This window comes from Sapajus apella, unplaced genomic scaffold, assembly GCF_009761245.1.
Source record: "Sapajus apella isolate SASKATOON/1434 unplaced genomic scaffold, GSC_monkey_1.0 scaffold19, whole genome shotgun sequence".
In the NCBI taxonomy this organism is placed as follows: Eukaryota; Metazoa; Chordata; class Mammalia; order Primates; family Cebidae; genus Sapajus; species Sapajus apella.
In genome coordinates this window covers 19,931,063-20,068,727 of record NW_022436959.1, presented here as the reverse complement: position 1 = coordinate 20,068,727, position 137,665 = coordinate 19,931,063, and the positions used below count along the sequence as shown (strand labels likewise).

The 137,665-nt window shown below is 36.1% G+C and overlaps 1 protein-coding gene across 1 annotated transcript; it reads left to right on the top strand.

The window, feature by feature from the left end:
- The first annotated feature begins 34,652 nt into the window (after positions 1 to 34,652).
- Positions 34,653 to 80,204, top strand: AHR (aryl hydrocarbon receptor). The gene is made up of 11 exons (XM_032287051.1): positions 34,653 to 35,312; positions 45,998 to 46,185; positions 58,815 to 58,921; positions 63,811 to 63,900; positions 66,034 to 66,157; positions 66,842 to 66,972; positions 70,013 to 70,215; positions 70,802 to 70,911; positions 71,572 to 71,713; positions 74,368 to 75,610; positions 78,557 to 80,204. Exons 1-11 carry the CDS (start codon positions 35,251 to 35,253, stop codon positions 78,698 to 78,700), a joined length of 2,544 nt encoding a protein of 847 aa, XP_032142942.1. The 5' UTR covers positions 34,653 to 35,250; the 3' UTR covers positions 78,701 to 80,204.
- Positions 80,205 to 137,665: the final 57,461 nt, after the last annotated feature.

Sequence of the window (137,665 nt, the reverse complement as noted above, 5' to 3'; positions counted from 1 at the left end):
TCCCATTCAAAAAACTAAATCCATTAGAGGATTAGTGTCTAGTAAAATGAGCAATATCTTAGAGGCCCTCCTCTTCAGCCATTATCTAAATGGTATTTGCAGTTTTGGGGCATACAACTTACTTGACACCACAGAGGCTGTGGGAAGGGGTTGCTTACCTCTAGGGCCTCACTGGCTTGTGCTGTCCCACAGCGAGGCCCTGGTCTGCTGTCTGGGCCAAGTGGCAACAGAGCATCTGTGCAGTGTTCTGGCATCTGCTGAGAAAGAGTAAGCTGGGTTAACTCAAGGTGTGAACATTCTGGACTTGGTCCAGGCACAGTTGTCTTCCTGTTGACTCAGGCTCTTCTTAAGCCTCACAACCATTTGGCTACACAGCCACTGAGCCCTGATTTGAGAGTTCCCTGGACCAGCCTGACTCTCAATTTACTTGCACCTGTCTACCTCAGGGCACACAGGCACTTGTGAGTCCTAGCCCTGACACACAGGAGGCAGATTATAGAAGGACACCACACTCAGGCCACCCTCCACCACCAAGTTGATCTGCTCTGTTGGACCGGCCAAAGATGAGAGCCTTTGGGGGCATCTCATTCCATGTCCCACATCTTCTTCCATGAAACTTCAGCCTGGAAAGAGGAGATCTAGACACAAGTGTCTCTCTGGTTTCCGCTATCTGCCACTCCCTTTCTCTTCCATTCAACTCTTGGGACCAAGCAGAGAGGACAAGATTTTCCTTCTTCCCCTTTGACTAGAACCTCTTTTTCAAAAAACTCTGCAATTAATCTTACTAGGCTAGCTTCTAGAAGTTTTAAAGGGGAAAAATGGGAATTTAGAAAATCCTCTTAGATATGTCATTTTCAAGGTTATTGTCTGTCTGCATAATGCCTGTCAGAGTATCTTTCCTTCTCTTTGCATTTCTGTTGCTATTTGCCTAATTTTCACTAAATTCCCAAGTCTGACTATGGGAAAGAAGCATTCACAAAGAAATATAAAAAACATAAGCATATTATATTTCTTAAAATATTATATCCATGTATTATACCTAGCCCCCTAGAACTCTATTCTTTCTCTAACTGAAAAAATGTATAGATTATACTCCTATGCTCTATAAAATTTTCCTTAAGAAAAAACTGAAGTTTGTTTGATTTCTGAACTTCTAATGGCCTTTCTTTTCATTAATTTTTCCATGTTTATATATTCTTTCTGGGTAATTAATGCTACATTCCTTAGTTTTCTAATGTTATAAAATATGTTTACTTTTAATTATTAAGCAGTTCGTATTAATTTCTGCATCTTAAAGATAAAAGCTAATTGAGTTTGTAAAAGTTTTGACTTAGATATGCTAGCATTTAAATACCCTCTTTGAGCTCAATTTTGTTTATCTATTTTCTTTATGACCAGTTCAGTTCACAATGCTGATTTTAATCCAAATATTTGCCTTTCAAGATGCTGGTTCTACCACACTGTAACTCTTTGTAGAACACTGTTTGACATTAACTGCAAAGTTAAAGAGAATTTTCTTTTCCTGATGCTGTTTGATTATGTTTACCTATTGAATTTTCCATTGTGAAAGAAGCCCTATGAGTATTTACCGAATGCATGTTTCATTTTTTTCTAAACCTTTTCTAGTAGAGTTGATTCCATACCAGTTGTTTTTAAACAGTGGAAATATAAATTTATTTTTGTCAAAAGGAAAAATTTGAAAGTATACATGGATAGCTTCTAAGAAGGTGGATCCAAAATTCAATTATGTGATTTCGTTATATAAAAAAGTGGACACAGTTTTGACTCTAAGTACCAGTCATATCAGTGGGAAAGGATATTTGAACTAAAATTATAGACATGAATTCATTTTAATTATTGTGCATTTTCTTTCACTTTTCTATCAGATTACCACGTATAGCAACTTGCCATTCAGCAGTTACTCATTTCTAAGGTTGTAAATGTCGAGAAATACCAGACTATTACCCTGGACTCCGTCGTCTGATTGTTTTATGTGTATGTGGTTTCATACCCAAGTGAGTCATTCTGCCAAGAACCTTGAGAATATCGGTCTAGTCTAGACATTTCAATCTTAATGATTGAAACCCAGCTTTGGCATAAGATTATGCATCATTAGAAAGAGGATGTAGGTGTAAAATGGTTCTGTGCAAATATAAACATTATATACTTAAACCCACAAAATCTTGACTAGTCATTTCCTCTGCTAAACCTTTCCATTCCCACTATGTTTTTTAAATCATCACTGGTATCACCAACTGCTCATCAGCAAACCTCCTATCTCCAGAATAATCTCTGCCTGTCCTATTTGTATTTCTAGCATATACTATGATGTCTGACTTAATAGCTTCGTAAAAATCTATTGAATGAATACTGACTTCAAGGGACTCAGGAGAAAGCCATCTTGTATGTACCTCTGATACTTTCATTCAACATTTCTTTTCATTGATCTTTTTCCTCAGTATTCCTATAGCTTCTAAGATTTTGTCACTGATCTTCACAATGTTCTCCTATTTTGTCAACCAATAGATACAATATCTCTGAATGATCATATATATGTTACTATTATCAGGGTTTTTTTGTTTTACATAAAAACTGAATTTAATTGGAAGATATTAAATTTGGGAGAGTGTCTTTGGTAATATCATCAATTGAGGATGAATAATATATCTTCTAGAGATTATCATAGCAATTTATGAAAGTTTTAAAAAACTGTATGTCAGTTTTATCCCATGCTACTCCTTGGGGGCTCCAATCTTTAGAAGAGTTTGGACTCAAATCGGTAAATACATTTTGAACCCAGTACACCTCTCATGAAATATCTTGATGAGCATGATATAGAGGACATGCTTTGCCAAAGTTATAAAGATATGTATTTCCTCTTTAATGGGAAAAATGCTGATTTTTCATGGGATAAGAACAGGAATACCTTTTAGAGTCATCAAGGGTAGCAACAGAATGGGAGATGTAGAATGGAAGGCTTGATTTGCCTAGGAAGAAGACAGAGTGCTTGATGGGCTTTGGGCTTTGTAAAGAAAAAATGCTCACTGCTTTGCTTGAGCCAAAATCAAGGCTGTAATACAGTTGATACGTTCAGTTGTTAAAGTATAACCAATTCTATACTGGTTGGTATCATATCTGCTTTATTGCCCTATTCTTTTTCCTGAAAAAAAAAAAAAAAGGAAGAGGAGAGTGTGTTCTTGGGGTTTGGGGGTTTTGAAAAAAAAATGCCCACTGCTTTTCTAGAGCCAAATCAAGGCTGTAATACAGTTTATATGTCCAGTTGTTAAACCCTAAACAATTCAATACTAGTTGGTATAATAGCTGCTTTATTTGCCCTATTCCTTTTCCTGGAAATGAAGTTGAGTAACTAATTGGTGAATGCCCAGGGACCTCCAGGACCCTTTCCCAGTACTACAACTTGTTTTAGTCCTGTTTCATCTATACCCAGATTGTTTTAGCTCAGCTGGAACATTCTGAGTTTAGGCCTGAAAAACATGAAGTGGTAGGGTCCCCTTCACAGTAAACCAGCACCCAAGATAACAAGCAGAGCAGAGGACCCAGCCGTAGCCACTCTGCCAATGTCCAAGTCTGTGGTCATCTTTACCCCTCACAATTCTAGTGCTCCACCAGAGGGATTCTACAGCCACCCAGTTTCTCAGACATAACTGCCATCATATTTTGAAACCAGCTGCCTTCAGAAAACAGCAATCTCTGTCCATAGCATTGGTCCACCACAGCCAAGTCCTCATAACCTGTACTCTACATTCCATACCCATGAAGCAACAAGAAGTAGAAAGATCTTCAACCTAAACAGTGAGGTGACTTTGGGGAATAGTCTACCATGCATAAGCCTGGGAGAGGCCTGTATCCACTCAAGCATAAGCGTTGCTGGTAACTTGGCCCACAACTTTCCAAGGCCAACTTTTATTCTCCTTTATCCTCTTAGGCAGGAAGGGCGTTGAGACAGGAACGACACAGTATGGACTGCCCATCAAACATGCAAAAGCACCGGTGAACTGTGGAGAATTAAGATAAATTATTTCTTCCTGAAGTGAACTTAGACCAAATGCCGAAAAATAAATAAATCATGCTCTCATTTGGAAGAAAACTCTTTGCTGTCTTTTTTTTTTTTTTTTCAACATTGATCAACTTTCCTCTTGATCTCAATAATTTCTTGCCTTTTTTGTCTAGCTTTTCAATTTTTCACCTATTTCTTCATGGTTGTTGCCGTCCCAAAGATGTCCGTGACCTAATCCCATGAACTTGTCAGTATATGACTATATTATATTACATGGCAAAAGGTTATTAAGGTTGCAAGTATAATTAAGGCTGTTTATCACCTGATTTGAAAATAGGGAGATTATCTTGGATTATTTGCATGAGCCCAATCTATAAAAGCAGAGAAACTTCCCTGACTTTCTGGTCAGAAAGAGAGACTTGACAACAGAAGAATGGCCAGAAAGGTACAACTTGAGAAGGACTCAACCCACCTGTTATGGGCTGTATGTCTGTGTCCTTTCAAAATTCATTTTGAAACTTAATCCCCATTGTGGTGGTCTTAAGATGTAGGGCCTTTGGGGAAGTGATTACAACATCCGGGCTCTGCCTCCCTAAATGGATTAATGCCCTTATAAAAGAAGTTTCAGAGAGCTGCATAGTCCTTCAGTCTCTTCTGTCATGTGACAATACAGGAAGAAGGTGCCATCCTGAAAGCAGAAGATGCAAGTCCTCACCAGATGCTAAATTTGCTGGCACCTTAATTTAGGACTTCCCAACCTCCAGAACTGTGTGAAAAAGATTCAATTATTTATAAATTACCCAGTGTGTGGTATTTTGCTATAGTAGCAACAATGGACTAATACACGGCTATTGTTGACTTTAATAATGGAGGAAGGGGACCATGAAACAAAGAATGTGAGCAGCTAAAATGAAAAAGGCAAAAAAATGTACCTTTCCCTAGAGCCTCGAAAAGGAATGCAGCTCTGCTGACGCTTTAATTTTAGCCCAGTGAAACTTGTGCTGGACTTCTAACCTGTAGAATTATAAGATAATAAATATGTCTTGTTTAAGCCATTACATTTTTGAAATTTGATACAGCAGCAATAGAAATCTAGTATACCAACTGTCTCCATCCCAACCCTGCCAATACCAAACAAAAAAAGTTTATAATTCTTAATGACACTACTATCTTAGGCTGCATTCTCTGAAGCAAAGAAAGATGAAAGCTCTCCCTCTGAATTATCTTTCATTTGGGAGACATTTGGTTTGTTTTTGGTCTCTACACAATAGCCAAAATTCAGAAGAAGCCTAACTGAATAATGCTGTGGGGCATGGGCTTGCAGATATTTCTTGAAGATAGCGATTTTATTTCCCTTGGATATATACACACAGTGGGATTGCTGAATTATACAGCAGTTCTTTCTTGATTTTTTGAGGAACCTCCATACTGTTTCCCATAATGGCTATACCAATTTACATTTCTACCAACAGTGTACCAGTGTTCCCTTTTCCCATATCCTTATCAAGATTTATCAAGGATGAGGTGATATCTCATTGTGGTTTTGATTTGTATTTTCCTGATGATTAGTGATGTTGAGCACATTTGCATATATGGTATCTACTGGACATTTGTATGTCTTTTTTGGAAAAAACTTCTGTTGAGCTCCTTTTCTCATTTTTAATTGGGTCATTTGGGTTTTTGCTACTGAGTTTTATTTGTTGCTTATATATTTTGGATATTAACCCCTAATTGCATATATGGATTGCAAATATTTCCAGTGATTCTGTTGTATTTTCATTTTGTTGATTTTTGATTTGGCTATGCAGAAACTTTTTATTTTGATGTTGTCTCAGTTGGTTATTTTTGCTTTTGTTGCCTTTGTTTTTGTTGTCAAATCTAAGAAATAACTGCCAAGACCAATGTTAAGGAGTTGTTCCTTCCTATTTTCTTCTAGGAGTTTTATAGATTTAGGTCTTATATTTAAGTCTTTAGTCCATTTTGAGGTTATTTTCTGTATGAGGTTAGGGTCCAATGTATTTATTTATTTATTTTTGCATGTGGATATCCAGTTTCCCCAAAATTTATTGAGAATTGACCATATATGTAAGGGTTTATTTCTGAGATTCCACTGGTTTGTGTCTGTTTTTATGTCAGTATCATACTATTTTGGTTACTATAGATTTGTCATGTAATTTGGAATCAGGGAATGTGATGCCTACAACTTTCTTCTTCTTGCTCAAGATTCCTGTAGCTCCTCAGAGATATTTGTAGTTCCATGTGACTTTCAGAATTGTTTTTTCTATTTCTGTGAAAAATGCCATTGGGTTTTAATAGGGATTACACTGACTCTGTAGATAGCTTTGGGTATTATGGATATTTTAACAGTATTAATTCTTCCAATCCAGGAATGCAGAATATATTTCCATTTTGTGTCTTCTTCAATTTCTTCCATCAATATTTTATAATTTTCAGGATGCAGATCTTTTACATCCTAGGTTAAATATATTCCTAAGTATTTTATTTTTTTGGTGCTACTATAAATGTTCTGTTATTTTCACATTGTTCATTGTTAGCATAAAGAAATACAACTAATTTTGTATGTTGATTTTGTATCCTGCAACTCTACTGAATTAATTTATTAGTTTTACATTTGGCGGATGGAGTTTAAAGGTTTTCTCTACATGAGGTCATATAATTTTCAAATAAAGATAATTTTGCTTTTTCATTTCCTCTTTAAATGCCTTCTATTTCTTTTTCTTGCTGGATTGCTCTAGTAGGATTTCCAATGATATATTGAACAGAAAGTAGTGAGAGTAGGCACCCTTGTCTTAGTTTCCTGATCTTAGGGCAAATGCTTTCAGCTTTTCGCTTTTCACCGTTAAGTATGATGTTAGCTGCGGACTTGTCATGTATGGCCTTAGTATATTCTTTTTATACCTAATTTGTTGATCATTTTTACCATTAAAATATATTGAATTCTGTACAATGCTTTTCCTGTATCTATACAGATGATTATATGATTGTTATTCTTAATTTTGTTAATGAGGTATATTATACTTATTAATCTGTATATATTGAACCATCAATATATCCCAGGGATAAATCCCACTGGTCATGCTGTATATTTCTTGTAATGTGCTGTTAAATTCAGTTCTCTAGTATTTTTATAAGGATTTCTACTTCAACGTTCATCAGGAATTTTGAACTAATCATTTCTGATAGTGACCTTGTCTGGTCTTGCTATCAGGGTAAAGCTGGCCTCATAAATTGAGTGTGAAAGTGTTCATTCCTCTGCAATTTTTTGTAGTAGTTTGAGAAGACTGGCATTAATTCTTCTTTAAATATTTGGTAGATGTAACAAACTTGCATATGTACCCCCAAATTGAATATAGAAGTTGAAATTATTTTTTTAAATTTTTTCTTAGATGTTTGGTAGAATTCTACAGTGAAGCCATCTGTTCCTAGACCTTCCTTTTTGGGTCATATTGCTTACTGATTCAATTTCCTTCAGCCTCCATACTTGTGATTGGTATGTTCAGAGTTTCTGTTTTGTCATGATTCAATCTTCACAGGTTGTATGTTCCTAAGAATTTATCTATTTCTTCTAGGTTATCCAATTTGTTGATGTAATTGTTCATAGTGGTCACTTATGATCCTTTGTATTTCTGTGGTAACAGTTGTGTATCTTCTTTTTCATTATCGATTTTATTTTTCTGATTCTTTTCTCTTTTTCAATCCAGCTAGCTAAAGATTTTTGAATTTTGTGTTTTTTTTCCCCAAAACATCAACTCTTTTGTTGATCTCTGATCTTCGTTATATCCTTCCTTCTGCTAACACTGGGTTTGGTTTGTTCTTTTCCTAGTTCCATGGCGTGTGAAGTTAGAATATTTATTTGAGATATTTATTTATCTTCATGTAGATATTGCTATAAATATCATTTTAGAAATGCTTTCAGTGCATACCATTTTGTTTCCATTTTTGTTCATCCTGAATTTTTTTAATATTTTCCCTTTTGATCTTCTTTGGCCAATTGATTGTTTGGTTATGTGTTGTTTAAATTCCAAACAATTGTACATTTTTCAGTTTTTCTCTTATTATTGATTTCTACTTTCAAACCACTGTGATCAGAAAGATACTTAATATAATTCAATTTCCTTAAATTTGTTAAGACTTGTTTTGTAGCCTAATGTATGATTTATCCTGGAGAATGTTCTGTGGGCACTTGAGAAGAATGTGTATATGCTTCTGTTAGATAGAATGTTCTATTTATATCTGCTAGGTCCATTTTGTCTAAAGTATAATTCAAAGCCCAGTGTTTCCTTACTAATTTTCTATCTAGATAATGTGTCCATTGTTGAAAACAAGGTACTGAAGTCTTCACTATTATTGTATTGCTGTTTATTTCTCCCTTCAGATCTGCTAATATATGTGATATGGTTTGGCTGTGTCCCTACCCAAATCTCATCTTGAATTCCCATGTGTTGTGGCAGGGACCTGATGGGAAGTAATTGAATCATGGGGGCAATTCTTTCCCATACTGTACTTGTGATAGTAAGTCTCACAAGATCTCATGGTCTTATAAGGAGGAGTTCCCCTCTACAAGCTCTCTCTCTTTGCTGCCATTCATGTAAGATGTGAAACTTGTTCCTCCTTGCCTTCTGCCATGTAAGTCGATTAAAGCTTTCTTTTGTAAATTGCTGAGTCTCAGGTATGTCTTTATCAGCAGCATGAGAACACATACAATATGCTTTATATAATTAGATGCTCCAATGTTAGATGCTTATATATTTAAAATTGTTATATTCTCTTAAATAATTAACTTCTATATCATTACATAAAGATATTCATTGTCTCTTGTAACAGTTTTTGACTTAAATTCTATTTTGTCTGATATAAATATAGCTTCCCCTCTTCTCCTTTGGTTTCCATTTGCAAGGAATCTTTTTCCATCTCTTCACTTTTAGCCTATATGTGTCTTTAAAGGGAGGTAAATCTCCTTAATCAGGATATAAATGAGTTTGTCTTATTTATTAAAATTCATTAAACCACTCTTTTATTAATTTATTTATATTTAAAGTAATTTTTGACAGGTAAGAACTATTTAAATCTATTGCCATTTTGTTAGTTGTTTTTGGAAGGTTTTGTAGATTCTCTTTTCTATTCCTCTTCTATGTGTTCTTTGTGATTTTATAATGTTCCATAGTGGTATGCTTTGATTCTTTTCTCTTTATCCTTTGTGTATCTATTATAGATATTTTCTTTGTGATTATCATGAGACTTATATAACGCTTTATATAGTAGTATCAGTCTTTTGTAAGCTGAAAATAGCTTAACTTTGATTACATGAAACAACTCTACCCTTTATTCCCCACCCTATGACATTTTATGTTTTTTGATGTCACAGTTTACATTTTTTATATTGTGTATCTATTAAAAAATTATTGTGTCATTATTACTTTTAATGCTTTTGTCTTTTAACCTTCATACTTAAAAGTGATTTACTCACCATCTTTACAGGATTAGAATGTTCTGAATGTGACTATACATGTATCTTTACCAGTAATTTTTGTCTTTTCATATGATTTCATGTTATTAATTAGCAGCATTTTATTTCTGTGTGAAGAACTCCCTATAGCATTTTTTGTAAGGCAGTTCTAGTGGTTATAAACTCTTTCACTTTTGATTGTCTGGGAGAGTCGTTATCTTTTCTTCATAACCATAGGACAGCTTTGCTGGATAAAGTATTCTAGGTTGCCAGGGATTCTTTTTGTTTTGTTTTGTGTTTTTCTTTTTAGCACACTGAATATATAAGTCCACACTCTATGGCCTGCTAGGTTTCTGCTAAGAAATTTTCTGATACCCTTAGATTCTTTTGTATGTCACAAGGTTGTTTTTTCTTTTGCTGATTTCAAAATTCTCTTTGATTTTTTTTCCCATTTATTTATTTTATTGCATTTTAGGTTTTGGGGTACATGTGAATAACATGCAAGATTGTTGCATAAGTACACACGTGGCAGTGTGATTTGCTGCCTTCCTCCCCATCACCTACATCTGGCATCTCTCCCCTTGCCCTCTCTCCCTAGCTCCACCCCCCCCACCATCCCTCCCCTATTTCCCCCCAACTGACCCCAGTGTGTAGTGCTCCCCTCCCTGTGTCCATGTGTTCTCATTGTTCAACACCTGCCTATGAGTGAGAACATGTGGTGTTTGATCTTCTGCTCTTCTGTCAGTTTGCTGAGAATGATGGTTTCCAGGTTCATCCATGTCCCTACAAAGGACACAAACTCATCGTTTTTGATGGCTGCATAATATTCCATGGTGTATATGTGCCACATTTTCCCTGTCCAGTCTATCATCAATGGGCATTCGGGTTGGTTCCAGGTCTTTGCTATTGTAAACAGTGCTGCAATGAACATTTGTGTGCACGTGTCCTTATAGTAGAACGATTTATAATCCTTTGGATATATACTCAGTAATGGGATTGCTGGGTCAAATGGAATTTCTATTTCTAGGTCCTTGAGGAATCGCCACACTGTCTTCCACAATGGTTGAACTAATTTACACTCCCACCAACAGTGTAAAAGTGTTCCTATTTCTCCACATCCTTTTGACAGTTTGATTATGTGTCATTTAAGACCTCTTTGGGTTGAAACTGCTTATAAACTTTTGAGCTTTATATTCCTGGATATCCATATTTTTTTTACCAGATATTGGATTTTTTGAGCCATTATTTATTTAAAGATGCTTTCTGCCCCTTTCTCATTCTCTCTTCTCCTTCTGCTACTCTCATAATGTGCATATCATGGCACTTGCTTGTGTCCTATAAATCCCTGAGGCTTTCTTCACATTTTACCTTTTATTCCTTTGACCGGTTAATTTCAAATGACCTGTCTTTGAGTTCACAGATTCTTTCTTCTGCTTGATCAAGTTTGCTGTTGACAGTTTCTTTTGCACTTTTCATTTCATTCATTGTATCCTTCAGTTTCAGAATTTCTGTTTGGTTCTTTCTCATGACTTCTCTGTCTTTATTAACCTTTTAGTTTTGTTCATATGTTGTTTTTCTGATTAGTTCAGTTTTCTACTTGTTCTCTTGTAGCCCACCAAACTTTCTTAAATAATTCTTAAAATAATTATTTTGAATTCTGTGGCAATTCATAGATGTCCATTTCTTTGAGATCAGTTATTAGAAAATTATTGCATACTTTTGTTGATGTCATGCTTCCTTGATTTTTTCATATTTCTTGTTTCTTGCATTTATGTCTGCCCATTTGATGGAGCAGTCACCTCTTCTAGACTTTTCAGACTGGTTTTAGTAACAAAGACCTTCACATTGAGGTGGGTGCAAGAGTGCCACATAGGTGAGGTGTGACGATTCCAGGTTTGCTGAAGGCACAGTAGAATAGTCTCTGTGCAGGTCTATCAGCTGCAGTCAGCATCAGCAATGGTTACAGTGGTCCTCAACAGCCAAAGCTCTGGGTATCTGCAGTGGTAGTAAGGACCGTTGGGATCCTTGATGATAAAGGCTGTTGGGGTCTACTTAATATCTTTTTTTCCCACAGAGGAAGTTGTGGCCAAGGGGATCACTCTGGGTGCCAAGGCTGGCTCATGGACACTCATGGGGCAGTGGTATCAGTGTGTGATGCATGACATCTGTGGAGTGTCACAGAGTTGGGGTCTAGAATGTAGGCAAGCATGGAGGAACTGCAGCTCCAGAGTCTGTGATAGTTGGTGGCATGGGTTTCCAGGGCCCCTGCAGCAGCATTGGTAATACTGTGTGAGGCTTGGGTGCTTGTGGAGCAGCTAGGGAGCTAGAAAACAAGCATATGCAGAACCACAGCAGCTCTGGAGTTCAGAATGTGGATGCTACTGCTGTGGCAGTGACTTGCTGTCCTGGGCACATGTGCTCAAGAAAGCTGCCACAGAACTGGGGTCCAGAGAGTGGGCATGCACAGAGCAACCACAGCTCCAGGGTTTTAGGTACAGATAAACCTACTGTGGCAGCAGCTCTGGTGTCCTAGGAATAGGTGCTCAGTTTAGTCATGGAGCTGAGATCTGGAGCATGGGCATATGCAAGCAGAATGCAGACTGTTGTTCCAAGGTATGGAACAATATACCTTGGAACAACCTATGCATGTGCCTGCTCTAGCAGTGGCTCTGGTGTCCATGATGCAGGAACTCAGAGAAAAGCCATGGAGCCAGGTTATAGAGCAACAGTAGCTCTAGGGTCTGGGGTGCCAACTGGCCTACAGCAGCAGTGGCTTTGGTGTATAAAGCACGTACATGTGTAATGCAGCCATAGAGTCAGGGTCTGGAATGAGGGTATACACACAATGGCCACAGCTCTGGGGTTCAGGGTATGCATGGGGTTGTAGGGCAGTGATAGCCCCAGTCCTCGAGCAGCAGAAAAGTGTTCCTTATTGGCTAGAGGGTTGCAGAAGCAACTCCCTTTCCTGGGAGGTCCACAGTATCAATGGTTGTTGGTTACCTTAGTGGCAAAAGCTGAGGTGTCCTCTGTGGAGCAGGCCACTGTGATCCATGCAGATGAGCACTAAGGGAACCTCCACTGTCAAAGCTATGGGGAATCCATGACTGAGGCAGGGGCTACTGAGATCTTCAATGGCAAAAGCTGCCAGGTCCTCTGAAGAGCAGATCACTAGGGACTGCAGTGGCACCTGATGGATGGTTGACACTGGTAGTCCCTGATCTTCTTTGTTACTAGCCATCTCCAGATGTCTCAGGTATATTGCTCTCCCCAACAATCCTTTCTGTGCTGTTATTCTGTTTTTCACTTCACTGTGTTGCTGCAGGTTTTCAATTGTACTATTAAGCCCTTCCAGGGTTATTTTCATTTTTGAATAGCTGTCTATTGTTTCTGTGAGGGGAACAAAGGCTGGTATCACCTACTTCACCATCTTCCTGACATCACTCTCCCTACTTTTGTTTTGAAGGAACCGGCAAACTATGAGACAGAAATTAAAGAAATCAAACTAACAGGCTCATTTCACGACTTTACCTGGTACAGAGAGAGCTTAAAAATATTGTCAAAAAGAAAAATCAGGAATGTGGTCTTATTAAAGTTTGCTGGGCAAGTTAATTACTTGGAATTGCCAAGTAGATTTAGTAACCAGAAGTGATCTTTAGTAATCAGAAGTGATTTTTTGAAAGATTAAATATTTTCTTTACAGACTGAGAAGTAGGTACTATAACATGTGGCCTGAATCTAGATCTTATAACAATCCAATTAATCAAAAACTGGGCATACATCTGGTTAAGGAAACCACATCTAACATTATCCCCTTCCTTTCCAAGCCTTTTGCCTTTGTGCTGGTCATGCTTGTCATCCTCTTAGATCAGACAGTAAGAACTACACCCTGGCTCCCAGTCTCTTTGTCTTCTCACCAGCCCACCTGTAGCCATCAGTACTCTTTTCAGAAAACACAAATCTGATCTGATCTTTCCCCTGCTCAGCATACTTCGATTAGGTTAGCAACTAGTCCATAAATAATAGCATGTAAACTCTTGTGGTTGGGATTTAAACTTCTCTAGTATGTGGTTCCTACTTTGCTTTCCAGCCTTACCTCCTGTTACAGTGTGCCCCCCAATACCACTAACAACTTCACTTTCAATATACTCTAACTGCAAATCATCCAAACATTTCTTGCGTCCTACTGCCTCCATACAGAGTTGAACAAACTTGATATTTTTAATGGGAAATTCAGGTTTTATCCCATTATTCAACAACTTTGACTTGGTACCAGTCACTTTCCCTCTCTCTTCCATGATTTCATCATCTATAGATAGGAAACTAGGAAGCATATATACTTTACAATGCAGCAGTTAGGGTCAAATAAGAATGATAGTGAAAGCACATTTTAAGTTGTAAATTAGCTTCTGGATGATAGTTATTATAAATATGGCCATTCCCCTTCCCAATTAGATACTTAGCTCCAGTAGGTAACTGCCCTGTCTTCACTTTGATATTTCCCAAATCTCACAATAATTTCCCCTCAGAAAAAGTATGTGCTGAATTGAGTGAAAATATTCTGTATTTTAGGTCCTAACAATTACAACATGCATCACTAAAGGTTTACACAGTACAGGGCTATGGAGGACAGAATCCTCACACCCTCGCAAATAAATTTTAAAGAAGCCTACAGATGAAGAATCTATCTTAATAATATGCATTGTTTTCAAAAATCAGCACTATTATGATAGGCCTTATTGCTACTTTTCTTATACTATTTCTGATAATAATGGTATCTACAAGGATCCTGGGAGCTACATAATAGGTAAAGTAAAAAAAGTCAATGACTATTTTGCATAAATTTTCACATCTTTAGCATTCATAAGATCCATATGAAGTATTAGCATTCATAATTCCTAAGATTTAGGAAGAAGTTTCAAGATGCATTATTTTTAAACAGACTGGTAAAAAACAAAGGAAACGGAGAGAAAAAAGAAAGTAAGATGAAGGAAGAACCTGCCTTTGTTCATTCTTAATTGTATAATTGCATTTTATATTACAGTTACCCTATCTTTACAGGTGCTAGTGTCTGAGAAAAAAAGAATCAGAGAACACAGGTGTTGAAAGCTAAAAGTTTCCTTATGGGTTATCATAAGGATAACTGTAGTTTGGACATGGTTTGTTTGTCTCCCCAAAATCTATGTTGAAATTTGATCTCCAGTGTGGTGGTGTTGTGAGGTGGGTCCTGGTGGGAGACGTTTGGGTCTTAGAGGTGAATCCTTCATGAAGTGATTAATGTCCTCCCTCAGGGGTGAATAAATTCTCACTCTCTTAGTTCCAGCGAGAGTTGGTTGTTAAAAAGAGCCTGGTACCTCCCTTCTTCTCTTGCTTTCTCTCTCACCATGTGATTTCTGCATGCCCAGTTTCCCCATCACCTTAGGCAATCTGAGGCCCACACCAGAGGCAGATGCCGGTGCCACGCTTCTAATACAGTCTGCAGAACCACATGGAAAATAAATATCTTTATTAATTAGCCTCAGGTATTCTTTATATCAACACAGAATAGACTGAGATAAACTTGAAACTCCTTATTTTTCAAATGAAGAAACTGAGGCATAAAGATGATACTGGAATGGCCCAGTTGGCTTACTATCTGATAAGAGTAGATTAACAGTTATCTTTAAATATATATTCTGTCTAGCAAAGCAGACACTGCTACTTCTGTCTCATATAATGGTATCTTTATTTCCTAGCAGGTCTCTCCAATGTCACAGGAAGTGGTTTTCCTAAAGCTATGAGTCATACCCTCTATGCTTTGTGAGGCACTGCAACTACAATACAGGGAACAAGACTCTAGTGCCCTCACAGAGTTTCTGAGCTTCCCAAGCCTACTAATTTACTATGAGGGAGGAGTTTAGAACTCAAGAAGATTAGATTCTTCTTTATTATATCAGTATCCTTTTATTTTGTTAACCTAATGCCCCTAACATTTCCCACCATTATACTTCTTTCCTTCCTTTGGTACCCAAAGTCCTTAAAATAAGTAGTGTATGCTTACCACCTCCTTTAGCTTTCTCACTGTTTAATCTGCTTTTTGGCTGCTTTCCATACGCCAATATTCTGCATGTCAGGGACATTCCTTTTAGACAAATTCGAATGTCTTTTCTTAATCTTCTCCCTCTTGATTCCTTGGTTATATGACACAAGTTTAACTATTGCCCTTCTTGAAACTCTTCCATAATTTGGCTTCTATCATCTGGAACAACCAAATTTCTGACCGACACTGACCATTCCTCTAATTATCACTTAACCTCTTGTCTCTTTTCTGTGGATAGTTCTAAAGCTTACTGGTCTTGTTGCTCTCTTCTCTGGGCAAATTTATCTATGCTGATGGCTTCAATGACCATGTCAGTGTTAACAATCCCCAAATCTTGGTCTTCATTCCTGATCACTCATGAATATTCTAATCTTATAACTCCACTTGTTCTCTGAGATCTTTTGCTGCATACTAACTTATGTCTATAACCAAACTCATTGTCATACTGACTAAATTGTGCCCCTCTCCAATATACCATTTTGAAAAACGAACACTACAGATTTCTCATTTTTTATGTGTCCAGTCATCTTTACTCCTACTTTAAAATGTATTTCAAGAAAGGATTTATTGTTTTATTATTTCTTATTTTTCTTGGTAAATGCCTTTATTTCTATGTCTGTTGTCCTTACCTGCATCCATTTACCCACCCATCCATCCATCCACCCACCATCATGCCCTGGTTAATCTTCTTCCAGATAAATCTACTTATGATCTGCACAAAAAAACCTGCAGTGTCAATTTTTGATTAAGTCAAAATTTGGTTAAGTCAATTACTACACAAAAAAATCTGCAGTAATCAATTTTTGATTAAGTATATTAAATGTTCCTGAATATATTAAGCAGTTCCATCTGACATAACTATTAGTTCTCATCTGCTTCTAACTTGAACTCTCTAAGTTAAGCATCACGTGCTCAAGGCTGTGCTCTTTTACAAAAGGGTGGGATCAGTACAGTCTATAGCAGCTGCATTGTGTCCTTTGTTTGTTCTTATTTGGGTTGGGAGCAGTTCCAGGGGGAATAAAGAAGGTGGAGAGAAACATCCCACTACAATGACAGTTTATTTAATAATGGCCTCGTGCCAATGTCATGCTCACTCTTAAGAAGTATTAATTCAAAATCTCTAGTTATCATTTCTAGATTTTGCTAAAGAGTTACTTCCCTTCATGCAGCACAGCTTCCAACAATATAGAGCACTTGGCTGCTTTACTTGGAGAGGCTGTCTTCTCTGCCAAATATATGTATCATTCTGTGTACTTCCTAGCAGCAGTCTCTTTAAAAGACAACTGTGGGTAATCATCTCAGAGAATAGGCATCTATGTTACAACCCTTGAAGAATGTTAGCAATCTTTTATTTTTCTCCATAATTTTTAAGTCTTGTTGTTTCATAAGTTTATTTATTCTTTGACTTCATTTGGCAAATAGACTTCATTCGACAAATATTCTTGAGCTACTACCACTGGATGCCAGGTATTTTGTTTGGTTCTGAGAATAAAATGTTAAATCTAATAGACGCAGACTAGCAGTCTTTTCCTTCTTAGACGGGGAAAGACAGATACTGGATAAGCAATTACAAAGTAGTCTGAGGAGTATAATGAGGGAAGTACAGAGTTCTGTGGAAGCATATGGTATTAGCATGACTATCTCGGTTCCACTACTTGTTGGCAGTGAGATCATAACGCAGTTGTTCAACATCTCAAAGGCTCATTTCCTCATATGTAAAATTGTGGCCAATAATAGCGCCAGCGACACAGATTTTTTTTTATTAGGATTAAAAGTTTTAAAAAGCATTTAGCATGGTATTTGGGACACAGTAAGTACCCAAGAAATGTTAACAGCAATAATAAAATAACATTAATTTTACATTCCAAATCCCTTTATTGCATTAATTTACACTTTGAAAACTTTACATTCAGTTTTTTAAAATCTGAGCAGCTATATTTTTTCACTTCTGACTCAATGCTTATAAACTTCTATATGTTTGCCCATTTATTCAGTTTCTCAGGCATTCTTCTATTCAATAAATATTTTTTGGGTGCTCACTATATACCAGACCCTGTCTCAGGCACTGATAATTCAATGCTGAATACAACAAATAGGATCCTTTCCCTGAGGAGCTTACAGTCTACTCAGACAGACAGGCATTAAACAAACCATCACAGGAAGAAGTACAGGATCACAAATGGTCTCAATATAGGCGTAGGTACATTTAAAGAAAAAAGATAATGATCTTTAACAGAGTTAAGGCAAACAAGATTCAAGTTATAAAGTTAGAACAAACTAGTCCTAATATCATGAAAATATTATACTTTCTTCTCAAGCCCCAATCCTAAAATAATAAAGATTAACCTTAAAGCCTAGAATATGTGTTTCCAATAAGCTTCTACTTCTTTGCTCTATAAGGTAGCTGAAAAAAAAAATACTATTTATTACAATTTTGCAACGGGCTCTATTATACAAATAATGACAGTTTACACATGGCCATATTATTTAAAATGCTAGTTACACTAAAACTCTGTTAGCATTAGAAATATACTATTCTATTTCAATCTAACCGTGCTAGTCACAACATACATGTTTGTTTTGCCAGTGAAAACAAGCAGACACATTAATGAATACATTGATGTTTTATTTAATTTGTTTCCAGGCTCCAGCTTAAAGTGCTTTAAAATGTGGACTCTGGAATCTACCCCAACTGTGAGGCCTGTGGCCAGTTACTTAAACTCTCAGTGCTTAGTTCTTTATTTTGTAAAGCGAGTTAGCCATAGTATCTACCTCAAGTGCTAGAAGAGAATGTGACATGTACCAGGTGTGGTGGCTCACGCCTGTAATCCTAGCTCTTAGGGAGGGAGCGGTGGAAAGACAGCTGAAGCCCAGGAGTTTGAGATCTGTCTGGGCAGTGTAGCAAGACCCCTCCAGAAAAAGGAAATAAAAAAGACCAAAAAAGGAAAAAAAAAAAAAAGAGAATGTGACATGTATTGAGAACTCAGTAATGTTAGGGCTGAAATGGTAGCCACAGACTCTAAGGTTAAATTTAAAAAATGAAAGATTTGAAGTTATTTGGGGTATGACTTAAGGTGACTAGCCTCCCTAATTTGCTGGGGACTGTAGGGTTTCACCTGAGGAAGGACTTCCAGTGAGTCTCATGAACCAATGATGAAAGGTATGATGAATCAAAAATCATGATCAATCTAATTTGGGATACTTGAGGGTCATGAATTTTAGTCCTTGAATTTTGATTAGGTAACAGTATTTTAGTGTTTGCCATATCCATATCCCAGATGCAGAAAGCCACGGGATAATAAATGGCTCCTCAAGCACACCTGGACTAGTAAACGACTTCCTAAAATAGGCAGAATCTAGCAACTGTGCTTTAACAAAGGTTTGAATAACACAGCCTTTAGAGAGGAGAGTTAAAGGTAAGCGAGAGACCACTGGTCTTTGGATAGGTGCTAAGAGCATCTCAATAGGTATAGAATGAAGAATACTACTAAATTAAATTCTGTCATTCTTGCTTTTTTCTTATTCTTCTCATGGAATGTATATATATATATAATCTGGATATACTGCTTCCTTTATAAACCTCGAACCTTAATATGGTATTTAGCAGATGTTTGTTTTTAACAAAAAAAAAATTATAGACTTGAGTATTTGTTAAGGCTGAAGAAATTAATCTTTTTATTGAATTTTTCTCTTTATAGATCAGTACCTGTTGCAAATTTGTAGTTCAATTTAAAGAGAACTGGAAATTTTTAGTTTGTTGTCACACAGATGACTTTGCAGCTTGGTATTTATTTTATCACACATCACTTATGTGCCCTTTACAAATATAGCTTTGAGAAATGACATGGTTAGTTTTCTTAGCTTATGCTTCACGATGTACACAGTTTGCCAATTGTTGTAATGTCAATATGGGAAATACAATATGCCAAATACAGCTACTGTATTTAGCAACTGTTCTAGTAAAGCATTCTCCAGCTGTCAGGGAGTCACAATCCATAGTCTTAAATAGATGTTTCTGTCATCAGTTTCATTAGCTTCAGATTATATGTGTCATCTGTTGGTTTTGGGTGTAAACTGGTGTGGGCAAATGTTTTTCTCAAAATGTATTTTTTTTCAGACGCACAATTCCCTAGATATTAATTTTATTCAGAAATTCGGAATGCACAAATAATTTTGTATTTTAACTACATTTCACTTATTTCATCTATTATGTATTATTATCATATCTTATTTCATTTATTTCATCTATCTTATTTTAATTTCTAATGCCAGATTCCATCTGTGACTATTAAAGATGTAGAGAAGTTTGTTTGCCCTACATCATTTCCTAGTTCCCGCTAAGCATGTGCTTAATGGAGAGCTACAGCATAGGACTGGGAAAGCCTTAAACTGTTGGGGAAATTGCAACAGAGAGTCTATTTTCATCAAATTGAGAGCCCGAGTGACTGATTAATGTACATGCAATCAACTTAATAGATTTGAAGAAGTCTGCACTGTAAACACAGATGAGCTAATGCCATACAACAGTAAAAAGGAGAAAATCTTTATTAAAAGATCCTGCAACACAGGAATACATAAGAAATAGACTTTAACCCTGAGCTTTCTCATTCACAGGGGCAAAAGAGAAAAACAGGACAGTTAATTCACTTTAATTGTTTAGAACAATGACTCCTAAATTAGTACTCCCTAAGGAAAGTTAAAGTAACCAGGACCTGGGCACCTCTCATCCCTGAGTCAAACAAAGCAACTCAATGTTCACTTGTTTTCCATATTAGGCTAGTTGATAAATTCTTAATAGCACTGGTGAGGGGGAGAGTAGGTTTAGATTGTAGTGCTTGAGACTTCTGTGGTGTAAATGTACATACTATGTCCAATTTCAAGATATCAACATGACATAACTGATCACAATGTTGGGAAGAGATGCGCGCACTTGACTCTCATGAGGTAAATACCTGTCTAGATAACTGGTTGTCCTCTTCAGTGCATCTACTGTGCAAATTACAATTAATTACCAATGATATGTTGATCACTCCAAGTGAATCTTTGGCTTCTCTTTCTCTGCTTAGCCTTTAGAATCCTTTTCTAATTACCTATTAGATACCTTTATTTTCAAGGTCAGCAGACAATTTATACTCAGTATGTTCAAAACCAAATTCACTCCCCCATATACACACATACGCTCCTGAATTCCTCTCTCTTAACGGCATCATTTTCTGCCCAATCGTTGACAAGGAAACATGGGAGTTATCCTATGTTTTACCTTCCACATCAGTTGACCATTGAAGATTATTTATTTTACTCACAAAATACTTGTCAAATCAATCCTATTCTCTCCTTATCTGTACACCTTTAGTTCAGACCTTCGTTTTTGTATTATAATAATATCCCTACTGGTTTTACCTTTTCCCATTCATTTCCAAATTTTTATGAGTTATTTTACCAAATATGGTTTGTATAACAAAACACTCATTGAAAACTATTCAGTGAAAACCCATGGACCTCACACACACTAAAATGTTTTGCCAGTTTGCTTCCAGCCCATTTTTTCATTTTTATCTGCCAACGAATCCCCCACAATAAATAAAGATGTTAAAAAATGATTTCTGTTCCTTTTCAACCACAAACTTAAGACGGATATCACAAATTAATCACAGCCAAGCTTTCACATGGAACAAAGATTCAGCCTCAGAAATCTCAACAATCAACCATGGCTTTCAAGCAGCTGTCTGGTCTTTCCAGTGCCAAATGCAATGAATTGGCCTTCATTCATTATTTTGGAAAGACATATGAGATTAAGGGGTCAGTCCAGTAGCATTTACTATCCTTTACTGAGCATATAATATGTTATAGGAATTGTGCTACAGATTTTACCTTAAAAATTATATCTCATTTAATTCTCACAACAAATCTGTGAGAACCTGATTAACAATGTAAAGAATTATTCTTCTTTTTTTTTTTTTTTTTTAAAGTTTGAATGAATAAGATGGCTTTTATTCATTTGGGGGAATTAAAAAAAATTACAGTTTACATGAGATATGTGGAAAGAGGATACCAATCTATGAAAATTTTTTTTCAGTATACTTCATATAGGGCTAATCAATCAAAAGGAACCCTTTACTCATTTTCCTGACTAGTGAAATTTGCGCTAAGTGGGTACACCAAGTTGTGCTTCTTATAAGTTATCACTACAATAACTAACACCTAGGGATGGACACAGCACCCCATCCAAAAACCATGTGAACTCATTACCAAATTATTATTATTGCTAGTATGTTGGTTGCTACCTAACAGATATGAAAAATACAATGTAATCACAATAAGAACAATTGTCAGAATTTCATGTCATCATTAGTAGAGCTACTGGCTGTAGCAAAAATATTTTAAATTATCAAAGCTAACCTAAAATCTTTTCACAGGTACAATATGTAGTAGTGAGCATTTAACTTTAAATAGCACAGCAGATTGTAAAAGTCACCCTATGTCATAAGAAGTGTATACAAATAACTGCTTATGGTTCTACATCTCTGAAAGATGTCCATGATCCTCTAAATGTTTAATGTGTCCTTGTACAAAGGGAAACACAATATTAATTTTGTTTTGAGGACAAGTCGACTCCATAAAAAAGTAGGTAACTTAGCCAGGTATAAAAGTTTCAGAAAATTCTGTTTCGAAGATGGTGGGATTTTTAGGAAACTTATCTTTCTCAGGAACGTAATGTCAAAAAATGCTCTATAAATTCATCAAAGTTTAATGATAAAGAGACACAATAAATATTATGCAGTTTAGTGGGGGATACTTTGGAAGTGAATGCTGAAGATTAAAATTCAGAGAAGACCACAACCATGACACAGTTTATAAAGTTTCATTTGAATGAAAAATTTTTAAAAAGCACATCTAATTTCTTCAAACAATTTGTCTCTTCTAAGATTTCAGGTTTAATTTTGTTTATCCCATGACAGGTAGTTCACAACACCAGGAAAAGAAAGGAAAAAAATATTTTATTTGCATTGTTCATATTTTTAATATTAATGTACTTATCTAAGAATATTTGCTTCACAGAGCTTTCATTCTACTTTTGTTTTATGTGTAATTAAAATTCAAAAGGATTTGACATCCCAAATCTTTTCTTAATGTTTTTCTATAAATGATCAGCAGAAAACGCAAAATAAAGTGATTCTCCCACCTCTGTCTCCCAAGTAGCTGGTACTACAGGAACGTGCCACCACACCCAACTATTTATTTTTCATAGAGATAGACTTTCACTATGCTGCACATACTTCATCTATCATTTTTTAATTGACTAACTCTAACCTTAATAGTTTCTTATTTTTAGATTTACCTCCAATTTTCCCATCGCATCTTAAATACTACCATAAACTATTCTGAAAACTCATTTCTAAATCCACATCACAGCTTCCATCTCAAGAACCTATAATTTCTCCTGGTTCATCAGATCAATTTTAAATATCAGTCCTAAGATAACCCCATCAACTAATCTAACTGCTTTCTTACCTAATTATATTTTCCCTGTTCCCTAACACATACCTTCCACTTCAATCAGACTAATTTTCTTCATTTCCTAAATATGTCAGATTCATACTTCTCACTCTATCATGTTTAATTGGAAAATCTACTCGCCACTTACTTAAATTGTACCCATTCTACAAGATCCATTTCATAAAGTACTTGCTTGTGCCATATATTCTTCACCTTAACTTATATTTTATCTTGTATTGTTTATGACATTTAATCAATAAGCCATGTTTCTCACATAATTAAAGAGTAGGCTGGTAAAATCTGAAGTGCTTAATCATTGTGTGTTGAATTGAGTTAAATTTATATACTTAACTTGAATTTATATGCTTGAATATTGTACTGTTGACATTACAAATTTTAAAAATCACAGTTGTATTATTTTATATTATTTATTTGGTCACTTCCAAGTTTTCTCAGCTACAGAGCCCACGAGGTTGAGACCACAGTGAGCTGTGGTTGTGCCACTGCGCTCTAGTCCAGGCAACAGGGCAAGACCCTGTGTCAAAAATAAACAAAAATAAATGACAGATGAATCGTGAAAACTTTATTCCACCATATGATGAAGTTTTATACATGTGGAAGTAAATGAATAAACTTTCAGGCACAAAGTCCTAAAAAATTTGATGTAGTTTATTCTGTCCAGTATATAAAATAACCTAAGAAAGTAATGAGTACTTAGTGTAATTCTCCTATTTTCTGAGTTCACCTATTGAGGAAAGCTGAAGGGTGTTTTCATAGTCAAGGTTCAAGTGAATGTAAGTCCTGAGGGATGAAAACTAAAATATATATACACATATATGTTTTTAGGAGACTTTCTTAGGAGATACACACACACACCCCCTCTCCTAAGAAAGTCTCAAGGAAAAAAAAAGTCAGTGGGATGAGCCCTTTAGGAGAGGCAGAATAAAAGACTGATTACAAATCGAAAGGCCAAAGAAGAAGCCACAGACAGAAATAGAGGCAAGAGCCAGGAGCCAGGCTGAAACAGGAGGGCAATGAATCAAGTCAGGAAATAACTGCTATGAAGTACATTGGTGCCTTAATAGTGGCTGAATATGTGGGCTAGTTTAAAGGGGAAAAAGTCTCTTGATTCCATAGATACAACAACACATATTTCTAAAAGGACATTCTCTAAAAAGGGGAAGGAGAATTATTTTATTCCTTTAGAAAGTATAAGATCAAAAGAGAGCAAAGAGCAACATTTCTCCAAATCTGTTCAAAATCTTGCCAGACATGGCGTCATGTCAGTCCACTTCCACTTACAAAATTAGCCATAGTGCTTCATAGTGCTTCTAATTATGACCACTGCAAAAAAAAATAGTAACAATACTAGTAAAATGTAAAATTGAAGTAAAAACTATTCATTTATAGAAGAGGTATCATATAAACTCACATTCTTAGAACTGGAAATTTTAAAAATCTAGATACCAATTGAATATGCAACTGTTTCTTCTGCACTATTTGCCCAGGAGAACCAATACTTCACAAAATGTGTTTAGACAATATTAGCTGAGCAAAGTTAATGGCAAGAGAATGCCAGGAGGCAATTTTGACAGTTGCTTTTCATATCATGAATACCCATCTTTCAAAAGAGGAGGCAATATTAAATATGCTTCATATGGTTTAATCCTCCCAATGACTTTGTAAGGTATGAATGAAATTTGCACGTGTGTCAATTAGGTTTTAGTACAGAAAACAGAGTAAGTTTCAGGTATTTTCAGAAAACAGGGATTTAAAACCGGGAATAAAATGCTTACCAAATCTTTGGAAAGGCTGGCGAGACAGGCTCTAGGCTAGGAATTCAGGAATGTTTCCTGAACACTGTAGAACTGATTTATTAGAGAACTATGACCTCTGGTACAATAAGAAAAGTGGAGACTCCAGAAGTCACTGCAAAATTTATTGACTTCAGAAACACACCACTGTAGCTACAATTGAGAGATCAGGGAGCCACTACTGCTGACACCACAACAGCCTCTCAAACCCTAGAACTTGGATGCTGGAACCCATCACAGAAAAATCATGTTTCCACAATCTCACTTATTAGCAGAAAACAATGGAAGCAGCAGGAGGATGACCTCCACTTGACTTCTGCCTCCTAATCTCAACAAGTGCATCTAATTGGATGAAACTTATTTACATTTGGAAGTTTGATGGCACAGGAATTTGGGATATGCAGTTTTTAGCTTTCTAGCTGCTGTAGTATAGAAATACACAGTATGAAAAAGTGCAAATGGTTGTCAGTTGGCCATATCCACCATACTGAGATTCAAAGGTTTTAGACATTTCTTATCCGAGGTCACAGAACTTGTGAGTGCTAGAGCAACAAACGTGAATTCAAAGATTTTGGCCACTTGCCCAGTGCTCTTTCCACTACATCAGTCTACAGCACTGATTACTCTCTGAAGACATTTGCCAAAGGAGACATATTTTCAAATCTTGTGCTAATTATATTTTTCACTCAAGCATTAATTCAGGCATCTGTGAACACTGTTACCTTTTAGTCTTATGTCAAACCTAGTTCTTCTTCCAAATTCAGACTTAATCTTATTTTACAGTAATTACAGTTAAACCAACACTGCTAGGGTTTAATACCTTTGAGTATTTTTCTCAGCAGGCTTGCTGCTTAATCCATTTAATGTCAGAACAACACAAACCTTCTTATTAAAATGGGGGAAAGGACATTATTAGAGACTGCATTAGTGGTTTTTTTTTTCTTTTGGGTAAAACCCACCAATATGGCAAGATTGGCATCTTATTTTTATTTTGTTTTCTGCTGACCATATGCAGAAAAACATTAAAAAATGAAAGATTTCAGATGTTAAATCCTCTTGAATTCTAGTTACACATAAAAGTAGAATGAAAGCTCTCTGAAGCAAATCTTCCTAGATTTGTACTTTAATATTAAAAATACGAACTATGCAAATAAAATATTTGGAAAAAATGAAAAAATATAATGCATCAGTGATATCTCAATTCATATCAATCAAATCATCACTTTCAAATGCACTTGAAAATAATTTGGGGAATGTATTTTAAAATGCACATAGAATGACCTAAGCACAAAAATTCCTAACATATACCTTAAAAGAAAAATATAAATTAGTACTTAATACTTCTGCTTAGACTTAAGCAACAGCACTATATTAAAGAGGTGATTAAATTCATATAAATTAATTGAAAGTAGATATCATTATTATAGTTACAAGAGATTCGTGTTCTTTAAACAAGGAAATGATTATTGTCCAAAAGTTGTTAGATCAAGTGGATCCAGTTTTGTGCTAAGAACATATAGAAAATAATATAATAAACAACATGTGTGGTTGTTAAGGATCAAATAAAGTTATCTGAGTCTTGTGTAGGTTAGATTACATCAGTTTCACAGATTATTTATCTCCACATATTAATTAGATACAGAATGTTAACTCTATTAGAGTGGATACATTTTTAAATCAAAAGGAACTCTTGTATTCAGCATACAAAGCAGTGAAAACTGTGATTAATCTCAAGAGAAGTTTGGAGTGCTTACTAGAGAAAACAATTGATCCTGAGATTTTTCTGAACATTTCTGTTATTGGAATCCATCTTTTTTTAAAAGACCATTTTCACTCCTGAAAGTCAATATATATATATATATATATATGTGTGTATATTATATATAGAGGTGTATGTGTGTGTGTGTATATATATACACACACACACACAGATATACCCCCCAACATTTATATGTGTGTGTATACACACACACACACACACACACACACACACACCTCTATATATAATATACACGCATATAAATGTTGGGGGGTATATTAGGGAGCGAGAGATCACACAAGAAGGCTTTTTCCTTTGCTTTTTACATAGGAAACTAAAATAATAGTTCAGTTTAACTTCTAAATTCATTCAGATTAGAAAGAAAGAAAACAAAGTTAAAAACTGTAATAGCATATTCTTTTTTGTTGAAGAATTTTTCACATTAAAGTCACTAGTATTATTTGGTAAGTGGACTAGAGAGTGTAACTTAAAAAATATATCACTATCTCATTTATCCCACATATTTAGTATCCTGTAAATGACCAAAGACCAAAAGTTGTAAACTACAGAAGTTGAAGGAAGCTTTATGATTTTATATATACATATATATTATTTAATACACATATGTTTGTGTGTGTTCATTCTTTCTTAAAACTTGCTTTTTAAACAGACTTATGTTGGACATATAGTTCAATGTCAAAGACAGTGCTTTTCATTATGCTTCAGGTAAAATAATGAGGTCTAGATGACTCTAGTAAGAGCTAATTGGAAAATTTTAACAATTGACATGTCATCTCTTGTTTTTTCTTATTTTTTGACTATAATTAAAAGCATGTGTAGAAAATATGAAAATCAAGTATTAAATCATGGGAACAGATATTTACCATCTATTTTTTTCTGAGTATAATATATAGTAACATAGAGCTCAGAAATTACTGGCTTAAATCAATGCTATTATTACCAAATTAACCATTATTATTCCAGTCATTTACTGAGCTGTATACTTTCCAAATAAACCTTAAATTGCCACTTGAGAGACTTGACCCTTAAGAGGTAATGACATAAAGTGCTCAGTTTTGAGAAGTATATTTCACTTTGTGCACTGATGTATTTTCCTCATCTTCTTGAGAGGACACTAAAAGGTAAGAAAAGGGCTATTAAGTTATAGCTATTAAGTACTATTTCTTATTGTTATTGAAAAAAAATCATCTTTAGGTTGACTAATAATGACATTTCTTTTAGAAGGATTGAGCGTTTATGTGCCTAAAAACCACAGCCTACTTTATAATTGGCCAATACCTTCAGTATGAACAAACTTTTTAAGAATAACTGCTGTATGTGAGGCTATTTCTTTTATTAATATTTCATGTAGGGCATGTTTATAAATGAGAAAATTCTATCAGAATGTCAACATTTTTATACTCTAAAATAGGTAAATACTAATTAAAACCAAATGGTCTGGGGGATTGAATTACCCTATACTGACCTCCATTTTTCTCATCATCTTGTTAATGCAGTTCTTACTGAAATTAACATTTGTATGAAATGTTAAAGAGTCACAAAAAAAACCAAAGTTTGCATTTTATATCTTTCATTTACTTTCCATATATAGTCAAAGCACTCTAGCAGGATTCAGACTGGTATTTTTACTAACATAGATGTATGCTGACTTTTTAAAAATATATTTTATAGGAGGAATTTGCTTCAAAGAATCATACGTACAAAAAGCTGGTATACATATGACCACTCACAAAACGTGTTTAAATAATATAGAAAAATACAACACAAATGTGTAATGAGTATTTGGAAACTGGTTTCTGAAGAGTTTAGGTAGGGATTGTTTACATTATAATCTACTTGGTATTTCTTTAAATACCAGTGTATTCTGAAATAATTATTTATTTCACATGGTTTTCTCTGAAACATACTTGTTTTATGTAATTCTTTAAAGACTCAGATAACCAGAATGAATTCAACCTAAAGCCAGGATTTAAAGAATGTAAGAGATTTTTCCAAGATCTGGGAATAAACTGAATCCTTCCTATTCATTTCCATCAGAAGCCCTTGCCTCTGTAAAGGCAGATGGGAGCTCCACCTATATTCAGGCAGGAAAACCACTCAATTAAAGTTTAAAGTTTTACAAGGAAAATTCTTACTGCTTGCTTTAGGAGGGAAGGGTGGAGAACATTCTGTTTTACAGGACACTCCACCCTCCACTATATCCCCTTGATTAATTATGTAATCAGATCTCCTTCATCAACTTACCAATCAGGTAATGGCAGAATATTTCTGATGCTTAGTTTGGGGTCTGAGTGAGGAGAATCCTAAGAATATTACTTATAGCACCTGTTTTGCATAGCATTAATGTGAAAAGATTTAACTTGCAGTACAAGTTAACATTTGTTCCAAGTTTTTTTTTAAAAAAACCATTATTTTAGCATGTAAGCCTTATAGATATAACTCCTGTCTACTGATACACTATAAAGTCTTAGAAAAGTCAATGATTATATACAAGGAAGTGGATAAAGGAGAAATTTCAAATGCATAAGAACCAGAAAAAAAGATATTCATAAAGTATTAGAAACTATTAGCATTTTAGTATAAATAACTTGTGGTTAGTATAAATTAGCTAAATTCTTGAAATGCACAAGTAACTACACCTGTTGTCCAGCCCACAGAGGCCATACAATGAAGATTTGGGATTCTAACTTTGTTTTTAAACTGGAGAAGTGCAGAAACTTTGAGTCTTTTTACATTTATCTTACATCCTTTAGTATCAAGACTTAGAGTAAGGTCTAAAGCTTTATCTTATATAAAACCTGGGTGCCTAATATGTCTGTCCTGACCTCCCATGGAAACAGTTATCAGGCTTCAGATAATTATTTTGTCTCTCAATTTTTTAACTTGAAAGTACATGGCTATTTATTTTTGCTCTTTTTTTTATTATTATGCAATTTTTCATCATATGGTAAGGTTGAAAGAATACCACAAATGTTTGTACACCTTTCACATTTGTGTATATGTGCGTGCGTGTGTGTGTGTGTGTGTGTATGTGTGTGTATAAATGTTGCAGCATGCATTTCCTGAGAATATTAGGATCTTCTCTTACCTAACCACAATACCTCTATCACCTGTAAAAATCCCAATTCCAGGACACAGCCTAGATAAATTAAATAAAAATCTTTGTAGTGGAGCCAAGGAATCAGTAATTTTTACAGCTTCCAAGTGATTACAATATGCAACAAATGTTGAGAACCACTGTCTACCCATCGACTAAATTTGTTAAATATTTTCAGTAAAGAATACATTTTGTTTCTTAATATGAATGACAGCCTTTTAAAATTTAGCAAATATAAATTATAGATTTTTGGCCAGAGTTTTCTAATAATTTACATTTCCTTAAGCTGTTCTTATCAAATTAATATTTTATTTGTTAAATGTATTTTATCTTAATTTCAGTTTCTTCTATATCATGATTTGAAATGCAGAAAATATGTATTGTTATGTAGATTCCAAATATATTTACCTCCAAAGTTAAATGGATTTTAGTAAAAAGATATTTAAACATATATTTTAATAATATATATTTTATTATTAAATATATTTTAATAAAAATGTTTAATAAATTAGATAGAAATCTTAGCATGTGAAACATAAAGCTTTTTCATAACCTTCCACATAATCAAATTTTAAATTAGGAGAAATAAAGGTCCAGAAAGAAAAAAATCAAAATCCAAACTTACTGCATGTTAACATTTAATAGCTAATGTACTTTCATGTCTTAAAAATCTAAATGTTTCTTACAACAAAGCATTATCCATAAGTGAATAATTTTGACTAATAACAAATTATTCCTATATTGTAGTTTTGTCAGAATTAAGATTAGCATTATCCTAAAACACATTTCTGAAATTTTTCAACACCTATTCATTACTTCTCTGTGGCTTGACACTGTTGTATCCAAGCAAGTAAAGAAGACATTAAGTATTTAGAAACAGCCCTGAGATATCTATGTCTGTTCTTCAGTGTCAGGAGTAAAAGCAAGCAATGTGTAAACTGATGATTTTTAATAAATGAATTAAAACAGTTCAAAGTGAGGTAAGTTACACATTTTAGACTGAAGTAGAAGTCACAAGATCCAGATTCTAGGCTATGATTAGCAGAGCACTTGATCTCCCTGGGCCTGAAGTTTCTCACCTGTTAAATGAAGGAGTTAGTTCTGCCAAAGGTCCGAAACTTTCTCAGTTCACAGCATTCCTAGTGTCTCAGTAATGTTTTCATGGTATTGCAAGTTACAAGAAACACCTAGCAGTTTCATTTATTAAACAGTTAACTCCAAACTTATGTGTGTCTGTCCTAACAACTTAGTAGCTATTTAAAAAATAATATACATTAACATTTTTCATTCTTAATGGGATGTGCACATCTATCTGTTGGGCACTTTACAACTTCTCAAACCTTGGAATAAACTTGGAAACCACTACCCTCATTTCCTGTTCTACAGTAATTTTCCCATAATCCTTGTTTTATTACAGAAATTTACAAAAACACAGCCTCACAAAGATATGATGTTGTCAAAAGGAATAAATTACAACTTAATGTAGAAGTTATGAACTACCACAAGATAGTGATTTGTATGGTGTCCGACTGATGTCACTGTGTTGGCCTTGAACATTTAAAATATCCCATGGTAGTGCCCCTGTGAGTTTGTTGTGGCATTCCTAGGATGTCTCAGTATATAGTTTAGGAAGCATGGAGTACCCTCTGTAAAATATTTCATACAGCTACAATATGTACTGTAAACTGTAAAAGCAGGGTATGAGTGAAATAGATAATTCTGAGGGCCTGAAGTAAGAAGCTGCAGAATTGAAGAGGAGATAAAAAGTGACACATGTTCAGTGTGCATGAAATACCCCTTCCTCCCCTGGTCACCTATAAAATGCCTACCCAAGCCTCAAAACTCAGCGCAAGCTCCCTCAGGATAACCTTCCCTTACCAAGTCAAATCCACCTATTATACATTCTCAGAGTATTCATTTCACAGTACTTGTCCCAGTTGTAAATAATACACAACACTGGTTTTATTAATATACTTGCAAAACTGTTAAGGGAAGTTCATGTAACTATTAAAATGAATTCATTTGTGTAACTATCATTGATTCTTGTCTCCCTCATTAGAATGTAAGCTCCAAGAAGAAAGAACATGTCAGATATAACTACTGTAACCCACAGTGTCTGGTATATTATAGGGGGTAAAATCTTGCTTACTGAAATGAACTGTGACAGAATAGGTTTAGCATTCATTTTGATTATTTTCCTTTATTCAAGAACAGCTGATATTTACAATGGCATTCCTAAAACATTTTTCTCATACTATTTCACAGGAGAAAGAAACCCATACACATACAGCTGCATCTGAAACCTCAGAAAGTAAGCTCAACCCAGTTGATTACGAGGATGTTCTCTGGATAAGGTAATCAAATGTTCACCGACTTATAGTCAAGTTAATTGCTATGACAAAAAAATCATGTAACTACAAAAAAGAAAACCGCTCACAAAAAAAAAATTTAACTCTTAGCAGATGGCCACAAACCATACTTTGAGAACCATGTTCCACAGTGGCAATATAGGAAGTTTCTAGATAACGGCAGCTCATTTTTGTTAAATGGCATTACACTACACTGGTTTTATTCATATACTTGCAAAACTGTTAAGGGAAGTTCATGTAACTATTAAAATGAATTCTGGGAATTGTATTGATATTCCATTTTAATCTTAATTATGCAAAGACCTATTAACTAAGACTATGGAACATAATACAGTATGATATAACTTCTGGATAATGAAAATAATCCTAAAGTTAAACATAAAAAATAAGGGTTTGAAAGACAAAATAAGATACAAAATGACTGTACCAAATAGGTAACAACCTTAAAAAGGGTAGGACTTTTAAAAATCACTAAATTAAGATTGGGTCACTGGATTACATCTCTTTTCTGAAGAGGAATTATAAGGTACAGAATCAATAAATTATGTTTTGATATGAATTTTTCACCCTTAAAGTTCCTAGCTAGGTGTAAATTATTCTTTTCCATTTATATGTTTTAGAATGGCTACGAGTAAGCACAGAAAATGAAGAAATGAAAGAGAAGGGAAAATACAGATGGTTGATTCTGTCTCTGCAATTGCTAATTCATAAACACCAAACTTTCCCTGTGTACACTGTCTTCTTTGGGAATTTGCTTCATCTTTTTCTTAAACTGAAAGCTGGCTTGCTGAAGCTATTACTTCCCTATAAGCTCTCCCAAATACTGCCTAATTATTTTCTCTTATCACACATCCAGGATATAAGGTGGATGTCCACGTACTTCCTTGTTGTCACTTCCCAAATCACTTTTACTTTATGCTCTTCTAAAATTAAAATAAAGAGCATCGACCACAAATCACACCTGTTCTTTTGTAGCTCATGCTAGAATATCCTTTGTCACATCTTCATCTTTCTGATCCAAAATTCAGTAGCCTACTTCATCTCACCCCATCCTTCTTTTCTCCAGCTAGTAGACAGCTGCTCCTCAAACTTTACGGACATTTGAATCACCTGGAAGTTCTTGTGAACTTCAGGTTCTGAATTAGTAAGGACACCCAAAGAGTCTGCATTTCTTGTAACTTCCATGAGAAGCTGTGGAATACTCTGAACAGCAAAGCACTAGAAGTGCTGTTTCTGTTGGTATCTAATCTATTAGTCCTAATCTCCCATTTATGCTTTGGAACTCATTCTCTCCTGCCTTCACTATGTTAATATCTATCATTCCTTTACTGTTCCCTTGGGTTCCCTACACAGTTTATCTCCACCTGCTCTCAGCTGCTCAGTATTGCCCATTTGAAAAACTAAACTGGCCGGGCAAGGTGTCTGATGCCTGTAATCCCAGCACTTTGGGAGGCGGAGGCAGGTGGATCACAAGATACACGAGGTCAAGAGATCGAGACCATCATGATCAACATGGTGAAACCCTGTCTCTACTAATAATACAAAAATTAGCTGGGCTTGGTTGTGTGCACCTGTAGTCCCAGCTACTTGGGAGGCTGAGGCAGGAGAACTGCTCAAGCCTGCGAGACTGAAGTTGCATTGAGCCTAGATCACGCTACTGCACTCCAGCCTGGTGAAAGAGTGAGACTCTGTCTAAAAGAAAAAAAAAAAACAAAAAAAAACTAAACCAAAATAAAATTATAAAACCCTCATTTAATTCCTCATTCCCATAACCTACCATCTGATGTCTCTCTCATCCACAGCTAAACATGGCAAAAGAAATGTCTGCTTGAGGATGCCACTTCTTCATCTCTGCCTCAATCCTGTACCCACTTCAGTGTTATTTGCAGGCCCATTACCCCACCAACACAGCATTCACGGAAGTCATCAGTGAGTACCTATTGAGAAGACAAAAATGACATTTTCAGTTCTCATCTAATTTGAATTTCTCAACAGTATTCAATACTATTAACTATTCCCAATATTTTTCCATATTGTCCTCCATGACACAACACATAATAGTCTCCTTATTTTCTATTTTCCTGTCTATTGTAAAGACTTCACCACATACACCCCCCATAAAAAGGTCAATGAAACACCTAGCCTTCAAGTCTCAACCCAAATCCGGCGTTTCCCAACTAAGAAAATATATAGTCCCATTGGTTGTCTACCAGTTTCTTGTAATTCCTAGCCACAAGTTAGCTGACCCACCGTCCCTCAGACAGGTGAAGTTAAGCTCAGTATTTGCCATATCTTGATATACAGTCTAGCTACAAAGAGTTTGCCTATGTATGAAGATGGCTACCGGGGGACGCTTTTACGTCCTACGTCATCACGTGCTGGGATGAGGGTGGGGCCCTCAAGGAAGATGGAATGGAATCCAGTGGGCGGGGGCAAGAGGACGGGGCGGGGCTACGCAGGATCTGGGCGGGGCGGGGCCGGTGAGGGGTCGGGGGCGCTTCTGCTCTTCAGCCGGTGCGCGCGGCGGCAGGAGGCAGCGGCGGGCTAGTCCTCTTGACGCTCTGTTCCGAGCGTGCCCTGGACCGCCAGCTCAGACCAGGGGCAGCCGTGTAGCTGAACGGAAGCTGCAGGCAGCGGGGACTGGTGCCCGACGCCGGAGGTCTGCGGGCGGGAAGCACCCAGGATTTGGGAAGTCCCGGGAGCAGTGCGGCGGCGCCTCCTTGACCCAAGGGGCCGCGGTGACGGTCACGGGGTGCGGCGCCACCGTGCGCGACCCAGGCCAGGATTCTAAATAGCCCAGGCTCCTCCTCCTCCCGGGCCGCCTCACCTGCGGGCATTGCCGCGCCGCCTCCGCCGGTGTAGACGGCACCTGCGCCGCCTCGCTCGCGGGTCTCCGCCCCTCGCCACCCCTCACGGCGCCAGGCCCGGGCAGCTCACCTGGACTGGCGCGGAGTGCGGGAGCCGGGTCGCTGAAGCGAGGCGCCCACGCCGCTGTCCGGAGAGGACGCAGGTGGAGCGGGCACGACTTCGCGGAACCCGGCGCCGGCCTCCGCCGTCCTCCCAGCCGACACCGAGTCCCGGGGACCCGGCCGCCCGTGCCCGAGGAGGAGCCGCCGCCGCCGGCTGGACACCATGAACAGCAGCGCCAACATCACCTACGCCAGTCGCAAGCGGCGGAAGCCGGTGCAGAAAACGTGAGTGTCCGGAGCGCGTCCTCATCGCGGGGGGCTGGGCGCTCTGGCACGCGGGTGTGGGAGGCAGCCCCACCCCGCCCCCAAATCCCTGCGATCCTGGGGATTAGGTCCATTCCCGGCACTGCCAGTGGAATCGCGGTTTGGAGGCCGGTCGGGAGACTGAGGACTTGGATTCTGCAGTTTTCAATGATTGCATTTAAAAAATTGTCCTCCCACTCATCCTCGGCCCCCGCGCCAGTGCACATGCACCTTCTCACATTTGCAACTTTTTCTCTGTTCTTTGGTCCTAATTTGTTGACAGCTCTCATCTGCCTTGTGCTGGTGGATTACTTAGTATAAACCTGTCGAAATCTCCTTCCACTTTTAATATCCGCATGGGTTAAGTTAGAGGACGGTCTTAGTTCTCCTTCTTAGTAGAGTTTGGTAGGACGAGATGTTTTAAAGAGCAAAACACGTGCCGAATTTTTGCTAAGGGGCAGAGTGCCTCTAAAGGTACTTTTTGGTCCCCACCAACTGGCTTTCTGTTGCGCTCTTATTTATTTACTTGGCAGCGATTTTGTAGCGCTCATCGTGACCGTATCGGTAAAGTGGATAGAAGTGGTAGCAGGTGGGAGTGGATGTAATGGACAGGATACGGTGGAGGATTTGTATTCTTCAGACACCTTTTTGGGAAGCTTGCTTATCACTTTTGGGGTGCCTTTAGAATCTGTAAAATGAAAGATTAAGAACTATGTTTGAGAGAGGTTTTCATTCTTAGCATCTAGCTCTAATTCTTTTTCCCTTCGAAGTTTTGTTACTTCTAATAGAGTGAGTACAAACTTGTTTATGTCGTCGGTTGATTTTGGTGGGATATTTGTGTGAGATGGCAAATACTTTAATTTTTTTTTCAGAGAAAAACTAGCCGTGCTTGAAAGATTTCCTTTTGTGAGGTGATTGTATTCGTGTGTTCATTCCAGTTTTTTTTATTTCTAATTTTATCTGAGTTACTTTACATATTTTTCAAGTTTCCATAAACAATTTTAGGAACTCTTAAACGTCTTCTCCGACCAAATTAGAAGTGTGCATTTTCCTTAGATTTTAACTATCACTAATGGGAACCAGAGAAATAACAGTTTAAGATTTACGTGTAAACCAATTATTGGTTTAAAGTTTCATTCTAGAATTTAACTTCCTTTCAGAATTTCAGTTATCATAGTTCTTCAGAGCTACACATATAAATTGGCATGGAGAGGATAATTATAAATAGACTGATTAAAATTTGGAAGTTTGATGGTATAGTGTATCTTAAGGGAATATTGTCAAACTAGCAGTTTTCTACCTTGGCAGTTTGAGACATTGGTTTATAATACTTTTAATTTTGTAGAATGGTTTCTTAGATTAAAGTATGTTTGTTTGAAGGACAATTTGACATTGTCCTTGATGGTTCAAGTTGGGAGGCATCCCAAATGTCTGTTCTATGTATTTATTAATACACTTAGCATCATGTATAATAGGTATGTTAATGGGTTTTCTGTGTATTGTCAGAAAACGGGAAGATCTCCCTGATGTGTTTTTAAGATACCAGGTTCCAGTTAGGGTATTATAAAAGGACTTGTACGGCTTTTAAAACAAAAACAAATGCCATAATTTTGTACAGTTTAACATTTATGGATTCTAATTTATATGTTAATGTTTTAATGTATTACATTTTTCTTTTGCATAAAATGTACCTTTTATTAGATTATCCTAATATTTTAATACACTTTCTTAGTCTTTAATGTACTTGTATTTAGTAATTTCCTATAACAAAAGTATTTTCCTCATTCACCCACATTTTATTTTGTTAGTGAAGATGTTTAATCTCTGCTGAGCACTGTACATTGCTTCTAATCATACAGATGCCTTAAATATCACCAGCTTGTTATGTAAGAAAAGCCTAGTGCTGGCGTTTTCATTGTCAAGTGAAAGTGTTTATACAAATTATTTTTACCTGAATGAAAAATGGTTAATTTTATAATGCAGTTAATCAAAGCTTATTTTAGGAATGAAGTCATTAAACCTGATATTAAATTTAGTATTAGTTTTAAAATTAAACTACTAGTTTGTGGCCTAATTAGGCCCAAAATACGCCAACATTGGGGAAAATAGATGTTTTTAGCTGAAAATGCTATCCAGACCTGTTAAACCTCCACCTCTTAATGAGAGCCACTTTATTTTATTTACAGATAAAATATGCTGTAGCATAATATAGGATTGTTTAAAAAGACACCCATTTAAATATTAATTTTATGAAATATATATGTTCTGCAAAATTTTGGAGTAAAGTAGATGACACTTGTAACCTGAAGCTCTTTCAATCTTGAATTAAGAAAAATTAACCCCCCCTAGTGGCGACTCTCACATTGAAAATTATTAGTAGTAAATACATTTAAATATGTTCAATTTAATTCCACTGAAGTATCTTGAACATAGTAGACTTTCAATAATGTTTCCTTTCTTTTTGGAGCAATAAAAGTTGGGAAATTAAAGGCACTGAAGCAACTTTACATCCAATTCATGTCCTACCTCAAGAAGAAAATATCAAAGATAACCTTCATTATAGGATCTACTATAACTTTCCTTAGACTGTTGCCCCATACTTAGTAACCCTACTCAGAAAAAGAGAACAAATTCTGTGTTTATTTTAGTCTCTTTGGAAATGAAAGTGTTTGTTTAGTTACTTTGTCTCATGAAGATAGTCAAAAAGATCATTATAGAACTAAATAGAATGTTTTTCCTTAGTGATAACTTTGGACATAGTTTTGTATTTTTAAGGTTTTACTGATAAAGACAAAGTTGTAATGGATTTCAGCTTATCTATGTGTAGCAAGTTAGCACTGAATGTTGGCAAATAATAGGTGTTGAATAAAGGGCATCTGCACTTTAAAATGATACCAGCAGTAGTGGTGATTAAGCCGCCCATCATGAAGTGTCAGAACTGGAAGTAACTTCTATGCTTAGCTGATCCTTCTTTAAAATGCATACTGATAAAAGCTTTTACATTTATTAACATATAATAATATAAAAGCATTGTCTATTTTGCTATTCATTATTTTTAAATGTCATGAATTTCATATATATAATACTGAATTGTGTTACTTACATAATACTCATTAAATGTTTCATATAAATGTATGATGCCATTTTAAAAATAGCGTCTAAAATAAAAGATCTTTTCATATACACAGTTATTTCTCCGTCATCATTTTTCTTTCAAATAGCTTGATTTAGATAGCATGTACATAGTAGTTATGGACACTTGCTCATTGGAACCATGAAATGAAGTAAGTGAAAGTGTTTAGTTATAGGTAACATTAAATGGCAAAAAGAGAAAACAGGTTTAAATTGAAGGCACTGAATCTAAACTAAAAAATGAGGTCTAGTTCTTCACTATCTGGGCAAGTTTCTTGACCAATAAAGCAGGACCGTCAGCACCTATACTGCTACTCTCACAGCTAAAACTAACAGAAAAAAAAATTATAAACTGTGAAGACTGCTAAAGATGTAAATGAAACAGAAACATAAATTCTATTCTTTGAATAATTTTAGCTTACATTATCACAGAACAATCAATTCTCCCATAAAACAGTAAGAGGCAGTATACGATTATGTTCTCAATTACGGCTACAGCTGAAATGTACTACCTCACTGGTGAATAAATTTACATAGTACATGCTTACTCATGTAGTTAATTAAAACAGTTACTTGGAAGTAAATGCCATACAAATCTTTTACAACAGTACCTTTCTACTTCCACACTTCTTTTAAAATTGATATTTTGCTACTGGTTTAATATAACAAAAAACAACTGTTTATTAGCACTTATTCGGACAGCAGTGTGCATCATTTTCTTCATTTTTATAATAGTACTAAAGAAAGATAGTATTATTTAAGTTTATAGATAGGGAGCTGAGGTTCAAATTCAAAGTTGTTCAGGTAATGAAAAAGTGGTGGGTATTGGACCTTAGGTCTTGTGACTTCAAAGCTTATGTTCTTACTGACTTCACAGTACTGTCCAGGTGAGCAGATTCAGTGATACATACAGTGCAGCGATATCCTAGGGCTTTTCTATTGTCCACTGTTTCTTCTCAAATAATGTTATGGCCGAAATAAATTATTTCTCATTTCCCATACATGATTTGTACTTGCTCATCTTCATACTTTTGTTTTATGTTCTTTCCTCTTAGAGTCTTTTCTCCTGTCTTGTTGATTTGCTACTTACCTCCCTTCCTCTTGAAAACGTTGTTTTTAATGGCTGCATAATACTCTGTTGTGCTAATACTCTAATTTATTTAACTGTTTTCCTTTTGGGAGGAAATTTTATTCCCAACCATTTAATATTTTAACTAGTATTTCAGATAATACCCTTGAGACATGTAAATTTTTATGCAAATTAATTTTCTTAGAAAAAATTCCTGTAAGGGAATTTGGAGATAGAAAAGTATGTATTATTTTAAGGTTGAGCCAAAGGTTACGCTCCAAGAGATAGTGTCGAATTAAGAAAATTTTGCTAATTACATTCCCATCATCAATCTGGGGATCTGACTATATCATTGCATTTTTGCTTAAAAATATTATTGTCAATTTCATAGGCAGAAAAAGAAGTGTGGCTGGTAATTAAAGTTATATGTTGGGATCATGGTTGTGTATAAGAGAAGTACTTCCAGATTTTCTACTTAGGGTGTCATTTACATGTTCATTTGTTTTGTCATGTATTTTTCAGTTGTCTTTAATTCTTTTTACTTCTTTCTATTGAAATATTGTTTTAAAATGTATTTCTATTAAATAATGCTGCTAGATTTAAAAAGTCAGTTATATATGTGATGCATCTTAAATATAGCATATTAGGCCCTATCTTTTGATGTCTTACTGCGGTAGTTACGGATTTTAGTGCTGTGTGTCTCACCTTAACCTTTTTCACCTTCCTCCATCCTCTCTCTATATTTTATCACAATTTCGGATTCTATATACTTTAGTGTTGTATTATTTTTGACCATATATTGTTTACCATTTAGCTAAGTGGTGTACTGTGATTATATTTTCCTTCCTGTTCTGTGCTATTATTGATTTCTTTTCTACCTGTTTTCCATCTTCGTGTTTATTTGCATCTGAGTTTAGCTATCTGTCAGGTTTTTGGAGACAAGAGTGTGTGTGTCTGGCTCTTGCCTTTCTTGTTTGGTGTGATTTTTCTAGAGGAGAAGGGTAGTTGCAGAAAGCTAGGTATTCTACCATCATGGAAATAGAGGTGTCTTGCATGTATTTAATACTGTACCTGATTTAGATGCCACACCTTCATCACCTCTTTCATAGCACCTGTGTTACTGAGCAATACATTATGCATGATTTTGCCATGTTATGAAATATATTTCCTCCTAGTAGGAAAAAGAATGTTTTTAAAGATAGCACTATCATTTGTCTTTGAAGCTACCAGAGCGTCCCAGTACAATACCATGCACATAATACATATTTGAGATGTACTGATTTAACAGTTAACTACCACTTAAAATTTTTTGGTAATGTTTTAGTGATTCTGATAAGGCAGATACATTTTATGTGGGTTCAAGGGGAATTAAAAAAACGTGTATTTGCACAGAAGAAGAGGGAAGGAGAAACAATGAGTTTTTCAGTATTATGGAAATGATGGCGGTTTCTAGGTCATATTTCATTTTCCTGATTTTCCTTGCTGATGTCTTGTGTTGTTTACATTTCGTCATCTCTCCTTAGGTGTAGCAAACAAAAGGGAAAGGAAAGAATTCATCACAGTTATATGGAAGCAGCAGGAGGGTGGCAGAAGTCTTCTGACTCATTACATGTGGCTTCCAGCCAGAATTCTCAGAAGTTTTTGTAGATGTTTTTGACTTATATAGGGAAATAAAATATCTAGCCATATTCAGCCTGACAATGAAGTTGGGATCTATTTGTGCTATGTGTCACCTCTGTAATGTTACATTAAGCACATAGTTTATGGTTGTAAATATTTGAAATTTATATTCAGAGATAAATATGTATGCATTGAAGCTGTGGGGCAGGAAATGAAGAATGAATGGGGTTAAGAGTTGGGCTTTTTGGGGTGTAGGTAGTATGTTAGGGAGATTTTATTGAGGAATACTTCAAATTTCCTAGCTGTTGGATGGAGAGTAGCACCGTAGTCAGTGCCGAGAAGGGAGTGCCCAACTTCTGGGTAATGTGAATGAGAGGGCACTCAGGTACAGGACTGGAAATAAAGATAAACAAGTAATGAGTAAGTAGACTGAAGCAGTAAGAATAGATTAAAGCACTCCAAGAAAAAATCCGATAGAGCAAACTCAGTACTGTGAGAGGTAATCTCTTGTTAGAAAATGTCACTTTAATCTCATGGGATTACTGAAACCATATCTTTGCATGTCATTTTGAGGTTTAATGATAAATGTTATATAAAACACAGTTATATTTATGATTAAACTAGGTTGTTAATTTTTTCAGCTTTGCTTCAAACACTTGCTACAAATGATGAATCTTATAGACATTTTTGATAGAGGTGTTAAAAGAGCTTTGAAGATAAAATTCAAGCTGGCATTGAGCATACTGTTGGGCCTGTACCACCAGCAGCTAAAGCTTGCAGGGCTTCTAAACAGAAGCATGGCATGCAGTCAGCTAGAGTCTTGATTTTGTAATAATTTTGATTACAGATTGGGACCAATTTTTGAAATGAAGGTTTCAAAAAATAAGGTGTTGCCCCTTTGCCTGACCAACATCATACAGTCTATTTCAGGAGATATTTGAACTCTAGAGCTCCCAAATCCAGTCTTAGAGGGATGTTTATTTATATTTCAAATAACCTTTTTCTTAAATAACGGTTAGCAGTGTTCTTTGGTATAGACTCGAAGACAATATAAAAGTAAAAACAGCATAATCCAAGTCAAGTGTAGTTAATGTAAGATTACCCTCTATTTGTAATCGTTCTGTATATATTCAAGATGTATGGATAGATATTAAATACTTTCACAAAATAATTTTGTACATTTCTCACAAAATCAGTGAAAAAGTGGGTCAAATGCATTACCTTTGTTAGCTTTAACCATCTGACATTTTAAAAACTGCCCAATTGTTGAGTCCAGTGGGTACTTCTCAGCCCTGACCTTAATTTCTCTGTGTATTTGACTGTCTTCTATGACCTCCAAAATATTCTACCCTGGTTCTTTTTCTGTCTGTTTTATCGTTTGTCCTCTGTGTCTATGCCTCTTCCACAGCCCTATACCTAAATGTTGGTATTACTGACGTCTGTCCTCAAGCCACTTTTCTTGTTTGGTATAGCTCTCATTGGGAACTGTAGCTGTTTTTTCCAAGCTACAAATTGCAGAACCATTTGCAACCTCTCCTCACTCAATGTTTTCCTCTTCCTTGCTTTCTATACCACGTTAGTTTAGTTAAGTGAACATTTGGGTCTGGCTTAAATTTCTCTTCAAGCCATTCCTTTCTTAATCTCACTATTACTGCCTTTGTTCAGGTTGTGATCGTTTCTTTTCTTGGCACTTTTGGTCAGCAAACATTAATTGAGAGTCCACTCTGTCAAGTAGTATGCTGGGCATTAAAGATACGATAATGATTACATTTACATAGAATAAAGGTGGCAGGCAAACAAGTGTAAGCAATTAGGTTACTTGAAAATGGGAATTTGCTCTCGTGATTTTATGCGATACACAGTAATGCAGTAGAAATGTAGACAGTTTTACATTATTAAAAACAAGTGTCAAAGTCTGGTGTGAGGTTGAATATTGCAAAGAGTTAGCACAAGATAGGGAGCAGTAGCACATGAAGGGACACATTACTATTATTTCTCCCCTTGTGATAGCAGCTTTCCTTGCTTCAGTGTTTGTGTTACTCTCTTCTCTCCACTGTTTCATAATCATTACTGGAAAGCTACCAAGAGTGCAGGACTGGGCTGTATACACATTTTCTATTTATGTGAAGTTGTTTGTATGGAATATTCCTTAATGGAATGGTTGTATAAGACATTTGTCTAAGAAGCCGAATGGGGCAGAGTAGCTAATCCATTGCGAGGCAGGTCAGGAAGGACTTCACGAAAGTGATCTACTTGAGTGGGACTTGAAGCAGATGGGACATAACAAGGACGTTGTATGAAAGTACCAAAGCACATTTTGTAACTGTAGGTGATTTCTTAGCTCTGGGATAGAATAGACAAAAACGGCTTTGGCTAGAAGAAATGAAGCCAGAGGGGTAGATAGAAGCTAAAAATCATGAAGGATTTTGTGTGCTAAACTAAGGAACGTGGACAGTGCAGAGCTACTGAAGGATTTTAATCAGAGGAATGACTTAGTCAGATTTGTGTTTTAGAAAGAAGTTCCTGGTGGCCCAGAATCCTAACTTCAGCAAACCCTGCCCTGCTTTCTGTATTCTCTGTCACAAAAGTCAGCTTGGTAAAACATAAGGCCAATCTTGTAAATCCCAGCTCAACACTTAAAATGACTCCCAGATGCCCAAGTCTGATTTTCTACCATTACTTTGCTATCTCCTCTATCTTGAACATTTTTTCATCAGACACCCACATGGCTCACTTCATTTTGTTTATGTCTGTGCTGAAACATCACATCAGAGAGACCTTCCCAGGCTGTCCAAACCAGCATCATCTCCGTTACCCCTTAGTTTCTTACCTTGCTTTTTCTTCTTAGCACTCATGAGCCGTGAAAGCTATATGATTATTTGTTTATTTCTGCATCTTCCACCTAGGATGCAAGCTCCATGACAACAGGAGCTTTTGTATGTTTTGTTCGCCTGTAAGTGTTCTGTGCTGGGCACTTGATAGGTATTCAATATTTGTTGAAGGAATGTGGCCTTCACCATCTATCTTCTGCCTCTTTTACTCTGTGCTTCTCCCTTCAGATGGTGGAATTCTCACAGTTCACCAGTCCTTAGTTAAACCTCCTCATGAAATACTGCATACTGTCCCTCCCTCAAGATCCATCTCAGATACCACCTTTTCTGTAAAACCTTTCTTCGAGTAGTTGCTGCTTCTGCTTAGCTGCCATGACACTTTTTGAAGATTTAGGAGAAAAGTGTTTTCCTGGGATGTCCAGTATGTGTTGGGTAGAAATAAATACTTAAGAAGTTATTAATTAACCAGTAGAGAATTACACAGTGAGGTAGACAAGCATTAAAGGTAAAGTTTGAAATTCAGTTGGTTAAGTGGAGAAATGTAATAATTAGGTGTGACTTGAAATTTGTTTATAAATACAATACAATTAGTGGAAAATAGCTAGGGGAACCATCACCAATTTCTATTTATATACACAGTTGTACAAATGCACACACCCACACACACCATTTTGCCAATGTATTACCTGTTTTTTGTAGAAATATTTACTTTTTATCATCTTTCTGCATAAAGTATTACTTGTCCACATACGTCATTGAAAAGAAATTATCTAGAAATGTTTTGATTGGGTCATATTAATAGCTCTATGCCCAGGCCAATGTCTACTTTACAAAAGCTGATATAATTCCATTTGAAGTGTCAAAAATGTCTTTGTTGTAAGAAAATGCTGGATAATTACTTTTCTGGCTAATAGGAAGGTATAGAGGTATAGGGTATAAATTACTTTGGTTTTCCAATTCAGCATGGGTATCTATGATCCTTAAATTCAGTTTAAGTGATGAATGTCTGCTATGAAATCCTGGCTAGGGGCTTCGTGTGAAGTTGTTCAGTTTTTCATTTCTGAACTCATATTCCTCTTTAACCTGTAAGTGTCTTTTTTCTCAGGTGAAAATCATGCTGAATTGTTTAGGGTTTCATTGAACTTTCTGAGACACAAACTATGAAAGCTTTTACATGTATTTATATTTCTTGTTGGCAAATATTAGAAGTTGTCATTACTGACAACTTTTGCTTTTACACGTAGGCAATAATTCTACTTATGAATATTTGAATATTCTACTTATTCTACGAATATTTGGATATTCTACTTATTCTACAAATATTTGAATACTCTATGAATAAGTAGAATTATTGCCTACATGTAAAAGCAAAAGTTGTCAGTAATCAGAACTTCTAATATTTGTCAACAAGAAATATAACAAAAGTCAAATTTATTCTTTTTTTAATATTTGAGGACCACATTAGATGGCTGGAGGACCATCTGCAGGTGGCAGAGGGGCTTTGGGACATTATATCTAATGTGTTGAAAGTAAATAAATACAGGAAGCTGGTGATATGAAGATAAATACTTTATTTCGGATTGTCTTTCTTGACAGCATCAATAATGCTGAGAGGCTTCCTGTGGAAGATAGAAAAGGAAGTATGATTTTCATATAATTTATCACAGATTTCTCTCTTTTTTCCACCTAACAATGGCTAATGCATTTGAGAGGGGAAAAAAGTCCCAATAGATCTGTTAATTGGGAATCACTATACTATAAATGCATGAAGTATAAGTAAACATTTTCCTATAATGAGTTCATAAGCTTTTTAATGAACTATTAGGAAGAATTTAACCCCTTTCCTTGTTTTTCGTAACTGAGATGTGAAAGGAAGATTTAAGAAACACTTTTATGTAAACTTGAAATAGACTTTAAAAGTTTGTTGTATTAGAGAAATATTTGAAGATATTTTATAATGCAATAAAAATTTTTGCTTTTTAAAGGATTTTTATGGTATTTTGTTTGTTTTTCAGAGTAAAGCCAATCCCAGCTGAAGGAATCAAGTCAAATCCTTCCAAGCGGCATAGAGACCGACTTAATACAGAGTTGGACCGTTTGGCTAGCCTGCTGCCTTTCCCACAAGATGTTATTAATAAGTTGGACAAACTTTCAGTTCTTAGGCTCAGTGTCAGTTACCTGAGAGCCAAGAGCTTCTTTGATGGTAAGACAGAAGAGTTTAATTTGTCTGCAATCACGTATTAAAAAAAAAAAAAGGTATTAAATATGGCTGTTTCTGTGTTAATAACTACAAAAATTAGCCATATTTGAAAACATTTTATTTATTGTTTTATAGTAAAACTTCAGTGGCAAAGCCAGCTTTATGTCTTAAAATCAATTTTCCGGTTTTATTCATCAAACTGATGCAGCCACTGAAATGATGCATGGTATCATTCTTTGAAAATCATCTACTCAGAAGCTATGCTCAAATTGATTATGTCCAATTCCAGTGTCCGTTCTACTTCAATTTTTAAAAGTCTCTGCTTAAGAAAAAAAAAAGGAAGGGGTAAAACACCATCTTGCTGGATTTTCTGTGTTTTCATAGACATGTCATTTTATCCCAAACTTATGTGTTTCTAATCTTTTACATTAATTGTATACTGAGAGCAAGAAATATAATTAAAACTTTTTTTTTCACTAGAAAGAACATTTACTTATAAGAGTCAGTAGAATTGGATTTTATTCTCTATTGTGTCACTGAAAACTATTTGGCTTTAACCAAACCAGGTAGCATCCTCATACCTCAGTTTCCTCAGCAGTAAAAGTTAAGGTTTTGAGCTAGGTGGCTGGAATAATATTTGTTACCTTTAAATCACAATGGAAGTTTTTGTTTGCAAATGATGTTTCAGTTTGTTGTCTCATGTAAAATCATTTTTTAATTTTTATCTGTGATAAGGCAGAAATCGAATTTTTAAGGAAATGGTCTTTTTAAAATGTCATATAATTTTACTAACTATAGCAAGTTAATGATAAAATCTCAGGGGCCAATGTCGGTCAATGCTTCTCATACTTTAATGTGTTTACAGATCACATAGGGATCTTGTTAAGATGTAGATTCTTGTTCAGTAGCTTTAGATGTGGCCCTAGATTTTGCATGTTTAACAAGCTCCAAGATGGTGCTGATCCTGCTAGTCTAGGTCATTAGGAAGTGCCTAGACAACACGTTTATAGATACTCAAATTGGTAATTTGTGTTTAGAATATTGCAACAGTTAATTTCCCTTTAGATTTATGTTTACATAATGCGACGTGTTTAGTCTCAGCATCTTTTTATTTATTTGATTGCTTGCTTGCCTGTCTCTGTGTTCTTTCTTTTGGACAAAAGCTATTTATTTTAACAGTTGTGTTCTGGGCAGTGTACAGATTTGAGGATAGTGATTTCAGGAAAGATTATATATTTCAAAGTTTCGTAGTAAACAAATTTTCTCTGACCTGTACAGAAAGTATTTGAATTTTCAGTCGCATCTATACCAAGCCCTTTTTCTTGGGAGAGGAGTTAAGCAGCATTCAATGATGTGTCTGTGAGTACGTGTTTATTAGCTGTAGTCATTTTGCCGACTTAGTTGAAACTAGAATTCAGGTTTCTAGATTCCTTATATTGTTTTTTCTGACCAAATAATTACTTATTTTATTCTGGGCACTGTTACATAGCAAAGCACTGAGGATTTTTTCCTAGACCTGTGGTTCTTAAAACTGTAGTACCCAGGCAGGCAGCATCAGCATCACCTGGGAACTTACTAGAAATGCTAACTATTAGGCCCGAACCTAGACCTATGCTATCTAAGGTGGTGGGACCCTTGGTGGTGGGATCCTTGGTAGTGGGGCTAGATGCATGTTAAAGTTTAGGAGCCACTGCATAGATTGTAACCTCAGGCCTTCTCCCAGCTTCACAGAATATTGTCCTGATCCCTAGCATTTACTCACATGCTGTGCTTAGTGCTTGACCATGTGGTGGCAGATTCTGTGATGTGTAAGATGTGGTTGCCATCCTTAGAGAGTCTGGAGTCTAGAAGCACGGGAGGCATTATTCCTTGACTCTGATAAAGGTTTATTGACTTGAGTCATTTTACCTTTCTGTTTTCTGCTCTTTATAATGGGGAATCAAATTATATATGTTAAAAAAGAAAGTATTGGTTTTTCCTCTGTTTAGTAGTATATGTGTATATATATATGTACCTAGGCAGATACATATCAATGTATGTATGAAGCATACACAGATATACATAAACAAATATATATTTAATGTGTACATTATGTGTGTGTGTTCATGTATATGTACACACAGACACATATACTTGATTAGATATGTGTCCTGTTACTCAGTGCCTCACGTAAAGTTAAAGAAGGTCATAGTTTAACACAGGATTCATCATGGAATTGTTAAAAACCATTTTCTCAGCTCTTCATTAATGGGTTTGTCTGTTTTTATTCTGGTTCAGTGTATTTGACAGTAGGATCTTATTACCTATTTGCATGATTCCTTCATCAACTACATTATCTTTAATGTTAGATCTTTTTCAAGCAGCAGTGTGCATAAGAAATACTAGAAAGCTTTTTAAAATGCATATTCTAACGTATGCACCTGCTGGTATAAGTAAGTTCTCTGTAAAACCCAAGAATCCATATTTTAACAAGGATGTTACAGAGTCAGAGGCAGTGATTTAGCCTAGCCTTGCTTATGCCCTGAACGAGTTAATTTTTTTTTCTTTGCCTCCAGGATGACAAATACAAATATACAAAATTTAAAGAAACCTATAAATATTTTTGCTTGGGTTTTAGTGGTGTACATTCAGCCTAAGCAGTTCTTAGTTTGTTTGATACAGAAACATAGAGTTAGATGGAAAATGAAAATAATCTTTTTTTTAATCTCCAAATTTCCTCCAGACTACCAGTGATCTAGAAAGGCAATGCAACATTTCAGAACACAAAGAGAATGAAATTATAAGAGTAACCCTTATGACCTGAATAAATGATAAATGCAAATGGAGAGACTTGGAATGTGCTAACAATGATTAGTAGTTTTGTGTGCCGTTAGACCCAATCTCCCACTATTAGGGAAACAGTATAGTGAAGCGAAGGGAAGCTCAAAGTGAATAACAGGATGCAAACAGGGGGTGTGTAAATTCCTGCGGAAAGAACAATATAAACGAGTAATCATACAATCTTGTTAGAAAGGAAACTCAAGTTTTACTGTAACAATAGATATTTTTCCAAGAAAATACATCTATTTATTGCAAGTTTAAATAATCCAACCTGGATGGATCTTCTTAAAGTTTGGAACCATGACTATACTGCTGCTGCTGTCTGAAAAGCAACACTAAAATTTTAAGTAGTACATTAATGTTTATCCATTTCTAATTAATTAAAACATTTTGAAATATAACTTTAAATACTTGAAAAAGGCTTAGTAATTTTTCAGTTTTTATGAAGTTCAAAACAGTGACATGATTTAAATATTACATTTAAATATATTATCTCTGAGATGGAGGGCATTTAAAAAATTTAAATAACTTAATGATTACAATCAATAGTAGTTTATTAATAGAGACTAGGATTTGGGTGATTACAACCTAACCTTTGAAATTAGTTGATGTGAAGAGAAAGGATTGTTTCCTCCTATATTATGTCTCTTAAAATTATTAAACACTGTACACTGGGCTTGTTGACTAATCTTATCAGCATGTTTTATTCTAAACTTCAGCATATATTTAATACAGTTTTTAATGAGATTTTCTTACTTTTTTTGAAATGCTCATTATTATATAAATATTTTGTTCAAATTATTCTGGTTTTAGACAGCTACCCCAAAAATTAAGAATTTGGGAATGACTGCTCTTCATTTTTGGTTTACATACAAATACCTAATAAGCCTGACAAAATGGAGCTAAGACTTCTGAATTTCTAATTTCAAAGTCTTGCATTTGCAACTGTCATAGAGAATAGTATTCTTCTAGTTATTCTTAAAATAAGGTAATGTTAGGGAAAATCTAAGACTTGAATCATACTTGTTTAAAATAATCACCATTTTATAAAATATAGAATTATTTACATCTTAAAATATTTGACATTCATTAAGCCTAAAAATGCTGTGGGAAGAGAGAATAATAGTTCTATTATGTGATGATCTAACATTTATTTGACCCCATTGTTTATCATGGATCTTTCTTTACTTATTTTAAATTAAAAATTACAAGTGCTCTGTTCTTGGTCTTCTTTTGCAGATGCTTTAACAGTTCATTCCCAGTTCATTAGGTTTTCGAAAGAGAGCTTTTGTGTTTATTCATCTTCAGCTTGTGCATTTCTCTGAATTTTGGTTGTTTTGGTATCTTTCTAGACCAGAACATTATTCTTGAAAAACAAGTATATATATATATATATATATATATACATGTGTATATGCAAAGAACAAGCTTGAACAAACTGTAAAAATGAATTAAATAGGAAGGCACTTTTAAGTGTTGATGTTTTATAAAATTGAATAGATTTGCATGTCTGCATTTTTATTCATGAGAATTTTATAATTTCATCTGCTTTGCTATAATTTAAAAATTTCTGTGTATCAAGTAATTTACCAAAGTTTCAGTATCATACTGTCATAGCAAATGTTATTTCTTAATTCTAGGACTATCCAAAGTAGATTTGTTTGCATAACAGTTTAGTGCATTTGAAATCACCAAATAAACTATTTGTTTTACCCATGGCATTATCCATCTTATATGGTGATTTAATTATTTTTTTCCTAATTCACATTTTCAAATGTAAAACTCTAATTATGATATTCATGATAACTTTCATAGCTAAAACTATATAAATCTAGGTTCTTTTAAAATTTTAATTTATGGACTTCCTACAATAAAACCCCTGTTGATTTAAACATGAGTAAATACAAAGAATAGTAGAGCATTCTTATTGAATGAATACACAAATTCTGGCTCTCAGATTTAATATCGTGACCTCTTTGGTTCAGGAATTTCATCTTTCTTTTCCTCAGATATCCCGATTTACAGTATAAGATTTATTAGATTATATGAATAAATGTACTATAGAACTTTATATAGGATATTTTTTATTGCTGCTTTTGTTTGCTTTGACAAATATTTTGAAGAACACAGTGACAAATACCAGAGATTCAAACAATCTAAACTCATTCCATCACTTATTCTATATTTTCCTGCTTTCCTGTCTCTCTTAAATTTACTGACTTAATGGCTTTCTGTTTGATCATTACCTAGTCTTGCATGGCTCTAGAATCCTTGTTTATTTGGCCATGAACAGGTCTAGTTAGTCATGAATTTATAGCTTTAGTTTTTTGTTTTGTTTTTGTTTTTTTGCTTTTTAGGGAGACTACCATTGGGCTAACATTAAACTCATCAATTTTCATCAATTTTCCTTTTTCAGAAAATTTTCAAATACATTTAAATTTCTGTAGTTCAATCTTAAGATATTTTGTGAGACTTTGTGATCTAGTTAATGGAAATGTACACCTTCATGTTATAGTGTTTTAGAAAATATATTCATATATATTACATTAAAGTCTGAAGAAATTTTTATTTAGTAATATTTATGTATTATTTTTAAATCTTTCTCTTGCAGCCTTTTGACTTTTTGATTAATGAATTTTAATGAGTAACTCAAATTCATTTATTTGCTCATGGCTGGAGATTTAGATTTTAGAGTCATTATATCACTGGAATAACATTTTGAGCCGTTAAAGTGAATAAAATATTCCAGGGGGAGAGCTTGTAGAATAAGAAGAAAAGTACCAAAAGATAAGATGTTTTAAGGATGAGCAGGGGTGGAAAAAAGGGAAATCTGTGGAATATGAAAGTATGCTAAGGTGATAATGAGTTGACTTAAGATGCCTTCATTTGATGCGTTAAATTCTTAAATTAGAGGGCCAGAGAGAAACCTGTATATGAAAGTGTGAACTGAAATGAAATCAAAGTGTATACAGAAAAATAATTGTACTAGAGAAGGTCATTTCCATTCCTTGTTTGTCCATCAAGGCCAAGAAGCCGTTCAGGTGTTAGCAGTGGGAATTAAGAGGGAGACAATGTCTGGGCATTTTGTAATCTCAAAACCTGTAATCTCAGCATTTTGAGAAGTGGAAGTGGGAGGACAGCTTGAACCCAGGAGTTTGAAACCAGCATGGACAACGTACTGAGACCTCGTCTCTACAAAAAAATAAAAAATTAGCCGGGCTTGGTGGCACAGTTCTGTATCCCAGTTACTCATGAGGCTGAGGGGGGGAAGATCTCTTGAGCCCAGGATGTCAAGAATGCAGTGAGCTGCGATCAAGCCACTAAATTTCAGGAGTGAGACTCTGTCTTAGACACACACAAAAGAGGGAGACAAGCAGTCTAAAGGAATTGATTGACATAAAGAACCTTAACGAATTGTCCATACTGAATTCTTCGTGTATCTTCTAGCCTGAAATTTTCCCACACAATTGTCATTTTTTCCAAACATTCTTTTGTCAGTTGGATTTTTGATCGTGTCTAGTTTCTGTGTTAGGGATACATTTCATCTCTTTATCTGAGCATGGTAGAAGGAGATTGTGTTTTGTGATGAAGCACTGACAGGCAGGAGACGTGGATGCTAGTTCAGTTAACAAATCTTACGTTTTTTGATAGACTTTAACCTCACCATTCCACAGGGTCTTCATCTTCTCAGCATGTTTGATAATGATGCTTGCTATCCCTGATGAATTAGGTTTGTAGTAAATCCTAAAAATGAGAGATCTGTGAAATAAATTTTATAATTAACATTGTTACTGTTATGGAAATGAAAGTTATTTCCTGCAGAATACTGATATTTCAGTTGTTTTAATGGAGAATTATCTGTTGTTTTGTTGAATATCCATAAGGGCCTTTACGGAGCTGGTATTAATATCAACTGAGAATCTCTTTGTTGAATTAATTTCCTATTTTGATTTAGGCATGGAAATTTGTTAATAAACTGTTTTACCCATTTTGATATAATATGTAATAATTTACTTACATATGCTGTTTTCTTTTTCATCAAAAGTGGCACATACTCAAATCTAGACGCTTAGAAAAGTGTGATAGCTTGCTTTGGTGAGGATACAAAATTTGGGCATTGTATGCTACTTACTGTATTGGGATACATGTTGAGTTTTGTGTTATTATGCTATGTCTTAGTCTTAAATTAGGTGCTTCAGTTTTTGTGTTATTACAACAATTTTGTGTAAAATTATATTATTTCCTGAAGACATTCACAATAATAACTGATTAACAGCATGGAAATGATAATTTTAAGAAGTATGATGGAATTTAATCCAGAACACTCATGAGTTATTTTCTAAATCCTAAGATTCTAAGTCTTTGTTTCTGAAAAAGTGGCGCCTTGTTCTCAGCATCACCAGGGAAATTGTTAGCTATGCAAACTGCTGACCCCTATCCTAGACCTACTGAATCAGAAATTCTAGAGGTGTGGCTAAGCATTGTATTTTTAGCCTTCCAGGTGATTCTAATGTCTGTGAAAGTTTAAGAATCACTGCTCTCATTATGTTACTTAAAATGCAGTTTAAATACTCTTGTATATATGAAAAGCTGAATACAACTCATTCTCCACTGAAAAGGTCAATTAACTGCTCTTGTTGGTTCTATTAATGCAGGGATTTGACATATAGAGGAATTGTATAAAACTGAATGCATACCAATGAGTAACTAGAAGAATGTTAAACATTTTTGGAAATCAGATTTCACATGAGAGTTGGGATAGAGCAAACTTTTAAGGACTTTTTGACCTGGAAAATGATGTTTCCTAGATTTGCTAAAAAGATAGTTACACTAGTTTCTCAGCCTACAATCATAAATATATAATATTTAGATTAAAAAAAAACTGAATATTCTTTCATTCTACCATGGTTATTAGAAATTTGTAGGTAGAAAAACAGTAGTCTGTCAATATCATTAGAAGGTACTGGACTATGTAGACCTAATCTCTGTTTCCTAGGAATTTAGAATATAACATAGGTTTCTTTAGTTGTTTCCCTCCTTCCCTTAAAAGAACATTTCTTTTACAAAAGCAAATACTGTTTTGGAGTGAAACATGTATGTTTTACCAGTAGGTATGTAGAAGAAGCTCCTTTTATGTACACTAATATATTATTTGGAAATACCCATCATAACAGACTAAACTGGGAATGTTTTTCTTAAATTTAAGAAATACCTCATTACTTAACCCTTTCTAATTTATAAAAGTTTATGTGGTTGGTTGAATTTTATAAGTCATAGCTTTACTGTCCTTTATGTCAATATGGGAATGGAATTGAATTTTCCCTGCCAAAGCAGTAAAGGGGATGGTAAATATTATGAAACAAATTGAATTTATAGCAACAATTAGGAACTAAAGAGGGATATGCTTTTCCCTGGCAAGATTTTTATTATGTCATTTTTCTGTTTAAATGCAAACTATAGTAACAAATATAAAATATAGTTTACCACTATTCAGTATCCCTCATGAATTTTTTTTCCCTTGGCCAATTCAAAGCATGTGATGTGAAGAGATTTGCTTTTAGGGAGAACTGGAAATCTGAAGTTACATGTATAAGGAAGGAAAATACCATATTATGAAACATGGATATGGTTAAATGCATGTGGGAATAAAACTTGAGTCATCTGCAGTATGACTATTTGATATTGCTGTGATATATTTGCATTCTAAATTCATAATTTGTTAAATTCTTACTTGTATTATATGACTGCTTCATAGATCTTTCAATGAGGAAATAGCTGAAATATTTTGGTAGTTTACTATCTTAACATTTTACTGAATGTTCAGAGTCTGATTGTCACACTTTGGAAAGTGTGAGAATATCCCCACCGACAGGGAAGATTTTAACAAATGTCCATTATGGTATAGCAGATGCTTCCCATCTTATTTATTTACAGATATTACATTTTGTTTCTGTGGACTGTGATAAATTTAATTCCAGTGGTGTAATGTTTAAAGTGTCATTATGCCTATAATTTATGTAACGGTTTATAGTTTTGAAGTATAGTTGACCCTTGAATAGCACAATAATAACATAAACAGCCAATTAATGTGTATTTTGTGTATGTATCATATACTGTATTCTAACTATAAAGTAGACTAGAGAAAAGAAAATGTTATTAAGAAAATCATAAGGAAGACAAAAAATATTTACTATTCATTAAGTGACACAGATCATCATACAGGTCTTCATCCTCACTGTCTTCATCTTAGAGTAGGCTGAGGAGGTGTTGGTCTTGCTGTCTTGGGAGTTGCAGAGGCATGTAAGTTGACGTGCGTAGTTCAAACCTATGTTGTTCAAGGATCAGATATAATTTCAAATATGTCATATAGGCATTATAGTAGTTCTATTAAATACTCATTACTGCCCTCAAATTAAAGATGATAAAATACTCACTTACCCACTCAGGGCACTTTAATTGTAAGTTTCTCCTCATGGTTTGAGGGTATATAAACTCAGCATAGACTTTGTTACTTCTGTGCTTGATTGTCAGTGATTGATTCCAGGCATTAACCAGGTATTCTGCATGTTATTTTAATTCTCACGAAAATTTGTCTCAAGAGGTAGCATTGTCCTCATTTAAAGGTGAGGAAACTAAAGGTCAAAGGTGTACAGATATAGCGTAGTGGATGGTGGTTAATAACAGCTCACACCCTGAGGTCCGGCTACCTGAGTTTTTGCCTAAGCTCTACCACTTTAATTTCTATGACCCTGGGAACATTTTCTCAACCACCCTAAGTCTCAGTTTCCTAATATATTGAAAGAACAATGTCAGTCTTGTAAAACTATTGTGAAGATTAAATAGGATATAATACGTGGAAAGTGCTAGTTATACAGTGTGTGCCCAATATCACATGATTACTAAGGTCACTTGGATGGTAGGAAGCAGCTCTTGTGACAGTGTCTCATGTCACTTTCTTACCCATTGCTTTCTTTCTAATCAGGGCAAGCAGCATATACACGAAAGTGAGTAGTAGTAATTGATAGAGTTTCCAGTAATATTAACAGAGGTAGTAGACACGATAGCAAGAAATAGAAGAAAAACTTCATGCAGCATTAGAAATTACATAGTTTAGGCTGAGAGGTCATGACATAAAACGAGTTTCTTAAAAAGGCACAGCAGTGTTTTTTAAATGATGTTAAATTCCACCTTTCTCAGACTCATCTTTGCACAGTATTTACTTAAATTATTTATCAATGATTAACCTTAAACACAAAAGCAATAGAAATATTTGCGTATTTGTTTTTGGCAGAAACCTCCAGTGATCATTCCCCAAATTAACTTGTTACTTTTCCTACTTAAGCAGTAGTTATACATGTTAAATATCATCCTTCCAACATTTATAGTTATAAGCATTGTTTAGAAAGTATTTGTTCTTTTTATTTTTTTCTCTACTTCCAGTTCTTCTAATACTTTAATTAAACCCTGTTCTGGTACTTAGTATTTTTTGACATTGTTTTCTAGTTCTTTATTTCCATAGCTTATATGCCCTACTTAAAGACAGGGTCTGACTCTATTGTCTAATTACATTGGCTAATACCCCCAGTATAAGCCCAAGAACAAATTATAGATTACTCTGAGATGAATGGTTTCTTGCATTGCATAGTCGTCTTCTCAGTGATCAAGTAGTTATCTCTTAATATTTTTCCATGTTTTTCTACTGCCAGTGAATCTAGGTGGAACTAATACCAATTGTATTGATTAAATATTAATTATAAGAGATTCCCCATGATAATTTAGATATTTAAGATCTGACAATCTGACACTGTTATTGTTCATTTTTAGGCTGATTTCATATTTAAGGGTTTGGTTTTGTTGTTTTCTTTTTAGAAGCAAGTTTTACTGATGTTTGGTGTAACTCTTAAATTGTGCTTCATATCAGAGCTTTTAGAACAGTAACAGAATATAGTTGACTCTGACATTGTATGGTTTCAGTGCATTCAAGCAAATGTGGCCATTAGTAAGCAAGTAACAACATAACTTACAGAATAGAAAGGGAGAAAGCACCATTCTCTCCTCTATCATTCTGTCTATACAGATTAAACGTTTCCTTTGGTCTTGATGAACTGTTAGGTCAGTTTACCTCAAAAACTGTTTTTTGGCCTAAGGAAATCTGTTCTCTGGCCTTTTGAAGTTGTTATATTCAGAGACCGTGCTTTTGGCTGTTTCTTGCAAAGAGGTATGTTTTAAGTTCTGCAAAGGCAAGAACTTGGCATGAGATTCTGGTGTGACACATTCACTAATGATTTATCAGAAAATACACTTGCAAACATGAAAGACTGCAGATGGTTTTATATGTGGTACTCTGCTCAAACTGAGAGAAAGTCTAGTTATTAGTAAATCTCCAGTTTTTTCACTGAGCTGGATTATTTTGGCACATAAAAATATAGCCAAGTAAGTTTTAAGAGGACTGCCAGAGTCAGTTTTATTTAATGGTTTCTCTTATTCAAATATCACAGGTTAAAAAAAGGCCAGAAAATGGAAAGTATCTTAAAGATTATACTTTATACCCAGGTAATCCATAAGCTCTGGGAAATATTTCTAGTAATTAAAGCTACTGTTTGTTGAACTGCTATTGATCTGCTTTGTGTCAGAAACTTTACATATATTCTCATCACTCTTCACAACAGCCCTGCAAGATAGGCTTAAAAAAAATTGTTTTTCAATTACCACCTCCATACTAGGAGACAGGCTGAAAGAACTCACACTTTTATTAAATGTCAGAGGTAAGATTTGAACCCAATTCTATCAGTTGCCAATATCCACATACTTTTAAGTAATATAATATTTTAAAGTGCTTGGCAAAATGCTTAAGTAAGTGGTAGCTATTATTATTTCTATTCAGCTGTGCTTCCTCTCAGCCTATAAATACACACACACTCACACACACACACACAGACACACACACACAGTGAGAAAAAAACGAGAAGAGGTAGCATTATAACATGCTACCTCCAATAGTAAGCATTCCATTATGCCATCAGATTTTCCTTAACTTATGTAATCCACATAAGCAGTTAGAAGCTATAATGGAGAAGCCGCATGGCAAGATGTAATACCTAGGAGTAAATATAAAAATGTTTGTGCACATCTTTTTGTAGACAACTTTAAAACATTCTAGCTGGACACAATATAGACTTGAACAAATGGAAAAACATGTATATTCTTGGATAGAATGATTCAGCAATATGAAGATGTTAATTCTCCGTCAGTTAATTTATAAATTTAATGTTAACCTACTGAATAATAACATTAATTAACAGTTTTTAACCCAAAAGCTGGGTGAGAAGATTCCAAACATCAGAAATACATCTCTCAATAAAGCGCGTAGTTGCTTTTTTTCTCCTCACCACCACCAGTTTCCTGATATTTAGATAAATATACATAAATACTGAAATCATTTTTATAGTTACATGGTAGAGAAATGGAGGGGAGTGTTTATAGCAGTGTTGTGCAGTTCTTTGAAACTCTTAAGTTTGTGACAAAAGTCATATACTGAACTCATCAAAAATTATTTTTAACAATCTGTCAGCTGACTAGACTAAATCCTTTAGTTTTGTTATAGCATAGAAGAAGGAGCTACCCCCTGGCAACAGGACTACTTAGCTAGTATTTATTATTTGCCTAGTATTACTCGATTACTAAAAGTACCACTAGATGCCAGTATTTCAAATTGTCTTTGTTTAGTGTTCAGAAGTTTTCTGTTATAGCTCTTTACTCTTGCTTACTTTTAAAATCCATCTTCATCATTGTTTTTCCCTTTTTTTCCATAGTTGCATTAAAATCCTCCCCAGCTGAAAGAAATGAAGGCCAGGATAACTGTAGAACAGCAAATTTCAGAGAAGGCCTGAACTTACGAGAAGGAGAATTCTTATTACAGGTAAATTTTAGTAAATATAATTTCTTACACTAAAGACAAGTATAAATGGAAAACGGATTAATAAGTCTTTTAATAATTCCCAGTTTATTTAGGATTCACTCAATGTTTCCTGTCACTTTCACCTGAACTGCCCTAATGAACAATGCTTAGTACATTTAAAAAAATGGAATTATAGTCACGCACCACATAATGATGTTTCAGTTAACAGCAGACCACATATATGACCGTGATCCCATAAGATTATAATACCATATTTTTTACTGTCACTTTTCTATGTTTAGATGTGTTTAGATACAAAAATACTTACCATGTGTTAAAATTGCCTACAGTATTCAGTGTAATAACTTGCTGTATAGGTTTGTAGCCTTGAAGCAATAATTTATAACATATAGCATAAGTGTATAGAAGACTGTACGATCTAGGTTTGTGTAAGTACACTCAATGATGTTGATGATGAAAGTCACTTAACCATGTATGTCTTTGAATGTGTTCCTGTTAAGTAACACATGACTGTTTATGAAGTAGGTTAGTTAGAAGACTAGTCAACCCTTCTTATTGTATTAATATTTCTTCAGACAGCAAGAACTCCCTAGAGTATTTCAAAGGTACTAATTTAAGGTGTTGAATTTATATATACCTTTTATGCAATGTATCTCTATTAAAATTGTTAAATGCATTTTTTAAATAGTTTAAAATAGTTCTTAACCTGAATTTTATTTTTGCAATATGTTTTAACTTACATTTTATTTTAGCAACTGTTTGTGACTTATTAACATGCCATAGATTTTCTCAACAACTCTAATCCCTATTTTTACACTTCAGAATTTAGAGTTTCTAATTTGTCTATGAAAGCATTTCGAATCTTTTTTTTAACTTTTTTCTTTTTTTTAGAATTGATGCTATGATTGATTCTCACTTAAAATTCTCATATAGTTATTTTGTTGAAAAAAGATAGAATAAAGATGTGTGCGATATGTGCTATCACCACTATGTGATTATTTTCAGTTTTATCCACTGAACTAACTAGACAAACTTAGTTCACCATCGTTACAAAAAGTAACCATAAGTTTTGGTAACTCCACGAGCTCATTCAGTGAATGGTGATATGCCTAATAATATAGCATTTTTAATTACAATTGTGTAATCACATTCAAATTCCTGTTAGCAAAAATTAACTTATGTTCAACAAAGTCAGTATATTAAAGCATGAGTCCTCTTCCAGCCCCAGCTAAGGATCTTCATGTGTATATTAACCAAAACATAAAATCTCCTTATTCGGTCTTAGGAAAGCATTCTAATAATTGCTGCTTAAGATGATTAAACACACATCTTGGGTTATCTACTAAGGGGATAATGAAATCCTGTATTTCAGGAGAAATAGCCAAATAAGGACTGATTGACATAACACTTGGAAAGTTGGTTTAAATTATGGGCCAGTAATTTTTATTTTTTCTCACAACATTTAGATAAATTGTGTACATACCCTATGTGAAAGAAACAGAATAATAGTAATGCAAAGCCGTAAAGCTATAATTATATGGAATCTATCTGTCTATCTACCTACCTACATATATATATATATAATCTGCAAATTGGTAACCCTTGAGAAGTTAAAATAAACTTAACTGTTTACCTTGAATACCATATGTAGATTGCTCTCTAATAGAAAGACTCACATACTGTATTATTTTCTTAGGATTGTGCTTATATGTTATCTTTTTATGAAGAAGATGACTGAAAACATTATAGACATGTGAAAATGGCTGCTTCATTATATGCACTTGCATAATGACATCTGACTTTATATTGCAACCTGCAGTTATCAGCCAATTACCACTACAGTGTGGAAGATGTTACCAGAGATTCTGTATACCATATGGCCTAAAACTTTTGAGGAGAAATATTTTCCTTTGGTTAACAAAGGCATATAAAGAAAGTGTTGCAAAAAATTTTGTTAATAAAAATTTAAGATATCTTTCTAGGTTAGCCTTAATTTATCACTATTTTACAAGGAATAAAAATGAATGCAAATAACTTTCTGTGTCTTTATAATTACTTCATATGTTTATTTCATTTGTTTAAAATAAATTCTATCTCTTGCTATTTAATACTGTTCTTATTAAACTCTTGCAGCTTTGTTTTTCAGAACAGCAGTTGAAATTTTATATAACAGTATTAATTGCAGTTTATTTCTCTTAATAAGTGAACTCAACATAATTTTCAGATAGGTTGGGTATATCTGTGTGACTAAGACTAAGAGAATGATGATCTCTTTTATTCTGTAATTAGCATATTCCTTCTGTTAATTTATTGGGATAAATCAATACAAGTAATAACCTTGGTCCTCCTGGTACTTGAGATCATTTGAGATATATAAAAATTGATATGCATCTACCCTTTCTAGATTTTTATTTTTGACAATTAAGATTTGTCTCTAGGGATTTATTGACTATACCCTAAACTATCCTTCTGTCTTTTGGCATGTATACCAATGAGTTTATTGGAATGTGACTCAATTTGTTTCACTGTTTGAAAAAGTATGTTGTTCTACAAAATAATATGAATGTGATCAATGAATAATCTTCCCTAGAAACAGGCATTTTCAAGATGAAACAGTGCAACGATGGATATATACTGTTACTGCCAAGAGAATTTAAGAATATTCAATTTTGAGTGTGTTAATCACTAAATATTCAAGTTCTTTTGGGTAGAATCACCATTCTTTTATCCTAGGGGAATTACCAGGTATTACATATAAATAATACCTGCAGTCAAAAACCTGAGAGCCTACTTGTGGTTAAAGGGACATGGATGTAGCCTGAGGCCATTATCCTTAGCAAGCTAACACAGGAACAGAAAACCAAATACTGCATGTTCTTTCTTTTAAGTGAGAGCTAAATAATGAGAACACATGGACACATAGAGGGGAGCAACACACACTGGGGCCTTTTAGAGGCTGCAGAGTGGGAGGAGGGAGAGAGGAGAGGATCAGGAAAAATAACTAATGGGTACTAGGCATAATACCTGCATGATGAAATAAACTGTACAACAAACCCTCATGACACAAGTTTACCCATGTAACAAACCCGCACTTGTACTGGTAAACTTAAAAGTAAAAAACAAAACAGTCAGAACCATGCACCAGTTTGGGATTAATAAAGGCAGCATATCATGATATTTAAGTGAGTAGGCTTTGGAGCCAGACTGAATTTACCTCTTGGATCAGCTTTTTTCTGGGTATGTGACCTTGGGCAAATTGTTTTTAAAGGTATAGTCCTTGACCTCAGTTTCTTCTGTTGTAAATTGGAATGTGGCACTTATCTCATTGGGTATTTGGGAGAAATAAACCACTTGAATAGATAAAAATGTAGAAAAAGGAATACTAAATAATAGGTGTTATCTTTGTAGCCAAGTTGTCAGAAGTATAATATAGATCAAGAATCTTGAAGGTGGAAAGTAATTGGAGTGAAAGGAAAGACAGTCCCTGTATTTCATTTATTTCATCTGATAATGAGGATATCGACTAGACTATGTGACCATCATAAGCACAAAGGCAAAGTCTTGTTAACTCTTAAATCCCATTACTTAGCATACGTATCTCCTCTTGGGTATGTAATATTTTATTAGGTATGGAGTAAATGAATCACTATTATTTAAATAACGCTTTATAGTTCTTAAAGCATGGCGATATAAATCTTTATTTGCACATTTCTACAGCCATATAGCATTGTACCTTATTGCATTGAGTGCCAGCTCTGTGCCAAGCATTGAGTTAGGTATATCGTCATTATATCTACCTGATGAAGTGCCAGTTTTTGGAATAACACTAAAGTCTAAAAAGGGGTAAATGCCTTAATCAAAGTCACACAGCTAGGAATAAACAGAGACAGGAGTCCCAGACAAAATCTGTCTGACTCTACACAATATGATTCTTACACTAAACCATAGTATGTTTCTCTTTACATGAAAAAGAGGGTGTCAGGAGACATTAGCTGTAACATAGTAAAGAATACGTCAAGTACAAAATTGAACTCAAGCAGATAATGGTGAGGGCTTGTAGAATTAAAATACATTATAATATTAAGTGATCTGTGATACTTTTGTTATCCAAGAGGAGAATAAAGGTATTAGTTGATATTGGACTTGAATTATCCAGTAATAGAGAGTATAACTTCCGAACTAAAGAACATGGGCTAATAAATAATGGACCCAAGCAGGCAAAACAGAGAGAAAAAGAAACATACATACGGATGTGCAGTGAACAAATAGGAATAATACATGTAAAATGATAAATTTAAATATGTGTTCATAATGACATGAAATTTTAGTGAACTAAATTTGCTATATACTTTACGTATGTATTATATTTTAGTTACATCTATATTATATATGTATTATGTTTTCCTATAAAAGTCTTAAAATGTTCTATGACTTAAAATGTTAGCATCGGTGCTTGAAATGTCTTTGTACAAGAAAAGTTTCTATTAGAGTTCCTACTTTAAGGATCTAATCAACATCTTTGCCTCCTGTCTCCCTATACAGAAAGCATTGTGATAGACTATAGTGAATGATGTCTACATAGTTTTTTTGTTTTTTTTTAATGTGCAATATATATAAAAGAAAATCCGAAACACGGGGAAGAAGATTAAGTCTATATTCTACCAAAGTTACTCTGGTTGAACATTAAATTTAGCTGTTTTTCCTTAGACAAATCAAAAGGTATGAATAGGCATTTCTTAGTCCAGGAGTATATGTTATGGCTGTGTTTGTGAAATGTAATAATTGTAACTATTTTGAAGAGAAGATTTTTCAGAGATAAAAGCAATAACCTTTATCTGATAGTCCATATTAAGTCAAAATGCTAATTTTAAAACTTCCTTTCCTTGTAGGCTCTGAATGGCTTTGTATTAGTTGTCACTACAGATGCTTTGGTCTTTTATGCCTCCTCTACTATACAGGATTATTTAGGGTTTCAGCAGGTAAGTACACACTATTTATATCATTTATATTATTTACTTTTCATACACATTATACTTTAGGACACAGTTGACCATTTGTATGTATAAAGTATCAATATATTCCGTAGAATAAGTATTTGTAGCTAATCATTTTTTCTAGTAATAAATTACTGCACTATAATTTCGTTTAACCTTTATGTGATTCATGGTTGTGTTCCTTTTGCTTATCAAGAATCTCATATATAAGAAATTTTCAGGCACATAGGGTCTAGGGGAGAAGATACCAAATTATTTGCCATCAATAACTTATGGATAGCAGAGTATTTATGACAACTATGAAACGAATGAGGTGTTTTACAAAAAGTACAAGTAAAATCCTCTGGTTTATACCTTTAATTCTGATTTGTGTGGATTATGGAAGTTATCCTAAAGCAAATGATATATAAGCTGACCTAAATATTGTGTACCAGGTGGGCGGACAAGGGAACGTAGGACTATAGAAGCACTGTAAGCATTAGGCTGGAAGTTGTTGAAGGAAACAAACATCTCTGGCTTGTTTAATGTTATTGAATGAATGGTGAATAGATGGAATTATAAATATTTGACTTATTTGAAAGACAAGAACATCTTTTATGGTTTGAGAACAGACTGTAAGTACATTTGAATGCTTGCTATACTCATGTATCTGGTTCTCAAATTGTAATGTGCACAAGCATCACCGGAAGACCTTGATAAAACTTGGTCATATCTCTGAGTCCCATTGCCAGGTATTCTGAATCAGTAATTCACAGTGGGGAGCATGAATTTGCATTTCTATCAAGCTCACAAGGCTGCTGGTCTTAATAACAGTTATATAGACTAGAGCTTTGACCATATTATATACCCAGTGGAAACCATTGAAGGTTTTTGTTAAAGGGGATGTGTATGATTCAACTTGTTTGAATCATTGCATTCAATACAATTATTGAATGCAGTTGATTCAATAGTTCAACTGCATTATTTCAGATGCAGCTTCTAGAAATTGTGTAATGGGTGGCATTGAGATGATTTAATACTAGAAGATTAGGTTCCTAAGGAGATTTAAGTGTAGATAATTGAAGTAGCGTACTCTAGCTACTGCCACAAAGTCTAAACTTTTGTTTTCTTGTAGTCTAAAGAAAATATATTAATGTCCATAGAAAAACTTGTTTGAAGTCTAATAAATTATATAACTATCGAATCATGATTTGAAATTGTGATTTATATTACTAAGAGAATCAAAGAGATTAGCCACTTTCCAATCCATTTTTTTCTCACATATGCACATGGATTTTTTTCCTAAGAGAACATTTATATCTGACACAAGTGGTAGATCAAGGTACCATTTTTAAAACCAAGTTGTGACTGCTCATGGATGTGCAGTCGAGACAGTGGATCACCATCAAACTGCTTTTTAGTTGCATAGGATGGAATAAAATAATACAGAATATACAATATTATCTCTCATAATAATGGTAAGTGTTTTGTAATCTTTTCCATGTGTATATGTGCATACACCTGTGACCGGTGGAAATGTATTTTTTATCATAACTTGCAGTTAAAAAAAAGTTATGAAAACTCTAGTTTAAGCACTAAGGACTCACTCAGCACTGTAGTAAATGGTGAGAGGCAAGAGGAGGAAAGTGGGTTTGATATGGTAAAGTCACAATCCCTTACTCTTGTGGAGTCTACTTGGAGTGAAAATTTTATACGAAGAACATTTTAGTCAATAGTGAAGCAAATATATAAAGAATACCACTAAGCTTAGAGAAGTCAAAGAGGCCTGGGTGGTTAGGAAAAGATGCATGGAAGTGATAAGAATCTAAAAATTAACAAATGGATACAAAACATAAATAGATTTTAATATGCTGCACTTAAGGAATGGGGAGGTGACTTATTTGAGCAAGAGCATTCATGTTGGGAAGTGATGACAAGTAGTTTTTGGCTTCTCTGTTGTAGTGCCAGTCTCTCTAGCTTTTTCTATCTTAGGTGATTAAGGAACTTTAAGAATCGTTCAATTCGTATTCATCACCACTAGCAAGCACCCACTAATTTAAATAGGCTTCAAAATTACTTTAGTAACCCATATTTTTTAATCAGTACTTTTGTTGTATTCCTTGTATCTTTTTTCTTTAGTCCGATGTCATACATCAGAGTGTTTATGAACTTATCCATACAGAAGACCGAGCTGAATTTCAGCGTCAACTACACTGGGCATTAAATCCTTCTCAGTGTACAGAGTCTGGACAAAGAATTGAAGGTAAGAATTGATGGTATAAAAGATAGTGTTGGTAGTTTTTAAATATGATTCTGTGAAAGGAGGCTGGGAACCTGTAGCGTCATACAACTCCATGCTAGGGAAGTAGTGGAAAGAAGTAAGTCTGTAACCATAGGCCACAGCTAGGTCACAAACAGCCTAATGAGCTGAGGAATATTTTGGCAAATAAAAGCCATTAATCAGTTTCAGGCAACACAGTATTGCCATACTCAGTAATGTATTTTATAAAAATAAGTAGGACCATCATGAAAGATGGAAGGAGGGTACAAGGTTGATACCTGAGTGCATGTAAATTATTATGTTTAAAATCCACCAAAGAAAGAAGTAAACTAGCATATGCAAGTATAAAAAGGCTTTTCTCAGTGCAAAAAAAAATTGTTTTTGGAAATCTGTTAAAGTGTTAAGAAAACAAAAATGTGTTAGAAAATATGAAAATTGTTGACAGTGATAGCTCAATAAAAAGTTGAAAAATTACACCAGTTCTATGTGATAAAAGTGATATTTAATAAACTTTTAGTTTCTTGTCATTAGCTCTTCTGAAAATGATTTTTTTTTGTATTCAGAATTCAGACTCCAGTTTAGAAATTAACACAAATTTTACCTATTCAAATGCTTAATTTTACAGCAAAATGGAAAGTAATTTTTGTTTTGCCTTTATTTCAACAGAAGCTCCTGGTCTCCCCCAGCCAGTAGTCTGTTATAACGCAGACCAGCTTCCTCCAGAAAACTCTCCTTTTATGGAGAGGTGCTTCATATGTCGTCTAAGGTGTCTGCTGGATAATTCATCTGGTTTTCTGGTAAGGTACAAAATCTTATGATACTGGCTTTACTATTGTTACAATAAAAATTTGAGGCAAATTTAATTTAGAAAAATTTAATTGAGCAAAGAACGATTCCAAAATCAGGCAGCCCTCAGAACCAGAGAGGTTCAGAGAGCTTACTTAAAAACATGGGCTGGAGCATTTATGGACAGAAAATGCAAGTGAGGTACAAAAATAGCTTGATTGATTACAGTTTGGGGTTTGCCTTATTTGAATATGATCTGATCAGTGGACCACCTGTGACTGATTGAAACTCAGCTATTTGGTTACAGAAGTTTACTCCTACTGTTAGGCCTTCCCTTAGTTTATATAGTAAATGAAGTTGCAATTCCTTGGTAAGGACTCAAGGAACAGAGGCATCTTCAGCCTAAATTTAGTTTGATTTGACATTATTAAGCTATAGGAAAAAAAAAGTTAAGTGAAGCCAGTTTTCTTTGGTTATCTTTGATTTCAGCTTTAAAAAGTTTGCTACCAAATAATTTGATAAAGGAAGGTAACATTTTAAAATAATTATTATTTCTGATTTTGACTATCTTCTATAACTCAGAAAACTATTCTTTAGGATATAGTAACAAAGATTGAGTGAAATAACATGAAGCCTTGTATTTTGACTATTTTAGGATTTTTAAGGTTTCAGAGAATTATGTAGCCCTTTTTTAGTTCAGGATGCTTACCATCTGGGCATTTAATGCCTGCTAGACAGAAAAATTATGGCCTTTCCACATGTCTCAAATATCTGCCACATAGAAAAATGATTGTATATTCACGATTATAGAGTCATCATCTGATAGGAGACGATGTTTCTTGTTGCAAAGTCTGAACACCTGCATGGGAGTTGACTGTAGGAAGCAGCTTAGGATTACTCAGATTGGGTTTGTCTCTTCTCTCAGTTGTATCCTTAAACAGCTCATGTCACCAAATACACTGGAAGAGAATACAAAGTATATTGTGTATTCTTTTTGTGAATTATAAGGAATTTGAATCAGATAGTCGAATCTTAAGCATTTTCAAGCAATAGTTTTTGTTTGTGTGTTTATTTCTGAAGAGAATTTTGCTGACCCATAGTTAGAATTGTGCTTTGAGATAATTTTCCCAGTATTAATGCTCATGAACAGTTAGTATGTAGAGTATCATGCTGCATAATGATGCTTTGGTCAATGACAGACCACGTATGTGATGGTAGTCCCGTGAGATCATAATGTAGCCAAAAAATTCCTGTCACCTAATGACATCATAGCATTACTCACATGTTAATGGTGATGCTGATGGAAGCAAACCTGTGTTGCCAGTCATATAAAAAGTATAGCACATGCAATTATGTACAATACATAATACTTGAAAATAATAAATCACTATGTATTTATGTATTTACTATTCATTATTTTACTTTATTATTTACTTTATTATACTTTTAATTATTATTTTATTCATTGTTTTAGAGTAAGGTTAACTGTAAAACAGGCTCAGGCAGGTCCTTCAGGAAATATTACAAAAGAAGGCATTGTTATCACAGGAGATGACAGCTCCATGCATGTCACTGCGCTTGCAGATGTTCCAGTGGGATGAGATGTAGAGGTGGAAGATAGGAACATTGATGATCTTCATCCTGTGCAGACCTAAGCTAATGCGTGGGTTTGTGTCTTAGTTTTTAACAAAAAGTTTTAAACGTAAAAAATTAAAATTTATAGAAGAAAACTTATAGAATAATGATACAAAGAAAGAAAATATTTTTATATGACTGCACACTGTGTTTGTTGTTACAAAAGAGTCAAAAGTAAAAAGAGTCAAAAAGTAAAAGTTTATACAGTAAAAAAAGTTACAGTAAGCTGTGCTGGGATTACTGATGTGAGCCACCGCACCTGGCTGAAAGGAAAAATTTTTTTATAAATTCAGCATAACCTAAGTGTATAGTGTTTATAAACTCTATAGTAGTGTACAGTAATGTCTCAGACCTTCACATTCACTCTCCACTCATTCGCTCACTGACTAAACCAGAGCAACTTTCAGTCCTGCCTGCTTTATTTACAGTAAGTTCTCTTGTACAGGTATACCATTTTTTGTCTTTTATATTTTATTTTTACTGTATGTTTTCTATGTTTAGATAGAATACTTACCATTGTGTTACAGTTGCTTAAAATATTCAGTACGATAGCATGCTATACAGGTTTGTAGCCTACCAACAATAGGCTATACTGTATAGCTTAGATGCATAGTAAGTTATACCATCAAGGTTTGTGTACCTACCCTCTGATGTTCACAGGATGACGAAATTGCCTAAGGACATTCCGCAAAACATGCCCCTTTTGTTAAGTGACATGTGACTATATGTCTGAGGTGCAGTATCTGTTTGCAAGAGGGTCTTCTTCTCCCTGTGCTGTTATTATTTTGATGTCAGAATCATCCCTTGGACTGATTGATACTGTTTTAACCAAATAAATATATCATGTTCATGTTTAAATCACCTTCGTTTTCCCTGTCCTCTAAATTTCTTCTATATCTTTGCTCAGTAGAGCTCTGCATTCTTTCTATGTTTTCATGATGATTCATTTTAGTGTTTTAATAAAATTATATTTTGTCTCTATAGAAAACATTACTCTGAACTGTGCAGTATGCTATGAGCTGTGATACAGTTCATGTATGCTTGAAAATGAGTGTTTACTTTAGGACTTTATCACCATTCAGGATATATTGATTGCGTGGTGTGCAAGGAGCTGTGCAAGGTGAAAATGATAGGGTAATGGCAAGCTCGGAAAATGATACAGGTATTCATGTTATGACGTTAGAAACAAGGAGTGCTTCACTTATCCCTTTACAATATTTCTCATACTACTCTTTGGGATAGTTTTAATGAGGTTCCCATGGAGAGAGGAATGAAAGAAACTAACCATTCTCAGTTTTAGGAACATTTATGGAATTATCAAGAACCCTAGAGGCAGCCGTAATGGAGCCTTTTTAAAAGGAACTGTTTTATATTGTTAATTTTAATGAACATTTTTTAATTTTTTGTCTTTTTAAGGCAATGAATTTCCAAGGGAGGTTAAAGTATCTTCATGGACAAAAAAAGAAAGGGAAAGATGGATCAATACTTCCACCTCAATTGGCTTTGTTTGCAATAGCTAGTCCACTTCAGCCACCATCCATACTTGAAATCCGGACCAAAAATTTTATCTTTAGAACTAAACACAAACTAGACTTCACACCTATTGGTTGTGATGCCAAGTAAGTGAGACTTTTTCACTTCTATTTTATTGGATGTACACTATGTTTCAGTAAGTCTCTCTTAGCACGTAAAACATACAGTATAGACTGTATGTAATATTGTTTATTATTAGATTGGCTGTTCTTTCAGTATAGCCTTTTAAAGTAAAATAATTTCATCAGGCTCACAAATCATCCTTTTAATTTTTTGCAATACTTGTCTCAAATGATGATGTTCTTATATATTAGTAAAATTTGTTCTTCTGATGACATTTATTGTTGGTTTCTTTTACATTTTTAAATGGCACAAATGTTATTAAAGATTTTCTGTTATCCATACATCTGCTCTATTAGGTTCAGTTTTAGCTTACTGATTTCCATGTTTTTATTCAGGAAAAAAAAGTAGGCTGAAACTGAAATTTGCAGCCATAAGCAAAGAAGAGCGGTTTACATAGATGTGTTTAATTTTGCATCTACTTACTCATGTAAAATTCTAACTGTAACTAACACATTTGGCAGAAACTAGCGTAAAAACAATGAATTTATCTTGGTTATTTCATTTACATTAAATCTAAATTCATTCTTATTTTACCTTTATTTTAAACAGAGGAAAAATTGTTTTAGGATATACTGAAGCAGAGCTGTGCACAAGAGGATCAGGATATCAGTTTCTTCATGCTGCTGACATGCTTTATTGTGCCGAGTCCCATATCCGGAGTAAGTCGTAGTTCCTTATGAACACGTCAGAAAAAAAGCCAGCATATGCTGTAGTACGTGTTTCAAATTATGTAATGTAACGCATTTAAGTAAACTATATGGATAAACTTCTACTTAGCAACTTATCATTATGATTAACCAGGGTTACACTCTGTTCATTAACTTGTCTACACCTGCCATCCAGAAATATTGTAGTTTAGTTACTGAAAAATGACCATTGTGGCCCATGAAATTTTGCTTGGGAATTCTTCAGTTATTATCAATTCATAAACCTATGTTAATATTTTAACAATAACAGTATTAATAATTCTACTTTAAAATTATAAAGTATTAGGCTGTAGGAAAACATTCCCTATTTAAAATGAAAATGTTTTAATCTTTTTTCCCCAATTTCTGCTCTCTCTATACTTTCCTGTGTTACTAGAATTGTCTAGTGCATAATCTTTCCTTTAACATTTAAAATAATAAATTTAGTCTGAAATGGGGAAGAAACTCCAAAAAACTCCTTATGTGCCTTATAATATTTTGTGTTTAAAACTTATTATCTTTGAGAATAAAGGAAATACATCCAGAACTATGTCACAAGAGCTTTGTTTTTAGGAATATCCTTCAATATATTGATTTGGAGTTTCATATTGTAATTTTTAAATTTTATTTTAGTGATTAAGACTGGAGAAAGTGGCATGATAGTTTTCCGACTTCTTACAAAAAACAATCGATGGGCATGGGTCCAGTCTAATGCACGCTTGCTTTATAAAAATGGAAGACCGGATTATATCATTGCAACTCAGAGACCGCTGACGTAAGCACAAAGAATGTTTTCTGTTTTTGTTATCAGTGTTGTTTTTATAAGTCCTCTTATGTGAAAGCATAAAAGTAATTCAGTCAGAATTTAGTCAGGAAATAAAAATTGAAAAGTTAATGTAATTTGTCTAGTAAGAAGAGCACAGGTGAGAGACATTGAGAAGATACAATTGACAAACTTTATTGATCACCTACCTGTGCAGAGCTACAGAAAGAATATTAAAAGAACACTCTATGGTTTTATCCTGAGCATGTGAAAAGCTAATGTCGTTCGTAATACAAAAGAAAAATATAACAATGATTTTTTTAGAATATGTTCTCTAAATACAGCAGTGATCTTAAGAGTTTCTTGTATATGCTGCAAATGAGTCTTTTGTCAAATATTTGTATGATGAATGTTTTCTCCTGCTCTGGAGAACTGACTTTTGTCTGTGGCTTGAGGTAAGGATTAAGATTGACTCCTCGCAGCCCTTATATGTGTACCCAATTGACCAGTAACATTGAAAAGATGGTTTACTAAAAAGGTCATCTTTTCCCCACTGCACTGTATTTTAATCAGGGAATTTTGTCTGTTGTTCTCTCTCTGGATTCTGTTGTCCTGTTAATAGCTCAATTGATGTAGTTGTCTATTTTGTGCCAGCATTACACTGTCTTATTTTGTCTTTATTATAAATTTTGATGCCGGACTGTGTCTTCATTTGATTTGTTTTGCCTTTTTTTGGTTGTTGTTCAAGATTGCCTTGACTCTTCTTTGCCCTTTATAATTCCATATACATTTTAGAAAGCAGTTGTCTAAAAATCTGTTGAGATTTTTAGTGGGATTACATTGAAACTGTAGATCGTTTGGGGAGAATTAACATCTTTTTAATACTGAGTCTTTGAACCCATGAACATGGTGAATGTGTATGTTTGTAAGTACCCATGGAAGTACAGTCATATGTGTGTACATAAGTATATGAATGCATGGGTATGTGTGTACCTCTACAAATTTGTCTCTTCTCCTTTGATCAATGTTTCTAGAAGGCAGTTTTTTTTAGATTAGATTTTATTAGTCTTTATTAAGATCCAACTTTTGGTTGATTGATTTTTTTTTCTACTTTACACATTTGTTTGTCATTTTAATTTTGTCTGCTCATTATTATTTTCTTCCTTCTGCTTTCTTTAGGTATAATATATAATTTTTTCTAACTTTCAAAAATATGTATATACTTAAACATTATATCAGTTTCCCTTTAAGTACAACACTTAAACAACAACCCTCATCTTTTGCTGTCTTATTTTTATTATTTAATTGAAAATACTGGCTAATTTTCTTTTCATTTGATTTTTATTTGTGAATTATTTATAAATATGGTGTTACTCTACTTTTTGATGTTTGGGGATTTTTCTAGTTGCCTTTTTGTGATTGACATTTAGCTTAATTCCATTGTAGTAAGAAAACATTCTCTGAGTGGACTTCAGATTTTTTGAAATTTGTGGTGGCTTATTTTATAATCTAACACATGGTCTGTGTTGGTAAAATATCCCATGTAATCTTGTGAAGAATACATATTCTGTCTTTTGGGAGTATGGTGTTATTTTTATATCTCAGAAGTCTAGTTTGTTAATCGTGTTCATATTTCTATACATTTGTTAATATTTTGTGTGCTTCTGTTATAAGACATGTTAGTTGTTTTCATTTACTTATTGCTGAGGGAGGGCATCTTTTTACATCTTTCTAGGACATTTTTCTTTTTTTGAATTACAAGTTTGTATTATCATTTACCTGTTTTTCTTGAGTTGTTTGCCTCTCTCCTAGACTCTATTGGAGCTTTTTACCTATTATAGATATGAAATTTTATACATATATTAAATTATAAATACATTATATGTGTTAAAAATAGTTTCTTTATGCCTTAAGAATTCTCTTGCAAAAATACAAACACTTTAATTAATACTAAATAATTTTCAATTACCAATTATGCCAATAATGTCTTTATAGATTCTGGGTTTTACTAGGGAGGTTAGTTGTTTCAGATTCTTAAATTTCTAATTCGTAAATTTTTTAATTTTGTTTTGAGCTAGGGATCTTACTCTGTTACCTAGGCTAGAATGCAGTGGCACAAATGTGGCTCATTAGGGTTAGGGTTAGGGTTAACCTCCAGGCTCAGGCAATCCTCCTGCCTCAGCTTCACCAGTAGCTGAAACTGTAGGCATGTGCCACCATGTCAGGCTAACTTTTATTATTTTGCAGAGGTAGGGGTCTCGCCATGTTGCCCAGGTGAGTCTCAAAATCTTGGGCTTAAGGAATCACACACATCAGCCTCCCAAAGTGCTGCAATTACAGGCATGCACTGCCACATCTGGCGCCTAAATTCTTGTAGTCTGTTTTTATGTGTAGATCTTTATTCCACACAAATTTATTTTTTCTATAGGATGTCAGGTAGGCTATAACCTGACCATGGAATTAATTAAGTTATTTTTTAAAAATTAAATTATTTAAATATGCTTGTCTGAAAAACAATTTTATGGCACTACTCATGAGAATAATTGAGGTGAAAATAAAATATGTCCTTTTCTGAATTCAATTATGTATTTTGCTTGTTTTTCTTTTTTTAATTTATTTTGAAATGTTTATAATTTTTATTAAGACTCTTTTATACACAATTTTAGAGATGAGGAAGGAAATGAGCATTTACGAAAACGAAATATGAAGTTGCCTTTTATGTTTACCACTGGAGAAGCTGTATTATATGAGGTAACCAACCCTTTTCCTGCCATAATGGATCCCTTACCACTAAGGACTAAAAATGGCACGAGTGGAAAAGATTCTGCTACCAAATCAACTCTAAACAAGGAGTCTCTCAATCCTAGTTCCCTCCTGGCTGCCATGATGCAACAAGATGAGTCTATTTATCTCTATCCTGCTTCAAGTACTTCATGTGCTGCACCTTTTGAAAACAATTGTTTTAATGAATCTATGAATGAATGCAGAAATTGGCAAGATAATACTACATCAATGGGAAATGATACTATCCTGAAACATGAGCAAATTGACCAGTCTCAGGATGTAAACTCATTTGCTGGAGGTCACCCAGGGCTCTTTCAAGATAGTAAAAACAGTGACTTATACAGCATTATGAAAAACCTAGGCATTGATCTTGAAGACATCAAACACATGCAGAATGAAAAATTTTTCAGAAATGATTTTTCTGGTGAGGTTGACTTCAGAGACATTGACCTAACAGATGAAATCCTGACATATATCCAAGATTCTTTAAATAAGTCTGCCTTCGTACCTTCAGATTACCAACAGCAACAGTCCCTGGCCCTGAATTCAAGCTGTATGGTACAGGAACACCTACAGCTGGAACAGCAACAGCAGCAACAGCATCACCAAGTAGTAGCGGAGCCACAGCAACAACTGTGTCAGAAAATGAAGCATATGCAAGTTAATGGCATGTTTGCAAACTGGAACTCTAACCAATTCGTGCCTTTCAGTTGTCCTCAGCAAGACCTCCAACAGTATAATGTCTTTTCAGATGTGCATGGGATCAATCAAGAGTTTCCCTACAAATCTGAAATTGATCCTATGCCTTATACACAGAACTTTATTTCCTGTAATCAGCCTGTATTACCACAACATTCCAAATGTACAGAGCTGGACTATCCTATGGGGAGTTTTGAACCATCCCCATACCCCACTACTTCTAGTTTAGAAGAATTTGTCACTTGTTTACAAGTTCCTGAAAACCAAAACCATGGATTAAATCCACAGTCAGCCATAGTAACCCCTCAGACATGTTATGCCGGGTCTGTGTCGATGTATCAGTGCCAGCCAGAACCTCAGCACACCCATGTGGGTCAGATGCAGTACAGTCCAGTACTGCCAGGTCAACAGGCATTTTTAAACAAGGTAAGGGTGTTATCAAACTGAATAAATCTTTCAGTGATTCTTGTCACCTTATAAATAGACATGTTACACATTTTTTATGTCAGCTGATTTATTATCTACAGCATTCATGGAGACAGCATTTTTCATTATATCTGTGACTACGCTTTTTTTCATAAGCCTGTACTTTTTCCAGTATGTTGCTAATATGTCACTCACCTGAGTCATGAGGGAAAAGGTATCAAGGGCTAAAGCAACGTAAATGTGTCCTTAATGTAAGATGACCTAAATTACCAGGTGAAATTAGTTTTTAAAAGTATTACGTTTAAAATAGGTAATTTCGTTTATTCTTTCTGGATTCTTTAAAAATTACATGGCTTTAAAAAATTCAAACTTTAAAAACATATTGCAATTTTTAAGAATAGTTTCTTCCAGGCTCTATTTTTTTATGTGTTTGAAATTGAGTTAGACTCAAATGTAAGTGTGCTTTCTTACAATGCCTTTGTCCTAGATTATATCCCTGGAATTAAGTCCTAGGCAGACCTCCATGTTCTCTAGCTATTCCTCCACATTACCTGCCCTATCCTCATTTTATCCTTTAAGGCAGAATCACTTTGTTTCCTTTCTGGCTTTCTTAAAAGAGATAACTCAGCTAGCTTTCTGTCACGGAAATCAAGCTTGACAGTGTATTTTTGTTGTTTAAATGTGTCATCAGAATCCTTCTAGCAGTGAGCACACTTTATTTTTTTTTTTATTTTTTTTATTTTTTTTTTATTGAGACGGAGTTTCGCTCTTGTTACCCAGGCTGGAGTGCAATGGCGCGATCTCGGCTCACCGCAACCTCCGCCTCCTGGGTTCAGGCAATTCTCCTGCCTCAGCCTCCTGAGTCGCTGGGATTACAGGCACACGCCACCATGCCCAGATAATTTTTTGTATTTTTAGCAGAGACGGGGTTTCACCATGTTGACCAGGATGGTCTTGATCTCTTGACCTCGTGATCCACCCGCCTCAGCCACACTTTAAATCTTAAAATGATCACTTAAATGAAAAAAGGTAGCATAGTGTTAATAGCTGCTATCTCTGGCCACTGAGGAATACATCATGTTTGCATTTATGCTTTTCCATTAGAAAATATTTAGTTCATTTTAGAGTATATTTAAGCTTAGTTTTAAAGAATATTTTGACTAAAATTAAGTTCCTTGACCCCTGTTTACTCTGTATTCGAGTATAATAATTAAAAGTATGACCTGAATCTTTATCCTTAATTGTACTGTCTGGCTTTTTTCATACGTTATGTTTGTCTGATTCTTCATACATTTTGTTTGTCATATTTTGTTTATGAGCTTTTTAATAGAAAAGGATGGTGAAGATTTTTCTTACTCCTTACATCCTTCAATTTTATTAAAATTGAATAATATTCAATTATAGACAATCTCACAAAATTGCTATGAAAGTATATTTTACTCTTGAGTAAAGCAAATTTTACAGAAGTTAATTCTGTAAAATTACATTTTGAATAAGGAGTTGCATTCGTACCACATAAGTTCTTTGCAGTGTTTTCCCCTCACTACTTTGTATTGCTTCTTTGTGAATAACCAGATAATTCTGTAGACCTACATATGCTCCAGAGTAGATGTTACAGAGCTAAGACACTCAGTATTGAGCCACTGAGTAGCTGTTGTACACTTGAAATGTGGCTAGTCCAAATTGAGATCTGCTGTGTTAAACACACATTGGATTTTGAAGACCTAGCTTGAAAAAGGAATGTAAACTATCTTATCTTTTATTATTGATTTCTTGCTGAAATGATTAATTTTTTCAGTAGCCACATTAAAAAAAGTAAAAAGAAACAGGTAAAATTAACTTTAGTAATGTATTTTATTTAATCTACTGCAGTCAAAAATTTAAGCTCTGTATGTGGCTCACATATTTCTATTGGATGACACTGCTCTGTACAGTATGTTTAAAGAGAATAACTGACATGAGTTGTGTTATGAGTAATGAGAAAAATTCATCTAAAACTCACCATTATCTGAACAAGTACTATTAATTTTTTATTTAAAAAATTTGCAGAGTTGCCATTCATTGAAGATCAGGTTATATGATTTTTGCTATAGATTTTATTTGTTTTGGAGGATTTGTAATCAATATTTTCATTACTGAAGCCTAATGTTACCTAAGGTTTAGAAAGGTAGATTTTATTTGAAACAATTAAGGTTATAATTTTAATTTGTTTTAATGTTTCCAGAACATACGCTGACTAAAATATAAAGGCTCTATAATCTATAAAACTGTACAGAGTTATGCATCTTCATGTCCTTCCTTTTTTTTTCTTCTTTTTGTCTACTTGCAGTTACAGAAACCAGATTCATTGCAGTGTAAGAAAACAAGAAAGGGTATTTTCTTTTGGTAACTTGATTCTGTAATTAGAACTATGCTTTCAGCAGTATTCATTAATTAAAAGTATATTATGAATAAGATATCGGTTAAGGAAATCATACCTGTGGTGTAATATTTTAAGAATATTTAGAAAATCAGAAGATGCCTTTTTTGGAAAAGTTTTGCATTCCAGTGTAAGATTTCTGAATATAACCAATTCATTGACACCTATAACTTGATACCTGGTCAACTATAATTCCTGACTGATGCTCTTTGACCCATCAATTCCTGTCTGATCCAAAGGCAGTCTGAAATGGGGAAGCTGTATCACTCATCTGTACCATGTTCAAAATTTCCTGTCAAATTAATGAAAAAAAAAAAAAAACAGGTTATAAATGCAGCTAATACATAATATGTCCTCAGGTATGTCTTCACTGTATGAAAGATTTAAAATTTAGTAGCAGTAAAGGAACTTGAAGTTCACAAGTCTCAGGGGTAAGATTTTAAAAATACATGTTAATATGTTATTTAATGGCTTAAGATACTTGGAAGATCGATTCCAGTAAGTTGCATCACTACTTTTGTTTTCAGTTTCAGAATGGAGTTTTAAATGAAACATATCCAGCTGAATTAAATAGCATAAATAACACTCAGACTACTACACATCTTCAGCCACTTCATCATCCATCAGAAGCCACACCTTTTCCTGATTTGACATCAAGTGGATTCCTGTAATTCCAAGCCCAGTTTTGACCCTGGTTTTTGGATTCAAGTAGTTTGTAAAGGATTGGAATAATAAAACTGTCACTGTTGGACGTCAGCAAGTTCACATGGAGGCATTGATGCATGCTCTTCACAATTCTTCCAAACAAATTTTAATTTCTGTTTTTAGAAAAGGAATTTTCAAAATGATATCAAAATTACATATACTGTAGTCATTAGTGTAGAAAGTGTGCTGCCACAGAGTAGTGAGATACTATCTACAGTTCACATTATTCTGAGCATCACAAAATATGCAAAACTTATTCAGGGAAACTTGAAGACTCTTCTAAATTAGAAAACATTCTCTATTTGAATTATTTCTGTCAGAATAAAAATAAAATACTTTGAGTTTTGAACTTCTGGATTCTTATTAGTTTTCCAAATACAAAGTTATAGAACTAAACTCATTTTTCCTATCATTTTAGCCTCTGCTTTTATCTTGGATGTTAAAAGAAATGATTTGGTGCTTTTTATAAAAAGATAATCTCAGTGCTTTCCTCCTTCACTGTTAATCTAAGTGCCTCACACTTTTCTACCTATAACACTGTAGGATGTATATTTTATATAAAGTATTCTTTTTCTTTTTTAAATTATTTTCTGTGCACAAATATTCTTTGTATTTCCTAAATCCAACCATTTTATTCTGGCCTGTTTTAACTGTCCTATTCCCCTACTTACTTCAGGTAAAGGGCAAATAATGATTGAAAAAATAATTATTTATTTCATAATTTAGTTGTTTCTAGACTATAAATGTTGCTATGTGCCTTATGTTGAAAAAATTTTAAAGTAAAATGTCTTTCCAAATTATTTCTTAATTATTATATAATAGCACTTAAATTCTTCAACAGTGTTTTCAGAAGAAATAAATATACCACTGTTTATCTTTATTGAAATTTCCATGATGATAGTTGAATGTTGCAATATGAAAAACCTGCTGTTAACTGCAACCATGTTTATTAAATTGCAAGAAGCTTTATTTCTAGCTTTTTAATTCTATTAAGCAAAGCACCCATTTCAATGTGTATAAATTGTCTTTAAAAACTGTTTTAGGTCTATAATCCTTGATAATATATTGTGTTGACTTTATAAATTTCGCTTCCTAGAACAGTGGAAACTATTTGTTTTTCTCATATTTGAGGAGTGTTAAGATTGCCGGTAGCAATGTTTGGTGCAAAGTATTGTAATGAGTGAATTGAATGGTGCATTGTATAGATAGAATGAACAAAGTTATTTGTAAGATATATGCAGTTTTTCGTTTTAAGAAGTCCATACCTTATATATGCACTTAAATAATTTGTTGGGTCTTTACATCCTTTATCAATGTGTCTTTCTAAGAAATCAAGTAATAAATCCAACTGCTTTAACATAGTTCCTTTACGTACAAACATTAGGTTGTTTTTAATGATACAATGATTTTCATTACCAATAGGCAAATTAATCATTTTATTAACTTTACTGTCCTGAAATGATTTAAAAGCGAAAATACCACCATTTTTTATTCTTTTCTTCTTCTTCTTTTTTTGGGGGGTGGAGGTGGAGGGAAACAGAGTCTCACTCTGCCTCCCAGACTGGAGTGCAGTGGTGCAATCTCGACTCACTGCAACCTCCACCTCTTGGGTTCAAGTGATTCTACTGCCTCAGACTCCCGAGTTGCTGGGATTACAGGTGTGTGCCACCATGCCTAGCTAATTTTTGTATTTTTAGTAGAAACGGGGTTTCACTATGTTGGCCAGACTGGTCTCAAACTCCTGGCCTCAGATGATCCTCCTGCGTTGGCCTCCCAAAGTTCTGGGATTACAGGCGTGAGCCACTGCACCCGGCTATTCTTTTCTTTAGATATGAGCGCTGAAGAGCTTAGACACATTTTGCATGCCTTATTTTACAATCTGATGGAATCCCAAACTGAGATGTATTAAAATACAATTTTCGTTTATTTTACTTTTTTTTAGTAAATTATGGTTTTTAAAAATGGCTTCAGACAAAATCTCTGTCAGTTCAATATTTTCAGTCAAAATTTTAAATCTGCATAATCAACTTGTGTTGAAAAAAATTTGTCTGAAACATTTCATAATTTGTTTCCAGCATGAGATATCTAAGGATTTAGACCAGTGGTCTAGATTCATATTCTATTTTTACATTTAAACCTTTTAAGTCTTCTATAAACCAATTTTGTTACTCTCTTCCACAAGTTATTGGACATATTGTTAAGTGGAAAAATAGGCTCTTTAGTTGTGAATATGATGATAAATCACTTATACAGTTATAAAATTAAAAGTTTTAAAAGCAATATTGTATATTTTTATCTATATAAAATAACTAAAATGTATCTAAGGATAAAACCACATTAAACCAAATACATCTTTGTCTGTATTGATAAGTGCCAAAGGAAGGATGCTTAGTGCACTGCCACACTGAGGGATTTATTTCTAGATGATATGCACATCTAAGAATGTGGATGTGTCTAATTTAGTCTTTTCCTATACCAGGTTTTTCTTACAATACCTGAGGACTTACTAGTATTCTAGTGTATTATGAATTTTTCAATCATTACTATGCACAAGCTAGTGTTTTTCAGTGTTAATAAATTTTAGGTAAATGCTTTCATGGCTTTTTTGCTTCAAAATGTTACTGCTTACATATGCCATGCATAGATTTTTGCTTAAAGTATGATTTATAATATCCTTATTATCAAAGTTGTATACAATAATATATATGTAATAAAATAAATATGAATAACATGTTTTAATGTAAATTCTTCTTTCTGGTCCACCTAAAGGAAATTATGTCTTATAGTATTATAACTATTTTAGATGAGGGCAATCTGCAATACTTAGAGATATATTAAGTCAATAATTCATAAACTTCTTACACAGTTTTTCCTCCCAATGTTTGGCCTTTATCTGGACATAAAAAACACTTTGAGTAGCTTTATAAATTAAAATGCTTCTGAAATGGACTTTTTCTTTAAGCCCTGTGTTATCAGTGTAGTAGTGTTTGTATCTGATTAAAATCCAAAATTCCGTTTTAATAAATAATATTTTAAGAATATTTATGAAGAAATTTGAAATAACCCTTGTTAGCTTTTTTGAACTTAGTTTAGAAAAACCATTGCCCAAACTTTGTCTTTCTGTTTAATAAGTATAAATGATACAGAAGCCTTTGGCTTTAAATTTATAAGTGTTGAATATCATGAAAAATTCTGCAATTAGAATTGATTGAAGAAAAATTCCTGAGAAAATGTTTTCATTCTCATGACAGTCATTTTTCTATTAGTTTTGTATTTGTTCTTTACAATTAGGTATTTTTCTCAATAAGCAGATTGTAAGTTAGCATCATACTTAATTCTGAACATTTTAGAGTAACCCTGAGTCTTTAAGAGTTACATAAAATATTTAGTTTTAACTATCTGAAAAAAATCAAGTAAAAATCCTGATTACCTGAGTGCATCTCTGATGATTTCTGTCACCATGAATGACTAGCTTGTCTAATTTTACCAGCGCTACCAAACACCAACCCAGGGATGTTGGTCACTGACAGGACTGGGTGACACCTCTCTAACTTCTTTCACTGTCTGCACATGACCTTACCTTGTTTTTACTAATAAAATTGAGGGTATCATCCTAAGTTTGTCTGTACCTTCACCTCAGCAATTCTTCTATCCTTGGTCTCTTAGACTTACCTCCAGTATGTGAGGAGAAGAGGTTCCTGAATTCCCACAGTTTTTTAAAATTATTTTTGTATAAAAATAGTTTTGTATTGCCACATAGTGTTTATGTCTCATTACCCTTTTCCTGTATCTTCACAATCTCTTCTCATTTGGAGGTAAAGCTATACATTGACATCAATCCTCACTAACTACTGATTTGATGAATATCTGGGTTTTTAACCTCCTAAAACGTTCCTTTCCTCCTTGCTCTCCTGAAGTCATCCTTATCAATGGCCTTTATAGCTTTGTTCTCAAAGCTTCTGCACATCAACTGTAATAACCTATTTTTCTGTTCCAGCTAAGTATAGCCACACCTCAGAATTTGAGCATTTGTAACTGCCTTACCTCTGTCAACTTAGTATTTCCTTTTCCAACCCTTTCTTCCTATTCAACTAGCTCTGCACCCTCCTTGTGCTCCTTGCGTATACATTGTTCTTTCATAGTCCATCAGTCTGGACCTCAGTTTCAGGATTTCAGAATTATTTTTGCTTATATTCTGCATATACTCACTCACTAGTAGCTGCTGATCCAGTCCATGGCCCTGGCCAAAACACTGGTTTCCTGATATGCAGTCTTCTTAGAGAAAGTCACAACACAGAAATAATTGGCTTCACCACAGAGCCTTATGTCAGTGGCCGAGAATGACAATTGCCTATAGAGATGTCTTCCTTTCCTTAGTAAGAGAACCCTGACTTCTCACTGGTTACCCTGAGGAAATAAAAGACTACATTTTCCAGCCTCCTTTGTAGATAGGTGTAGCTGACGTAACTTCTGCCCAAATATATGAAAGCAAAAATTTTATATAATACTTCTAGGAAGGCTGCTTAAAGGGACTTAATGCAACTAAAATAGCCATTTTTGCCTTTCTGCTTTTCCTCTTTGTAACCAACACATGTGTATCTAGAGACCCACTAGCTACCTTGAACCATGATGACAGTAGCCATCAACTAGGATGGTGAAGAATGAGCCAGGTTTCTCATGACTTGTAACTATTAAATAGTCAATCCCTGGTCTGCCTACTACCACTGCACTTCTGTACATAAGAGATAAAAACAGTCTCTGCCCCACCACCACCCCTAGGTATTTTCATCTTCTCACTCTAGAATGACACTGAAATTGAAAACAGTCTGACATAATCTTCAGTTTTTTACTTTTTGCCTTTTGCATTTCTTTCCATCAACTATCTCCTCAGATTTTCCTTACCTCTGACTTTTTGTTGCATCTTCAGCCATTAAATACGTGAATTTTTTCTTTTTTTCCCTAAAATATGTTCTTATTATGGTTTTCCTCTTCTATAATGGCAGAATATCTCCAGTTTTTATATTTTAATTTTTTAATTATATAGATACAAGTATTTTCAGGGTCGATGTAATAATTTGATGCATTCATATAATCAAATCAGGATAATTGAGACATCCATCATATCAAATATTTATCTGCTTTTCATGCTAGGAAGACCCAAGTTGTTCTAGCTATTTTGAAATGTATAACAGTGCTAACTATATTCATGCCACTGATCTGTCAAACACCAGGTCTTCTAACCCTCTTCTAAAAGGGAAATACAACTACCACTAGATCTTTCTTTCTTTTTTAAATTGCTATACATTTGAAAGAGCAGTTGGCTAAGATTTGAATTTACTTCCTTACCAATCTCTGTTTCTTAAACTTTCACAGTCTGAATTTATTCCCAGTTTTCTAGGTACAAATGGTCTATTAAGTCAAGAAATCTTCATTCCTTGAGACTTTCTTACCTTGGCTCCTGTAACGTTGGGTGCTCCTTTTCTTCTGATTTCTGATTTCCTTTTGGTCTTCTTTCATTAATTCTTGAAAATTGTTAGTATAATCTTTATATATACATATTATTGCACTTTAGGTTCTGGGGTACATGGGCAGAACATGCAGGATTTTTGCATAGGTACATACATGGCAATGTGGTTTGCATGCCTGTCACCTATATCTGGCATTTCTCCCCATGTTTTCCCTCTCCAACCTCCCTACCCCTGCTCTCCCTCCCCATTCCCTACCAACAGACCCCAGTGTGTGATGCTTCCCTCCCTGTATCCATGTGTTCTCATTGTTCAACACCCACCTATGAGCGAGAACATGCGGTGTTTGATTTTCTGTTATTGTGTCAGTTTGCTTAGAATGATGGTTTCCAGATTCATTCAAGTCCCTACAAAGGACACGAATGCATCATTTTTATGGCTGCATAGTATTCCATGGTGTATATGTGCCACATTTTCCCTGTCCACTCTATCATTGATGGGCATTTGGGTTTGTTTCAGGTCTTTGCTATTGGAAACAGTGCCACAGTAAATATACATGTTCATGCGTCTTTATAATAGAATGATTTATAATCCTTTGGTCATATACCCACTAATGGGATTGCTGGGTCAAATGGAATTTCTATTTCTAGAACCTTGAGGAATCTCCACACTGTCTTCCACAATGGTTGAACTAATTTACACTACCACCAACAATGTAAAATTCCTATTTCTCCACATCCTCTCTAGCATCTTTTGCCTCCAGATTTGTTAATGATTGCCATTCTAACTGGGGTGAGGTGGTATCTCAATGTGGTTTTGATTTGCATCTCTCTAATGACCAGTGATGATGAGCATTTTTTCATGTTTGTTGGCCTCATATATGTCTTCTTTCGAAAAGTGTCTGTTCATGTCCTCCGCCCATTTTTGAATAGGTTTGTTTGTTTTTTCCTGTAAATCTGTTTTAGTTATTTGTAGAGTCTGGTTATTAGCCCTTTGTCCGATGGATAGATTGCAAAAAAATTTTCCCATCCTGTTGGTTGCCAGTTCACTCTAATGATTGTTTCTTTTGTTGTACAGAAGCTGTGGAGTTTAATTAAATCCCATTTGTCTATTTTGGCTTTTGTTGCCAGTGCTTTTGGTGTTTTAGTCATGAAATCCTTGCCTATGCCTATGTCCTGAATGGTTTTTCATTGGTTTTCTTCTAGGTTTTTTACGGTGTTAGGTCTTATGTTTAAGTCTTTAATCCATCTGGAGTTAATTTTAGTGTAAGTTGTCAGGAAAGGTCCAGTTTCTGCTTTCTGCACATGGCTAGCCAGTTTTCCCAACACCATTTATTAAAGAGGGAATCCTTTCCCCATTGCTTGTTTTTGTCAGGTTTGTCAAAGATCAGATGGTTATAGATGTGTAGAGCTGCCTCTGAGGCCTGTGTTCCGTTCCATTGGTCTATAAGTCTGTTTTGGTACCAGTACCATGCTGTTTTGATAACTGTAGCCTTGTAGTATAGTTTGAAGTCAGGTAGTGTGATGCCTCCAGCTTTGTTCTTTTTGCTTAGGATTGTCTTGGCTATGTGGGCTCTCTTTTGGTTCCATATGAAGTTTAAAGTGTTTTTTTACAGTTTTATGAAGAGGGTGATAGGTAGGTTGATGGGGATAGCATTGAATCTGTAAATTACTTTGGGCAGTATGGCCATTTTCACAATATTGATTCTTCCTAACCATGAGCATGCAATATTTTTCCATCTGTTTGTGTCTTATTTCCTTGAGCAGTGGTTTGTTGTTCTCCTTGAAGAGGTCCTTTACATCCTTTGTTTTAAGATGCAATTATCAGACTAAGGAGGCCTGCCCCAGACTATACCATGACCCTGACTGTACTTCCAACTCTCACCTGAAAAGCAAAACTGCCTCCATTAGGTGAACTGCCCTTCTCTGCTAGTATGTGACCTTTAAGATATCAAAACTTTCTAGATAAAGTTGGCCCCAATAGCTCTCCTGTGCTGTTGAGTTTAGGCTTAAAAACCCATCCTAGGCACAGCCCTGTCCTGCCTCCGGTTTCCACCCCTAGCTACAGCCCCACCACCACCTTGGGCAGATCCACAGACCCCGAGGGGGTCAGTTTCTGACACTACTCCCTCCATCTCCAGCAAATTTCTCAATGGGAGTGGAGTGGAAAGATAATCTTCCTTTGGAGTTCCACCACGCCTGGCCAAACTCTTTTCTGAAGTCTTGCTGTCAGGCCATTTATCTGACATCGGCTGTTACTTCTCCTCTTTCCTTCTCTGCCTCTCCAATCTGTTCTCCTGCCAGTGAAGCTTGGGGTTTTTATGGGTACAGGGTGGGGGGTGGGGTGGGTGGAGCAGGCCAAGGTGGTTTTGGAAAAGGCAGCATTCAGGTGGGAAAACAAGGATGTGAAGTTCTCATTTAGGGCTGCCGCTTAAGGCTTGAGGCTGGAACCCTAGCCAGGGACCCCACCCTTTTCTACTCATATTAATGAGGCAACAGGCTAAGAAAATTCATCCTTCTTCAGCCAAGTGTGGTGGCTTATGCCTGTAATTCCAGCACTTTGGGAGACCTAGGCAGGCAGATCACCTGAGGTCAGGCATTCTAGACCAGCCTGACAAACATGGAGAAACACTGTCTCTACTAAAAATACAAAATTGGCCAGGCATGACAGCACATGCCTGTAATCCCAGCTACTTGGGAGGCTGAGGCAGGAGAATCGCTTGAACCTGGGAGGCAGAGGTTGAGGTGAGCCGAGATCAAGCCATTGCACTCCAGCCTGGGCAACAAGAGCAAAACTAAATCTCAAAACAAAAAAAGGAAGGAAAATTCATTCTTCATGGAAACCTCATATAGGAAAAATATTTTTGTATCAACATCACCACCATCATCATCATCATCATTTTAAGGCAAATTTGAAGTTTCACCCATTTGGTAAAATCTTTTTCTAGGGGTTCTTTACATTGCCCATTATTTTGTTCAGTGGCTTCTACGTCAGATCTGTGAGGTGTGGAAGTAAGTCAGGGTTCACACTTTAAAAATACTTGTTCTGTCTGGCAAAATTCTCTATAATTTATTTTGTTTACTTTTTGTTTACATTTCCAGGAAGCACAGAATTCAGTTTTGTACTTATATGCAACAGCTTGCTTCTGCCTTTATTTCAAACAAAAGTTTGTGTGTTTAGCCTTATTGCTATTCCTACTTCATTTGTTACATCCGTCTTGATATCACTTGCCTTTTTTTAAAGTTTTGATGTAAACTGCCAATATTCTTTTATGGTAGGATTTAAATTATCCAAATAAGGACACAGAAAGTAAATGCAATGATACAGAGAGAACGTTGGAAGTGAACTGTGCTATCTATGAGGGTCGTTAGATTAAATGTTGACAAAACTTTGGAGCCTTTACAGAAGATGAATTGGTTCAGTGTAGAAGTAGTGGCTTAGTAAAAGGACGATGGCTATGAATGATGGTTTCAATCCTGGCTTTCCAGAGGCTGTTATTTAACTTATGGTTATTTGCAATGTCTATGAAATTCTTTGCTTTTTGGCCTCTTTAATGTTCCCAATCACAATTGTCTTAAATCATCTGTTATATTCTGTCCTACATATTGTCTTTTTTCCTTGCTGGACCAGAGTAAACCAAAGTGGCCCCAGTCGGAAAGACCTGAGACTGTTCATTGAGTAAATCCATGTGAAGCATCCTCTTAATACCTTTATAAAAATAAAACGGTGAGACTGCGAGGAGGTTGTAAGTCCTTCCTTTCAAAGGTGGGGTCATATTAAAACTTGAATCATTATTACCAATTCTCACAGGATGATGAGAAAACTCAACTTACACACTTAGAGTTGAGGAAATGAAGGCCAAAGAAGCAAAGTAGCCTTTTCATGCCACAGAGGTAGTGGTGGAGACAGACCTTGGCTTTGTACCTGCTAATTAAAAGCTCTTTCAAATAAAAGACCTAAGAGCATCATATAAGTGTTTTGCTCTGTTTTTCTGCCAGTTGCTTAATTTAGGTTATTTCATTTACTCACTACATCCGCATGAGTTTAATATAAGTATCCTAGTCTTACACATGATTAAGCTAGAAGTATTTTTTTTAAAAAACAATGCAATCTTATGTTTAAAAGACAGTTAAAAAAAAAAAAGCCATAAAAAAGCCATGACTAAGATAGTTGAGATAGGCAGAAGAGGTACTTAGCATGTGTGATTAAGTTAAGGATGGTGAGATGGGAATGTACTAATATAATCACAAGAGTCCTTATAAAAGGAGGGTAGAGGAGGGGAAGCAGAGGTCAGAGAGGGAGATAGTCGAAAGTGCTATGATGCTGGCCTTGAAGATGAAGGGTCACAAGCCAAGGAATGCAGGCTGCTCCTAAAACCTAGAAAAGGCAAGGAAACTAATTCTCCCTTAGTGCCACCAGAAGGGCTGCTCTATCAGCACCTTGATTTTAGTACTATTAAGATAATACATTTGTGTGTTTTAAGCCACTAAATTTGTGGTAAGTTGTTACAGCAGCCATGGGATACTAATGCAATAGTTACAGATCTTAACAAAGCAAGAGATTCATTTACTCCTCCATTGCTAGAGAAAAATAGGAGAGCTGTTTTCTGCACCTCTTCCTGTCTATAACTTCTGCAGGGGAGGACCAGGAAGGTCTGGCAGTACTTCCTGTCCCTCCTTTCCACTCTCAGATGCCTTGGGACCTGCAAAAGAACCTCCACTTGATGAGGCTGACAGTCGTGCCTTATGGCCTCCAGCCTTGCCTTGGCATTGCAAAGAAATGTGGAAGAATAGCCAAGTCAGTGTCATTACAGCCTTGCCTCGAGCAGATGTTTAGCTCATGTCAGAAGCCAGGAAATGCATTGCTTACAGCCCCACATGTGTTTCTGCAGAAAGGTCCTGATAAATGTCTGGTCTTTGCAAATAATCCTACATGTTGGCCTGATTCCTGGAAGAAAAATGACTGTATTACAGTGAGTTACACATTACATAAACAATGTCAGTTACACATCTTTAAGTGTTAGTTCTGCATTTAAAATTGAAGCTATTTTGGGGACACATTTTACAGCTATACATATTAAGATGTTTGTATATGAAAAAAACAAGTTTTTACCTGCATGTACATATTATCCAGTAAGGTCAAAGAAAAGTCCATTAAAGGAGAAAACTGTCCCAAAAACTGTCACAAAAGCTCCTCTTTTTTGGACACAGTGCAGCATATATTTGCTCACAACTTTATTTGCACAGAAATTTTACATTCATTATCAGAATTGATTCTGAATACTAGGCTAGAATGTGAGTTGTTATGAAAAAGGGTGAATCCAACATTATTAAACACCACACAGCTAGTAACTGATGACATCAAAGATTGGACTCATGGTAGTCTTTGACAGGATATGATAAGTGTTGAACCATTGGTTGGTTTAACTACATGCATCAAGGATATGCAATTTCCCTTAGTTTCTATGTTTAACTGTGGGTTAATCCCAAGGAATAAGGCAGGATTACTGTTGTAGAATCTATTGAGGAGTTACTATTCCCATGGTTGTGGAAAATGAGGCTAGAATATAAGATATTTAATGCTTATTCAGTCTAAAGTGCCTCTTATTTGTATAGTAAATTAATATAACCAGATTTTAGAATGATTTGGCCATTTGACCAGTCTTTCAGGAGGTTTCTCTCCTTGATTCAAGTGAGATAAGAAATTAAATGTCTCCCATTGGACATTTGTGCCATCTATTAAAGGATATTCAAGATGACTCTGTTCTTTTCAGAATTCCATATTTTCTGAAAAATTAGCATGTGCCTCTGCACAAAATCTAACAAAATTTATTCTTACATTTGTGTATGTATTGAAAATTCTTAAATTGCAAATTGGATGTTTAAAAAGTTATGAGAATATTTCAGTTTAAAAAGAAAGTAACACAAGATTTGGATAATAGACTCCTATAATTTCCTTCAATTTGCAAACTACAGCATTTAAAAATTTATTTCAAAAGACAAATTACCCAATGAATTTTATAGTAGAGAAAGGAAACTTCACTTCTGTGTATCATCCATATGCCAGACATTGAATATATATAAATTTTTACCAGCTTTTGGGGTTTTGTGGAGGCCATGCTTCCATTGTATGTTTGTTTGAAGTGTAGATATACCAGAGTTCTGTTCTGGTACTGGGCATGCAAGAACATTGAGTTAATGTCTACTGTTCCTGTAACATTTTTTACTATGACATTTTCTTAATGATTTTAATCTTGATAGCGCATTGAGTCAATATCTTCAGAAACATTGTACAAAATGTTTGTTTCATACAATGTGTGTTTCATAGAATATCAATCATACTAGATGTTAACATGCAGGTTTGATTATCAAATAAGTTTTGGAAACACTGGGCAAATAAAAGTTAATAAGATTCCTTTACTGCAGGTCTCGAATGTATGAATATATGCTGTAATTTTCCAAAAAAAGAAATGGAATTTGATATGCAATATTTTTCAAACTCACTTGACACTGAAACCATTTTTAGAGCTTATCACATGGTGCTAGCATTCCAAGGAAAATACTTAGATAAAACCAGATTTATGACAAAAGATCCCAGGTTCTTTTCTTGTATGGTCCCTGTGGCTCAGAGTCCTTATTTTAAAGATATTCTTTGGAATACAAGTGATGAATGTGTCCACGTTAAACTTCTCTGACATTTCTCTGCCTAAGCACATGGATTTGTAAGAATTTCCTATACTCTTCTACCCCATCTCCCAATCTAGCTTTTCACGATGTGGAAGAGTTTAATGCCTTCTCCACACCTGAAGTATATAATCTTTATAAGTGATATGGTCATTTCTCCCTATCACTTATAAAGATATTCTTAAATTTTCTTTTGCTCAGACTTGGCTATCAGATAATTCTTTGTGGTTCAGCCCTATCATTTGGGCCATCTGCAGAAAGTGTCTCACTGAGTTTGGTTTTGTTTTGTTTTTTATCTTAGTGTCCTTATGAGACATATTACTCTATTTACTCTAGGGCTCATAGTTAAGCCTCTTAGGAAAGGTCGATATGCCTTTTATTTAAGTGTTATAACTAAGAAAACAGCCTGTTTTCTCCCCTCAAACTGTGTTTTCCCTTTTTATTTTGAGGACCAGGAAGCTTAAAATCAAATCAGGACACAACTAGAGTAACAATTTATGTTCTTAGAAGTCTGCACAATTGTGTTATCATTTCACCTCTCACTAGCTTGTGTTAAACTGCTACCTTTCATTTTCTCTGCTGTTATTTTGCATTTAGATTTCCTGTTCATGCTATGTACAATTTTACCTAATGTATTCTTTTTTTTAATTCATTTATTTTACTTTAGGTGCATACTATATCTGACATTTCTCCCCATGTTATCCCTCCCCAACCACCTCTCCCTCCCCACCCCTGACTTTCTCTCCCCTACCCCCACAACTGCCCCCAATGTGTGATGTTCCTCTCCCTGAGTCCATGTGTTCTCGTGGTTTAACACCCACCTATGAGTGAGAACATATGGTGTTTGGCTTTCTGTTCTTGTGTCAGTTTGCTGAGAATGATGGTTTCCAGATTCATCCAAGTCCCTACAAAGGACACGAACTCATCTTTTTTATGGCTGCATAGTATTCTGTGGTGTATATGTGCCTCGTTTTCCTTGTCCAGTCTATCATTGATGGGCATTTGGGTTGGTTCCACATCTTTGCTGTTGTACACATGGCTGCAATGAACATACATGTGCATTTGTCTTTATAGTAGAACAATTTATAGTTCTTTGCATATATACCCAGTAATGGGATTGCTGAGTCAAATGGAATTTCTATTTCTACATCCTTGAGAAATCGGCACACTGTCTTCCACAATGATTGAACTAATTTATATTCCCACCAACTGTGTAAGAGTGTTCCTATTTCTCCACATCCTCTCCAGCATCTGTTGTCTCCAGATATTTTAATGATCGCCATTCTAACTGGCGTGAGATGATATCTCAGTGTGGTTTTGATTTGCATTTCTCTAATGACCAGTGATGATGAGCATTTTTTCATATGTTTGTTGGCCTCATATATGTCTTCTTTTGGAAAGTGTCTTTTCATATCCTTTGGTCACTTTTGAATGGGGTTGTTTTTTTCTTGTGTATCTGTTTTAGTTCCTTGTACATTCTGGATGTTAGCCCTTTGTCAGATGGGTAGATTGCAAAAATTTTTTCCCATTCTGTTGTTTGCCAATTTGCTCTAATGATGGTTTCTTTTACTGTACTTCTGTAGTTTAATTAGATTAAATACTGGAGTTTAATTAGATCCCATGTGTCTATCTTGACTTTTATTGCCATTGCTTTTGGTGTTTTAGTCATGAAGTCCTTGCCTATGCCTATGTCCTGGATGGTTTTGCCTACATTTTCTTCTAGTGTTTTTATGGTGTTAGGTTTTATGTTTAAATCTTTGGTCCATCTGGAGTTAATTTTAGTGTAAGGTGACAGGTAGGGTTCCAGTTTCTGCTTTCTGTGCATTGCTAGCCAGTTTACCCAACACCATTTATTAAACATGGAGTTCTTTCCCCATTGCTTGTTTTTGGTGGGTTTGTCAAAAATCAGATGGTTGTAGATGTGTGGTGTTTCTTCTGGGGTCTCTGTTCTGTTCCATTGGTCTATGTCTCTGTGTTGGTACCAGTACCATGCTGTTTTGATTACTGTAGCCTTGTAGTATAGTTTGAAGTCTGGCAGTGTGATGCCTCTGGCTTTGTTCTTTTTGCTTAGGATTGTCTTGGCTATGTGGGGTCTTTTGTGATTCCATATGAAGTTTAAAGTGTTTTTTTCCAGTTCTGTGAAGAAGGTCATTGGTAGCTTGATGGGGCTAGTGTTGAATTTGTAGATTACTTCGGGCAGCATGGCCATTTTTATGATATTGATTCTTCCTAACCATGAGCATGGAATGTTTCTCCATCTGTTTGTGTCCTCTCGTATTTCATTGAGCAGTGGTTTGTAGTTCTCCTTGAAGAGGTCCTTTACATCCTTTGTTAGTTGTATTCCTAGGTATTTTATTCTCTTTGTGGCAATTGTGATTGGGAGTTCACTCTTGATTTGGCTCTTTGTTTGTCTGTTATTGGTATATAGGAATGCTTGTGATTTCTGCACACTGATTTTGTATCCTGAGACTTTGCTGAAGTTGCTTATCAGTTTGAGAAGATTTTGGGCTGAGACGATGGGGTCTTCTACATATACAATCATGTTATCTGCAAATAGAGACAGTTTGACGTCCTCCTTTCCTAATTGAATACCCTTTATTTCTTTTTCTTGCCAGATTGCTCTGGCTAGAACTTCCAATACTATATTGAATAGGAGTGGTGACAGAGAACATCCTTGTCCAGTGCCTGATTTCAAAGGGAATGCTTCCAGCTTTTGCCCGTTCAGTATGATATTGGCTGTAGGTTTGTGATATATAGCTTTTATCATTTTATGATACGTTCCATCAACACCTAGTTTATTGAGAGTTTTTAGCATGAAGGCTGTTGAATTTTATTGAAGGCATTCTCTGCATCTATTGAGATAATCCTGTGGTTTTTGTCTTTGGTTCCGTTTATGTGATGGATTACATTTATGGATTTGCATATGTTGAACCAGACTTGCATCCCCAGGATGAAGCCTACTTGGTCGTGGTGGATAAGCTTCTTGATGTGCTGTTGCAATCTGTTTGCCAGTATTTTATTGAAGATTTTTGCTTTGATGTTCATCATGGATATTGGGCTGAAGTTTTCTCTTTTAGTTGAGTCTCTGCCTGGTTTTGGTATCAGGATGATGTTGGTCTCATAAAATGAGTTAGGGAGGATTCCCTCCTTTTGTATTGTTTGATACAGTTTCAGAAGGAATGGAACCAGCTCCTCTTTGTACATCTGGTAGAATTCGGCTGTGAACCCGTCTGGACCTGGACATTTTTGGTTTTTAGGCTATTGATTGCTGCCTCTACTTCAGCCCTTGTTATTGGTCTACTCAGGGTTCAACTCCCTCCTGGTTTAGTCTTGGGAGAGTACGAGTGTCTAGGAATTTATCCATTTCTTCCTGGTTTACTGGTTTATGTGAGTAGAGCTGTTTGTAGTAATCTCTGATGGTAGTTTGTATTTCTGTGGGATCAGTGGTGATATCCCCTTTATCATTTTTTATTGCAGGTATTTGATTCTTTTCCCCCTTTTTTTTAAATTAATCTGGCTAGCGGTCTATTTTGTTGATCTTTTCAAAAAACCAGCTCCTGGATTTATTGATTTTTTGAAGGTTTTTTTGTGTCTCTATCTCCTTCAGTTCAGCTCTGATCTTAGTTATTTCTTGTCTTCTGTTAGCTTTTGAGTTTTTTTGATCTTGTTCCTCTAGCTCTTTCAATTTTGATGATAGGGTGTCAATTTTAGATCTTTCTTCTCTTCTCTGGTGGTCATTTTTTGCTATAAATTTCCCTCTTGACACTGCTTTAAAGGTGTCCCAGAGATTCTGGTAAGTTGTGTCCTTCTCCATCCCTTCCGCCCCCAACTCACACACACACCTTTTGAAAATGTTTTACAAAAAAGAACAAACCAAAACATTTAAAGAAAGGAAGAAAAATCATTCTGGTCACAACGCTGACTGCTAGAAGCTGTGGTACTAGATATAACTGATGTTGAGAGAGCATTTAACACTTGTAGTTAATTTGGAAATCATGTCAACGAAGTTCATAGTAGCTGATTCTTTTTTCTGATTTTATAATGGTGGCAATATACACATTAAAGGATCTAGAGCCTTCAATTCTGCTTAACTGCTTTAGTTAAAAATCCATAAGAATCTAAAAATCCCTAAGAATCTTAAGTTTGACTCAAACCTTCAAGACAGTTATGAATGGTACAAGCTGACTTTATGAGGCAAGCATAGCATTTCCTCACCACTTAAAAAAGTGCCTCTTTCTATGTAGAGCAAGGGTTTTCATCCTCAGAACTCTTTGTGCTAGAGAAGTTGTCTGTGTAGGGAAGGCTGTCCTTTGCATCGTAGGACGTTCAGCAGCATTCCTGACTTCTACGCCTATAGATATCAGTAATACGCCACCTCCAGGTGTAATAACCCAAAAACATCTCCAGACATTGCTGAACACTCCCTTGGAATTGAGAGGAAATCGCCCTCAGTTGAGAGCCACTAATAGAAGAAGGAACATTTCTGAAAGAACAGAGTTTGCTGTATTGGAGAAAGCCCAGGAAATGGAATTAAGTGGTAGTTTTCTGAGAGGTCCTGTCTCACATCTGTGTCTTTCTCTTTTCCAACTGCCCTGATGAGATTAGTAAATGGCTACTTACTCTGTAGTCAATCACCTGGCAGAAAGTGGCAATTAGAAGGGAGCCACTTTTTCATGCAGAGTCCAAAGAAGCGAGGCCTTCAATACAACTAATTATAAGCAATGAATAAGAGTTTGTAGTATGTTGATGACCAAACAGTAGTAGGATTGGTAATATTATATAATCTAAAATTATTCATCTTTATTGTTTCAGCTTAGAGAAATAATATATATCCACTGTACAAAGCGAAGCATTAATAGTCATTCAAAAAAATCTACAAAAGTAGCACTTTCTATTGCTAAAATTTCAGAGTAAAGGGAAGTATGAAACAAAAAGCAAGGTCGGGAGTGGTCGCTCACACCTGTAATCCCAGCACTTTGGGAGGCCAAGGCGGTGGATCACTTGAGGTCAGGAGTTTGAGACCAGCCTGGCCAACATGGTGAAACCCCGTCTCTACTAAAAATACAAAAAGTTAACTGGGTATGGTGGTGCGTGCTTGTAATCCCAGCTATTTGGAAGGCTGAGGCAGGAGGTTCGCTTGAACCCAGGAGGCGGGTGTTGCAGTGAGCCAAGATCGCACCACTGCACCACAGTGAGATTCCATCTCAAAATAAATAAATAAATAAATAAATAAATAAATAAATAAAGCAAAAGTACCTTCTGCCTACACCAATCTTCAAAATAGCCATTTTTAGTGACCTGTGGCTAATGCATTAATGTATACTTTCATAATCTATTTATAAGCAGTCATTTCAATCTAGTGTGTAGGTACTTAACAAGGTGTTGATTGCATGATTGTACATGTAATTCAATTTTTTACAAGAATATGGATAGTGATTTAACATATTCCTACAACACAAATTATCCAGTCATCCCCTATTAATGAGAATTTAGGCTGTTTACATTTTTTCACTATTTGATGATGCATCTTTGTATGTGCATCTTTGTGCACTTTTGGAGACATTTTGGGTCCGTATCTTCTTATTGGCATATCAGCATCAAAGGATGTGTACCTTTAAAGTATCTAAAACTTACTGCCAAATCGCTCACCTAACAGTTTAGGTTGCAACAAAGCAAACTCCCACTACAGTGCTTAAAAATTCATCAAGTAGTAATGATCATTTTATAATTTTTACCATTATGATAGAAGAAAGACTGAGATTTTTTAAACATATTATACAAACTAAATAATAATAATTACAGTCTCAGAGAGGTGATTATTTACCCAAGTTCATAGCAATAGTGAATAGCAGAGCTGAATCACAGTCCTGGGCTGTTTGACTCCCAAGTATGTGCTTTTCTCTTTCTCCATTGATTCCCAAGGCAGCAGATCATTGGAAAAACACACAGAGCTTTAAAAAACACAGCTTTGCTCCAGCATAGATCTATCTGGATTTTTTAAGTTCTTTGGTTGATTCAGATGTCAGCTGTATCTCTGATTACGTATAAGAAAGTGTTATAAAGTTAACATAGTGAAGCAGGCTGACCAGCTGGAAACTTAACCTGTATGTGTCTCTTCCGTGGCTGCCCTTCATGGAGGGGCAGGAGGAGTGACCCCTGTGGCTCATTAATCGGTTTTGGAAGAGAAACCTTCTCCTTCTAGGAGGTGGAAGGACTAGTCTTTTCTATGTGTAAGGTCCAACCTCTTCCTAATGGGACTGTAGGAATGGACTAACCTTACTATGAAGTGAACCCATCTGCAGAGGGCTGCCCTGGCCAGGCAGGATGCTGAACATATGTGGGACTGTAATGGCAGCAAACCAGTGTGAGCAGAGCCTGACGTGAGAAGCAGCATCAGGTCTGCAGTAGTCACCAGTTCAGACGCCACCCCCAGGCCTCCAACCTCACTACCTGCCAGAGAAGCAAGGCTCAGGCCCTCTGAGTTATTGAATGACCAGAGAGAGAAAGTAATCTGGACTTTCTGTTATCTGATGGTTGGCAGCTGGGCCCAGTTCTAATTTGACTTTGGAAATAAAGAAATGTGGCATTTTTCACAACTCTAGATCATTGAGCAGTTTACCCTGGCTACCTATACAATAATAATCATATATTTTTCCTATACACTAGTTTATAGCAAAAATAACTTACTTTTCTACTTTACTCCATCTTTTTCAAAGGAAAAGTAACTTTCAAGGTCCCTCTAGTACTTTATAGGAACAGAGGTGTGATGGAATCTGTGATTTAGCTTGCAGTTGTGATTTGCTAGTCTCTCACTCTTTTCTATTTTGCATAAGTTTGTTAATTTTGGACAACCAAATATTTAAAATATTAGGTTATATATAATGGAACATTTTTAAATCTTCACATGTAGGTTAATACCCAAATATATATGTTTTTCCAGCTTTGAGGTATAATTATTGAGGTATAATTAACAAATAAAAATTGTATATATTTAAGGTGTACAATGTGAGGTTTTGATATATGTGTGCAATGTGAAGTAATTACAGCATTCAAGCTAATGCAGTCTCTTGAATGCACCAAGAAAGCAAAGTACTATCTCCCCAAATCACTTGCCAGAGGTAGTTTTAGAAAGAAGTTGAATTGTAGATCCCTTTTTATCTTTGGGAGCTGTCGTATAAGATCCTCCCACACCTAGCCTGTCTTATTCAGGCAGTGTTTGCTAGAACACAGCTGGAGAACTTCTACTTCAACACAAATGAGGTGGCCAGGAGCAGTGGGCATGACCCAGGAGCTACCCCTTGGCAGTCCCAGGCAGAGCCTGCTTCTATGCACTGTGCTGGTTCCGAGTAATGGGTTAATTTATGTACAATGTTCAGGCAAACATTGAGGCAAAGAATGCCAATGCAAAGAATAGGCCCAAGTGCCAACCAAGGGGCACACCCCTTCAGTAGGCTCAGTTTCGAGGTTGGAGGTGGAATTGCGTAAGAATTCAGTTACTGTTTATTAACATAGCTCTGTGCAACTCTGGCATGTTCTGGCCAGAGACCATCTGGTCTTTGCATTTACCCTCAGCAGGACAACCCAGACTGTATGGATTGTGTTTACACTGGAAAAAAATTATATTCCCTACAATGTGTGAAAAGAAGTTGGAGATCTTCTCATCTTCACTCCTCTTTATGCAAATGAGAGTACGGAAGCTAGAGAGGTAAACCAACTTTCCCAATCCAGCATTGCTAGTCATAAACAAATCCCCACATATTTTGATAAGACTAAATCCATTTTATTCAGTCTTAAATATTAGGGCTTTATTACTTGTGGAATGAAGATAATTCCAGTACTTCTTGATCTTGAACGTCTGTGGGAATCCCTGAAGGATCTTGTTACAATGCAGACTCTGAGTCTGCAGGTTCTGGGTAGGGCCTCAGATTCTGCACTGTTTACAAGCTCCCAGGTGGTGACCCAACTACTGGCCTACGCTTTTGAATATTGAGCATTTATAGGCAATGCCTTGCCTAGCGTGGGTGGACTTGAGCCTCCAGCAAGAAAGTACGTAGGGCTTTCCTTTGTGAATAAATTCGCTGGTATAGTGAAGAGTTCCCATCACAGAATTCTTTTGCTATGCCTAAGAATAGCGAAAGAGTAGAATTTCATGTGAATGCTTTCTTCAGAAATCAAGTAAAATTAAGAAGAGGGATCATTTAAATGTCTTATATTTCTCTAAATGCACAAATCCTATTTCTAAGTGTCCTTAGCAGAGAACCTTATCATAGTTAAGAAAGTTTACATCTGCATCCCCCACTCAGTCTGAGCACGCTTTACTTCCTCTTAAGTAATAATCAACATTGCAAAATTGCAGCTAGGCGGCTAGCAAAATATTCACAGGGAACAACCGCTAACTTTTGCTCATAACAAGCTCCCTTCCCTAACCCATGTCATTCACTGCATGAGGTCATTCATAGGTTTCTCAGCCTTGGCACTACTGACGTTTTGGGGTCACTGTTTGTTGCAGGGCCTGTCCTGTGCACAGAAGGCTGTTTAGCAGCATCTCTGGACTCTCCCCACTGGATGCTAGCGGCACTCCACCCCCAGTTGTGACAACCATAAATGTCTCCAAACAATGTCAAATGACCCCTAGGAGACAAAATTTCCCTTGATTGAGAACCACTCCTCTACAAAAATAATTTACACTATGTTGAAAAGGACAAGTAGCTTAAAACATCCATTTATATAGTTTTAGATCTGAAAGAGAGCTTTACTGCATTTTGGGGTCATACACTGAGACAGTCTCACTGTCACCCAGGCAGTGGCATGATCATGGCTCAAAAATAAAAAGTTAGCTGGGTATGCTTGGCACACCCTGGTAGGCCAGTTACTCAGGACGCTGAGGTGGGAAGATCCCCTGGGGCCCAGGAATTTAAGGCTGCAGTGGAGTCATGATCGTGCCACTGCACTCTTCTAGCCTGGGTAACAGAGATACCCTGTCTCAAAAAAAAGAAAAAGAAAAAGAAAAATTCCTATTCCCTACTGATGACTTCTCAGCCATGTAGTTAAATTGTGGAATAGCTCATGTTTATGGTCAATGACAGTAAATCAGCTTACAATATACTCCACATTATTTTGAGAGAGAATTTTTCACTAACATTTAACTGACAAAAAGAAGAGAGGAAGAGCAATTAGTCAATGGAGTATCTGCCTAAATGCTGAACAAAAATGATCTACTAAAGTAACCACTTGTTTTTAGATCTGTTATCTCACTGTTAAGGGAACTCTAAGTAAAACACATATTAAGTACTTAATTTCACTTCTTGTTCACAGATTCTCTAATATTGTGAAGATGTAACAGGCTGAAAACATGTCATGCAGACACTGGTTTTTTACTCTACTAATATTAATAACTGGAGGCTCTGGCACAGGGCCAAAGTGAAGGGACCTCTTTTACCCTCTTTTTTACTGAAAGGGAGGAAAAGGCATTCTCTCAGTCTAAGCTGGAGGTGGCATTCATTGCCTGCCAATGAACAAGGTCTGCTGCTATGCAGCTGCCAACACCCCTTCCATTCACACTCCGCTGATATTTATTGTACACCTACCATGTGCCAGATCCTAATCTAGGCACCGCCACATAATTTATTTGATTTTTACAATAACTCAGTACATTTGGGTACAAATGGGGAATCTAAGGAGAAGGATTTGGCTAATAATGCCAAACCTATTTTAGAATCCTTTGTGCTTAAAAACAATTTTAAGACTATTTAAATGAATTTTAAGTATTTATGATGTTCACTACATTCATTACTTCCTTGCTTCAATAGATGTCCTTCCAGAGTTTGCAAGCAAATTGTAATTTGCTTTCGAAATGTTTCAGTGTGGCTCTGTGATATTTATGACTCAGGCAGCAAATTTGCCTTTGATAAACAAAACGACCTTTGGTAAAAATGACTAGCCACTCTGATTTTTAATTCTGAATTTTTACTTAGTTGTTTCCTTATAGATGAACATATTACTGTTTTCTGAAGTCATCAATAAAATCTAAGCCAACAGTGGGTCGCATTTTGACAGAAATGAAGTAAACTTAGATGCTCAGTGTAGGAATCAATTTTAATACCAATAGTTCAACCAATCAAATGAAATGTACAGCTGTATGTCTTGAAAGACATCTATGTTTGTATTAGTTTCCTATGGTTACTGTGACAAATTACTGTTAATGGCTTAAAACTATGAGAATTTTTTCTCTTATAGTTCTGGAGGTCAGAGATCCAAAGTCTGTCTCCCTGGGTGACCCACAAGGTGCTGGCAGGGCTGGTTCCTCTGGGACATGGGGAGAATCTATTTTCTTGCCTCAGTCAGCTTCAGGAGGCCATTCGCATTCTGTGGCTCTTGACCTCGTCCTTATGTCAGCCCAACCTTTTGCTTCTATCTGCTGTTAGTCACTCTGATCTCCTGCCTCCCTCCTGTAAGGAGTCTTGTGATTACATTGGCCCAACCCAATAACCCAAGATAATCTCTCACCCCAAGATCTTTAACTTAATCATGTGTGCAAAGTCTCTTATTTACAAAGTAAGGTAACCATATTCACTGGTTCTGGGAATCAGGACTTGGCTGTCTTTAAGAGGCCGTTATTCATCCTATCACAACACTGAAGCAAACCTCAAACTCAACTTAGTAAAGGATTGGTAGAGAGCCAACTAATCATCTAAATCAGTTTAAGTAAATAAGAAATAGATCTGGAAAAAATGCAGCGAGTGATGAATTTTAATGCAATGTGCCAATACAAATCAGGGACTCTCCATTTTTACGAGAAAGCCAGCAGTGAGATGAAAATAATCCTTAAAGCATCATTAATAGGCCCTGTAATTATAACTTGTTCCCTGGAAATTAAAGGAAAACTAAAAAGAGTATCAGAAAACCCCAAACTTGATTGTACTTATCAAAGACATTGGTAAGTAATAATACCATACAATATTCACTTTGGGTTATTACCTAGAAAAATTGATTAGCTTGACTGAGGCCATTATTTTTTTCCCAGACCCCATTTATAAGAAATGCTATCTATTTATGAAAAGCTATTTGAAATCAGAATGTGGGGTGGATCTCTTCATAAGCACCCTGATCTGACCACCCTGAGTGAGCTTGATTAGATGCATTCTTTGCTAAGCAAAGGATACTTTATTTATTTATGTATTTTATTATTATTTTTAATACAACATGCACAGTAATACTCAAGAAAAAATGTTTGAAACCAAGCATCTCTGTCTAACTATGGAATGGGGTTACATAGACATAGTTATGCATCACGTGCTTTAAGCAGGGGTAACAATAAAATATTTCAGTTAGATTGTAACAGTATATGCACTGCACAATGTACTATTTATTTATTTGACAGGGTCTCACTCTGTCACCTAGGCCGGAGTGCAGTGGCACCATCTGGGTTCACTGCAACCTCTGCCTCCCGGGTTCAAGTGATTCTCATGCCTCAGCCTCCCAAGTATCAAAAATTACAGGCACACAGCAACACGCCCAGCTTGTTTTTGTATTTTCAGTAGAGACAGGATTTTGCCATGTTGTCCAGGCTGGTCTTGAACTCCTGGTCTCATATGATCCACCCATCTTGGCCTCCCAAAGTGCTAGGATTACAGGTGTGAGTCACTGTACCCAGTCACAAAGTGCACTTTAAATACAGTTCTAATTATCTTCCAACAGGTGTGAAAACCATTATGAACTATATAATGAATTGGCTGTACCAGTTTATTCAATAAACATTTAAATAGTTGTTAAGAGGGGAATTATATACTTTGAAGGAAACATAATGGATTTTATTCTTGAGGCTAAAAAGAACTTGTGGGGATTTTGGTCTCCTACTCTTGAGCAGATTTGTGACTGTTTTCAGCCAATACAGTTTGGCAGAAATGATGCAAAATAATTGTCCAAGGTAGGGACAGAAAAGACCAGGACACTGGAAAGACCATGACTGTCAGATGGAATAAACATTCACTCTCAGAGCCCCAAGCTGCCAGGTGAAAAGCCTAACTATCCTGAGGCTCCGAAGGTGTGAAGAGGAGGCCGGGCCGTGTGCAGAGCCCAGGTGTAAGGTGTTACAGTTGACAGTCCCAGCGGCAGCCAGCCTTCAAGTCCTTCCAGCCCAGGCAAGATCTATAAGTGAAGAAGCCTCCAGATAATTCCTGCCTAGTACCATCAAGTCAGCTGCAGTTGTTCGAGCCGTCTTAGCTGGAGCCCCTACACTGCCAAGCAGAGATAAACCACGCCTGCCTTGCAGTGTCCAAGTTTCTGTCCCATAGAATTGTGAGCATGATGAAATGGTGGTGTTTTATGCCACTAGGGTTTGAGATGATTTATTACACAGCGGAGACAATCAGAAAAGTCTTCAAGGCTGACTACAAATTAACGTAATGTCACGTCAATGAAACTTTTTGTGTTAACATGGAATTGCGACTGAAGCCATAAAGCTGACAAAGTGAGGTGTTCTAAGTGTATCAATTCTCAGAGCTGCCCAAAATAGGGCCAGGCCAAGCAGCATCATAATGAGCCATTGTACAATCACACCAGCCCCCCAAAGTATTTGACAGGATGCTTATTTTGCAAATCTTCATTTATCGTTAAGGATAAAGAAATGCTTGCCCCACTTCCACTGGTCATCAACCTAAGGTGACTTAAAAAAAAGTACTCATGTGGCCAGGTGCAGTGGCTCATGCCCGTAATCCCAGCACTTTGGGAGGCCAAGGTGGGTAGAGCATCTGGGGTCAGGAGTTCAAGACCAGCCTGGCCAACATGGTGAAACCCTGTCTCCGCTAAAAAATACAAAATTTAGCTGGGCATGGTGGCAGGCACCTGTAATCCCACTACTCTGGAGGCTGAAGCAGGATAATCACTTGAACCTGGGAGGTGGAGGTTGTAGTGAGCCAAGATTGAGCCATTGCACTCCAGCCTGGATGGCAGAGCAAGACTTCATCTCAAAAAAAAAAAAAAAAGAAAGAAAAAAAAAATACAGCCAGTCGAGATGGCTCACTCACGCCTGTAATCCCAGCACTTTGGGAGGCCGAGGTGGGCAGATCACCTGAGGTCAGGAGTTCTAGGCCAGCCTGGCCAAGATGGAGAAACCCCGTCTCTAAAAAAAAAAAAAAACTGATGCCAAGTCCCTGCTCAGATGGATTGAATCAGAGCTACTTAGGGTGGAGCCAAAAGGCTTGTGTTTTAAAGCTTCCCAGGTAATTCTAATGTGTGTGTAGTTAGGTTTGAGAACAATTGCAAGCAAAAGCAGCTGTGGCAAGCTGTCCAAGGAGTAGGCTACATAGCACGAACTGCAAGTGCTTGAGAAGGAAAAGGTTTAGCCTTGTGCTGGAAAGTGGTTTAGCCTGCTGGAGCTGGTTTTCTTCTTGGTAGCCCTACAACCCTGGCCCAGTTACTTGGCCTCTGGGACCCAGATTCCTCCTCTTTAAAATGGCGCTAGTAATACCACCTCCCGTCTGTGAGAAGGATGCCACGAGGACAGAATGAGACCATCCATGTAAGCCGTGAACCCTGTTTCTGGTAAGGTAAGTGCTCAAAACATGAGCTACTTTTAGTACAAGGCTATGTTGGAAATTTACAATGAAATACTGCCACATAATGAAGTTCTTTTTAGCTCTTCAAACATTTCGTGAGTGTACCTTATTTCAGCTATAGTAAGTATCCAAGTGACTTTGCGCGATTGACTCACTTTTTATCAGATTTTTCTCGGTATCAGGAAAAGCTGTGGTTTGCCTGAGCAACCCGTTTTGCATTTTATATATTTTTTAAATTTGAATGCACTGAATCTTGCGGTCAGTTTGTCTCTTTACTTTGGCATTAGAAAACTAAACTGACCCAAATCTCAGAACTGATAAAACTGGCTATATCATTCTTTCTCCATTTTTCCCATTCCTCCTTAAAACATCAGCTTTGATTTTATACTTTGATGGAAGATGTATGTCTTTTTGGTAGGTAACTCAGGCACTTGGTGGGTTGGGACCAAGTTATCCGTATTAGGAGAGTTTTTCTATGATAAGATCCAGACTAATGGGCAACTGGTTAATTGAAAACTGTGGTTAAAGCAGGGAGTTCTTAAAACATGTATACATACCTTAAATTTTTTTACCTTAAAACATATAAATGTGCATCTTTTAATTAACATTTTGGTATAAAGGTTGTTACAAGTCCTTGTCTTTGGAAATGGATCCGCTGCTAGAACTTGCCACTGTTTGTCTTGTATCTCCTACAGCTGAAATTCTTCAACTACTATACCCACTTTTTAAAATAGAACTCACTTTTAAAGAAAATGGAGTGTAGAATCTTCCTAGAATGTTAATATTTTCCTCCCTAATCTTTAACAATTTTCTTACCCACATTGAATTCAGAAGCATTTTTAGTTATTTCCTTTGTCAAAGTATTTTAATACTTTTAACCAAATTTTCATAGAAATAGAAAATCTCTTGTTGCAGTTCATTTGTAATGTTTTTATTCTCAGGTTTGGGACAAAGTGAATTTTAGGGCACAACTGGTGGAAGCAAAAGAGCCTGAGGCTACTGTCCATTAGCCTATTGGTTGTGAATGTCTGTTCTGCCAGTTTGGTCTGTATATTTTACAGAGTGGGGAGTTTTGTATAAATGGTTGATAGAGAAAAATATCTAAATGAATAGGCCCATATAAAAATACATAGCTAAACTTAGGATGAGAACATTCAGAGGTATCCAAATATAAAAGTACGTGGAGGAACATGAGTGGATGACCATGGGTTAATATGTCTGTGTAGATGGCTGTGTGCACATGTGCCTATGCTTTCCCAGAGATGATTGTTTTTATTTCCTCTCATAGTACTGCTCTTGCAAAGATCTGGCAGTACCTTTCATTTGGCTGCCATTTCCAGAATAAATGTAATTTTAGTTTTTATGTTGATTCAAAAGTTGTTTCCTAAACTGATGTTTACTCTTGAATTTTTCTGGGAATATTTTAGACATTTGTCCAAATTTTACAAAATTATAACACAGTATGTTTGGGAGAGCACACACATTTTTCTTGGTAAAAATGACTTTTAAAATTTCCTGATTATTGTGCCTCAATTTATAGAGTAAGTATTTTTGACTTGGGAGATTAGCTTCAGAAACTAATGAATCTCCTTAATTGGGTAGGTAGCAATGAAAACTATTAAATATTAAAGGGTGAAAGTTCTACCCCGTCTGCAACCAACTGTAACAGGCAGCAACTTTGTCACCTGAGGGTTTCTAGAACATTCAGAGAAAGAGATTTGTTCCTCCCAGGGTGGGAAGGAAGGGTCCTAGTGATAGGTTGAAATTCTTTTCAGGTGCACAATAAAAAGCATTTAAGGCAAAAGCTTTTATCTGATGACCATTAAGTCAACCAGGGATATCTTTAGAAACATATGTTTCAGGTATATTTTAAATACGATATTTGGACCAAGATCCTGCACCTGCAGGTCATTGGAGTACAAATTGTTCAGTTTAAGTAAGGTAATTTAAAAGAAAGTACGGCCAGGCGTGGTGGCTCATGCCTGTAATCCCAGCACTTTGGGAGACCAAGGCAGGTGGATCACTATGTCAGGAGTTTGAGAGCAGCCTCACCAATATGGTGAAAACCTGTCTCTACTAAAAATACGAAACAATTAGCTGGGTGTGGTGGCAGGTGCCTGTAATCCCAGCTACTCAGGAGGCTGTGGCAGGAGAATTGCTTAACCTGGGAGGCAATGTTGCAGTGAGTGGAGATCGCACCACTGCACTCCAGCCTGGACAACAGAACAAGACTCCATCTCAAAAAAAATAATAATAATAAATAAATAAAAGAAAGTAACTTTCCCAAGATTACCAAATAATGAAGCACAGAGAAAACTTATTGGGGTCTTTCCTTTCTCTTTATCAAGTACTAAGGCACATTTATTCTTTAGAGCCCTTTATGGGTTCACCTCTGCCTAGCTTAATGATTATACAAGCTTGAAAAATTTGTAGAAATATATTAATAACTTATTTAACCATATTAAGTTCAGTCACAAAGTTCAGCTGGACAAATGCTGGTCTCTCAGCTCTGAGTGTGACCACAGATTACAAAGTTCTGAGAACTTCTGAGAAGCATGTCTAATAGACTCTACATTCCTATTAATCACACAGCTCTTTGTTCTGAGTTTTATGATAAATCCTAAGGTTTATCCCAAACCACTTTCTTCCAATGCAACTTTTGGTATATGAATATTCTGTGGGTGGTATATTTTCCTTAATAATGTCTCTCTGTTGAGTATAAGTTAGACTATATGTCTCTAAATTCTTTAAACGTGGAGAAATGTTAAATCCTTAACATACAAAATAAATACAAAATGACATAGGCCAATAACATACAAAATAGTCAAGCATCTTTAGTGATCTTCCCAGAGACCAAAGGATTAATAAGATATTAAATAGCCAATTTTAAGTATTTTTACTAAGGCAAAGTTGATTGTAGTTCACAGAACGAATGTTAGCTAGATGACTAATTAACATTATTTGGGTCATAACCTAATCAGTCAGTGACTGAGTGATAGTGACTTAATCTTAGAGTCTTCAAAGTTAAAGCATGAAAACACTTAACAGCATTTCTCTCTCTCTCTTTTTTTTTCTGAGATGGAGTCTCACTCTGTTGCCCAGGCTAGAGTGCAGTGGCACAATCTCAGTTCATTGCAACCTCCGCCTCCTGGGTTCAAGTGATTCTCCTACCTCAGCCTCCCGAGTAGCTGGGACTACAGGCATGTGCCACTACACCTGGCTAATTTTTACTATTTTTAGTAGAGTGGGGGTTTCACCATGTTAGCCAGGATGGTCTCGATCTCCTGACCTCATGATCCACCTGCCTTGGCCTCCCAAAGTGCATGAGCCACCACGCCCAGCCTAAACAGCATTACTCTGTAAAGTGTGATTCTTGCCTCCTGAGAAGTACACAGAAGAATCTACTTGAGTACAGGGATTTAATACCAAAAACTTAGAAATTTAAATTTACATTGCATCTAAAAAGGCAAATTTTGATGCTCAATCCACTCTTCAATACCAATGCTATGATTCATAGAGCATCTCTGAAGTCACAAGTCATAGGCTACTTGTGAGGTGCCCCAAGGACAGGACGGGAGCTTTACAGCCCAGAGGAGAGAGAGAGTAGCGTCTATAGTCATTCACTGCCATCTCAAATTTAGAGACCCATTGCAGTTTACCTATGAAAAATTTTGGGTTCAGTTTTCTTCTAGAAGTCAGGATAATTTTATCTTGATTTTACTAATACACTTTATTGCTTTTGCTTATATTTTAAGAATTTTTATCTATTCACTTAGTTCTTTAGTAAGTCTGAAGACAAAATAGTTTGAGTCTGTACATTATGACGTTTTATTGAAATCTTCCAAAGTGTCATTACAACTTGAAGTTTAAAATGCTACATTTGAGCTTCATCAACCTTTAAAATAAATGTTGTATCTTGTTTGAGTTTAAGCTTCTCCTCTGCATCTCTAAAATATATTTTAGAGAATTTAAAATATCGTCGTACCATCTTCCAAAGTGTGAACAACTTTGCAATGGCTGGACCATCTCATTAAATTAGATTTATTTACAGAAAAATCCAATTTGGTGTGTGTATTTAAAATATCCCACCTTTGAGACAAACCTGAAAAAACAGTGCCTAAATATAGAACGGTTGAAAAGGTATGCAAATAGTCCACAGCTTCAGGATGTCCTGGAAGTGGGTCCTCATGAGATTTTATAGAATGGGCTGCTCACAGGCATATACGGTGCACTTATTTTAAAAGAATGCGGTTTATATCTTTCATTTCAGCTCTACTGTCAAAAGACTGAGTGTTGTCAGTCGTTCAATGTCAAGGTATAAGGTCCAGAACTTCTTTGTTGAGTAAGTCATAGATAGCCTTCACTTGGCAAAAAAATGGTAAAAATTACTCCTAGGCTTTCTATTTTACTAGTTATGTACAATAATCAATTGATTGGTATTTGTCATATCCAAGGCATAGTCTGCAATAATGGGCTTATATTTGATGTTTGTTTATATCACTTAAAGAGACAGCTGGTGTAAAGAGGTTCCCGGAAAACTCCAGCTGGCCTGCGCACTGGGAGGTGTGCGCACTGGGAGGTGTGCGCACTGGGAGGTGTGCGCACTGGGAGGTGTGCGCACTGGGAGGTGTGCGCACTGGGGTGGAGTCACAGAAGTTTGTGCCATTTGCAGCGGGGAGGAGCTTGGTCCCTCCTTTTTCTGGGTGGGATCTGGGATTCAATCTGCAAGACAGGAAGGGTATATAGTATTAGCAGGACTCTCGCTCTGCTGGGTGTCCCTGTTTCCCCCTTTTTTCCTTTTTGCCCGATAAATTTCATTTTTCTTGCCCCTGAAAGGATCTGTGAGCCTAATACTTTACGGTGATATGACAAGGACGCTGTTTCTAGCTGAACTAGGGACAAATTTCTACAACGTTACTGATTTTGTTCATGTTTTGCAATTTTCTTGGTTAATTCTAATAAGTAGTTATATTTGTTACCACTGTCTTTTGAATCCTGACTTTTTACTAGCACTCTTTGTGAAAATAAATCCAAATCAACAATCCATTTAATGATTATGTGATTTCCATGAGATTTTCTTATTTGAAGGAAATCATATTTTTATCATGCCCTTTGAAGAGCAACCATTTTTATATAAAAATAACTACAAAGATCATTTTTAGCACTTGAAGATAATACCAAATGTTCTGTCTCTTCTATTTATTATTCGAGATTGCTTGTCTGATGGATTTTTATTTTATTTACGTGTAATCCAAGTAAACATGGTGTTCTTTATCATCTGTCCTACCAAGACTTCTGAGGTCCTTTGGTCTATAGAAAGCTCATATCTGTCTGTTTTATAAATTACTTTAACCCATAAACTTGTAGCAGCTTCAGAGAGACTAAGAACTTCTTCTTTTCTTTCTTTTTTTTTTTTCCCATAATAGAAGTATCTACAAGAAAACTTAGCAGATTAAAATATTTAATATAAGTGTTCTTGTAAACTTTCCATTTTAATTAAAGTTTCCACACAGTGAGCCCCTTTTAACACTGAACATATTCTGCTTTTCATTAAATGGTAAAGTCTAACAGAACTTCGAAGATCAGATAAATCCTAAAAATCCCTTAGGCAGAGCCAAATTAAAGCGTAATTTTGTAGAAAGTGATTCCTCCCCCACCCACCACGAAAACATCCATCCCTCCTCCTTCTATATCCCCCGAGGTATACTTAATCCAAATCCCACACATATTTAATTTCAATTTTATGGTGCAGTTGCTCATAAAAATTTAGCTCAGTGAGGTCGAAGCCTCTCCCTTCTTTTGTCAAAATTTGTTAACTTTGTATTACTTGCAACAAAATAGCTCCCTTTTCCATAGACCTTCTATGTATTCAGTGGATTAACCCATAACCTGCCATGTAGCTCAAGTCACATATCTCTGTATTGCCACAGCAAGCAATGACTGTTTAGAGATCAAGTCAAATCAATTTAAATAAAAATAAATGAGAATAGCTATACAGGATAATTACAAATGAGTGTTTTCCTTTGGATCATTTATTACCATCTTATCAGAAAATAGACCAAAGACCAAAGTGCTTATTTCACTGGGAAGAAATGTGATGATTCAGTGAGTTGCTCCCTACAGAATCAATGGAAAGCAGATGTCTTATTCACACACCCTGACAATCTTGCAGTCCTAAGTGCTGGTGCCTGGAAACCCTGTTTGTAATATCATATATAGCATGTCTGCATCTAAATGTGGATTTGTGTTATTGGAAGTCATACGTGAGGGATTGCTGCCCCACCCCCATTTCAACACTAGGTAAGTGGGATGCGTTTTGTCTATCATAACTTTTAGAGACAGAGTCTTGCTATGTTGCTCGAGCTGGCTCAAGTAATACTACTGCTTTAGCCTCCCAAGAGGCTGGGACTATAGGCACATGCACCTGTGCCCAACTTGTTTCTTGTAACTGAGTCAAAATACATTTGTCCTGATCCGTGCACAGCTTTAATGTGAGTACACCTAGCTTCTGTAGCAAATATGCGACTTTAAGCTATTCTTATACATTCATCGACTATCTTACCTTGATCAAATTAATTACTTCCCAACTTAAAAACCACCCAGAAAACAGAAGAAAAAGGGGTCCAAGATAAGAATGATCTATGAAATAGGTGGTTTTAATCATAATGTTGGCAGAATGAGTTCTACTGGTTTTCTAGATTAAGGCCTTATCTTTGTTACTATGAGTAATCATTTTGGGAAACTGCCATCTAAAGTACATGGATGGAAACAGTATTTTATTACTTCTATTAACCTCTATTTTTGCTTATTAAAAATTAATCCTTGTCAATTATAGAAAAATAAGAATATTACAGGTAAGCAAATACAAGAAGATTCCTAATCCCACCAGTAGGAAATAACCATGATTAGTTAGCATTCTGACACACAGGCTTCTAGACATTACAAACTCCTTCTTAACCTAAGGCCTTGGTGCTGCTGTTTCCTCTGCTTAAGATGTTCCTCAGATCCGCATGTGGCTGATTAATTCAGGCTTCAATTCAAACCCCACCTCTGAGGATATGCCTTCCCTGACCGGTCTAAACAAAGGAAGCCCCAGCCTATCTTCCCAGTCAGTCACTCCCGAGCACATTACCCTATTTCATCTTCTCTATGGTCCTCAGCAGTACCTGCAATTCCTTTGTTTGTGTTTGTAGTATGTTTCTCTTCACTTTTGTCACCTGTTATCTCCAGAACCTACACTAGCATTAGGTACATTTTTGTTTCTCAGGAAATATCTGTTGACCTGTTGACTGAAACTGACCATACCCATGAACATTTTCTTATGTCAGTAAATATCTTCCCAGAATATCTTTTGGAGACTGTATCCAATTGCTACATGTGTATAGATATATGTATGTCATAAATCTTATCAGTCTATAATTATAGGACATTTTGGTGGTTTCCAGTTTTTACTATGCTAATTGTTTAGCGATAAGCATTTTAATAGCTACGGGGGTGTGCACATCCAGGATTATCTCCTTAGAAAAATTCCTAGAAGTAGGATGGCTGTATTAAAGGGTATACGCTTATTAAGGCCTCTGACAATATGCATTAAATTATGCTGCAGAAACTTGAAACCCATTAACACTACTATTGATGCAAGAAAGTGATCAGTTACCACACCCTTGCCAATCCCTGAGTATTACTAATTAAAAGTCCTTACTAGTGTTACTTTTAGTGTGAAACTGAGTTGAAATGACAAATATTGCATGTGCATGCTTGTGTCAAGCTAGCATTGAGGGAAAGTGATTAAAAGTATGTCTCAAGATTGCTCTTCAAGTCCTTCATCATGACATGCCTTCAACTGAGCACCCTCTCACTGTCAACTAGACCTCCTCTTATTATACACCTTTATTTGTTCTAAAACTGATTTGCTACCAAGTGAGGTGTTTTAAACTGTAAATAATATGCAATTCATTTAAGTCCAGTAATGTCCTAAATTTAGATCTCATTATTTTTTGTTTACACTTAAAAATTATGCTAAGATTGGCTGGGCGCGGTGGCTCATGCCTATAATCCCAGCACTTTGGGAGGCCGAGACGGGTGGATCACGAGGTCAAGAGATCGAGACCATCCTGGTCAACATGGTGAAACCCCGTCTCTACTAAAAATACAAAAATTAGCTGGGCATGGTGGAGCATGCCTGTAGTCCCAGCTACTTGGAAGGCTGAGGCAGGAGAATTACTTGAACCCAGGAGACAGAGGTTGCGATGAGCCGAGATCGCGCCATTGCACTCCAGCCTGGGTAACAAGAGCGAAACTCCGTCTCAAAAAAAAAAAAAAAAATTATGCGAAGAGAAATAGGCCTTAGGCTAGAAACTAATTTGATTTGACTAGGGTATAGTCAGCCCTCTGTATTTGTGGATTCAACTAACCACAGAGAGAAAATCTTTGGAAAATAAAGTAGATGATGGTGTCTGTCCTGAATACGTGCAGACATTTTTCCTTGTCATTATGCCTCAAACAATGTGGAATAACAATTATTTAAAAAGCATTTACATTGTATTAGGTATCATAAGTAATTTAGAGATGACTTAAAGAATACAGGAGGGGGTGTGTAGGTTATATGCAGATACCATGCTGTTTTATTTGAAAGACTTGAGCATCCTGGATTTTGGTATGCATGGAGGGTGGGGTTTTAGGACCAATTCCCATAGAAACTGAGAGAAATATTGTTAAACAGCTAAACTCTTTGTAAGAATTGCAAAAACACTTCATAAGAATTACAAAAATAGAATGCAATAGATTGAGAGCTCTTCCTGTATATATAGGGTGTTCACACACCCTTTTGCTCAGTAATTCATTGACTTGGTCAAAAAAATAAAAATAAGAGCCGGCCAATGTGGTGGGTCATGCCTGCAATCCCAGCACTTTGGGAGGCTGACGTGGGCATATCACCTAAGGTCGGAAGTTCGAGACCAGCCTAGCCAACATGGTGAAATCTCTACAAAATTACAAAAATTAGGCAGGCATGATGACGGGTTCCTGTAATTCCAGCTACTTGGGAGACTGAGGCAGGAGACTCCCTTGAACCTGGTAGGCAGAGGTTGCAGTGAGCTGAGATCAGGCCATTGCCCTCTGACCTGAGTGACAGGGCAAGACTCTGTCTCAAAAAAATAAATAAATAAATAAATAAAAATTAAAAAGGCCAAGCATTGACTCACAGTAAAATGCATTGTGATACAGAGAACACCAAGAAATATCACAATTGATTCCTGAACCAATATATTCTCTTTAACTTTGAAAAATAAATCCCAGGCAGAAAATAAAGCTTCACGTTAAGAATACTGAGTGATCTCAAGGTAGTTCATGCCAGGCGGAATGTTTGTTTCTTGGAACAAAGTAAGCACAGAGGGTTTGGAGGATACCGTGGAACCTGGTAGAAGTGGAGCTAGAATCTGAGCTGGGGGTGGAAATCAGTGTTGTCGTGAAAACATTAAGTAGAAAGATTAAAGAGTTTCTTGACCATAGTTGCATGTGTAAGAAGCAGTATTTTGTTCAGGAGATGGACGGTGGAGAACCACGTGTGGATACTACTGAGATGCCGGGCGCAGGTGGATCCTAGAATACCTTTGCTACTAGTGTGCAAGTTCATAGAGAAGCTTATTTATTGAGAAGATTCAAGTGGTTAGAGTAATATTGTTTGTGTTACAGTTTAATATTTTTGGGAGGCAATATTTCAATAAGAATTAAAACCTCACTCTATTCTTTATTACATAGTTGGTGGGCAATCAAAATCTGAACAGATCGCCTTCAGAAATAGTCAACATTTATTTAGATTTAAGACCTTTCATCATTGATTTCAAACAGGCTTTTCTGTTTTTGTCCCTTCAAGCATTCTGTGTTCCAACCAATCCAGGTGACTTTGTGGTTGTTCCTTCCCCACTGTTGCCTTTGCGTTCATTGTTTTCTCAGTCTTAAAAGTATATTATTTGCCAAGTGCTTAATACCACCTTAAAAATCCAATTCAGTCAGGCTTTAGCCAAATGCTGTTTTCCTTGTTAAATGTCTCTTTTGTCCGCTGCTAGGTCAGTTTCCTCCCTTCTTTGTCGTAATACTTAAGGTCTTTTTAACTTCAGTCCTCATTTGGATTTGAAACTTCCCAAGGACAGACAACATGCCCTACATTTTAAAAGTAATCAAATGTTTCAATAATTTTGCCTCTTTTAAACTATCATACACTTGTTACAAAATTTTAGAAGTATGAAGTCAAAGATTGTCCATTTTTCCATCAAGTAAAGACAGCTATGTATATTGTGAAATGTTTAATTTCAGCCTTTTTCATTCCTATTTTTGTCATATAAACTTCTGTTCAATAAGGGCAAATAATAAATGCTGATATGAACCAGATACTGCTTTAAGTTCATTCATATGTTAATTAAATATCTTCACTGGAACCATATGAGGTGGTTAGCATTTTTTATCCCCTTTTACCTACATAAGAAATGGCCCAGAGAGGTTATATCATTTGTCCAAGGACATACAGCTAATATGTGGGTATTGGCAAAACAGCAGCCTGGTTCCAAAGATGCCACTGCTTTCTAAAAGACTCATATATTTCAGTGGAAACAAAGTGTTCCATCATGTTGTTCTATGGTGATTTACTTAATGATTTTCTGATGTTAACATTTAAGTTAGTATTTTGTCATTTAAAATGGCACTGTCATTATTTTAATGCCCCAAACTTTCTAAAAAATAGAATAGTCAAATGAATTACTGGTTCTAAAGATAAGATTATCTGAAGGCCTATAAAGCACATAATCAAATTGTTTTCCAAAAGAGTTTTAAAAACCATGATTCCTAGAGTAGTCATGAGAGTATTATAGTGACCACATATCACTAACATTGAAAAAATTTTTAATTATTTTATGGTTGTTAATTTCATAGGTAAACTTATTGTCATAATATTAATCGATAAAATAAAAAAACTTAGACAAATTTTATACAACAGAGTTTCATGTAGCAAAGAACTATTCACGAATTGGGCAGTCCCCAACCAGAATAGGTTGAGAGAGGCTCCAGCACAGCCATGTGAATGAAGAAGATTTATGGACAGAAAAAGGAACATAAGACACAGAAAATGGAAGTGAGATACAGAAATAGACGATTGATTAAAACCTGGTGTTTGCCTTATTTGAACACAATTTGAATAGTTGCCGACCTTTGATTGGCCAAAACTTGGCTATTGGCACAAGAGTAGGTTACGGTCTGTTTACACATCCAATTATACTTCAGTATGTATGGAGAAACCTTAGGTCGAACTAAGAATATGTAAGGAGGCAGCTTTAGGCTAAACTTAATTTAACAATATCTCTTCCATTTCTCGTGGAGATAGATAATTTTATGCACATTGCCTTTTTGCGTCCTTCTTTTACAACAGTTCTTTCCAACTCCTTGCCCTTTAATTTATTGAACATTTTAGTATCTTTTTCTATCCACCTGAATAAACAGCTCTGTAATGAGGTAACAAAATACACCTGTTGGAATTACTACAGATTATATTTGTGTTTGGTAATCTGGCTACATATTTCAGTTATTTCCGGAAGTATAAAAGTTTAAGAATTTTATCTTTTGATTATTCAATTGTAATTCATTCTACCTCTTTTAAATCTATGAAGCCCTTCAAGGAGTTATCAAATATTCATTTCTATTTTCTTTTAATTCTAAAGTAAATACAGCTGTTTTTTAATAACAAAATCTTATTCTACCTGTAATTGATGTACTGATTTGGTAGTATAATAAGGCCAGAAATCAAAATTTTAAAAATATATATGTTTTCTCCAAATCTAATCACTTAACACCAGTGCCCTTAGTCATGCATGTGCATTCTGGAGGGCTCACCGTAGAGCCCTACAACATCTGGGCACAACACCAAAGACCATTAGACTTTGCCTGGGACTCGGCTTTTATGCTATTGACTGTGATTTGAGGAAACAAACTAAAGTCATTGGCACAAAAAGTTGGAGCTGGTACATGGTCCTATTAAATGTCCCAATTTGGCTTTTTCATTTCTTCCAAGGTTGTTTAATGAAAGATTTCTTTCAAGAGGTGGAATAAAATGTCTAAGGAAAGATTTTGATATTTCTACAAGAAAAATGTATATGATATCATGGGCAGAGAATTTGTTGCTTTCCTTTTGTTGTTATGCTGCAGCAGATAAGTATTTAAATGACACCACAGTTCAGTCATGGTGGCCTCAACATTCATGCAAAACAAGAAAACACTTAAAAAAGCCATAGGACATACCAAAATATCAAACTTTTTTGTATATTGAAAGGTCAGAGCTATATTTCTGTATCTTCGGGCCATTCTTTTTTTAAATTTTACTTTAAGTTCTGGTATAAAGGTGCAGAATGTGCAGGTTTGTATTTGTAATATAGGTATACATGTGCCATGGCGGTTTGCTGCACCTATCAACCCATCATCTAGGTTTCACGTCCCACTAGGTATTTGTCCTAAAGCTTTCCCTCCTCTTATCCCCCAATCCCCAACAGGCTCTGGTGTGTGATGTTCCCCTCTCTGTGCCCATGTGTTATCATTGTTCAACTCCCACTTATGAGTGAGAACATGCTGTTTGATGTTTGGTTCCTGTTCCTATCTTAGTTTGCTGATGATGACAGTTTCCAGCTTCATCCATGTCCCTGCAAAGGACATGAACTCATTCTTTTTTATGGTTGCGTCATATTTCATGGTGTATATGTGCCACATTTTCTTTATTCAGTCTATCATTGATGGGCATTTGGGTTGGTTTCAAGTCTTTGCTATTGTAAATAGTGCCACAATGAACATAGATGGGCATGTGTCTCTACAGTAGAATGATTTATAATCCTTTGGGTATATACCTAGTAATGGGATTGCTGGGTCAAATGGTATTTCTGGTTCTAGATCCTTGAGAAATGACCACACTGTCTTCCGCAAGGGTTGAACTAGTTCACACCCCCATCAACGATGTAAAAGTATTCCTATTTCTCTGCATCCTCTCCAGCATTGGTTGTTTCCTGAACTTTTTGTTTGTTTGTTTTTGAGACAGAGTCTCGCCCTATTGCCAGGCTGTAGTGCAGTGGTGCAATCTTGGCTCACTGCAACCTCTACCTCCCGGGTTCAAGCAGTTCTCCTACCTCAGCCTCCCCAGTGGCTGGGATTACAGACGTGTGCCACCATGCCCAGCTAATTTTTGTCCTGACTTTTTGATGATCACCATTCTAACTGGCATGTGATAGTATCTCATTGTGGTTTTGATTTGCATTTCTCTAATGACCAGTGTTGATGAGCTTTCTTTCGTATGTTTGTTGGCCACATAAATGTCTTCTTTTGAGAAATGTCTGTTTATATTCCTCACCTATTTTTTGATGGGTTTTTTTTTTTTTTTTTTGTAAATTTAAGTTCCTTGTAGATACTGGATATTAGACCTTTGTCAGATAAGTAGCTTGCAAAATTTTTCTACCATTCTGTAGGTTGCCTGTTCATTCGGATGATAGTTTCTTTTGCTGTGCAGAAGCTCTTTAGTTAAATTAGATCCCATGTGTAAGTTTTGGCTTTTGTTGCCAATGCTTTTGGTGTTTTAGTCATGAAGTCTTTGCCCATGCCTATGTCCTGAATTGTATTACCAAGGGTTTTTCTACGGTTTTTATGGTTTTAGAAAACATTAAACATTTAAAATATTTATACTAAAGTCAAACAATACTTTATTTGGAATACAGTCAAAATTTTAAATCTGCTAATATGGCTAGTTTACATGTTAGCATTATGAATATTTGTGAAAACATGTAATACATGTATGGCATATTTATGTTATATGTGACTATTAAGCAATGAGACTATATTTAAATACTTTGAGAAATAATTGCATCAGTTTATAGTGACTACTTTGAAGGTAAAATATTCATTTGTATTTGTAAGTTCTAAAATCTTTAATAAAATGTCTTATGTAAATGTCATATATGCATAAAAACTGCTGATCCATAATGTTAGCCCTTACGTATTTCTATCAAATCTCCCACATATATTCTGTCCAAATTATTTTATTGTAAATAATATAATGCAAAACATTAGTCAGCCATGGATTAATATGTCTAGGTAAACAAATGAAGGAAAACCTCACTCCTCATAAGACAAAAATGAAAAAAGTAGCCACCCAAGAAAACTAAGTCTGAAGTTGAAATTATAAATAAAATTCTGACAATAGAGAATAGATTTACTGTGACTCTCTAAATGAAAATTTTATACTGAATACCCAGACATGGCTGATTACTTTTAATATTGGAGAATATTGCAAATCCTTATGGAAACACTGCCACATAAAACACACTCCCAAATGCACACATCTGACACCTACAGAAATACACAGGGACTGTGTACTGGGAAGTACAACAGATAAAAACTAACCTAGGTGTGAAATTTGCTGAATGACTTCCAATGTGAAGTCTTTGTCAAAGAAAGTTCTCAGTCGTAGAAAAATCAAGGCATTTAATTTCTTTTTAGAACTTTTAACTTAGAACACATGTGTATCAAAAGGCATTCTCATACAAAATATGATTGACTATGGCTCATCCTCTATATGTGCCCTTGCTTCCCTTATCTATAATCAGAGTTGAGTTTTGAGGAAATCTGTAATTTAAAATGGCCCAAACTTTATTTCCTCTAAAGTCTTGCTCTGACTGAGAGTTTAGGACTGGAAGCACATAACTGGGCCCATCATTTCCTTTCCCATGCTGTATTAAGAAATTTTTCAATGTATCCTGTAAGAATTAGCATAATTTTTCTGAAAACTGGACCTTTGCTTCTGAAGCTTAAATTTTATTGTAGATTTTTCTATTCAGAGTTTATGCAAATTGCTTTTTATTTTGAAAGTCTTTTGATTCTCAAGTCAACTTGTTTCTTTGTTTACTATAGTGTCTGCTGTATAAATTAGAATACACATTCGATGTGACCAAAGTCTGTGTCTTAGCTAATTCTGTATTTCCAGGGCTTACCATGTGAATATTTAATGAATGAAGAAAAAGAGACTTTTATTTCAATGACATAATACTTTTCAGAATATTCTTTGTGGATTATCCCATCCCTGTCACCCAGCCTTCTCATGATCATTATGTGAATTCTTTACTTGAGAGCACTGAACACTCTTCTTCTGTCCTAGACACCAGTTTCTCTTCACCCTTGCCAACTGAGTCTCAAAATATGGCCGGGAAACCCCAGGAGAGGTTCCTGAAATCCCATCAGGAAGTTCATGATTATGAATTCAAAATTATTCACCTAACAATACTAACATGCTCTTTGCCTTTTTCACTTGTTCTCTCACAGTTGTGTAGTGGAGCTTTCCAGAGGCTGACATGTGATAACATCAGTGCTCTAACCTCTAAAAGAACTTGTGTACTCTTGTGATTGAAACATTTCTCTCTTTTAATATGGTCAGTGTCAATAACTGCGAGTCACATAAGCATAAGCCTTTGAGATCCCCACTGGATCTCATGCATGACAATTATGCATGGTTTTCATGGGACATGAGCTCAGTGTTCCAAATAAATAACTTACAGGTGGACTTTTAGAAATGCCATTCATAAACAGTGGATCTCTTGTTTGTGTACAAAATAGGATGTTATGTTAGAACTATTCTGTTGTCAGATTTCAGCAGAGACTCTTAAAACCAGTAAGTGCCAAGAAACTAAGATTAGATATAGAAGAGTAATACTATCTATTCAGGACATCCTAAATCGTGCAACCGATTATTCGTACCCAGATTATGTAACATATTCTTGCATGAAATGAAGGCAATAGGTATTTCTTTGAAGCAAGTAGTAAATGTGTTATGTATTTCTCCAAGGGGCATGGGAAAGGAGTCTTTTTATTCATCTCAAATCAAGTGAGGGGACTTCGAAAAAAGACTTGGGGAACTTGTCATGTTTCTGCTGGTGTGTGGAGTTAGGGGGCAGTCTAAAAATACTCCGACAGCATTTTGAGAAGGCAAACTGAAGAGAAAAAGGGCAGTCCTTCAACAACAGTGAGTAAAAGATGCAGGCTTTTTATGGGCTGGATAGGGACCTGGCTACAAACAATGTTGAAAAGGAAAAGGGCTTCTGGCTGTGAGCACAGCAAACATTCCTTACTGAAGCTGACAGGGATCTATCTAGGCAAAGGCAGTGGAAGGTCTGGGAGGTAAAGGGGATATAGAATCTAAGGAACTCTCAGAAGTCTCCTGCAAGAGAAAGTTGGCTTTTGTCATCTGCCATGACTAGAGGGTCCCAGTGGCCTGCTAACTGTGCCAATCAAAAAAGACTCTCCTTCATTTACTGCTTCCTCCTGCCCTCCTTTGGTCACCAGAAATGTAGTGAGGAAGTAAGGGAGGAGGTGGTCTCAGGAGAGAAGGACCTAACTTCTCCCCCTTTCCCTACTGCAAGATCTTCAGCCTGAGGAAAAGCCTCACTTGTAAGTTGGATGACAGCTTTGAGTTTTAACATTTCACTGGACAGAGCTTCTTAATACCTGCAAAAAGAGACTACTTACATAATAACTGCATAAGCTATGAGATCTACCCAAGATTTCCTCTAAAAGCGGGAGGATGGAGTCTACAGTGTAGATTCAAAGGGACAGAAGTAAAGAGAAAAAAAAAAACGTCATCTTCCTCTAGGACATACGGAAGGCATTTTGGTCACGTGTTCAAGTAGAAGTGCTTAAGGCATGCTAATTCCTGCTACATTTATTTTAATTTTCTTGTCTTGATTTTCAGTATGACCCCCAACCTCTTTTCAGCATTGCTTCTCTTGAAACACGCGCTTATCTCTTTTCTTCATCCAAATAGACATCTTTGCTACCCATACCCCCAACCTCTCCCAGTCTTCTGAAACTGTGTGTGTGTGTATGTGTGTGTGTGTGTGTGTGTGTGTGTGTGTGTGATTTCCACTTTCTTGAATTTTCCTATTTCTGCTAGTTGAAATCCCTTGTGACTTTCAAGGTTCACTTCAAAAGCTCTTTCATAGAGCTTGTAAGGGATAAACAGCTGGGATGGCAAATCCTAAAATCCTTTATGAGCTGCCAGTGGCAGATGACACTACCTCTGTGAGATTTATTTTCGTTGGATTCACTGAAAAAAAAAAAAAAAAAGATAGGCTCATGATTTCTAGATAGAGATTAGTTATAAATCCTAAGCTCCCACATGCTCTAGCACACAGAGTCAGGGCCATTTGTGCTTTACCCACTAAACTTATCCCTTTATTACAATACCAGGTTTAAGAAGTGCCCCATTTCCAAAGGGCCCCAAATGGATGCTGCTTCAGAACACTGGACACTCCCATAAAAACTCCATCAGCCAAATGAGAATGAAGAGAAAACCACAAAGAGGAAATTTTTAACTCCTACATCTTCCCATAGAGAGAATGCTCCACTCAGTATAGTAGCATCTTAAATATGAATATTTGAGGATTAAATTTTCCACATCCTATACTCATTATATTCTTCTATCTTTGGATAGGTGATTTTATCCATATTTCAGCATTGATTGTGATCATGGGAATAGTTAACTCTCCTGTAGAGATTAAAAAGTGACACCAGCAAAGCCTTCTCGTGATCCACTTCGGTGTTAGTCCATTTTGCATTCTCATAAAAGAACACCTGTGATTGCGTAATTTATAAAGAAAAGAGGCTTATTTGGTTCATGATTCTGCACGGCAAGCAGATGCATGATCCCAACATCTACTCAGCTTCCGGTGAGACCTCAGAAAGCTTTTATTCATGGTAAAAGGTGAAGGGGGAGCAGGTGTGTCACATAGTGACAGGAAGCAAGAGAGACTCCTTAACAGCCAGCTCTCATGTGAATTAATAGAGAAACTCTCACTACCTTGTAGAGGGCACCAAGCCGCTCGTTAGGGATTTGCCCCCATGACAAAACACCTCCTGTGAGGCCCCACCTCCAACATGGGGGATCACATTTCAACATGAGATTTGGAGGGGACAAACATCCAAATTATATTAACTACCTGGAGCACCGAAATATTTTATTTCTGATAGCACTTACATTATTTTCCTTAAGGAATTGTTATGGCTATATGTCTACATGGGAAGACCATAAGAACATAAATTCTACAAAGGCACGATCTGTCTTGTTTTACTAATATTTATATCCTCTGTAGAAGACCGCACATATGAGATATCACTAAATATTTATCAATGTTCATATAATTAAAATGTTGCTATAGTACAATTCCCCTTGAATATAACTTGGGACAAAATATGACTTTCTTGAACTACATTCCAGAGGTTGATTTATTGGTGTCTTGGGGACTCTTCTCTATAAAATAATCTCCTTTAAAGACTCTTAATACATGGACCCTAAAAATTTACAGTAGGACTCAATGCATTAAGTTGCTTATCAGTTAATTATATTTAATTCTTAGAAAGTCTGTTATCCATTGTGAAAGTACAGGGGCCAACTTTATTCTGCAACTCTTAGCCAAGTTCAAAACCACAATTTCTTAGCAGCTTTATTTTTCTTCCAAAACACCATAAGTTATTACATTATATTATGCATTGCATACTTGCCAAAGCATTTAAGCCAGACTTTTTTGTTACATAAGCACAAAAACATCCAACACTAATAAACTCCTATTCTTTCTACTTTTATGTAAATTTAAAGAACCAATACATATTTCTTATGCTTTTGGGGTAAAAATTAAAAAGCAATCACTAACACTTAAAAAGTATTTTTCCAAACCCTAATTGTGAGATACAACTGAATTTTTTTTATTATGGGTATAATTTACTTGATATTACCCAAGTTTTTTTCACAATTTTTCTTGATAATACATCTGAAATGGTTAGCTTTATGGATCTTCTGCAGTGACTATTGTTTTTTCTTTTTGCTTGCTTGTTTTCCTAAATGCAGTGTATTTGAGTGAGTATCTTACTTTTGCTTGCCCAGTGTAGTAGTTCATTCACATGTTGCTGATAAATATACACCCAAGACTGGGCAATTTACAAAAGAAAGAGGTTTAATGGACTCATAGTTCCAAGTGGCTGGGAAGGCTTCACAATCATGGCAGACAAGAGAAGAGTATTTGTGCAGGGAAACTCTCCTTTATAAAACCATCAGATCTTGTGAGATGTATTCCTTATCACAAGAACACGGGAAAGACCTGCCCCCATGGTTCAGTTACCTCCTACCAGGTCCTTCCCACAACATGTGGGAATTCTGGGAGCTACAATTCAAGATGAAATTTGGGTGGGGACACAGCCAAACCATATCATAATCTCCTGTAAATGGCCCCTCCTAAATCTCATGTCCTCACATTTCAAAACCATTCATGCCTTCCCAACAGTCCCCCAAAAATCTCAACTCATTTCAGCATTAACTCAAAAGTCCAAGTCCAAAGTCTCATTTGAGACAAGGCAAGTCCTTTCCACTTATGAGCCAGTAAAATCAAAAGCTAGTTACTTCATAGATGAAATGGGGATACAGGCATTGGATAAAAATACCCATTCCAAATGGGCTAATTTGTCCAAAATGAAGGGGCTAAAAACTCTATGCAAGTCTGAAATCCAGCATGGCAATCTAATTTTAAAGCTCTAAAATAATTTCCTTTAACTCCATGTCTCACATACAGTTCATACTAATGCAAGAGGTAGGTTCCCATGGTGTTGGGCAGCTCTACCCCTGTTGCTTTGAAGGGTACAGCCTCCCTCCCAGCTGCTTTCATGGGCAGGTGTTGAGTGTCTGTGGCTTTTCCAGGTGCATGAGGCAAGCTGCCGGTGGATCTGTCTTTCCGGGATCTGGAGGATGGTGGCTTTCTTCTCACAGCTCCATTAGGTAGGGCTCCTGTGGGGACTGTGTATGGGGGTACCCACCCTACATTTCTCTTCTGGACTGCCCTATGAAAGTTTGTTCTTGACGGCTGAGCTGCCCCTGCAGTGCCCCTTCAGTAAACTTTTACTTGGACATCTAGATGTTTCCTGTGTGTACTCACAGGCTCAACACCACATGGAAGCTGCCAAGGCTTGAGGCTTACACCCTTGGAAGCCAAAACCTGAGCTATACTTTGACCACTTGTAGTCATGGCTGGAATGGCTGGGATGCAGGGCACTCATTTCCTGGCCGAGGCCAGGGTCCGTAGGCTGCACACAGCATGGGAACGCTGGACTGGCCCAGGAAACCATTATTTCCTCCTAGGCCTCTAGGCCTGTGATGTGAGGAGCTGCCACAAAGGTCTCTGACATATCTTGGAGACATTTTCCCCATTGTTTTGGTGATTAACATTTAGCTCCTTGTTACTTACGCAAATTTATGCAGCCAGCTTCAATTTCTCCTCAGAAAATAGGATTTTCTTTTCTATCACATTGTCAGGCTGCAAATTTTCTAAACTTTAATGCTCTGTTTCCCTTTTAAAACTGAATGCATTTAATAGCACCCAAGTTACCTCTTGAATGCTTTGCTGCTTAGAAATTTCTTCCACCAGATACTGTAAATCATCTCTCTCAAGTTCAAAGTTCCTCACATCTCTAGGACAGGGGCAAATGCTGCTAAAATAACAAGAGTCACCTTTGCCCTTTTCCAACAAGTTCCTCATCTCCATCTGATACCACCTCAGCCTGGATGCCTTTGTCTATGTCATTATCAGCATTTTGGTCAAAGCCATTCAACGAGTCTGTAGGGAGTTCCAAACATTCCCACATTTTCCTGGTTCTTCTGAGCCGCCAAACTGTTGCAACCTCTGTCTGTTACCCAGTTCCAAAGTCACTGCCACATTTTCAGGTATCTTTTCAGCTGATCCCACACTACTGGTTCCAATTTACTGCATTAGTATGTTTTCACGCTACTGATAAAGACATATCCAAGATTGGGCAATTTACAAAAGAAAGGTTTCATTGACTCACAGTGCCACGTGGCTTGGGAGGCTTCACAGTCATGGGTGGAAGGTGAAAGGCATGTCTCACCTGGCAGTAGACAAGAGAAAAGAACTTCTGCAGGGAAACTCCTCTTTATAAAACAATCAGATCTTGTAAGATTTATTCATTATCATGAGAATGGCATAGGAAAGACCTGCTCCCGTGATTCAATTACTTCTCACTGGGTCCCTCCCACGACATGTGGGAATTATGGGAACTGCAATTCAAGATGAGATTTTGGTGAGGACACAGCCAAACCATATCACCCAGCTACAAGTTTAAACCTATGTGTCTGAATTTTAAAAGTTGAAATGTACACACATAAACATATTGAACAATAATAATTTTGGAATTTTTCTGAAGCATCTAAAGAAAGATAATGAAAGTTTTCTATCAGTAAATATAGCTTTATAAGCAGTGGTCCAAATCTTGCCTAAAGATTCTATACAAATTTCTCTAAGGTTTATATACTTTATAAGTCCATTGTATCCTACACATTGTTATAACTATGCACTAAGTTTCTTTTTTAAGATTTACACATCAGTCTGAAAATTAGGCTTACCACAAGAAAGTAACCAAGGACTAAGGAACTACTAACAGCAGGAGACTTAACAATAGCAGAAGCTATTTACTGAGAGACAAAAAGACAACAGTATTAAGGAAAGAAAAGCCATTAAGAAGAATGGATCTGTAGCACATCCAGAGTTATTTTTCATTTCCCAAAATCTCAAAAACATTTGCAGCCTTTCAAAAAATATGTAATTTCTGTGAATAAATCTGGGCAATTGAAATATGTAGAGTGATCTGACTCACAATTTTCCATGAAATGATGGAAACATTCTTCAAGATCCTTCAGAGCCATATTAAGTGACAGATGTTCTTTTCTGTGCCCTAGTAAGTAGCAGTCATCACCAGCGTGACCATTTTGAAATATGACATTTTAAGAGTGACTACTTTGCAGAGTGTCTAAAGCTAACGGCAAGGTCAATATGACACCAAAAGAACTAGTAAGAAATGAAGAATTTGGCTAACCTGCTCCTTCCTCTGTAGAACACAAACCTCCAGTTTGACTGGTTTTGTTTTCTACTTGGACGTAATCAGAATGAGTTAAGCCCATCTGGGAGCCCAAGTGGTCATTATGGAATAATAAGTTCTGAGTTTAAACGTCTGGGCTAAGCCTGCCCTTGTGACCGTATCTCACATAATCACCATGATGAGAATGACCAAAATGTATGGTTAGAATTCTTCTGGAAAAATTACATTGCTCAAGGAACCTCCTTAGTTAACTGGTGGTCTTTCTATGTTATAGGTACACCTGCAGATTAGCTGGGAGTGTCCTATTGCCTCACTTGATTGCAAAATTCACTATGGCTTGTGGGATAGATACCTGGAGAAAACAGTGAGGTGAAAACGGTGGAGAGTTGGAAGTCACACACACACCCTAGTGCCAAATGATGGGCCAGAGTCTGAATAAACAAGAGAAAATAAATGAGATACTATTCCTGCATTATTTTAACTTGTATTCTAGCATAAGAGACTGTATTTAAGTAAGTAAATACATAAACACCTAAGTTAAGTGTTGGAAAGGAAGAGAACAAGGTGTTAAGAGCAGATAGTATTGAGAGATTCACTTTTTTATTTTTATTAATTTTTTTTAGAAGGAGTCTGACTCTGTCACCCAGGCTGGAGTGCAGGGGTGCAATCTGGCTCACTGCAACCTCCACCTCCTGGGTTCAAGTGATTCTTCTGCCTCAGCCTCCTGAGTAGTTGGGACTACAGGCACATGCCACCACACCGGGCTAATTTTTGTATTTTTGGTAGAGATGGGGTTTTGCCGTGTTGGCCAGGCTGATCTCTAACTCCTGGCTTCAAGTGATCCGCCCACGTTGGCCTCTCAAAGTGGTGGGATTACAGCTGTGAGCCACCACACCTGGCTGTGAGACTCACTTTAAATTGACTAGTCAGGAATGGCATTTTTGAGGGAAAAAAAGAAAACTTGAAAAATCAGAAAAACTGGAAAAAAAAAAAAAAAAAAAGCCAGAAAAGTAACGTGTCCGGTTAATAAAAGTTCTGGAAGCAGAAACAAGCTTGGCCTAAGGAGGAAAAACAAGGAAGCGTAGCGGCAGGAGATGGTGGACAAAGGGCTGGGTGGAATAACATGAACTAACAAGGCAAACAGGGCAAATCATGACAGGCCTTGAAGGCCACAGAAAAGAATTCGTCCTTTTTTCCCGCAAACCAAGGAGAGCATGGGCTAGGCAAGGTACAATTTACATTTTTTAAGAAAATAATCTGGCTGTTGAGTGGTACAGAGTGGAGGCAGGGAGGTGGAGTAAAAGCTGGAAGATGTCTGTGCATGTGAATGTATGTGCATGCATACGTGGATGTGACACGTATTTTCTATATTCAGGATGTTAAAACACTTCCCAAGCCCTTAAACCAAGCGTTTTTGTGTTTCAGCATTATAAATGTCAAGTAATCATGTCACAAGGTACTTAGAAGAGAGAAAAGTGAGGCAAAAGAACTTTAGGGGTTAGGCTCCAGGAACTTCTCCATTCACCAAGATCTGTAATTTCCTCATTATCGGAGTAGGCCAACTTTCATGCATTATTTGAACTTATGTGTCATGTACTTAGCTATCCAATTCTTTTTTTTTCTTTTTTTTTGAGATGAAGTTTCACTCTTGTTGCCCAGGCTGGGGTGCAATGATGCGATCTCAGCTCACTGCAACCTCTGCCTCCTTGATTTGAGCAGTTCTCCTGCCTCAGCTTCCCAAGCAGCTGGGATTACAGACATGCGCCAGCATGCCCGGCTAATACTATATTTTTAGTAGAGATGGGGTTTCACCATGTTGGTCAGGCTGGTCTTGAACTCCTGACCTCAAGTGATCCACCTGCCTTGGCCTCCTAAAGTGCTGGGATTACAGGCGTGAGTCACCACACCTGGCCTAGATATTCTGTTGATTTCCTCTCAATACATTTTCCATAGCAGAATGCACATGGCATGTAGGTTAGTCATATTTTCCTCTAAGTTGGTTTGTTTCTTGGGGCAATGTCTGCCATTCTTGCTTTTCCAGGGTAAAGCAGGTAATATCACCATTTCATCTCATTAAATGCTGTGGAGTAATCTTGTCAATAATAAGTGTAGGAATATTTTTGGAAAGGCAGGTGTTCATAGTGCAGTTTTTATCCCCATTGTGTCATCCACTGAGAGACTTTCCAGAACTTCATATTCTTGGGCAGCCAGAACTGCTAGAAGTAGTTTATAATTTGGAATTCGTTTCTAGTGTTACTTAAGGCTTTAGAGGATTAAGAAGAATACTGACAAAAGAAACAATGTTTTCTAATATCTGATTGTTTATCTAACTGAGTGTGTATGTATATATCATATATATAATGATATACAGTTGACCCTTGAACAACAGGTATGGGAGAGTTAGGGGGCCAACACTCTAAACAGTCAAAAGTCCATATTTGACTGTTTTCTGTTTGTTTTTTAAAGACAGGGCCTGCTTTATCCCCCAGGCTGGAGTGCAGTGGTGCCATCTTGGCTCACTGCAACCTTGCTTCCTGAGCTCAAGCCATCCTCCCACTTTTGCCCCTCAAGTAGCTGGGACCAGATGTCTATCACCATGCCTGGCTACTTGTTTTTTTGTAGAAAGGGGATTCACCATGTTTACCAGTCTGGTCTTGAACTCTGAGCCCAAGAAGTCCTCCCAACTCAGCCTCCCAAAGTGCTAAGATTACAGGAATAAGCCGCCATACCTGGCCCCGCATACAAATGTTGACTCCTCAAAACCTTAACTACCAATAGCCCACTGTTAACCTTCTAAACTATAATGTAAATAGTCTATTAACACATATTTTTGTATGTGTACTATAAACTGTATTCTTACAATAAAGTAAGCTTGAGAAAAGAATAAAAGTATCATAAGGAGGAGACAATATATTTATTGTTCATTGCATGGAAGTGGATCATCAAAGGTCTCCATGCTCATCATCTTCATGTACAGTAGGCTGAAGAGAAGAGGAGGCGTTGGTCTGATTGTCTCCATAGTGGCAAAGATGGAAGAAAACCTACCTATAAGTGGATTCACACAGGTCCAACCATGTTGGTTAAGGGGTCAACTCTGTGTGTGTGTGTGTGTGTGTGTGTGTGTGTGTGTGTGTGTGTGTGTGTGTATGCATGCAATTATATCTCATTGTGGGGAGGGCAGCGTATAAGTTGGAGAGCATGTGTGTGCATGTGCACGAGTGTGTGTGTGTATATATGCATTCGTGAATGGAAAGAAAACTAGTCACTTTAAGATCTAAAGAAAAAGAAACATCCCCTTTTTTCCCACATATTCGTTCATTTTCTAAGCCACCTAGAAGAACATGATACTGTTTTTAAAATCCACCCGGAGGTGTCCAAAGTTTTAAGCTGTGAAATGAGAAATTTTTAAGCTGTGAAATGAGAAATTTTTAAGCTGTGAAATGAGAAATTGAAAAATAGAAATCCTTGTGTCTCTTTGAACCATTTTGTTGTATCTTGAGGGTAACTGATATACATTTCATAACACATGACTTTCAAAGATGAATGACAGGGAGGCTTGGTGTCATATGCCAGATTGTCTTCTGGATCTCCTAGATTTGGGAAAAGAAGGAAATAAGAAAATCTTTCAACATAAAATCTTCCCATTCAATTAGAAGGGTGTAGAGAATAGTATTAAGGAAAAAGGAAACATTTTTCAACTTCTAATTCCTTTCTGGACGTATCTTTTTAGGAGGAAGCTCTTTTGACAAGATCAAAGTATAACTTTTCCCCCAAAGGACAGTAATATCACTTCGCTGCAAAAAACTAGTCCAGTCCATTTAAAGACAGGATTTTAGGATATATTATTCATGACTGTGCTTTTAAAACTCTATTTGTTTTATAACTCTGAATTCAAAATTGTCTCCATGGTTTCATTTTTAGAGTTCTACACATAAGCTGAGTAGATCCTTTGAGACAGAGCCTAAAATCTTAGACTTAGAGGTCAGGCATCTTCCATTTGAAGCCTGGCATAGGCACGTATCTGCTGTAGGACTGGCAGAAATCTGTGTCTCAGTGTCCTCAGCCTTTAAATGAGGATAAAAATAGCACTAGCCTCAGAGAGATTGTAGAAAGATTAATCAAATTACCTCACGCATAAGACTTAGCGAAACTCTTTATACATTATAATCACTTAAGAAATATGAGTAAAATAACTAAGGTAACAAATTATTATGTTGAAATAAATTATTTAATTCAGTACAGGCAGGGCCTAAAATGTTGATGTGACTTTCAAGGATCTTGAATTCTTCGTAAGGAGAATGCAATCCTGCTGTGATGGGACTGAGCCATAGACAGGCAGAGATTTGGCTATTCCTTTAGAGCCCACCTCAGTGTCCTACAGCAATCAAAGAGACACTCAGTCCAGTACCCACAAACAGCAACTGAAAACAATTTCAATCTCTATTGCGGTGTCATGAAACATGCCACAGGAATATTCTGCTTCTGATGCAGAGAAATACTTCTTTAAATCTTCTTTCCCTGACACTTGTCTCAACAGAAAAGCAGTTGCCTTCCCTTTCCTCAGTTTGACCCAAGCTCACTCTTAGTGCAGCCCACACTAGCTTCTGGCTTCTCTCTCTGCACAGAAGCAGCTCTTCTGTTTCTATTTACTAACCCTTTGCCCTTTCCAGTCCAAAGCAATCAAGTCACAGTGGACTAATTTGAACTAACTCTTTTTCTCCCTTTCATCTATTATGTAACCTCTACACAACAAAACTTGAGAAACAGAAATAAGAGCTTGAACCTGGATGCCTAAATCAACATCCATCTCTGCAGGTAGAGTAGATGGTAAGATTGTGATCATCCTACTTTTTTCTTGAGGCATCTGTACTACTATTTAAAGCATGGGTCATTTTTTCCGAAGATAGACCTTAAACAAAACATGAACCCTTAAATAAAGTATGAATGTATGTATAAATGAATTAATCTCATGAGAATAGCTCAGTTTGAAAAATAGATTCACTGATCAAGAGCCAATATTAAATCTGTAATATGAAATGGGCAGAAAAAAATATGACTCCAAATTACCGCCTTCCCAGAAAGCAACCTCTCTAATCAACTGCTCGGAAAAGAAGAAAGCAAATATAAAAGAAATATGACCATTTTGTTTTTTTGCTCTTACATGGAATTGAAATTAAGCTCTATTGAAAAGTCACTAAATTCTACCTATTATTATTTCGCTTTTTTTGAGACAGAGTTTCACTTTGTCACCCAGGCTAGAGTTCAGTGGCATGATCTTGGCTCACTGCAAACTCTGCCGCCCAGGTTCAAGTGATTCTCGTGCCCCAGCCTCCCGACTAGCTGGGATTACAGTTGCCTGCCACCACGCTAGGCTAATTTTTGTAGTTTTTAGTAGAGACAGGGTTTCACCATCCTGGCCCAGGCTAGTCTTGAACTCCTGACCTCGTGATCCCTCCGCCTTGACCTCCCAAAGTGCTGGGATTAAAAATCAGCTGGGCTGCCACCACGCCCTGCCAATTCTACCTATCTTTTAAAAGGGAAGTGATAAGCAGTCCTGAAGAGTGCACCCAGCTTCCTTTCCAAAGGGTGCTACTACTGGAGTTACACACAGGCTTCCTGTTGTGCCACGTGCTAAGTAGGTTGAAATTGGGAATATCTAAATGCTTGGAGATCCTGAAGATAGTCCCTGAGGTAGCCATAAAAAGACTGCACTTGGCTTCTGCTAATGCAGCGGCAGACACTTCCATTTATTTTACTTTATTTTATCATGAGAGGAAGTTTATCGAGTCACCACCCCCTCCACACCTCAACTTCTCTTTTTTAAAAATATGTGTAGCTTTTTTCTACCTCTGTCTCTTAGGAACAGGTTTTAGTGGTTCAGCAATTCGTCGCCCTTTTACCTGACTGTGGGCAGCCTCAGCAACAGAGGCTCCTGGAAATATCCTTCACCTATTTTTCTCAGATATGAGAACGGTTGACTGGAGTTCTGAGGTGGAAGTGGTTGGTGCAGAAAGTTGCCAAAAGAGTGGTGGAAAGTTCTTTACTGATGTTGAAAAAAATAATAATTCATATTTATCTTTTGATCATGACAAGATAGGAACTGAGGTACCTTTGCTTGCTTTCACCTCAAGCAGGAAGTGAAAGTCCTATTGGTCTCTGGGTTCTGGGAAGCCAATGATTTAGGGTTGTTTTTCTTCCCGTTCATTTCTTTACCTTACTCATTGGCTTAATATTCACCTCTGTCTGTATGGCTGAATCTGTTTTTCAAATTGAGCAATTCTCAATTTGTGAGATGATTTATGTTTTACATATGCATGAATATTTTGTTGAAGTAAGACTTTCAGTATCAGTCATGGGGGAGCTTAGCTGTGAATCCAGGGATGAGAGTGAAGTCTTAGAACAAAGAGGAATCAGAAGTCATGGAACGCCTTTAACTTCTTTACTCAGTGGTTAAGAATGGAACATCTTTTAAGCCAGAAACTACTGAAGTTATGGGCAAAATTACAAGTGATGATTATGCAGGATAGGTTATTGTTTGGCCATTTTAGGCTTATCTTGATTTTTATGAAGTAGTCTGAAAGGAGTGAGCTGGTGAGATAATTTACTAGGTGCCGAAGCAATGAGAACTGACAGCTAACATACAGGGGAAGAGTTCCATTTCAGTCACGTTGAATTTTAGGTGCCTTTAAGAGGACATAGGAAGAATTTGCAACAGTTTTTTAAACCCTGGTGGATATCAGAGCTAATCATGTGTCTATGGGAGTTGTCAGGGTAAATTTGGTCGCTGACGCCAAGAACCTCACATAAGGAGATCAGGTGGCATGAGGAGAGATGATGAGTGAGAACACACACTGAGAAGGAACAGTATTTAGAGGATGGACTGAGGAACCGGTGGGGAAGTTTGAAAATGTGGAGCTAGAGACGTAAAGGATGCCAAGTGTATCTGCTCTGGTCCTTAGGGGATTTTCCACAGCACTGGCTTCATCTTGGTTGCTTACCAACTGCTGAGGCAGTAAGTCTGGATCTTAGTATTTGACCCACTCTGCCTTCTCCAGATCATGCTTCCTGACATTTCACTTTCAACAAAATTGAATTTGCTGAAAGAAAAGCATTTCCACTCAACTATCAATTGAACAACATTGTTTATGAGTAAACTGAATAATGGTTTACTACGAAACATACAGAGGAGTCTCATAGGGATAGTTGGGGCGGCCCCAGGCGATCTTCTATCTTCTTATTTCTTTTCTTTTTAAATTTTAAAAATATTTTCAGGCCAAGTGTGGTGGCTCATGTCTGTAATTCCAACACTTTGGGAGTGTGAGGCAGGAAGATTACTTCAACTCAGGAATTTGAGACCAGTCTGGGCAACATAGCGAGACCTCATCTCTTAAAAAAAAAAAAAAAAAAAAATTGCTCAAATGTGGTAGCGTATGCCTTTGGTCCCAGATACTTGGGGGTGCTGAGGTGGGAAATCTATTGAGCCTGGGAAATAGAGGCTGCAGTGAGCTATGATTGTGCCATTGCACTCTAGCCTGGGTGACACAGTGAGACCCTGTTTCAGAAAAATAAAATGTCTTCTTAAAAATTAAATATATTTAGGGTGTACAGCAGGATGCTTTAATATACAGAGTTAAATGGTTGCTATCGTTAGCGAATTAACATATACATCTTCTCACATAGTTACCTTGTGTATGTGTGTGGTGAGAATACTCAAGATATACTATCCCAGCAAATTTCATGGTATTACTAACTACAGTCACTATGCTATACATTAGATCTCTAGAATGTATTCACCCTACATAACTGAAACTATATACCCTTTGACCAGCACCTTCCTTTTCTTCTCTCCCAACCCCGCCCCTAATAAACACCATTCTGCTCTCTGCTACTGTGAATTCAACTATTTTAGATTCCACATCTAAGCTATCTTCTTTATTAGCCATTGCTAAAGAGTCATTGATAAGCCCGCTTCCTGCCTGTTGGGTGCAGCTAAAAAGCAAACCTTGATCTGACATTCTGGTGGTGAAATGACTTATGGCTCTACAGCCTTCCCCCACAAGCCATCCTACAGCAGCTGTTCTGAAGTTGCCTTTTACAGCCACTATACAGCTGGACGGTTGCCATTGAAACTGGCACCTAGCCGTTTATTCACTAGTAATTCTAAGCAAATGAATCAACTTTAAAGCAGGAGTGTAATAAAATCAGTAATAGATAGGATTTTGAGCAACAGGTAAACTTCTAAGAGGGGCTGGCACATTTTAAAAATAGATTAATGGCAGAGCAGACGAGAGACAAATGGTTCTTGTAACAAGCAGTAGTGGTATTAAGATGTATGTTCAGGATCTCATAGGATAGAGGATCCGGAAAATTTCTTTGTTTTAATAATGTTTCTTTGTAGACCTTTTTAGGAAGAAAGGCAGTGTGAAAATAACCTCCTAACAGCTGATAATGGCAAATGCCAAGGTTGTGTGTGTGTGTGTGTGTGTGTGTGTGTGTGTGTGTGTCATGTCTATGTAATAGTATGAGATAATACAAGAGAGAAGGGTGATTCATGGAAAGAGTAGACAAGGGTTTCGAAAGCTACAGAGTGAGAAAAGGCCTGATGAGTATTTATTTAGGAATTACGATGTCACTGGTGACCTTAGCAGGAATAGAACCTGTAAAATGCTAGGGGTAAAACTGGGTTACAGGAAGGTGAGGAGTAGACAGAGACTTCCTTTTCCATCAGTATTGGCAGAGTAAATATCCTGAAAAACTATCCTGCTACAAAGCACCTAAAAGTAGTAGATACAAAATGAAAAACATTTAATTGCACGCCTATGTTGGAAGGAGTAAGGGAAACCATCGGAGTTATCGGGGGCCAAAGGTTCTGGGAAGGACCAGTTCAGAGAATTGTAGGCAGTGAAATCATCTGTGAATTCTGGCGGCCTGGGGCTTCAGTTGTGACATAGAACAACTCAGGTCTGCACAATGGGAGAGTTAGATTCAAGTTCTGGAACCTGTAATGAATTAAATCTTCAGTGAAATTGTGAATTAGGAAAAAATAAAAATTAAAAAAAATCTGCCCTGAATGAAGAAACAAGCAAAACTGGTGCATTTTTTGAGAATCTTGTGAGAATTATGAGAATAGAGCTAATCCTCAAATGGCTCTAGGTTAGGGTCTGTGGTGGTTAATTTTGGGTGTTAACTTGACTGGATTAAGGGATACTTAGATAGCTGGTAAAGCATTATTTCTGGGTGCATCTGAGGGTTTTCTTGAAGAAACTGGCATTTGAATCAGTGGACTAAGAAAAATCTGCTTTCAGTGTGGATGGGCATCATCTCATCAGCTGAGGACTAGAATAGAATGAAACGCAAAGGAAAAGCGAATGTGTTCTCCTTCTTGAAGTGGAGACACCCTTCTTCTGCTCTTGGACATTAGAACTCCTGGTTCTCCAGCCGCTGGACCCAGCACTTGGACCAGCAGTTCCCAGGCTCCCAGGCTTTTGACCTTAAACTGAGAGTCATACCATTGGCTTTTCTGGTTCTCCGTCTTGCGATGGCCTTCTTAGTCTTCATAACTGTGTAAGCCAATTCTCCTAATAAATCCTCCCTTATTTATCTATCCATCTATCCACGCATCCACTTGATTAATCCCTGTACAATTCTGACTAATACACGGTTACCTGTCTCATTGACTGCGTTGTCTGAAAAAGATTCCAGCAACCCTAGGTTTGACGCTTGCCTAACCGCCTGACAGAAACAAATAATGATTTTCTTGAGATGAATCAACTGTCAATCAAACCTCAAAGAACTTCCATGTATAAAATCCCAACATTATCCCAGAATCTAAAAGTACAAAATGAAAGAAGAAATAGGAGTCAATTTCAGTACAGACAATAAACAACAGAATCAGCCCCAGATATTGAACTGGTTACATTCATACTGTAATAAGACTGGTATTTAAAACTACAGTTAAATAAAAAGAATATTTAAAGTTTTATTAAAAAAAATATGTGACAGGAATAAGTGACTATAAAGATGACTAGAGAGTTCTAATAAAAATTAAAAAAGACATTCAGAAATGAAAATTACAGTAATTAAAATTAAAAACTCAATAGATGTACAGCTTAGCCTCTTAGACATGACTGGCAATAGAATGACTAACCTAGAATATAAAGCTGAAGTAGTTGGCTTCAAGAGAGCACAGAGAAACAGAGGTAGTTTGAAAGCAGGGGACAGACATAAAAAATATTTGTAAGATAGAACAAACATATATTCAAATCAGAATTCCAGAAAGAAATAGAAGAGAGATAATTTTAGAGGGAAAATGCCTGAGAAATTCCAGATGACATGAATCTTCAGATTCAGGAAACAAAACAAATCCCAATTTTCACTCAACTGTGGAATACCAATGAAAAAGACCTTTTAAAAAATCCAGAGAGAAAAACATTGCCTCTGAAAAAATATTTACAGTGATAGCTGATTTCTAAATGACAACAATGGAACCCAGCGAGCTCATATTAAATTCATGAAAAAATACTTATAGCTACGTATCTAAAACTGTAAAACTGTATAATGTCACTTTTAGATTTAAAAAGATCAAGAAAGTCCCCACAAACATCTTCTCCCTACAGGAGCTTCTAAAATATTTCAGAAATAAAAAAATGCTTTCAGAAAACCTAAGTTGAAGAAGAAAGCATGAGCAAATATAAAGTGGTAAATGTGAGTAAATCTAAACAAATGTTAAACATGATACAAATAATAAACTATAATTATAATGAAGTCCAATTTTAGAGTATATTAATTTTTTATTGCTGTATAACAAAGCACCACAAATTAAGTTGCATAAGACAACACAAATTTATTAACCTTAAGTTTCCATGGGTCATGAGTCAGGGCACAGGTTAGTTAGGTCCTCTGATTTGGTCTCACAGGCCTGCACTCACAGTATCAGCAGGCTGTGTTCTCATCTGGATAGCCACTGAGGAAGAATGCACTTCCAGGCTCATTCAGGTTTGTTAGCAGAATTAATTTCCTTTAAGTTCTATACTGAGGGCCCAGAAATTTTTCTAACTGTCAGCTGGAGGCAGCCACCCAATTCCATAGACCCTCTCACAGTATGACAGCTATATATATTTTTTTTATTTTGAGGCAGAGTCTTGCTCTGTCACCAGGCGCCAGGCTGGAGTGTCGTGGTGCGATCTCAGTTCCCTGCAGTCTCCATCTCCCAGGTTCATGCAATTCTCCTGCCTCAGCCTCCTGAGTATCTGGAACTACAGACACGTGCCATGACACCCAGG

Excerpts from the sequence above, each read along its gene's own strand:
- AHR (XM_032287051.1), top strand. The coding sequence starts at position 35,251 with ATGAACAGCAGCGCCAACATCACCTACGCCAGTCGCAAGCGGCGGAAG. Across the intron at positions 46,186-58,814 it reads AGCCAAGAGCTTCTTTGATG|TTGCATTAAAATCCTCCCCA; the intron begins GTAAGACAGAAG and ends TTTTTTCCATAG. Across the intron at positions 66,158-66,841 it reads GTCTGGACAAAGAATTGAAG|AAGCTCCTGGTCTCCCCCAG; the intron begins GTAAGAATTGAT and ends TTATTTCAACAG.